Source organism: Python bivittatus, unplaced genomic scaffold (genome assembly GCF_059951505.1).
Source record: "Python bivittatus isolate LINGU-HERP-01145 unplaced genomic scaffold, Pbiv_v1 ctg000210_np1212, whole genome shotgun sequence".
Taxonomy (NCBI): Eukaryota; Metazoa; Chordata; class Lepidosauria; order Squamata; family Pythonidae; genus Python; species Python bivittatus.
Genome location: NW_028277053.1, coordinates 8,309,188 through 8,428,361, shown reverse-complemented (window position 1 = coordinate 8,428,361; position 119,174 = coordinate 8,309,188). Strand labels below are relative to the sequence as shown.

At 40.8% G+C, this 119,174-nt stretch overlaps 2 protein-coding genes and 1 long non-coding RNA gene across 6 annotated transcripts; 1 reads left to right on the top strand and 2 right to left on the bottom strand.

The window, feature by feature from the left end:
- Nucleotides 1–2,022: 2,022 nt before the first annotated feature.
- On the bottom strand, nucleotides 2,023–9,187 carry LOC148216160 (uncharacterized). Its single transcript, XR_015795906.1, has 2 exons — nucleotides 7,830–9,187; nucleotides 2,023–6,366 (listed from the first exon to the last, which is right to left on the bottom strand). It is a non-coding gene; the product is annotated as an uncharacterized LOC148216160 (long non-coding RNA).
- Nucleotides 9,188–11,119: 1,932 nt separating this feature from the next.
- On the top strand, nucleotides 11,120–67,798 carry ASPNAT (aspartate N-acetyltransferase). Of its 4 annotated transcripts, XM_088139424.1 has the most exons (4): nucleotides 11,120–11,221; nucleotides 11,388–11,610; nucleotides 24,023–24,187; nucleotides 56,814–67,795. In XM_088139424.1, exons 2-4 carry the CDS (start codon nucleotides 11,388–11,390, stop codon nucleotides 57,179–57,181), a joined length of 756 nt encoding a protein of 251 aa, XP_087995550.1. In that variant the 5' UTR covers nucleotides 11,120–11,221; the 3' UTR covers nucleotides 57,182–67,795. The 4 variants fall into 4 exon arrangements, 3 of the variants coding, with proteins under 3 accessions (XP_087995550.1, XP_087995551.1, XP_007428377.2); XM_007428315.4 differs by having other exon boundaries at nucleotides 11,133–11,610; nucleotides 56,814–67,792; XR_015795903.1 differs by lacking the exons at nucleotides 11,120–11,221; nucleotides 11,388–11,610; nucleotides 24,023–24,187 and adding exons at nucleotides 36,602–45,709; nucleotides 46,464–46,647 and having other exon boundaries at nucleotides 56,814–56,950.
- Nucleotides 67,799–89,760: 21,962 nt separating this feature from the next.
- MXD4 (MAX dimerization protein 4) lies at nucleotides 89,761–108,736 on the bottom strand. Its single transcript, XM_088139423.1, has 6 exons — nucleotides 108,577–108,736; nucleotides 108,382–108,469; nucleotides 105,910–105,939; nucleotides 100,447–100,561; nucleotides 96,299–96,458; nucleotides 89,761–93,072 (listed from the first exon to the last, which is right to left on the bottom strand). The coding sequence occupies exons 1-6, from the start codon at nucleotides 108,638–108,640 to the stop codon at nucleotides 92,930–92,932; spliced, it is 600 nt and encodes a 199-aa protein (XP_087995549.1). The 5' UTR covers nucleotides 108,641–108,736; the 3' UTR covers nucleotides 89,761–92,929.
- Nucleotides 108,737–119,174: the final 10,438 nt, after the last annotated feature.

Here is a 119,174-nt window from a genome sequence, read left to right as displayed (position 1 = left end):
ATTAATCTACTTTTTTATTGAGCAGTGTCAGTGATAGGTTGAGCATCACAGAGAAACTAGTTGCCAACTATTACGTACCTCTATCTCCCTGAATCCACAAACACAGGGCCTGGATACTTGAGGGACTGCCTCTCTCTCATAGTTATCTGCCCAGCCGATTTGATTTGGCAGGGTTGGTGTGCTGCAGGTTCCTTCGATTAAACAATGTCATCTGTCTGGACCCAGCAGCACACCTTCTCTGTAGCAGTGTGCCTGCACTTTGGAACCAAGTTCCCCCAAGATCTGAACGGCCCTCAATCTGCTGGTGTTTCAAAGGGCCTTGAAGACCTGGCTCTTTGCCCAGGCCTTTGGTGAGGGTGATTGAAGCTCCCTTGTGGGTTGCGTGGATCCATTTGTTTGTTCCTGTTCAGTTTTTGTCATCTTTGCCATCCTTCATTCTTGTTCATGTATGTATTATTATTTTATTGTTTTTAATATTTTTTATTTGTGAACTGCCCAGAGTCATTGGGAGTCAGGTGGTGAAAAAGAAGAAAAAGAAGAGGAAGAGGAAGGGGAGGAGGAGGGGGACGGGAATTTAGTATTGTGTGAAAACTTAACTGGCTTGCTTATGGTTCAATGTGTCATACAATTCCAGAAAACTGAGTTAATTCCATAAACCGTAACGATGAGTAAGCGTGTGGTGCAATTACAGTTGTTGAATACTGCATGATAGACATTCAGCTTTCCATATCAGGCCACAGACTGATCACATCAAGTGACCGGTCCCATTGTTAAGGAAGGTGAGCAGTGCCTACTTGTCCGTTTACTCCTGCCTAAAGGAGGCAGTTGTAAGACCTCTATTGAAGAAATCCTTTCTTAATTCAGAAGATCTGTGTAACTGCAAGCTACTCCCCAACATTCCATTTCTGATTAAGGTGACTGAGAAAATGTTGCTCTCACAATTCCAGGTATCTCTGGATAACTGATTAGTTGGATCCATTTCAATCAGGCTTTCAACCACGGCACAGAGATGGAGCAAGCTTTGCTTGACTTGGCATATGGCAAGAATAGCAAGGGCCTACTCTTTTTCTTTTACCTCTCCACAGCAACCAATACCATTGATAATGGTATCCATTCTGGGTGGCTGATGGAACTGGCACTTGGGGGCGGAGTTTAGTAGCCATTCTAATCCTCCTGTGGTACTCTCCGGAATGAAGTGATGACATCTGGTCTGATAATCGTTGGTATCCCAAAGAGATCCACTGGTCCCCTATGCTGTTTGTCAACTACAGTATGTGAAACTGATGGGGAAGAAAAATTAGGGCTCTGGAACTTAATGCCATTAGTTGGCTAATTAAAACCCAGTTAGATTGCTCTTTACCCTCCAACACAAAGAAACAGACATATACTTGAATATTGCTTAAGTCTGAAAAAAGGCTGGATGAAGAGGGACAAGATGAAATTAAATCTAGACAAAATAGAAGAGCTACTTACTATCCATCAAATTTATTTATCTGGTAGATCTGCTGGGTTTGGGTCAGAAATTGGCATAACTGCTGGCTAATGTGTTGATTTTTTTTTATTGGTTTTAATGTGTTGTGAACCACCCAGAGTCGCATCTGCAAGATGGGCAGCCATATTATATAAACAAACAAACAAACACATTTGCATTCAAATGACACGCCTGTGGGAAGCAGGAGTAGATGCAATGGGCACAGCAATGGATTTTTCTCTGTACTGAAGTTATTTTAATCCTAGTTTAATTAAAACCCAGTAACAAAATTAAAAGTGCAGACAGTGCAAAGTCCCCAATACTGTCATTGCTTAACAGGAAACAGATTGTATTTTAAAAACTCACCCAAGCTCTTCCTTCCAGTTTACCTCAAATGTAGTATTTTGTTTGCTAATTTCTATGACTTACAAAGCAACCACAGTTGTCTCATTTGAAGCATAGCTGGCTCCTCTTCTTTTACACAGAATGGCATAAAAATGCCCCAAACCCTTTTGGAGCTGAGAGGCATTGCTCTGACTCATCACCCTGTCTTGAAACGACTGGAGGAGCTCAAGAAAGTCAGGGTGGATGTTGAGATGTGATTTATAACACACTAAGAGTGCTGCTAAAAGATCTTAACTGAATAAATTTCAACATTCTTTTCATGATTCTGAATGTTGGAACACCCAATTGAATCCATGTCTCCATACACAGCCATCACTGACTGGTCGCTGATGTGGTCAGGGCAGGATCTGCCCAACTCCTAGGTGGCCCTTTAGGCTGCTGTGAGAATGTCCTTGCACCTCTGAACACTGGAATTGCCCTCCATGGCTGGTTTGACTTGCACTGCAGAAGGCCAGATACTTAGGTGGCGCAGAGGGATCTGCTCACCTAATGTCACATAAAGCAGCACTAGGCCTCTTTTGAAAGAGTGTTGGACCCGTTTCTTAAATTGCCAGTCTTGTCCTAGTTCTGTGCTGCACAGGAGGGTTCTGCAAGCTGCTAGTTCTGTCACCACTGGACGCACGACAGGTTTTCTGTTGCCTTTGCCAACAAGGGCTTTTCCATGGCCATGGGTTACTGTTCCTTATTCATTTCTACAATTCCTGAGGATTCCCATAGGAGCACTAGAACCATCACCGTCCCAAGCCAATGTCCCAGGACCAGCATCATGCAGCTGCAGCCCCTGTGGACGTTTGTGCAACACACCATGGTTGCTTACATCATCGCTGGTGGTGGGAGTATCATGCTGCCTATTGCAATCCGCTCCTGGGCCACTCACCGCCAGCACTGTCATTTCCGTACACTAGTCAAGGTTGGGACTATTTCATTCTTGATTGTTCCCTCCCTGTCCACCCCCGTGCTTCCCTCTGCATCTTTTTCCTGTCAGACGGGCTATTTCGGAACACGGGTTTAGCACCTTCCTAGTTGAGAAATAGCCCAACCGACAGCTACATAAGAGATTGTGCCGAGTGAGAGCATCGGGAGAGACAGCTGCCACCCCCCATGCTCCTCACCATCCTGCCTTCATGCTGGCTACCGGTCAGACGGGCTATTTCGGAACACGGGTTTAGCTGTCTTCTAGAACAACACAAGACTTGTTTCCAGAAATAGCCTCACGGAGGAGGGGTTCTGAGAAACCTTAGAGGGTTTTCCTCTCATTTCACCCAGCCCTCCCTGTCACCACCTGATTTGGGCAACTTGATAAGTGAATAAATCTACCATACGCCTGCTCTCCGCCAATCCTATCCCACTCGCCATTAAGGAGAGCGATTGGTAGTTGTTTTTCCAACCAGCAGGTGATACCTGGTGAGCAAAAAATGAAGCCAGGGAACTCTGCCAGTCCTTAACTTGCTGTGCAAGAAACAAGTAAGGCAGCACCGTTCCCAGCCTTGAGATTGTGACAGGGACTGGCAGCACAATTCATGCTGATATATTTTCCACCAGCTCAAGGGCTGGTTGGACAGCGCTTTAACTCAGGCATCTGGAAGAGCCCCACGTTCATTATCCTTCCTCCCTCCAATGCACGTCTCCTGACTTTCTGTGGAGTGCTGATGCCTGTCCCCCCAAATCAACCACAAAATGAGAAGCACCTCTCTTGCCATATTCTTAGTTCTAGCCTTTATGATTTCTCCATCCTTATGCCAGCTGAAGAAACCCCAGCCTTTCCCATTCTAGCCTCTCTTAACTGGTCCAAGCATGAAAAATGCCATTTCTGTGTGTCTTCTTTGTGGTCATGGAGGGACCAAGTATGAAATACACTAATGATGCAACTGTTCACAAGCCTATAATAAACCAGAGGCAGTATGCAAGGTGTCTGTTTCAGTTACTCGTTTTATGTATAATCATGGAAGGATGGCAGGAGTTATTCCTGGCTTGCAATCAGGATTTTAAAGCCTGTTTCTGGGGGAAAGGACAGTGAACCATTTGGTGCCAGAATTAAGCTAATGTAAAAGTTAATACTGCGCCTGCTATGGCAGGAGGGCGTTATATCTGTCCTGAGAGTGGAACGTGCATTGTGGCGGTGGGTAAGAACATATTTTGCCAGATAACCCCTGACATCAGAGGAGTCAACCTCTTCTGGCAAGCTAATTTGAAAAAACAACGCTGGGCAACTTCAGGAGCTAATCATAATATATGGCAAGATTCCACTTTATCTTCTGCCTTTTTAATCTGTAGTTCTAGAGACTTTTGCTACTTGTTGTGACATTCTATATCAATGCGCCAAGATACCCAGCTTGCAATTTTTGTAGTTACATTTAATATAGGAACACAGGTGAAATCTTTGAAACTTTGCAACACTGTTATAGACTGGGTTTGCACACTGCATCAAACTATGATTTGTTTAACTGTGATTTGCTTAAATCTTAATTGGCTTATGATAAACAATAAACAATGGTTTGCAAATTACAGTGGCCAGGTTCATACATCATGCGAATCCCAAACTACACAAACCATATGATGAGGCATCAATCCTATCAGAGATCAAATAAAGGGAAACTGAAATTTAATCCAAACAAAAGAAGCAATCGTGAAGGTGATTCAGTTAGTTTATGACAGCCTCTTTTGGATGGCACTGATTCCCTGAGGAAGACAATGCAGTTTGGGTGTGCTCTTAGATGTTATCTGAAAGCTGAAATTGCAAATCAAAATGCCATTTACCAAGCATGACTGAGGACTGGCTATTAATTCTCTTTGATATCAACACTGCCAATGCATCTTCCTCCTGCTTAGAATAACTTGGGACGGAGCTCAACTTAATGTAAATTAAACAGCATAGGCGTCTGGAGGCAAGGAACAAATTATCAAAAGGGTGTCGTGACATCATGAGCACATGATACATCCTTACATCATTGTCTCCAATGAAAAACTGGAGTCTGCATCACTTCATTGTCATATGGATTTGATGCCTATGCAGTCTAAACTCACCCCAGTTTAGAAGCATCTTCTGCAGTGCAGCACCCTGTAAACTGTGAGATCTGTCGTTGTGTTAACACGTGATTGCTTAACTATGTTTCACCGAATTAGACACAACTGGCTAGGTTTACATGAGAAACCCAAACCATCACATACCTTTATTGCAATTTAGGAACACACTTCAGCCCTGCTCAAGGGCACGTTTGGCACACCTGCCTGCAGGAAGAGAGCGATGTTGGCAGGGGAAAGGCTTGACCAGAGTGCTCACTGTGAGCCGTGCGCCGGGTCTGCACACCAAGGTGACGTCAAGTACAGGGCAGGGGTTTCTTCACAGTGTCCCGGTGTGGATTCCAGCCCTCACTATACTGCTTATCTAAAAAAAGGGGGAGCCTGACCAAAATCTGCAAGACACTGCATCTCAGGCTGTGTTTTTGCAGGACTCAGCCTTATCCAGGAATTACCTGGAACTTATCTCAGATAGGGATTGTGCGGTTTGAATTTTCCTCTGATCCAACCCCCCTCGGATACTCCATTCTGTAAAAGCCTATTTTATCTTCAGGGTCTTGAAGAAGGAAAGCCCCACCACTTGGTGAACTCTGCAAGGTTCAAGTGCCTAATAAGTTTTGCTTGGCAGTTTATGTTCTACATAGCAACTACGTCTCACTCTGAGGTGATGAATGCATCACCTTGGCCATATGTCCCATGCGGCACAGTCTGAATAATTATTTTATTTTTCTTCAGAGATTATTTCTCCTTTTTCCTTTCAATCTGTTTCATGCTGTGGTTTTTACACTGCAGACCTGAGAACAAGGCCTTTAATCTTTGTAAGACACTTTGGAAGCTTTTTCAACTGAATTACAGGATAAATGCTTCTGAAATAAACAAACAAAATGGTATTTTTCTTAAGCCAAAAAAAAACACAATTAAGGGTATGATCTGGATCTCTTGGGGCAAGTAACTTGAGACTCCAGATTAATTACAGCACAAATCCCATCCCATCCATGATTCAGTTGCTGATGGAAACTGCTGTGTAACTGGAACATGTACAATATACTAAAGTCTCCAGACAATGGAGCAACAGCCATTTATCCTGGAAGAACTATGACAATCACAGAGATATGAAAGATGAGCCTAGCATCCATTCTGAATTGCCTACACCCTGTTTCTGCTTTTGGTACCTATATCTTATTTTGTGCCTCCAGTGAGTCTTGACCCCTGGCAACTGCTTGGACAAATCCCTGCAGTTTTCTTGCCAGCCAACCTTTTTCTAAAGTGGTTTGCCCTGGCCGCCTCCTTCCTAAGGCTGAGAGAGAGTGACTGGCCCAAGGTCACCCAGCTGGCTTTGTGCCTAAGGCAAAACTAGTCTCCCGGTTTCCAGCCTGGTGCCTTTTAACTTGTTGCACCAAACCAGGACTATGGTTATGGATCTGGGCTAGGTTTTAGAGATTTACTTCTAAGATGGAAATAGTCATTTTCATCTGCAGAAAAAAAAAACAAGGCAAACAGTTTAGAAACATAGGAAACTGCCTCCTCTAAAGGCAGATCTCTGTCCCATCTAACTCAGTATTGCCAAGAACTCTCCAGAATTTCAGATTGACTCTTTTTCAGCCCTTACACAGTAGTTCTAAGGAATAAAATGCAGTTTTGTGCATATGAAACACATACTCTGCTAAGGAAATAAAATACCGTGGAACTCTTAAAAAGTGCTTTCTGTCTCAAGAGAGTTTGGATGGACACTGTGAAATTAGGAAGCTGTGGCAATGGGTTCTTTTTTAAAAAAAAACTATTACATTTCAACAGAAAATAAAATATTAGATACTTAAGAAGAAAGAAGGGAATAGAAAAAGAGAAAAGATCAGAAAAGAAATACAAGGAGAAAAAAAGTAGGAAAAGAAAGATGCGGCAACGGATTTTTGTCTCTCTGTTATGCCATACATTCTATTATGCTCCGTATCTATCACCTAATCCTGTTCTTTTTGATGACTGTGGTGCCAACTGAGAAGAGAGTTGAAACAGCCTTAAAACATGCCCATTCATCACAACAACTTAGTCTGTGTGTCACTTTTTCTGAAATTTTGCAGGTTAAACCTTTTGAAGGGGGTCACTCCACCTCCCCGGATCTGAAGACTCCCCTTCCTCAACAGTCTTAGCTGTTTAACCAAGTCCACCTCTATGCGCTATGCCACTTCCAAAATTAAAGAAAGCTGCTGGATCTGTCACGGGCAAATCAAGCTGTGCCACATCATGGCCTATGTGGACCACTATGTAACTGTCACTGAAATCATCACTTCTGAGGGCCACCATATCATCCAGGCCACATGCCACATGGGATCCCCAGAAGTTGTTTGCACCACTCCCTAAGTTTAGGGGAAAAAATATTTTAAACTTGGAAATATCTGAAATTCTCTGAGATTCCAAATCTTGTGTTTGTGTCTTTTGCTTGAAATCTCATGAGACTTCAGATGAGAGCACAAAGATCTCCTGAAATTTCTGATTTTTTAAAATTATTATTTTGGCACCAACCCTATGGATCACCTGCTGTACCTTACTGACCAAAAGCTGGGAACGAAAAGGTCTAGGCTTGTCCACGCTATTGATTCTATGCTTCTTTGTTACTCCTGTACTAAAGTTACTCCTGTACTAAGGACCTACAACTGTATTTTATGTCCTATCTGCTCTACGTAAAAGCCCAATGTAATACGGCTTTTATTACATATGTTACGTATGTTTGACACTACAAAAAGAGAACAGTGAATCTAGCATAAAACGCACAATCCGAACTAACTCACATACTCTGTTCTGCTGTTGATAATCATGGGGAAAAAAACTAAAAGGATTTATGCAGGGCTATCGATCCCTCAATAATTCTGCCTCCTGATGGCTGAGTCTTCTAGAGTGGATGGCCCTCTCAAATTGAAAAAAAAAAAAATGAGGAGTTTACCTCTTTACTTTCTGGCTTCTTAGCCTTGCTCATATGCTTTCAAATCTGGTAGGTCAATCGATCTACACCCTCTTCATTCTGGCCTTACTGGATCTTCAAATGGTTTTCTGAAAGAAAATAACTCATCTGGAATCCTCCCATTTTTACCCGAGTGGAGTTCTGAGCAGCTGGCTGAGTGCCAAGCATCTTCTTCTCAGTCCCCATCAGCCACATCCTGACATTAGAACCTTTTGCAGATAGGTCTGTCTGCCTCCAACTCTTGTGGATATCTGATTTTGTCTTCGGGGACCAAAAAAAAAAAACCGTTCTGAAAACGTTCAGTTCCTTACACGGGAGAAATTCAGTGGGCTGCACAGATGGGCAAAGGCGCTCTGCATCGCAATTCGAGAGGACCCCACCAATTGAGGAACCCGGCAAATCCAACAAGGCAAGTTCCTTGTAGCAGTTTAGATGGTTTCCATCAAAAGAATAACTATCCATTAGCAGCCTGTAAGATCTAGATGGAAGGGTTTAGGGTTAGGCCTGGTACCGACTTAGCAAGCCGAATATTTTGGAAGGCGAAGAATCCAGATGTAGGCGAAATGATGCTGCTGCCTTCCAAGCCTTCGTGTCCGGACTTCCCGCGCGCCTCGGCCCCGAGGAGGCTGCGCAGCGCCCGCACCCCTCCGCTAGGACTGCCCGCTGCTCGCTCCTGCTCTCTCCAAGAGCTCTTCCGCTCGCGCCGCTGGCCTGCAGCGGCCGGCCTCGCCCGGCTACCAGCACTGCGCCGCAGCCCGTCCGTCCACGAAGGCTTGACGCGGCGGCCACCACGCGGGGACGCCGCGCGCCTCTCCAGCCAGCCAGCCAGCCTGCCTGCCAGCCAGCCTCTTCCGCCTCCCCCTTGGCGGATCTTCGGCCGTGCCGCCGACGCTCTTCGCAGCGCCACCTGCACCGAGCAGCCAAGGCGCATGTTCTCGCCGGGGAGGGGGAGGAAGGGCGCGGTAGCCCCTGCGGGTGGAGTTCGCGTGCCGTCAGGCAGCGCCTCTGGCCAGACGCCGGGCCGGCCTTTCTCGCGGGGGAGGAGAGGGTCCTTAGCCGCCAGGGGCGACCTCCGTCTCCCCTGCGTCCTCGGGGCCCCGCAACCTGCTTTGCGCCCCACCTCGCTCTCTCAGGTGCCGGCACGGGGGGCGCAGCCCAAGGTCTCCCGGAGCCCGCGTAAGGCTTTCCCGGGCGGGCGCCTTCGCCAGGCCGTCGGCTCTGCCCCCCGATCCTTCCCGAGGGGCGCCTCGCTCGGCCCCCGTCTCTTCCTCACGGGCTGGGGGCCAATAGTTCCGGCCCGTGATTGGTCAGCATCCGCCCAATGGCGGAGCCGCTCTAGCCCACCGGCCAGGAAAGAGGGCAGGGCCACACTTCCTATCCTAAGGCGCCCCTTTGGTCCCACCCGCCCCAGGTCACCTGACCTACCCTGCGGAGGGGCCGGCGGCCTTTTCCCGCTTCGGAGCTGTGGCTCAAGCCGGGAAAGGGGAGGCGGGCTGCTTGGAGGTGACTTGCGGAGAAGTCCAACGTCTGCGCTGCGGGGAGGGGAGGGGAGGGGAGGGGGGAACCTGAAGGTTGCCCCAGCGGTCCGTCCCTGCTCCGATGGAAGCTGAAAATGAGGCCCCCGTGTCGGGTTCTGCCCCGCTTTCCGCCTGCCCAGGACTCGGGAAGAAAGAGGCTCCGTTTCATTCCTCTCCTGCTCTGCCCCAGAGAACCCTTCTTTTTCTCGGGAACCGGGGACGGGAGCTACACGAGGGCGGGGAGGGTGAAATTAGGACACGTTTGCCGCCGGGGGGCCGCTCTGTGGCCCTTCCTCACGGGGGAAAGAGTTTTGACGGGGAGAAACGAGACGGCGGCTCGCTTGCCTGCCGGGATCAACTTTTTCTCGCCCCCCCTCCCGGGTTCCCGACTGCAGTAGATAGCAAGAGTTGGCCACCGGCTGCGGCCACGGCGAAGCGGCGCCCTTTCTCCCTTCGTCAGACTGCTGGAAACTTCGGTCTTACTTCGATTCTGATACCCCAGTCCCGAAGCTCCGATTTTCTAAATCTAAACGCGCACGTCGGGCTTGGATAAAAGCTGGCGCGAGCTTGCGGAGATTCCGCTAGATCTCTGCTAAAGAAGTTGCGCAGGGGGGGAGAGCGCGCGGTGGTTATGCAATGCTGCGAACTGCGGAGACGGAGGCCCTTCGGTGCTTTTCGCCCTGCCCTGCCCTGCCCTGCCCTGCCCTGCCCCTTCCCGGAGGTTGCTGGTGCGGACGCGCTCCGCTCCGCGGTTTGGGCGAGCAGAGGAGCGGTTGGCGGGGATCCTGCGGACAAGGGACGCGTTAGTCGCGCCTTCGGAACTACCGCAGTGGGGAATGACTCATCCAATCCCGCGGAGGGAGAGAGTCGCTGGAGATGGGCCGGGGGGACGAGTGTCACTTTCCCGGGTGGGAGGGCCGTGAGCCGGAGCCAGTCGCGGGGGCAGTCAACGCCGCCGCGGAGTCCCAGGCGCCTGGTTTCCAAGGAAGCCTGCGTGGGATTGCGGCATTAAGGGAGGAAAAGTAAAGTTTCTGTCGTGTCATCCTAAGGCTGTAAACACTTCCGGCCTCTGATCTTATTCTCGCTCCTCTCAGAAAAACCCGCTTCGAATCAGTGCCGTTGACTGCCCAGGAGACGTAGCTGGGTTGGGGTCGCAAATACGCCGGGAGGGGAAATTTTACATCCGGACGCGAATTTTACATCCGCAAAATTACATCCGTTTTGCAAAGGGAGATTGGAGAAGCTCCTTAAATTACGGGAAGGCCACGGTCTCCGAGCCACGTCGGTCCCGTCGAACGTCCGGGAGGCCCCCGCGGTCTGCCCAAAGGGAAACCGGCCCACGTGCACCGCGGGGCGCACCGCCGCGAGTCTCTGGCGTTCCTCCTCCGACGTTCGAGCTTTTGCTGCCCCGAAACGCCGCACCAGCCTGGACTGGCAGCCCGCCGGGTCCCTCCCTCTCTCCCCCCGCCCCGTCCCCGCAACGGCGTCAGGCCCGTTTGCGCCACCTGGAGCATCCATCCCGATCACGGCGCCGGGCGCTGAAAGGTGACCGAAAGGCGGAAAGAAACATTGTAGTAATTTGCTCGCAAGCCCCGCGAGGGGGCGTTCCTTCGGCCCACCGTGAGACCGCCCCCGGCGAGCCGGCGAACCAGCGAGCGCGCGGGGGCCCGGGCAGCCAATGAACGGGACGCTAGGACCCTGGGGGACCCCGTTCCAAACTGCAGCGCCGCGGCCGCCTTATAAATTCTCCAAAAATGCGGCGGAGCTCTTTTCTCCCGCTGCCTCCGCCGGTCTCTCCCGCCACCCGCCCGCCCGCTCGCCGCACGACCCCTCCAAGCGCAGCCGCTGCCGGGCAAGGTGCAGCTCCCCCGCCCCGGTAGATTTCGAGCTCCCCTTCTCCCCTTGGCCCGTTTGCATGAATTGTTCGTCTCCCAAAATGGTTTGCGAGACCAAGATAGTGGCGGAGGATCACGACTCGCTCTCAGCCGCCAAGAAGGAGACCATCATTGTTTCCTCCGCGCAGATGTGGCCTCCTGTCGCGGGCTCACCACCCGCTTCGCCCAGCGCGCCGCCGGCGGGCGAAGGGGAGAAGACGGCGGGCGTCTCCATCCGGGAGTTCCACCCTTCGGAAGAAGAGGCGGCGCGGCGCATTTTCTACGAGGGCATCCTGGAGAGGATCCCCAACACGGCCTTCCGCGGGTTGAAAGACCAGCCCTTGACGCAGCTGCTTTACGGGGCAATGGCGGGTAAGTGGGGCCGCGCTTTGCGCTGGGGGCGGGGGGCCGGACCCCCTCCTCCTGCCGGCCTGGGGTCGGGGAAGGGCGTGGGGAACGTCGCTCGCCGGCCCGGGGAGATGCGGCGGCCTTGCGCCTCTAGTGCGCTCGCTGCTGGCTCCCGCCGTCCCTTCGGGGTAGCGCGAAGTCAAGCGGCGGCCGGCTCGCCCTGGCGAGGCCCTCGGGGCAAGCGGCGGCAGGCAGACGGCGAGCTGCTGGGCGGCGCCGGAGTCCGCCGGCGGCCGTCTCCGCCTCGCAACCATCTCTTCTCAGCGGCGGCGGTCGCCCCGAGGCCGCCCAGCGCCCGGCCCGACTTTCCCCGCTAGGCGCTTCGGCGTCTCTCCGTTGGGCGAGCGCCGCTTAAGGCGGCGCGGGGGTCTTCCGCAGCGACGCCGGGGAAGCCCAGCCCGAATGCGCATTTCTTGGAAGCGCTCTGCCGGGATGCCGGTAGCGTGGAGCGTCCCGTGCGCCGTGCGCTCGGTGGCCCTGCGAAGGCTGCGCGGAAGGAAAGCCGTTCGCATCGCCGCAGTCGCGGGAGCGCAGAGCCGCTTCGGAGGGTCGGGCTCGCCTGGGAAAGCGGCTGGAAGGCGGGGCCGGTCGGCGGGTCTGGCTGGCGGCACGTGCTGGCCGAGGCCACCGCAGCTGCGCCGACTGGGCGGACGGCGTGCCGCGGGGAGTCCGCCTCTGCGCCTTGTCCGGCAGGCTGAGTTTAGCGGCGTGTGAGTCGGCTCAGCGCAGCGTGTCGAGTGCGGGCCGAGCCTGTAGGAAAGGAAGGCACTCCGGGTTAGCAAGTGGCCTCCGGGGTGGCTGCTAGAGACGCTTGTCCTCGGACGGAACGATTTGGGCCTAGGCCCGCCTCCTCTGATGCCGCATATATGGAAGGTGCATCATCCGAAGGAACTTTCTTTTTCCTCCCCCCCCCCATCATCTGGGTAGCCAATAAAGAACATTTTCCTATCGGAACGCTGGAGAGTAGCTGTTCTGTGCAGGACCCTGGACAGCCTCAGAGTGGTGATGCCGGATGGTCCTCTCGAGCTGTAGACTAAACGAGGCTGTTTCACGGAGGCAGAACCTCTTAGATGCTCCAGAGCAGCATTTCTCACCCTCCCCAACTTTAAGAGGGGTGGACTTCAACTCCCAGAATTCCCACATTCTGGGGTTGGGAAACGCTGCTCTAGAGCAGAGTGGAGCTTACAGAAGAACTGACTTTCTGCAGGAGAGTGTTGAAGGCGTGTTGCCAATCATAAATGCTTGGACCAGTGTCTGTATAGCAGTACTTAATGGGCAGGGGAGAATTGCCAGCAATTACCAGTTAAAGGATCATATGTGGATGACATGCTTGGTTGATTGAACGCATGACTTGTGTACTACTTCAGTGTCACATGGAAATTTCTTTAAAGTATTTGAACTTCAGAAAGCCCAAGATTTTATTTTGTTTTGTTTTATTTTATTACTTTACTATTCAGGACAGGTTCCAGTGTGTTCTGCTAACAGGTAGCAAATAAACTATTATGGATCTGCACTAAAGTTTTGGCACAGGTCTTACATTTCAAGAAAAGGAAAAGAAATTAGAAGTGGGCCTAATTTTTTTTTCTAAAGTTTTCTTAAGCAACAAAGCTTGCAGCCAGCAAGGGATGGAGCTTCCCTATTCCAGGAGCTTTTTTGGAAAGAAATGACATTTCAAGGAGATAGCCAGAAGTCTCAAATATTGTTTTAAACTCAACTTTAACACAGATGACTGAACTGTGTTTCTTTAAGTGATGTAATTTATTAAATATGGGAGAGGGTTATGAAGCTTGTGCAGATTGTTTGACATGGGTTCCTCAAGATCCACAATGAAGCAAGGAAGTAACCACAGCTGTATGGAGCCTTTATGCAGCTGCTTTGAGGTCCTCCTGAAGTCTTCTGGGCAAGTCACTTCCACTGCACTAACCATAGAAAGGATCTGGGCATGGACACACCTACCCGGAAGATGTTTGGGTTGGCCATCAAAGTAGCCATGCTGAGCCTTCGCACTTTTGATTAGCATATCTATATGGATGCTTCGCTTGTGGCCCAAGTACCTCATCAGCTGACCTGCACTGTCCAAATCTGCTTTGGGTGGCAGTCGTGGAAAGCTAACATTGCAGTCAATCAGAACTGTGTAGTGATTTGTGGGGTAAGTAGAGGAATGAGCCTAGACTGCAGACACACAGCAAGGCATCCACGACAGATCACAGTGACATCAAAATGACATGCAGAATGAAATCATCACACAAACGCTTCCATTATGTATTTCCATCGGAACATCTGACACAAATAGGTAAGTTATGTGTGATGGTATCAATCATGCATGTACTGTCATTTTGCCTCCTTTCCACCCCTGCAGATGACCATGTTGGTAGGATAATTATCTTAGGCCTTTTGGCCGCATTAACATATTGTTAGCGTAGAAATGGGCTTCCAGAAACAGGGTACTCTGCACAACTTCTTTTTGCCAGGATGGGAAGGAACTAATAAATACATGACAGGAATGTGCCAATTCTGAAAAATCCCCTTTTCTACTGCTTTGACAGAGCAGTTTTCCAAACTTGAACATCTAAAGGAGTAGGTGCTGAATCAAAAGAGATTGGAGTTAGTTTTTATGTATGTATGTATGTATGTATGTATGTATGTATGTATAAAGAATCAGAGATATTATTTTCCCAGGAAATTTCAGAAACACCAGGATCTTTGCAGAGATACAGTTCTTTTTTCAGTAGTTCTAGTTCTACACTCTGGAATGGCCGTATATCCACACAGTAGACTGTTGCCTGAATATTGTGTAATATACAACTGAGTATATATTGGGGCCAGCTTAGAATGATGAAATCACTAAGCAGAAGATCTACTTATCAGCCAGAATCCAAGATTTGTTTTTCTACGACAATGCAGATATCATAGTTGTGATAGCCACTAAGTTAGATGGTTTTAAAGGGTCTTGGACAAATCCAAAAAGGATTTATCAAAGGCAGAATTCATGGAGGAGCAGGATAAAGAAGAGGATGCTCTTTATTTCAAACAGATATTTTAGAGTTCAGCAGTACGTTACATTGCTCATGTAGCAAACACCTGGATATTGTTTGGGGAAGTTTTTGTTACAGAAGGGATAGGCTTTCTAGCCCATTTCATATCTGTGTCCTTGAGAAGACGGCTGTTGGAGTCTCCCTTGGCAGAGTCTCTGTTTTGAGGATTGGTTGTGCTTTTCTTCCTCCTGTTCAAATGAATTGACAAGCCAAGCGATTGCAGTTCACCCCAAAGGCTGCTTTGCTAAGAATGTCTAATTACAGTTTCAGCAACACTTGCTGCGTGAATGCTCTAATTTGGAGCTAGGCCTTCACTAATAATTTTGCAAGAAAAGCATTTCATTAGAAGCTTTCACCTCCTTCCTTTCTCAACATTTCTAAATGTTGCATTTGGAACTTTGGGTGGGTTGGGGAACATTTCTTGTTTTTGATTTTAATCTTGTTGATGGTTCTTGATTTTTGTGGTTTTACTTTTGCCGTTTGAACTATTGCAAACCTGAGTATATGGAAGCAGGTGGTAAACAAGCCCCTTGTAATAAATGAATCTATAAATAATTTCCCTCTGAATTAGTTCACCTCCCTTCATTCCTTACAAGTAATCTCCCACAAAGCCTCTGCTTGACACTGCCATGCCAAGTTTTTCTTTACAAACTTGACCTGATCAAGATAGATAGAACAGGTTGTATAGCCACTAAGAGACAGAAATTAATCAGTGGTTAATTTTACAGAATAAAGTTAAGGAGTTGAATGAATAAAACTTTGGAAATTCTCACAGTTTTTGTCACGGCAAAAGGAGCAAGATTTATAATGAATCTGTCCAAATGTGGTCTGCATTTAACATTTAACAACCTACTCTGTAACAGTGATGCAGCAGAATGATCTCCCCACATTGTGTCTGTCTGGGCTAGGTTGTTAAAAAGAATGTTTGCATATATATACCAGTAGTTTTGCAGAGTGTTTTGTGAGGGAAATAATTAGAATGGAAATAAATAACCCATTCTGATGCTTGTTAGAGATGGGCTCTATGGCAGACATTTTCAGAATTTTATTTTGACCAGTTGATCTGGACAAGTCTTATTTCCTAATACCGAATACGGCTAGTGCCAACCTTCCAACTGTTTGCCTACATGTGCCTACTTTGATGGAGCTCAAGTAACTATCCAGGCTTATTAGAAAATGAGCTCAAAACAAGCATTGACATTTTTGAAAGGGCGTGTGTTTATTGTATAGACATATGCAGAAGCAATGAAAAGTGCTGACAAGCATTATGCAATGAAAAAAAAAATAGCTGAAGAATAGAGTAAAGCACTGCAGAAAAAAATGAGAGTTATCTGCGTGATTGGGAAAAATGTGAGTTCTGAGTAAAATGGAGGACAGTGGGACTGATGGCGTTAAGATAGGGAACTTTTAGTTTTGGTAGTGTTAAGAAAGTGGTGATGTACCAGTTTCAAATATTTTAATGCAGTGTTTCTCCACCTCAGCTTTAAGCTGTGTGGACTTCAACTACCCAAACCTGCTACAATAGAAGTGATAGAGAGGTGACCCTTCTCCTCAAGACTCATATCTAGGAGAACTACTGAAAAAGATATTTGTTTGAGGTTCTCTTTCAATAGTCATCCTTCCTGTCCTTTTTGTAAAGAAGCAAGCAGGACAGTTTGTAATGATTTCTCAGCCATAAATAAAATTAGGAATTTCTGGGAAAAAGTATCCTCATCCCCTCATTTCAAATTTGCTTGAAGAGCAAAGTGTTTTTGTAATAATGTCTGTAATAAAGTCGTCTTATTACAATATATATCCAGAGAGGGACAAGTGGAATCTTTCATTTCAAACCAACCATGAGCATTATGAATATAGTCAAATTCATTTGGCTGTGTGATGTTTCTGCACACTTGAAATACTTGATGACTGACATATTCTTGGACCTACTGAACTAATTTTTCATAATTTATTTTGATAATATATTAATGTAATTGGCAGACAATAAAGTTGAAAACATGTCAAAAAGTCTCACGGTTGCTGCAAGACCATCATCTATGTAATATTGGAGATGTGTGCTCTTCATTTTTCCATTGGAAATCTTCTGTTTCCCAAGATTACCTTGGGTGCTATATTTTGACAGATAGAGGCCCATTCAGTCCAAGCTATCATATCCAGCCCTAGGAACTACCCAAGAATATAAAAGAAATATGACAATTTTTAGGACATGCTTATTATTGTTTCTTTGTTCCAATCTTTCACTACATAGTTCATCAAACCTCTTTGATTCAACGCCCCATTTCATTGAGTGAAATAGTCCAACAAACCTTTCAGCATCTAAAACAGTTACTTTCCACAATGCTGTTCTATTCTACAGTATTCTGACTCTTCTCATAGTAGAAACAGATCCTTGCAAAATAATAATGTATGCAGTGTTCTTGATTCACACAATATTAATTTTACTGAACAACCTAGAACTTAGGACAAGGAATTAACTGGTGATAAAATATGTCTTTGAGACATGCAGGTTCTTGCTGAAAGGGTCAGTTCATCTAGTCATGGTGCACACCAACCACTGTAACCTTTGAATACTTCTACATGGCCTGTAAACTTAACCAATGGCAGGTTTGCTGGTCCTTTGTTTCTCTTTCAGTTTTGTCATTGCTGATATAATATTGGTAGAAATCATAAGAAACCATGACTGGACCCAAGAAAAACACTGTATTATATCTGGAAAACTCTTGAAACATACCTTGTGGGCCTACACAGTCCTGGTTGAACAACAGATGGATGCCTTTACTCTGGAGAAGATTAAAAACTTCCTGAACCATCCTTTGTATAGGGCTTAACACCTTACTCATACCAGAACGGACTGTTGATTCATAGCAGTTGGATACACTTGACTGCAGGGTTCATTAGAAATGAAGTACCAGCTCTGTGTCATGACAACTCAGCTATGGATTCTTCAGACTCTTTAAAACCCTTTGTTTCTCTCCTTGGCAGTGTTGGTAGACTTCCCTCAGTGAAGATATGTGACACTTCATAGGGGTTTGCCCACTACACTGGTGTGCCAATGATTTGCCTGGTAAATTTGCTTCATGTCTTTGGTTCTCAGTACTAATACATGCTGGACCCTGGAAAGCCATTGTAATAGCTTTCATTTCTGACTTATCTGTTCTGCCAAGGACAACACACCAACTTTTTAATGGTGAATTTGTTTTCTAAAATCTCCCACTTTTGTTCCTTGGCCAGTGCTACCAGTTTTCAGCTGTTCCTCAAACATCTGTTTCAGTTACATGGATTTTCCAAATACATAATGTTTGGTTGATGCTCTTGATTTATGGCCTGATTCTGGCAAAACAATTTGAAGTTTCTAGCAGCATATATCTCCTTTTATCTATAATTTATTCACTTCAATTTGATGGACTACGGAATGCAGAAATGCTACACAGTGTAATTATTATGGTTGTTTTTGGGTTTTTTTTACAATAACTCCTTGCATACATCAGTTCAACAAATCTTCTTGTATATCAGCTATATGCTTGGTCTTTCTCTTCAGTAACAATAGAGTTGAAGGAAATACAAAAAGTTATTTTGAGAATAACCGGAGTAGGGCATGTGAAATAAACTGCAAATTATAAAATACATCTGGGGTATAGATTCCAAAGCTGGGAATGGTTATCTATTAAAAAGTTCAGTCTCCTTCAAACTGAGTTCACCACCTGACAACTTCGGTACAGAAGTAGTTTGCTGTTGCCTTTTCCAGGAGATGTAGTTATAGATATGTATTTACTTCCCATTATGATTTTCTGGTGGACCTCCTCCCCAGTGGATGCTGCTGAGTGTGCAAAATGTTTCATGAGTGAACTGGACTCTGCAAGGAGTAACTGGTTTCAACAAGTCAGTGCCCCAAAGATGCACGTTTCAAGGGGTTTGATTCATGCACAGAATGAGACAGGTCTAATTTCTTCTGGGCAAGTGAGTGGGGGAAAACCCAAGGACATTGGTGGCCAAGGGGATGTGGAAGGAGGGTCCAGAAAGATCAGGGTGGGTAGTCCAATAGGATATGCTATTTGGGGACATTGGTGGCCAAAAGGAGGAAAAAAGAAGGAAAGATGCTTGGAAGATGGACCAGGTGGGCTGATAACATGTTGGGAGATAAGCAAGAGCTGAGGGGAGGGAGGGAAAGTGATGGAAAACTTGAGGAGGTGGAATATGATGCTCTGGAAAGTGGGTGAGGGGAAAGGGCTGGAAAGATGGGGTGCTGGTGGGCCAGTGGGATATGCCGTGCTGGGACTGGCAGAGAACAGGGTAGAGAGGGTCAGTATGCACCAACCTTGCACTGCTGATCCAATCCAGAGTTTAACCTGAAACTGGGAACAATAAGAGGGCTCCTGATTTCAATCGTATCCAATGTGGTTGCTTAAAACAGTTTGGCGGAACCTCTGGAACACAGTGATTTTATTCCAGGCTTGAAATTAAACATTCTTTTTTGTTCTATACAGGTACCTATTATAATTATATGGGATATGATATTGCATAACCATAATGCATCAAAAAGCATAATAAGGTTTAGATGGTTGGGTTTAAATGCCACTTCTAGTCAAGGACTTTTATTTTCCAGAACAATAGTTTACTATCAGATTTGATTCAGAACTGAAATTAAGCTCTTTTCTTTTTATTTAGAACAGTATTTATTTTCAGAAACTGCTTAAGTGTTCCATTCAAGAGTATTTCCCATCCCAAGCAGTATGCTATTTTTCAAATTCTCATTGTTCTACTACGTCAAAGTAGAAATCCAAACAAAGTATCAAAAAACTATAGTTCCTCACATTCTGTGGTAGGTTTAGAAAGCCACATGGAAAAGGTAACAGTGATGCCTTGTGAAAACACGTCCCTGTCACTTCTCAATGTCCTGTGATAGAATTCATGATATAAAAGGGGTACATAGGTACCATCAAACAAAGGTGGAAAGTTATAGGGAATTAAATTCCTGCTAAATGCTGATAAGTTCTTGCTCTAATCCACACAACCCAGTAAGATGTTATGTGGAATTATTTCATCAGGGTTGCTTTTCGTTTTACATCCAGCACTATTTCCCATTTCCTTTGAATAACAGTTTCTGTTAAATGGTAGGCAGACGATTTCCAGACAGTGAAATGGCTAAGAAATATTCTTTGGATGCCCAAAATTCAATCACTTTATTTTTTGCATTATAAGAGAAAAGCATGCAATAATTTGAAAAGCAATTGTTACAAAGTTCTGGAGAGCAAAACACATACAGTTTTCATTGAGTACCAATGGAAGTTTTGACAAGTACTTGCCACTTTGAAGATTTTCAAGGTTCAATTCAGGTTGGCTGGATATGCTTACATTAAAGCATGCAAATGTTTGAATGTTGAAAAGTTTTTTCTCCGCCTAGAGTAGCTGGTGAGCTCTCACACATTATTTAGATCTATTTCTTGGTTTGATATTCAAGAAAAATGTTCCCATAGTGTCAATCTCTGCTTCAGCCTCAGACACCAATGCCTTGTTTAGATCTATCCCTTTCAGGGCTTAAGAGACAGAATGCATGGTGTGGTGGTAGAGAAGTGAAATTAAATAGTTGCAGGTTGGGGGGGGTGTTAAATTTCTGATGCTGGTATATTGGCAGGAGAAGGAAGCAAAGCTATTAGAAGAATGTTGGGAATGACAGTCGTGGAAAGATGGAGGTGACCCACAGAAGAGCTGAGGTGACTCAGCAAGGGCGGGGGAGGAGGAAGAACTGGGGCATGGAAAAATAATAGAGGAGCAGGAGAAAGAGAGTGGACCAAGGATGTAGGGATGCTGTAGAGAGCAGTAAGTGGGGATAATGAGTTTATAAGGCAATCTATATAGAGGAGAAAAAAATAAAACAGGATTGTGTGTGTATATTTATTTATTTTATTTATATTTCAAATTTAAATACCACCCATCTCACAAGGAAGTGTGAGACATGTGTTGAGTTTGGTATGTGAGTGGGAACATTAGTTTGGAAGGAAATTATTCCAGGAGAGAAATAAAGTTGTAAGTTCGGAGAAAGAGAGGGCACTATGGGTTCATAGTCAGCCAGCTATAAGGTCATAGCTTGGTCTGAGTGAAGTTAATTTGTCTTGGAAATAGTACATTTAATTTTCTGTATCTGTCTTTTTATTAGATTCTTGAGTAACAACTATGATCAAGGGAACTTCTAAATTAATTTTGCTGGTAGTAGTTTTGTGACTGTTTCTTGATAGGATCAAATGTATCATAGGGTTAATCTACCATATTTACGTTAAGGTTTAGCTACTGTAATACACCTCATGTAGAAAGATGGGAAATTCTGTGAAATGGGATACTGATGGCACAATCACAAACAGTCCCTGCAAGAAGGAAAAAAATGGAAGAAATCAAAAGAAGCCAGTGTGAATCCATGCCAAGCTCACTAAAATGCAGAAGAGGAAAAAGGATATGTAAAGGAAATAGAAGGAAAGTAGCAAAACCAAATAAATAATTCAAGGTAGACTCCAGAAGCTGTAGGTACTCTGTCAGAAAAGCTAAAGCTCAGAATGAGCTGAGATTTGCCAGAGATGCAAAAATAACAAAAATATGTCCTTTGGGTATGTTGGAAATAAAAGGAAAGCCAAAGAGAGAATAGCGAAGTGGTCATGGGTGATGGTGAGAAATTCTGATTTTCTCTCAGAAGGAAAATGAAACTGTAGCTGATCATGGTAATGCCACTGGGGGAAGGAGGGTACTACAGCTTAGGACAGACAAGAAGAAGGCAAGAAGAATTTAGCTAATTTAAATTAATTCAAGTCTCCAGACCCAGATGGATGATATCCCAGGGCACTGAAGAAACAGAGATGATCACAGAATACTTTCAGCAATCTTTGAATACTTCTGGAGAACTGGTGAGGTCCTGGAAGAATGGCAGAGAGCGAATGTCATCCCCATCTTCAAAAAGGGAAATCAGGGGGAGACTGGCAACTACTTGGTATTGATCCTGGGCAAGTTCTTTGAACAGATTATCAAGCAGCAGATTTGTGAGTGCTTGGATAAGTATGCTAGAATTAACAGGAGCCAGCATGGATTTGTTGCCAACAAATTGTTGGAGGAAAATATTAAGTAGAGTGCCACAGGATTCTGTCCTTGGCCTCATTTCAACATTTTTATTAATGACTTGGATAAGGAAGTTGAGGGTACACTTAAAAAAGTTTGCAGATATCACAAAGTTGGAAGAGGTGGCTAATACTTTAGATGAAAGGAAGATTATTAAAAAAGGTCTGGATAGGATTGTACAGTAGGCTGAAGTAAATAGGATCAAATTTAACAGGAAGAAATGTGCAGTTCTGCCTCTGGGTAGAAAAAATGTAATACCCAAGTATAGGATGTGGGAGACCTGGCTTGGCAGCAATACATGTGAAAGAGATCTGGACAGCCTTGTTGACCATGCTAAATAAACATAAAAGGTTGAATGTTCTCTTGGGTATATCAACAGGAGCATAAGAGTCTAGATCACAGAAAGTAATTATTCCACTCTGCTCTGGTCAGACTTCATGTGGAGTCCATTCAAAAAGGATAGTGACAAGCTGGAGGAAGTTAGAGGAAGGCTACTGGGATGGTGCAGAGTCTGGAAACTAAGCCGTTTGAGGAACGATTAAAGGATCTGATATATCTAGCCTACAGACTGAGAGAGATAGAATAACCATCTTGAAATATCTGAAGGGGTGTCACACAGAAGAGGGAGGACATTTCTTCTCTATTATCCCAGTGGGCAGGAAAAGAATGTATGGATTAAACTATAACCAAGGAGGTTCAGCCTAGAGATCAGGAGGAACTTCCTGACTGTATGAACTGAATATGAATCAGTTGAGCAATATGACGTGGTTGTGAAAAAATGTAATTTTTAAGCTGCATTTATGAAGCAATTTCTTAGTTACAAGAAGTAGGAGTTGTATGTCAGTCAAGCATCTTCTGGCATACCAATCACAAATCTTGAAGTATAACATGGAAAATTATACTTTCAAGTTCAAAAAAAGGCATTAACCCATGGAAAACACAGTCTTTAAGCATAAAAGTTGAAAGAACTAACTCTCTGCTTCATCTGTAAAAGAAAAGAATGAGATGAGACAGGATAGCATTCTGGAGGACTGCTATAGAGGACAAAAACTTAGAATCATAGTGTTGAAAGAAATCTCAGAGGTTATTTTGTCCTACTTGGGTGGGTGGGCAATCTGTGTTGCCCCAAAGGGCAGGAATAGATCTGATAGGTTCAAGTTACATTCTGAGAAACTTCTTAATCGTAATAGCTAAGGTTGAAACCAATTAACTTGGGTAATGATGAGATTATTTATTATCTGGACTCTACATCATAGAAGCTAATCTGTAACAAGTGATTTGTAAATCTTATGACACAAAATCCCAGAGAATTACTCAATTTGATATGCATACTTTAATGACTGAATACCTAGAAGACCTACTTTTCAGCATTGAAAAGATAAATACATGGCCCAGCTACTGAAAAATAGAAGAAAATACTATGTTGGATGTACTCCCAGCTATAGTATATCATTAAAAAGTAAAGATGGATACATATCCTCTGCTTTATAGATAAATGAGGCAGGCTTGTCTATTAAAAATATGGGACACCCCCTAATACTTTGTTTGGCATGAAGGGGCAGAAGCAAGAAGGAAGAGGGAAGTGCTCTTGCTCCAGATCTGGTGAGATTTTAGAAATAGTCCACTATCTTGATGTCTGACAGTCCTAAGAAAGTAATGCAGACCAGTACAGTGTAAGATAACAAGAAACAGGATTAAATGTTGCACATTAATTTGAATTTTGTCATGGTTCTATTTTGGATGAATGTTCCAAATGCTGATAAACTCCACTTTATAACATACATACTTTTCCTGAGTGCATTTGAGTGCTTTATTTCAGAAAATAGCTATTTCCTCAATCTCCTTTATGGCACATCACCATCAATACCAAGATATTTCAGTAGTTGAACATGCAGAAATCTTAATACGCTTTAATAAGTAATAGCTGGCCTTTAACAGTGATGAAGGGCATGTAGGTGGAGTACAGACCAGATTAAGAATAGTAATTTTTCATTGCTTGCTGTAGACATTGAAACAATTGTGTTTTTTTTTTTAAGTCAAATCTTAATATAGCAGCACATATTTATTACAGAAAATCCTTTTATTAGCCAAAGAAAGATAGAAATGAATATAGAAATGTATTGTGTAAACAACCTTCGTGTGTAGAAATTGTATAATGTATGTGACTTATGGGTTTGTGTTCCAAAATCAACACTGCATTCTCTTTTCTGACAGGTATCGTTTATTTCTCTTCCTTATCTCCATAGTAATATGCTTTGTTGTGACCAAGTCCTTGCTGATGACCTGCTGTTTGCCCATCTTTCTAATGGGCATGAGGTACTACTTCAGTAGAAAAGTTATCCTCAGCTATCTTGAATGCGCCCTGAATACGGACATGTCTGATATTGAGCAATATTACATGAAATCCCCAGGTGAGTAATAAATCCATGAAGGAACTGAGCAACAACCCCTGCTTGTGAAATAGAATAATTTAATATCTGCCCTTGCATCCTAACAGATGAGGAATCTATACATTGTTTAGAATATAGCTCTTATTGGCTGCCTAAGGGGGCCTTTGTCTTTAAATGAAAACGCGAAACAGTGGAAAAATATTCTGCCATTTTTTAATGTTGCTACTTGGGTTTGCATGGAAGCATTGAAAGCTGAATCTCAGCAAATTCTTTGGGTTGCATTTTCGTTGTATTAAGCAGCTAATGCTACAGGCAATCCAGTTGATAGAACTTTACTTGGTTTTTCTGTTCAAACATCTTGTATGTCTTAATGTATGGTAGCATCAAAAAAAAAAAAAAGGAAGCAGCTCTGGGGAAAGATTTGAAGACTATTATTTGAGATATTTGGTACCTATACAAAAAATGAACAAACCAATTTCTACACAAAAAATATATGAATCCCGGATATGTGGAATATATATCTGGATAGCTAAAAGGGAAAGACTCTTTCCAGTTGAGTTCAATTCCTGGTGACTACGTGGGCACTATGTAGTTTTCTTGGCAAGAAGTGGTCCGTTATTGCCTTCTTTTGAGATCTTTAATCCAACTTCTAGATGCACCTAGAACTCTGAGGTTTGGGTCAGTTGCTAGTTGACTCCCACCTCAAGTACCAACCTTGTCTGGTCTGTCTTAGCATTTTCAAGACCAGCCAGATTGGAAACTGCAAAAATTCCTCTATTATAACGTGGATAAATTTGTACAACAGATATGCTACTCTGATTTATTGAGAGGGCTGTGTGTGTGTGTGTGTGTGTTTTCTTTTAAAAACCTTGCCAAAATAGAAAGCTTGGTACTTTAATACTGTCTTTTGTATTTGTTGTATTCTGCCTCAGAGTAAGAAATACTGTAAAAATTTTCTATGCAACCTGTGTGCGTATATGTATTAACAATTGCCCTTGTACTACATTTGTTAAGTGTTTTGTGTATCCCCAAAGTGTTCTACGAAGCACTTCTTTGTCTATATAGGGTTTCTCTTCTTTGAAAATGGTATAATGACCTTCAGTTTGAAATCTAGGAATATTGTTCAAGTGATTTATGAACCAAGATGTAAGATAACCACATTTTTATCTATTTAAGTAGAGATTAGCCAACAAAGTGTGTCTTTTAGTCTGACAGAAACCTACCCCAGCTTATGACATATGAGTTTATCATAACCATTTGAGGGGGGGCTTGTTTGAAGGAAGTATTGGAGGGGAGGAAAGCCACATTCCCAAGACTGGCACTGATTTGCTGACTGTATTTATCAGTGTCCAGTGAGGGAAGGGATTGCCTTACAAAGCAATTCCCTGCCCACAGGATGTCTTGAGATTTCCTCATCTGAAGATACAGAAAGAGGTTCTCCCGTGGTGGGGATGCCAAACCTCTGTTGTCCCTCCCAGCTTTCAAGAAACTTCTGTATCTCTTCAGATCAAGCGTTGGTTTAAAAAAAAAAAAAGGGTGTTGCATATTTGCAGAATCTACAACCCCCCTCTACTAGTGAGATGCCCCCAGAAGAGGAAGAAAATTATGCCACTCTCAAGCATCTTTTCCCTTCCCCCCATGAGCTTGGGGAAGAGGAAAGAATAAACTTTCTGCCATTTGGGTGGCTCTGACATCAGAGGAGCTTATCCCATTGGATAGGATTTCACAGCTTCCCTTTAAAGATTTCAGAGTGTGGATTTGCATTGATTTAGACAAATTGCAAGTCAAAGGGAGTTCCTTGCAGCAGTTCCTTGAAGTAGGACAAAATGAGGTGGATTCACTTTGGAGTGGCTGTTGCCTTAATGGGGATTATAATGAGACTTTTTGGAATACTGTAAAAGGGTTTCATTTAAAAGAAATGTTTACAAGATTCCTCATATCGTTTAAGTCATTTTTGCTTAATATGGTGAGTGGTGGTGGTAATAACTTTAAATAAGCATACAAAGCAATTTAAAAAAATAAATTATGTTCATTGCTATCTAGGAAAGAAATCATATCAAAATGGAATTCAAGCTTTCACTGCCAATGTAGTCAGTTTCTCCAGAAAATACTTCTTTTTTTTCATAATTCCGTAATGCCTTTACACAAATAAAAACATTGCTTTTCTAAAAAGCACAATTTATAGATCTACGGGTTGGAAATTTCATATTTAAAATTGGTTTACACACTTTTCAGATCAAGCCAATGGTTTGGATCACAAAAGGGGAGACAATATATTAGGAATCAGTAGAATGCACACTGTTTTTACACAGTCCAGATCTTTTATGCCAGTTACTGAATGTTTCATACTTGTTGTTTAATTGATCAGGTGTTCTGAGGCTAAGATTTTAGGATCCTCCTCTGTTCTCTCTATTACTATGCTTGTATTATTTGTTTTACTGATTCAGATAAATATTTCTACATTCCAGCTATTGGAAAGCTATTGATTGATACATACAAGAGATATATTTGAATGTGGGAGATCTCTGTTCAGTTTATGAAGGTTTACAAAGATAAAGATTGGTTTGCATGTGTAATTTCAAATTCTTGTACTAGCTAGCAAAATCAATCAAGTCAAGTTAGAAGTAGCTATTTACTCACTACTAGCTTGGCTCTGAGAAGTAGTCAGTGCTTTGAGAGGGTGTTCACATCTCCTCTAAAAGAAGCAATGGTATGTCCCCTGCTCAAGAAGCCTTCACTCAATCTGATTATTTTGGATAACTTTAGATTAGTTTCTAAACTCCCTTTTTGGGGGAAAGTGGTACAGAAAGTAGTGGAATGCAACTCTCAGAGAAGCAGATTATCAGGACCCATGGCAGCTGGTTTCAGGCTGAAGTTCAGCATGGAAACTGTTTGGTCACACTTGTAGAAGCCCTTTGGAGAGACTGGGACCAGAACATAACAACCCCTCTGGTCCTCCTTGACCTCTCAGTGGCTTTCAGTGCCATTAACCATGGTATTCTTCTGGACCAGTTCAGCAGGAGTGGAGTGGGGAGCACTGTTCTTTGACACTTTTCCTTTTTCTAAGGGGTCAGTTCCAGTCAGTGGTGGTTGGGAACAAGAGATCTGCCCAGAGACCTCGACTTGGTGCTGCTGTACTTTCCCAACTTCTTTTTAACATCTGCAGGAAACTAGTGGGGAAGACATCCATTGGCATGGGATCCAGTGGGATCCATATGCTGGTGGTAGCTAGCTATAATCTCAGCACCAGGCCAAACAGATGGTAAAGTAAAAGTGCTGATCCAGTGTCTGGGGGCTGTCAGGGTCTGGGTGAGGAGGAACAGATTCAGAGTGAATTCCTCCAAGATGGAGTGGCTTTGGTCTGTAGACCAAATGATTCCAGGGAAATGCCACCTTTGATTCTGAAAGGGGTTTTACTACTCCTGCTCCAAAATGGAACACAGTTTGGGATCCTCCTGGAAGACAGCTGCTAATTAATCAGCAGGTGACAGCTGTGTCTGGAGGGCTTTTGCACAATTACATCTTATGCTCCAACTGCTGCCATTCCTGGATCAGAAGGTCCTACTCAGTCACTCATTCCTTACTCACCCTCCACTTGGATTAACTGTTAATGTACTGTACATGGAGCTGCGCTTGGAAAGCATTTAGCAGCTTCATCTGGTACAAAATGTGGCAGCCTGGGCAGTAATGGGTGTATCCTGACATACTCAGGTGACCCCAGTGCTTCAGGAGCTGCGTTGGTTGCCACAGCTTCTGGGTACTATTTAAGGTGGTGGTTGTCACTTTTAAGATTCTGGACTTGGTTATCTGTGGTACTGCTTCTCCTATATTCATTCACCCATCCAATCAGATTGAACAGGATCAATTCCCCCCAGGACCTATCTATCGAAGAATGCCATCTGACAGGACATTAGGAAATGGGCATTTTTTGTCATTGCCCCTATGCTTTGCAACTCCCTCCCTGCAGAGGTTCAGTCCACTCTTTACCTTCAGAGTTTCAGGAGAGCAGTTAAGACATAGCCCAGGATGAAGGCATGCTGTGAATGTCGGGATGTGCTAGTTACACATGACTTGGTATATTTGTCCCTTAAGATCATGTTGGGATTTTTTATTATTCCTTTGGGATGGGTTTATTTATTTATTGGAGAAGTTCTTTTTATGATATTTTTGAGGGTTGGCTGTACACAGCCTTCATACAAATTCAGTAAATAAATAATAACAATACTACTGTTACTGTCCTTTATGGGTCTGGCCTAATTGGTAAAATAACTAATGCTAATTTTTGGTTTTGAGCTTATTCTGTTTTTAAGAAGTTAAACTGAGTTAATGGTCACGATCAAGTAAAAGGAGGACCAAGTTCTGTCAAATGACCAAGCCCACCCTCCTCCTTTACAAGTCTGCCTAACCTACTTTTTGGAAGTGTTTTGTAAACTAGTTGGGATGCAAAACCAGGATAATCCTGAGAAAGCTGGGATGAATGGTAAGCCTGTGTTTGTAGAATAAGGAATTCATTTCTGCTTGGGAAGAGTCCTGCTACAGCCAGTACCCTTCGGGTAGGAGGAGATATTTTGAAGATCAAGTGCAGATAGAAAGAAAGCTGCTTTAAAGAACAACTTATTTAAATTATTTTGGAAATGAGGACAACTGAGTACTGAGTATTGAAAGTTTTTAGTTTAGTTTCATTAGAGAGGTTGTGTTTTTAATTGCAAATAATACATTTATTGGGGCATGATGGGAGAGAGGAAACCTTACTTATTTGAAAGACTTGCTTTTCATACTTGGTTGTGTGTGTGTGGGGGGTAGAGATAAGACTCAAGACTCACCAAATGTATTTACAAGAAAAGTCAGTTGGGAACCTACAAAACAATACCTGAGAGCATTCTAGCAAGAAAATAAAAGCAGGTTTTCAGCAAAAAAACAAAAAACAAAACTTGTTTCTGAGTCCTTGTGAATCTTGAAGAGGGTTGGTCTTAATAGTAGAACGCTGCCTGTTAAATAGGTTCTAATACTGCTTCTCTTTGACTACAAAAAATTATGTATGTATAAGGCAATATTTTTTTATTTTATTATGTTAAAGAAAACATATAAATAAGCAAGCAAAAAGATAAATCAATAAAATGCAAATGAATAAACAAGGGATTTACTAATATAATTGAGATTATAGTTTTCCAGTATATCTCTAGTTAATTGTGAAAAATATTCTGTTATAAGATCTAGAGAGTGCTTTGGGTGAATCACTGTAAGTACAGCACCATCTGCATATAATTTTAATCGGAGCCCTTGATTTGATAGTTCGATTCCTGAAATTCTGCTATCTTGTATCTTTTTTGCTAGTGGTTGTAATACCAGTAGACATAAAGGAGAGAGGTGACAATCTTGTCTTGTTCCCTTCATTATGCTGCATTTTTGTGATAATTTATATAATCTGAAAAGAAACCAGATGCTTCCTCTGCGTCTAAGACAATAATGTTTGCATTCAAAATGTTGTTCAGGCTGTTCAGGGTGTATCAATTCAGTTTGGAGGCCAATTAGCCTTTTAGTATTAGTATTGCAGTAAAGAGTTTATTTTCCACATTAAATAACAAGGTCTGCATTTCTCCAGATGAATCAGGTCATTTCTCTCTTTATAAGTCAAATCAAAACTTCCTTCCATGGGTAGGTAGAAGTGCTTGGCATTGCTGAATCCTATTTATTACTGTGTTAATAGTTCGATCAGAATTCCCTGAAAAATCTTACAATACATTGCATATATTCTGATCCTGTTTATTCACTTTCCATTTTTTATCTCTTCTTTTGTTTCCTCTTCAGCAATTGATTTATTGAGAGTTTCCTTCTGTTGTTCCGTGATTTTTTTAAAGATGGATTATATCTAGTTATTCTTTAATCTATTCTAAAATAAGTATCTTTTTATTGATCTGGGACAATGATTTGATTTGAATATCTTTTTACTATATAATCTGGAATAATATTGATTCATTACCTCCTCCATTGTTTCAACATATCTGTTGCCATCCCAAATGAAAGTAATAATTCTTTTCCCTTGTTTCTTTCATAGTTGATAAAGCTATCAGTTTATGCCATTTATTGCCTTTCTCAAAATATTTTTGTTTAATAAAGTATTTTTGTTCATCTGCTTATAGGTGTCATTTATTTCCATCATCATCATCATCATCATCATTTATTGGATTTCTCTCCCACCCATCTCCCCTACACTAACCCCAGTTCTTTACAAATAACTTTTATCTTTTCTTCTAAATCCAAAAGTGGATTCTGCTTTGAAGCAACTCTAGTTGCTTCAATCCGTTCATCAGTATGTTTTAATATCACTTTCATTTTATTTGATGCTAAAGAAGTAAGTAGTCCTCTCATAAACACTGTTTCAATCTGAAGATTCCTCTGTGTTGTTGTTATTAGGTTGTGATCTACATCAGTGAAAAGTGCAACTGATGTAGCACACAACCTAATAATAATTAACAACGAACTGGAAATCCAACATTTCAATCCATGAATAAGCCTTATGAACAGAATAATAATAAGTATGTTCCTTTTCTGAAGGGTAGTTATGTCTCTATGTGTCAGAGAGAATAATGACATGTAATCTGAAACATTTTTTGGGAATTTTATTAAAAGTCCTTATCAATAATCAAGAATTTGTAATTATACGGGTATCATTGTATTGAAATAACATAATGTATCAAGATTTATAGTAACACAATAAAAAGGGAAAAAACTGTAAAAATAATCCAGATTTGTCTATATTTAAGAAAAAAAGCCCATTTATATCTCTGAGAATTAGAACATTTCCGTCTGCAATTTCAAGAAGTGATTAGGACAAAATAGAGTTTTTTTTTTCATTTAGAGCATCGTTTTCCCTTGTTCAGTCTGAAGTTGCATAATATCTTGACATTGTTTTTCCAAAGTCCAAGATAACTTTCTGGCCTATATGGCTATTCCATTCTTCTTCAAGGCTATGTATTTTATATTCTAGAAGATAGACATTGTCTTTTTTAATGTGAATCTCTTGAAGACATGATATATGCATTTTCCTTTTTTAATTTCAAGAAACTATTTTTTCTTTTTGGATGACCATTAAGTCTTAATATTGGTTGAAAATATTTTATATGATCTGTGATTCCTGTTTTTAGATTAATTTATGAAGAAAGAGCAGCTCTCAATTCAGTTTTTGATCTTCTGTATGGTTTGAGAATTTTTTAACCTGTTCTGTGACTTTTAATGAGTCAGGCGTTTCATGAGAGTCCCCTGGCAGATGTAAGAATGCTTTGCTGCCATTCAGGAAGACCTCTGGATGAAGTGGAATAGCCCACCTGTACCTGATCATCTTTTCTTTGAGAACAGATATCAGAAATATCAGATCTCTTTCCAAGCATGTCTGAGGAGACATCTGGAAAAATCTCAATTTATCTCCAAGTTTTAAGAGATTAGCACTGTTCTTCTATTCCAATAAATCTGTAATTTCTTTCTCATGATGTTCTGTTTTACTTGTCAATTCATCATATTCATCATTATTTATCATTGCTGTCAATTTTAAAAGAATCAAATTGTTTTTCTAGATCTTAGAAAACAACTTTTCATTGTTCCTTACATTAGCATTAATCCAGGTTATGATGTTGGCAAATTACATATTTCCAGGTCTTATGAAAATGATACCCAGTACAGAGGTGGCTTTAGTTAAGAAATCTGAATAAATTCAGAATAATAGATTCACTGTTTTCAATAATAAATTGATTCTTCAAATTTCAAAAGATGTTTTGGTTCCACTTCCTTGCAGTATTATTTTTTTGACATTTTGCTCATACCTTCTCCAAGTAACAGGAAACATAAAGAATTTGTAGCATTGCTGTTTTATTAAATATTTGTAAATGTTCCTGCAGATAAATGCATATCTTACCTTAAATTTAGACAAGTATTTAAAATAGTAATAACTATCTGTCAAAGGAGCTGGTTGAAGAAATATATTTTATATATTAAAAACTCTGGAAAATATCTTACTTTTTTGATCCAGAATTGCAGTAATTCCCCACTGCCCTACAATTATAGTCCATCACATAATCACAATTTGGACTGTGTGATTTGTTGAGGCTGAAATCATCTACCAGATTTAGAAACTTCAGGCAAAAATTAAGTCAAATCAGCTTTTTCTTTATTAAAAGGCAGTTGCTTGAGCTCATCACTAACATGCACATATGAACATATGTACATATCAACTTCTAAAGCTAAGCTGGCCAAGCAAAATATAGGATGCTGGGAAGATCTGAGGCATTTGTTGACAAAGGTATATTTTCCAAATCCTTTTTGTTCCACCCTTCTTATACAGTAAAAGCTCTTCTTTCCCCTCCAAAAGAAGGAAGAATTGCTTTCATTTTCCACATGTCCAGAAGAGGGAAGCTATTTGGCTCCTTCTTACTCTCAGGTGTTAGGATGGAGGTGATAGGACCTCTACTGGTTGGAATCTTGTCCAAATGAAAAATGGCTTGCTAATTTTCACATACCCATATCTACTTGCTAGCTGAAATTTAGCTTGTTTGGCTATCTAACTATTATGTCAGTCACACCATGAGCCATTATTTCTGGAAAATTTGGGTGCATGAATCTTGGGGCTTATTCACACTGCCTGGTGCTCTTCTAAAATGTGGACTTGGGAAAGATGCTGTAGAAGATCTGGTTATTGGCAGAACAATTGGACCTCCTAAAAGTTGCACCAGTTCATATTTACATTAGGACACTTCAACTCTGAAACAAACTTCAGATGTTTCTTGAGGGACAGACTATTTCGTGTCCAGAAATCCACAGACAGTTGTATTTTCAGGCCTGCGTACAGGATCTCGGCCTGAAGTTAAATGCAAAAGTATGTGATACTCTGTGTGTTAGATATGTAAAGGAGAAGGCGGGTGAGACACCAGTGAGGGAAACGGTGGTATTTGGACAACTGCTTGCAGAAGACAGAACTCCAACAGATATGCTTAGGTGGTAGTGAGATTTGTTTGAGGGGGCATTTGGCTGTTTTAAACCTTTCTTATATCCATGTTTGCAAGTGCTTTATTTGCTGGAGGGCAGGTAGAAATATAAAGGCTTGGAGCTTCAGGAGGAGCTTGGCAAGGTGGCGGATGCAGTGTTGTGATGCAAGTCTGCCCTTTCTATCCATGCATGCATTCAAAAGGGACAGGACTTGCACCACTGCGGTGCATCACCCATCTTGCCTTTTTCAATCCCTTCCCTGTGGTCCCCACTAAAAGGGACTCTTTCCTCCAAAGCAGGAGAGGAGGGCTGACAGTGGAATGCTGTGGAGGTTGCTCTGGGATGATGGGAGGTTTAATCCCAAAAATCTAGAGGGCATTGGCTGAGACAAGGTTTGGCTAGAGTGGTGTTTCTCAACCTTGGGAAGTTGAAGTCCACATATCTTAAACTCCCCAAGGTTGAGAAATACTGGGCTAGAGTGTTAAATTAAAACCAGGGACCCTGGATTCAGATGGCAGAGTTAACCTGCTTCAAAAGCCAAGTTTGCAGAGTTTACCCATTGGGTTTTGTTCAATAAATCTGAATTTCTGAGTTAGCATACTAAACTTCATAAACTAATTTCACAGGCTACTTTCATACACCAATTGTAATTCACTATATTTCAAGAAAACAGCCTTTCTTTCTCCCATCTCATCTATCTTTGTGGATGGTTATATAACTGCTTTTGGAAGACAGAATAGTTGGGAGTGGAGAAAAAGAAACCCTTATGCCTTACTTTTATTGGGAAGAATATCAAATATCTTCAAAAGTAAAATACTATAATGGGGGGGGGGCTGCTTTGGAACAACAAAAGTACAGTCATGGAGAACTCATTTTGATTCAAAAAGGCTATGCGGATAAAGCCTCTAGAGCTGCATAAACCCAAATCTGAAAATAAAATTCCATGATGCTACATGTGCAGAGACACAAAGCACAGGGTCAGAGAGCTCACAGGCTTTGCCATCTTATTATGATTTGTTTGAATGTCCTGTGAAAATTCCCACTGTGACTTTGAAATGCACACAAATGCTTTGTAAAATCAGTTGCAAGAAGATCTGGGGACGGAACAAACCTTTGTAAGCAGAGGGCTTTTTGTTTTTGTGTTTCTTACTTCCTTGGAAAATAGATTGAATGGCCTGAGAGCAAACTCTGTTTGCAGAACATGGAGAAGGTGGTTTCGTTTTTGTTTTTTAAGCTGCAAACTTGGAACTCTTTAAAAAGTTAATTTCTAGTCCACTGAGGTCCCTTGTTCTTTCACAGTGCTGTAATTAAAAAAGTAGCAGCCGTAGAAGAGAAGGAACAAGTACTCATTCATAACACAATGCTTCACACACGCTGAGTTGCTCCATAGCTCTGGCCATCTTCCACAGGGAGGAAGCGGGGAGGAGAAAAGAGAAAAAAGTATGAAAAGAAACGTTGGAGTGAAGGCTGCGGTGATGGACAGAGCCAAAATCTGCAAGATGGTGGGTGCAGCCTCATGATGGAAGCTCCACACCTTTTGTACGTGTGTGTGGAGTGCAAAAGGGCTGGGGCTTATTGTGATGCAGTGCCCGCCATCTTGTAGATTTTGACATACCACCACCAGATACCTCTGTAGCAGACAGACTACAGAGGTAGGAAGGAAAAAAATACAGAATACACTGCCATAAGAAGACAGAGCAGTGGGATGTTGCACTGAGTGTGTGTGTGTGTGTGTGTGTGTTTCCACCTTCATTTTCCTCCATTCTTTGGGGTTCCTCCAACAGCCATCAGAATGGAAGGATGGTGGAAGCAGAACATTTGCACCAAAAATTCTGAGGCCAGAAGGGACTTTTCTTCTAAATGTTCTTCCAAGATTGCTTGCTTTCCCTCCCCAATCTAGCACCCTCAAGCAAATAGTGCTTTCCCAAAGTTTTTGGGAAGGGCTACAAATGTGAATTTGCCCTCAAAACCAAAAGCATTTGGCATCATTCTAGTGCTCAGCCAACATTGTGTGTGTGTTCCAAGTTTTATGAAGCTGAGATTTTAGTAGCCCTAGAATATTGAGCAAAATAATGATACCTCTCAATATTTTGTAGTTAGTCATTCCTGAAATAGGACCAACCTAAAGCCACATATTTCAGTGAGGGGATGGGTGGGAAAAAAATCTAAGGTGTGAAGTTTTAATTATGAAACTACTTATGATAATACAGTGAGATCTCTTACATGGGCATGTATTGAAATGAATGTATGTGTACACTTGAGTAATGTTTGGGCAAGATGAACCCTAATCTTGCAACTTTCTGGGACACTGATGATACTCGGCTCTGTTTCTTTCCATCAATTGTGTGAAGCAAAGGAAGTGCTAAATCATTTATTTGGTTCATTAAATTGATTTAGTGAACAGCAACAAAGTGATGCTAAACCCTGGTGAGTCTGAAGTGGAGCTTGTTGGTTGGTGGACTAAGGGGAAGAAGTTTGCCTTTTCCCCAAAACAGGGCTGGGGAACCTGCGCCCCAGATGTTGCTAAGCTGCAAGGCTGTGGAGAGTTTGCAAAGTGCAGAGGGCTGCCCATGCCCCGGAGAAGCAGGTCTTTAAATGGATAGACCTTCCATTGTCATTCAAGGCCCAGTTTACTTACAAAGCAATACAGACATAGTGGAGGCTGGAGAAATGTCGTAGCCATCTCACAGTCCATTTGCACACAGGCCCACAACCTCACCCCCCTCTCAGTGCTGAGGATTATGCTATGTGCTGCTCTCCTGAGCATCTGAACTCGTCTGCTCTGGACTTGACTGTCACAATGGGTACATGTAGGCTGTTTTCAACAAATTAACAGGCATTTCAATTACTATTTTAAAAATGCAACTTAGACAACTCAGTCTTAACATACATTTTTGTACTCAACCGGAGTTACAAAGCATCAAGAAGTTGATAACTATCTTCAAGTGAATCCAGAGACTTTGCAAAAGGAGGGAAAAGAAAGAAACGGGGAGGGGGGGGGATGAGTTAAAAATGGAAAGTGACATGGTCTGGAAGGTTCTCTCCCAAATCTTGAGAACGAGGCAGGATATCTGCACAACAAAAGCCTCTTCTGGGAGTGTCTGGAGTCTCATGGTGCCACTTAACACAATGCAAACACAGAGAAGTGGGAGTGATGACAGAAAATGAGATATGGGAGTGGGTGAGAGTGGGAGCAGAGGCAGCGAGGGGAGGTTGACAGTGAAAAGAGGAATGAGAAATTAATGCCCAGTAAATGAACAGAAACAGAAATGAGAGAGCATAAATAGGGTGTGACAAGTGGAACAGGAAGCAGAGAAGAGGAAAGCAAAAGTGGAAGAGCAAAGCAGAAAAGAGGAAGGGTGGAGGAAAGCAGGAAGAGGGAGACGTGAAGCAGCAGGAAAGGAAGAAATGAGGCCTGGAATAGAGTGGCAGATAGAGGTGAAAGAGAAATAAGTAAGGGTGGGCTCCGAATTCTATCATTCATCTTAAATCCTGAATGGTCTTGGAGAGTTCTTGTGTTAATTCTGTTTCTGCTGGTGATTCATCACCTGTGTATAAGCTCTACGTGGCTTAGGGACCGGCTAACTCAAAGCCACCTTCTACCTCGCAATTTTAATCAGAAGGTTGGTTCTGAGTCCCACAGCACCCTTGAAGTGGTCCTTGGTTATGGCACCTTGCACATGGAAAGGCAGGTACTCTTGACCAGGACTCAAGTGTAAATCTCCAGCCCCTTAAGTTGGCTGCTATGCTTGAACCTGGCAGAAACCTGTCAGATGCTCAGCACTGCATGGCTAGACAAGAATTGTTATAAACTGGGCTGAATCCACATTAAATAGCTGACTGTCCTCTGTCAGAATGAGGGTACGGTTTCCTCTTATCCCCACAATGGTTTAAACCTACTACTCCTTTCTGTCTTTTCTGCATTTCAGAGGATCTTTTGCCCTTTGAAGCCAAGCAGTTGTTGGTTGGTGATATAACTGACATCTCAGCCTGAGAAGATCTGGTTCTCTTACACCATCCCTTCTCCATTCTGTACCTTCTCTCCTTCTGTGTACATCAGAAACCACCCCTTTCCTCCTCTTCCTCCTCATAGTAGAAAGAGAGGGGTGGGTTTCTCCCTCTAGCTTCATTTCTATGGAGATTGGACTCTCTTCTGACACCCTACCCGCTCCCTCCTTTTCTGCTTCTTCTGTTGGATATGACAGGGCTCCCACCATTTCAGAACTTTCTCTTTCAGATAACGCAGTCACTTCTAGTCTGTGTGTGGGGAGACAACAGAGAAGTTAGTTTCTGCACCTCTTTCTTAGGTGATGCAATCCTTTCTCTCTCTCTACTTTCAAGTCCCGCTCTTCCTTACAGGCAGAATCACAGGCAGTCGCAGAAATATTTGTGTATGACATGGATTCATAGGGTAGCACATAAAATGGTGAAGGAGGGGTGTGCGCGCGCATAATCTGTTGCCTCCTAGAAATGTTAAATGCATTGGTGTCCCCTGGTATATGGTATCAAATGCTCATGTCTGCCTCTTCTGTTTCAAGAGACCAGAATGTGCTCTAATTTGAGTCCTTCCCTGAGACGGAAGGTTGTGTTGGAGATGCTGTGCAGAAGGGGCAGGAAGATTGCTCTCAAGGCAAGTGGAGATGGTGGAAAACCAGGTGTATCTTTAATCTGGCTGGGAGCTGTACTTGAAGTCATAAGACTGATCTGTGCCATCCAGTAAACTTATTTTCCAGATGCATAGGTAGTTGCATAGAGGGGAGAAACTTGGTAGAAATCCACATGCAATCTCCAACCATGATAGAGGGGACGGCTTCCTGACAATTATGGTCAATAAATTGCTTGCAGGAGGACTTGGCACATTTGATCTATAAGGAGTTGCCTGAAGTTCCTGTAAGAAGTTATCTGGGATAGGTGAGATCTTGGCAGGAGGCAAGGCTGGTAGCTGTAGATGGCTAAAAAGGCAATGACTTAGTGGAAACATAAACTAAGTTATTATAATCAAATTCTGTCATGGTTAAAAAAAAATTTGGCCGGTATCTTACTGGTTAGTTAGTTAGCATGGCAATTAGAGTATTATTCTAAAGTGACAGTTGTCTTAAGTTTCTGCATCCAATGGCTAAGGATGGGGAACTTCACATCCAATAGTTGAAATAGGACTATCTGAAAACATGCTATGAATTGGGGGGCCTTGTCAGAAATTGGATGATTGGACAAACCATACGTTTCAGAAAGCTTATTAAACGAACAGCAAGCTGTCTTGGGTGATGGAAAGGCCTTATGAGGGAATAAATTGGCCATTTTAGAGAAAAGATCAAATATCACAAAACTCTTGATGCACGATAGGTTCATTGTAAAATCCAAGATCCTTGAAACACCGTAGGTCAGTTACAAAGTCTAGTCCCAAGGTGAGATGGGGAGTGGGTTGCAGTAGACTTGCTGGTCTGAGTCTTAACACAGGGGCAGGTGGGGCATAAGGAAATGTAATTCTCAAGGTATGCTCCGATGCAAGGCCACCAAAAGTCAGAAAGGTAGGCTGGCCAAGCTAAAGTGTCCAGGTAGCCTGCTGTGACAGTTGCAACGGAAGGAAGGAAGGAAGGAAGGAAGGAAGGAAGGAAGGAAGGAAGGAAGGAAGGAAGGAAGGAAGGAAGGAAGGAAGGAAGGAAGGAAGGACATGGAGCTGGCTGTTGTGGTGTAAATCTCTCTGCTTCTAGGAAAGGGGAGGAAGGAGGCAAAAGGATCCCATAGAGAACTTCTATCCAGCTGCATTTTCTTTAATGTCCAAAGACTGAGGGTACTATGATGGGAAATATAGCAAAAGGTGGGATATAAAGAAACTAAAAGAGATCTCTAAATCAACTATTTTGGAGCCCAAAAGGCTATGCTGCTTAGTTAGCTGAGTTTTTTGTAGGACAAATAAAAAGCAGGGGCTTTGTTCTTAGTAAAATAATGAATGAAATGGAGAAGCTTATAACAAATTTCATAGCTAGAAGGCTATTCCATGAGTTGGACATCCTGATGCAAAGGCCCTTTTGTGACTATTTGCTGAACTCTTGAGAACAATGGGAGACAGAAAGTAGCCATCCTTAGTAGAATAGTATTCAGAGGAACGTTCACGGGGGAGAAATGATTCCAAAAGTTAATTGAATAATTTTCTCAGCCTTGTGCCTGTCTCAGATTCAGAAAAGGTTCAAACTGAACTTTTAAATAAGTAACATATGCCAAAATAGATCACAAAGGGGTCGCTGTGTTGATCCAAACTTTAAATTTAAAAATTATATCTTTGCTAAGACTGCATTGTGAACATTGGCTATTTCAAATGAGAAGTTGCTTTTTTCTAGTGAACTTTATATATACTATGGTTACTTCAGTAAATAATTCAGCTAATCATTGCCAGGAATTTCCCCCAGACCATGATTGCAATTTGCAATGCAAAACCAAATGAAATGCTTCTGAGGTTTGGTAAAAAAACAAAAAACACAACAACACAATAACAATTTAAAAAATATGCTCACTATTAGATAACTACTTTCTGATGCTGACAAAAGAATGGATGTAGTTGTCAGTTCTATTCTAAGAGAAACAGACTTGATTGGCAAAAACAGTTTCTCCTCCTTGAGAGGCTGAAAAAATGGACCAAACTCACAGTCTGAGATTACGTAGAATTTAATATGGACTTGCATATAGGTTTTAAGAAAGCAAGGGTACGAATATAGCTTCACATGGGGAAAAAATCTAACCTCAATCTAAAGCTAAATATAAACCAATAGTGTGATGCAACTAATTAAAAAAATCCTCATGCGATCTTAGGCTGCATTAAGTGAAGCCCAGTGTTCAAACCATGTGAAGTAATAGTTTCAGTTTAATTCACTCTACTCAGGCCATATTTGGAATAATGTGTCCAATTCTGGGTGCCACAGTTTGACAAGGACAGTGATACCTTGGAACACATCCACAGAAAAGCCACAAGGATGGTGAATTGGTTGGAAGCAAGTCTTGTGATGCAAGTTTGAAAGAGTTGGGTATATTTAGCTTGGAGAAGAGAAAAATTAAGGGGGAGACAGAAAAGTGAGCTTCGTATCTTTGAAAGGTGGAAGATAGAGCAGAATCTGTTGCAGAATTGCTCTCAGTTATTGTAGGCAGCAGGAGTAAAACCAATGAATAGAAATGGCAAGGCAGAATATTTTGATTGAACATTAGGAGAAAAGTCATACACTGAACCCTTTTTAGAGGTGGAACATACTTTACAAGATGGTGGACCATTCTTAATTTTATGTATTTTAGAAAATAGACAACTAAGGCCTCATAACACTTTATAATCAGTCTTCTCCACAAAAAAGTACATGTCCCACCAGGAAATACTGAAGAGCAGATGAAGTGGCAGGACTGAAGCTAGAGATTAATAGAAACATGGTGGGAAAACAAATTTACTTTGAGCTTAAATCTCCAGAACCAAATGCATTACAGCTTAGTGTTTTGAGGGAACTATATGATTATCTGTCCAGATCTTTATATTATCTTCGAAAAATTCTGGAGAACTGCTAATGGAGTTAACTGGATAACTGGAAGAGAGACAAAAAGGGGGAAAAAGAGGATCCAGCAAAGTATAGCTTAACTTTACTTTATATTGGACAGTTTAATTAACAATTTGTGAGAATGTTGTTGACATGTATGGTGTGCATTTGTGAATCTAAGAGAAAGAAGAAGACTATATCTGAATGAAAATGGCCTGACCTTGTGGAGCGGAGCTGATGAATAGATGTATGGAAGTGAAGGTGTTGGTTTAGTTATGAGTGAAAGGGCTTAAATGTATGTCTCAAAGTTTGAATTGGTGTCACCTAGATTGCTCTGGGTGTATATCCAGTGAATGGTGATAATGGAGGAGCCAGAGATGACTCTAGGGAAAAAATGTAACATTCTAAATGAATGTGATCTGCGGAAAAGTCATTTTGTTGGGCAATTGAATGAATGGGAACAAGATACTAGAGCAGTGTTTCTCAACCTTGGCCACTTGAGGACCTGTGGACTTCAGCTTTTAGAATTCCCCGGCCAGCCATGCTGGCCGGGGAATTCTGGGAGCTGAAGTCCACAGGTCTTCAAGTGGCCAGGGTTGAGAAACACTGTACTAGAGTAGAACAGTGATTGTGACATTCAGAGACCCAAGAATGACTGAGAATGATGATTTTTTCAGTAAGTTTACTGAAATATGCACTTTAAAATATGGTCCCCTCAAATTTGTGGTTTAAGCATGTCTGTTATGTGTACAGAGGGTAAAGGAATGAATCCAGAAACTTTGATTTGATTGTTTACAATAAAAGCAAAGAATGAGTAAAAGATTTGAGAATGATAAAAGTTTTATTTCAAATGTGGGACAGAATTTTTTTGATAATTCTAAGAGTGAATAGTTTAATATGTGCATGAAGACTGTACCTGTGCCTGGCAATTAGAAAAATACTGTTACTGTGCACTTACACAAAATAAACAATAATGAGGATTGCAAAAACGATATAGGAAATTAGTTTGTTTAGCTTGCCCGAAAGATGTTTGGCAGAATTTATTTATTTAAATGATTTGTATGGCTGCCCAACTCACAAAATGAATTTTGATTGAACAGGCACAAAAGGTGACATTTTGGAAATATATTGTGGCTTTATGCTGGGCAGTGGGTGTGCCAGCCACATTTTGTTTTTCAGTAGGTTGCTGAAAAATGAATGAAGACAAGCAATCAACTTTATTGTACATTTGTTGATTTAGAGAAAACATATGACCCAGTGAATAAGCTTGAATTGTGGAATGTTTTGCACACATGGAATGGAAGGTTAGTTACTGACCTTCATGCTTCTTGATTGGCTCAGCACTGAGCAGGCAGTAAAGCAAGGTTTTGTGATATCTCTTGGGTTTATAGGTAAACATATAATGAAAGCTTGTGGTAATGTTAGAGGTTTGTTGGTTGGGGACATGAAAGAGTCTGTATTTTTATGCAAATGATGTGTTGTTGGCTGACAGTTCAGATATTAGTTCAATATCTAATATTGCAGCAAATATTAGATAGATTGTATGATACAACAAGGAGTATGGCTCTCTGAGAACTAATATGTTGAGACTAAGATAGCTGTATCTGACAAGGAGAACGGTTATAGGACTGCAAGTACAGTCATGTGAAAAAGTAAGTACACCCCATGTAATGTATTTTCTTTCTTAACGTATGTCATATCAATATTTTAACTTAATTCAAACAGTATGTAAAGATAAAGATAAGGTAATTGAACCAAAAAACTATGAAAAATTGGCTTTGCAATCTTTTATCCAACAAAAAATTAACAGATGTGCCATTTCCTTCAGTGGAAAAAAGAAGGACACCCCTGGCTCGAATACCTAGTATTGCCCCTTTGGCAGAAGCAACCTCAAGGAGGCTGCCCAGGCCCTGATGCAGCAAAACAGCCCCGAATTGTACCATTTCCACCACCATGCTCTACCGTTGGTATCAAGTTATTCTGGTGTTTGGCTTTCACCAAACGGGTCTTCTGCTGCTGTGGTCCCAGAACTCTATCTTTGCCTGGTTTGTCCAGAGCGCATTGCTCCAGAAGTCCTGGCCTTTGCTTAGGTGTTCATGAGCAAACTTTACTCACCCTGATGTTCTTTCTGGACAGCAAAGTTTTCCTCTCAGCACACTTCCTACAGAGATCTAATTTGTGCAGCTTCTTTTTAATGATAGGTTCAGGCACTTTTGCAGCAGTAGTGGTGAGAGCTACCTGTAGGTCATGTGATGAAATTCTGGAGTTCTTGGGGACTTATTTGGGCATCTTGTGTTCTGGTCTCAGGCTGAACTTCTGGGATGGCCTGGCCTGGGCAAGCTGGCAGTTGTTTGAAATCTTCTCCACTTGTAGATGACCTTTTGGACAGTGGAATGATTGATGCCCAATTGTTTGGAGATCTTTTTAAGTCCCTTCCTAGACTCATAGACATGTATAACCTTCTTTCTGAAGGCCTCAGAGAGCTCTTTCAATCTAGGTATGGTGATAGCACACACTTCAACAACAAAGAGTAAATCAAACTAAATATCTGAGGTTTCAATTAGACAGGTTCCTCCCAGATCCCCTCTAATGATGTTCTGATCATTTGCATCTGATCTTCTGCACCTGATTCTAATTTTAGGTCTTTGAGGTTGTGAGGAGTGTGCTTACTTTCTCCACATGTGAAATTTGCATTTGTGTTTATTTAAGTTACACAGTGGACTACAACATATAAATAGTGCATGATGTTTGTTGTATCTCCTTTATCTATCAATATTGTTGAAATGAAGATTAAATATGTGTGTGATGAAATAGGTTGAGAGAGTCAAAAATTTCAATGGGGTCCACTTTTTCACATGACTTTATGTATTCATTTATACTTTAATCTTGGCATAAAGAAAAAAGTTGATTATATCTTTATCTCAAAGCAGATCATATCAATATACCAACAAAAAAAAATCTCCCAGACAAATGTTTTTGAAGTAGGTAGCCCTTTATTTAACTACATCTAAAACCATTCAAGATTTATAAGGATGCACAGTACATTCCTATACATGTCTACTTACATACCTACTTACTTAAGTTGTAAACCTCCATTGGATTTCAACTTTAGATAATTTGTTTTCTTATTTATGTACTGTGTTAGAGTTCTAGGTGATTTAGAACAAATAATAATATGTTTAAAAGGTTTTACAGGATATGTTTCAGAAAGGCAGATTCCAGCTAAATTTGGGGGCAGGGAAGTGGGAAGAGTGGAATCCTTACTAATCATGAGAGCATTTCAGCAATGGAACCCATGACCTAGAGAATGTTCTGGTGGAGGCCAGATGATTGAGACCTTCCAGATCTACAGTTCATACTGTTTAGATTTATAAGAATGTAATTGTCTTATCTTACTACATACCAGTCAGTCTTCATTCTTAATAAGAGGAACGAAAGCCTTGTTTTCCAGAAGCTGCCTTCAAAAAATTGATCAGATGAAATTGGTCAGTTTCTAAAGCTTCACAAAGATTGGAATCCACCATTCAGCAATAGAGTGAAATATCTTCCCAATAACAAAGTTTTCTCCAGGAGTTTGCTAGAAGGGAAGATGTTAAATCAAGGCTATATATGATCAGAGACCAAGGATCTGTGATTTTAAGATCTGCATCGGGCTAAATTGAACTCTGGCTTGGATAAGTTATGTGAAATTAATGCATAAAGTATTGTTCTTAATCAGATTTGGATATCTTGGGATATGAGACAAAGTTATCTCTATAAAGCTGCTTATTAAAGTGCCCATATCTCAGATGTTTATAGTTTTCTCCAAACTCTTCCAAGCGCACTTTTGAAATAATTTCTTCTTTATCTTAATGCTGTATATTCCTGTATCATTTTTATAAATGCATTTATCATCCCAGAGGAAATTTCACTTTGGATTTCCTGGCATGCCTTTTTAAGATAAACAGGCATTTTACAATATAAATCAAACCAGGAAACTTGATGTTGCAGAGAGAATAAATGATATTAATTGTTGACTGAGCATGGTTTGAGTTGCTCCTTAAATTGGTAAGCACTCAGAATATTAAGTATGTGGTTTTCTGCTTGCAGCAGGTTATCCTATAATCATGTTGATCCAAAAAAGGAATTTAATCAATGTTTGCTGCTGCAGTACCGCCCAGTTTGATATTCTTTTGTGGCCCGTTAACTCAATTGACCATCAATTTTAACCTTTCACTGTTTGCAAGCAAAGCATGGGTTGATTTGGGATGTGGACACATTACTTTAATGGATGTAATATACGTACATTTTGATCACTTTTAGACTGTGTCAAGAGCCAGTATTGAGTTTTAAGGCATGCAAGAAACTGTTTACTTTCACTATTTATGGATAAATAAGTTTTAGTCCCTGAGTGTCCTCCCACATTTTAGAATCCAAATCATTCCATTGTAGGGCACAAATGGTGTTTTGTATATAATGTGTCTCAATTATGTACATATTGTTTCCTGGACATTGTACATTAATTGCATCAGATTGGTTGCGTAGAGAGGCTTTCTTTATTTGCAGAAGTCATTAGCACTGATGGAAGAGAAAATAACCGCAGCAGCTCTGGTAGTGGCTCCCCCCATACATACGCCATTGACCTTTCTCTAGCTATGACATAAGAGTCTCCGGTCTCATGGATTATCCAGGATAACGGGCAAGTATGAAGCATTCTGCTGCATACTACAGGCATCCACCAACTCTCCTTTGGTAAGTACATTGGTTATTGTGCAGCAGGCATGTTAATGGGGTGATAGTGGGAGACTTGAAAGTCAGGAACGGTGAAGGAAGATTCTGTGGAGGATGAATTTGAAGATGAAAGGGCAGCTGTAAGTGAATGTGGGTGTAAGATTAGAGATGGGTCTGGAAGGAGGAGGAGAGATACCATCTATGGAACAGAAACATGGTAATGGGGTAGGGGATATTGAGATTTGGTGTATGCTTTTTTGAATTGGTACAGATTAATATTTTCTTGCTTTATCAGGTTCAGAAAAAAGTAATAACAAGCCCTTCAGGTGCTGGAGATCCGACCAAGGTAGGTATATGTAAATGAATGTTGTTGTGTTGGTGGGAGGAATCTTACGTCGTGTGCTGTAGGGTGGTATTTCTTGGAATTCTGTCTAGTGTCCCTTTTGGTTGGAAGAAGGTACAGCCAGAGCAGCAGAAGGTCCTTGTTCTGCTTTCTCTCTTCCTTCCTTTCTTCATGATAACCCTCCTTTGTTTAGATTTAGGCATGATCCAGATGCCCATCTTCTTATGGATCACCTTCCCCATAGCCTAGGCAGGATCCAGCAAGTATTTTCAGTGTACCATCCTGGAGCTAGTGTTTTCTGATGGCAGGGTTACATGAAGACTGAGCATTTTTGGCAAAGAAGCTTGGCTTCCAGTCATCTTGCCTGTTACAACAGTAGACCTAAACACTTCTCCAGGATCACAGAAACACTATGAAAAAAGCTTTATGGAGAGATAATACCCTTCCCTTCTCCTTTTGTAAGTGCAATCAGATTGTCAGTCTGCAAAAATGTGAGTGTCAGATACAACCCTTAAAGAATAACGTGTAGCAAAACTTTGGTTGAGTAAGTTATTCAATCAATTCAGTACAAATTGGACTAAAAACAGTATAGTGCAGCTTTTGTATGATAGCTAGAAGGGCTTTATAAAGTGTTTTCTACAACACGAGCCTAGTGGTTGGAATAAGAAGCAAAAATGTGAAAGAAATGCTCAGAAGAATGCATTTTGATATGGCAGCAACAACAGTATTGTGGGTTTTTCCTTCTTAATTTCCACAGAAGCAGCAGTCTCAAGAAGTGATGTGACAGTCTTCGTACAGATGGTGGGCCAGGAATACCTGCAAATGTTTCATTGCTTACAGGAAATATCCAGAACATTTCTCAGAAGATGGGACTTGTTCCCCTCAGAGAATAATCTTTGACAGTCAAAAGGCAATGCACATGTGTACAATATACATCTCAGGTCTTTTTCAAATTGCTTTCATTTCAGTATTTTTGAAGTTCTTCTAATTGGCTTCCCTTTTGTATGAAAAAAATAAATGAAGTTTGTGTTTTTTTTCCAATGTTCCAGGTGATGTGTGTATTTTTTCCCACACCAAGTTTATTGTCCCAAGTCCCTAGCAGTAGTGTAGTTAGCCTTTTCCAACTATGGTGAGTTCCATCCCTTTCTGTGTGACAACCCCAATAGATGGGTTGTCAGCAGGACCTGTAGCAAAAGCCTTAATCTTCCCCCCTCCCCTTACTTACAATCCTAAGTAGGATCAAGAACACTTAGTTCCAAATCACTGTTGGGGTATAATGAATCTGCCCTGTTGATGTGTCCAGGTGAGACCAGGGTATCCTAAGACCTTTCTTCTCTAACATGAAGCTACTGTCATCTAATATAAAGCCTGCCATCAAAATCAGATAGTTGTGAACAAAGATGCCCCCAGTTTGGGAAGGGTATCTGGAAGTTAGGAATCTGCCCTTTTCTTTGAGGGAAAATGTGGTATTAGGCTGTCATCTTTGCAAAGAGTATCCAGTTGCATGTGGTGTTTCAGCAGGCCCCTCATAATAATTTGCTAGAAAAATGAAGGGCACCTCTTTGAGGCTGGGGCCGCACTCTCTTAAAATCACATTTTGGGCCTCTGAGAGCTGCAGGTGGTGTGTCCAGTGATGATGGCATCAATGTTCACCTTTGGCAGGGAAAAGTTTGCCTTTAGCCTTGCTAAAAAGAAAATCCTTCCCCAAAACAGGGGAGATTGACTCACTTGTTGGGTTTAGTGGTGTTCTTAGGGGATGAACACCACTTAAGGTAGTCATTTCCTCCCTTAATTTCTCCAGCCAAAATTTTTGCTCCCATCCTCAGAAAGTGATCTGGGTGGCAAAGCAGGTGTACTCACCTCTGCAGGAAAGTGAACGTGCTAAGTTGGAACCTGTCTATTAATCTTTTTTTTTAACATTATTTTTCCTCGTGTGATTACAACCGATACTATGTAAAAGGGTTAGACAGTGGGAATGATCATTGTTTACATTTCTTCAGCTAAAATAGCCCCCACTGGTAATTGGTTGAAAAATTATTCATTATTTGAGAAGCATGATCTTGGAAAAACAGAATTAAAAGAAGGAATATCCTGTATATAAAACCATTTGGAAATTAAAATTAAACCTTACAACACTGACATACTTAAAACAGTAGGAAAGAGAAAAATAGGATATGTAGTTAAATTAAGCAACCAGACAAACTTCAATCCACAATGATCTCTTGAATATATTTGACCTCCTCAATCAAAAGGAAATAGTACATATTCAGACTTGGATAAGCTGAAAAGTTGTGATTGGAAGAGAGTTTAAATACCGTATACGTGACAGAGCTGTATTAAAATAAAACTATTTATCACATGACAGGGAATAAATCTGCCAGGAAAGCTGGAAGCTATAATATAATATAATATAATATAATATAATATAATATAATATAATATAATATAATATAATTAATATATAATTATAATATAATATATAATTATAATATAAGGGTGGTGTATGTGAGATAAAATGAAAATAGTTAACTTCTTTCATTTTTTTAACAGTAGGAGCAAGGATAGGTATGCTGGAACCAGGGTATAAAGCTCCTAAATTAAGAGAAACAATATTAAGAACTGTTTTAAAGTAAATGCTACTGAATGCCAGGTTTGTCTGTACTGTAATAAACAACATTCTCATCCACAATTTAATTGTAGATTAGAGGGCAGAGTTGACTTGCGTTACTGAAACTGGGGAGGGGAGGAGGAGGATGAAGAGGGGGGAATTCCTCTCTTGGGAATCTGCCCACCCAGATTTCAGCTTTGACACCAGTCCCAATCCCAGGAGTAGGGAGGAAGCTATTGTCATCCATGAGACTGCTGGCATCAAGATATGCTACACCACAGATAACGATGTGAGACCTTGTTTGTGTAGTTAGTGAGTCCAAAGGGGCAGTTGTGAATGCTGCTGGTGGATTGCTCCCCCTGCTCACAAGGCGACACTCCTGCCAGGGCTGCTCAACCTAATTAATGGGGTGGTGGTACAGGTCCCCTAACTGGTGATGTTGGGGGAATTCAACCTGCCTTTCCTGGGTGAGAGATCTGGAGTGGCCCAAGAGTTCATGGCAGCCATGGCAACCATGGCACACGAGAGGTCACATGCTAGATCTGGTTTTTGTCCCAGGGCAGGTGCGACATGATCTGAAAGTGGGGAGCTTTGAGTATTGGCCCTTGTGGACAGATAACTGTTACGGAGTTTTGTGGTGCAACTGTTCTCTGCAGTGGGGAAGGACCTATCAGATTGATCTGCCCAGGCACCTATTAGGTCCAGTGGGTTTTCAAAGGGTGCAGTTCAGTCCAGACCCTGGTCCCAATGCAATAAGTGGACAACTAAGGTGCTTGATTAGACTGCACTGGAGCGGCCTCTCCCCTCTTGCAGATCTACTGAAGCTCCTTGCTTTACTGAGAAGCTCAAGGAGATGAAGCAGTAGAAGAGATGCCAAGAGCATTGCTGTGGAGGAAGATCCATTTCAGGTCTGACCAGACGCTGGTAGGAGCTCGTGTTTGAGCCTACACAGTGGGAGTACAAGTGGAAAAATGGAAATACTTTGTTTTTATGGCATTTGCTGAATACCACCCAATGGTCCTTTTTGAGGTGACCTAAAAGGGAATGATGATTGTCAAAAACACTTGAAAAGAATTCTGTGAAGAATTCTCACAGCATTTGGCTCAGATTCAAATGGAGTTGGATTCTAACTGGACACGGCCAATAGAGATTATTGGGACTTCATCCCAATCTGGGATCAATTTGAATCTGAGTCCTGAGGAGGTGGATAGAGGGTATCAACACCACCACCTCTTAGTTGTATCCCTGCCCCTCATGATTGTTTAAAGTGTCATGAGATGGCAAAAAATTGGATTCAACCAGTAATCAATACTTCTGTGAGTCAGGGGGTGTTCCCTTTACCTCTGAAAGAGGCTCTGGTGTGTCCCTTCTCAAGAAGTCTTCACTCAACCTATCTTGGATAATTTTAGACCTTTTTAGGGAAAGTTGGGGAGGAAGTGGTGGCCTTGCAACTCCAGAAGACTCTAGATAAAATGGATTATTTGGAAGCTTGGAAGTTGGGTTTTGGGCTAGAGTACTGTACACCATAGACACTCCATTGGTTGTGCTTGTGGATGACCTTTGGAGAGACCAGGATCGAGTAGTTAAACCCTCCTGATCCTCCTCGATCTCTCAGCAGCTTTTTATACCATTGAGCATAGTATCCTTCTCATAGAATCCATATACCACTGAGCATACTTTCCCATAGTATCCATTGTATATGGGATTGGAGTGGGGGGATACTCTCATCTACATGAAACTACTGGGCAAGATCATCCATTGTCGTGGGGTCTAGTATCTTCAATATGTTGATGATAGCCAGCTATCCATCTTGACAACTGACCAAAGAGTTGGTAGAAGTGTGGACCCAGTGCCTGGAGGCAATCAGGATCTGGGTGGAGAGGAACAGACTCAGACTGAATTCCTCCATGTCAGAGCACTTTTGGGTTTGTGGGCCAAACAATTCCAGGGAAATATCCTTGACTCTGAAATGCTCCCCTGTTCAGATGTAGTTTGCTATTTGGGTGTCCTCTTGGACTCACAGCTCGTGCCTGATCAACAGATAGAAATTATGTTCAGGGGGGCTTTTGTACAATTACTTCTTATGTGACAATGCAGCCACTCCTGGATCAGGAGGCCCTGCTCATAGTCACTCATACCCTAGTCACCCCTCACTTGGATCAGGGTTAATGCACTGTACTCAGAACTGCCCCTGGGAAGCATTTGGTGCAAAATGTAGCAGCCCAGGCAGTGATGGATGTCTTTTGATATACATGTAGTCCTCAGTGACTGCCTCATTTAGTGACTGTTCACAGTTACAACAGTGACGAAAAAGTAACTTTATGACCAATCCTTACATTTATGACTGTAGGTCTGTAAAGCAAAGGAAAGCTGAAGTAAGATCATAAGCACAGTTTCACTTAGTGATCGCTTTGCTTAACAAGATTTGCCAGTCCCAATTGTGGTTGCTAAACGAGGACTACCTGTACTCAGGTGACTCCACTATTGTCAGCTGGCTTCCAAGTGCTATTCAAGGTGCTAATTTTCACCTTAAAGGCTATATATGGCTCTGGACCTCGTTATCTGTTTGACCTCCTTCTCTCATATAAATCTGCCTGCCTGATCAGATTGAACATAATCAAGTCCCTCCAGGCCCCATCTATCCAAGAATGCTATCTGATGGGCCTTGGAAGTCGGCATTTTTGATCACCACTCCACACCCTCAAATTCCCTCTCCATTGAAATCTGGTCGTCTCCTGGGCTTCAGGAGAGCATTCAAGATTTGGTTGTTCCATCAAGCGCAGAAGGATGGCATGCTGTGATTGAAGATTTTAATTTTCGTATGTTTTCTTTTTTGTTTTTGTATAATTTTGATACTGTATTTGGTTTATTTTATGGGTGGCTTTATTTATTGTTATTTTTGAAGTGTTTATGTTTTTGCTTGGTGATGTTTGACTTTGGTCAGATTTCTCTTTGTAAACTAGTACATTACTCTGATGTCATCCCTGCTTCATCCCCATTCAGTCTAAAACTATTACAGGGGAGGCAAGAAGAACCTTTCCAGGCAATGTGGCCTGGTTGTTGTAAACTCTTCCCTGCCAACAGCTATGCGTGCAGATGATAATACCTCACATTGATTATGCGCCATCAAGTTGGAATCAACTCTTAACAACCACATAGATAGAACTTCTCCAGGATCTATTTCCAAACCTGGCCCCTCAGATCTTCCAATGGTGCACCCATCGCTGCTGTAATCAAATCCATGCATATCTTGCAGCGATTCGTCCTCTTCCTCTCTTTCCTTTCACTTTTCCCAGCATTATGCCCTTGCGGGAATATGCCTCACTATGCTGAACCAAATCATGGATCCCTAGCAACCTAAAGCAGCCTTGTTTTGGGGGATGAAATGCAATACAGTACCAGACGCATATGATTCTGCAAGGGTAAGTTCCCCTTAATGACCACACATTCTATTTAAATTGGATCTTAACAAGAGCAGAGTAGCCTGTTGCCTCAGCTCCACAATTATTTGACATCTCCATCAAAGACCCTTCAGTTCTTACTGCACTTTGGAGAAGGACCATCAAACGTGGCCCTTTACTGTCCATTTTTGGCAGGTCTTGGTGTTGGTTGGACTTTTTGTCAAGTTATCTTTTTCTTGCTTGACTGACAAGAGATGGAAAACCATATTCCAAATTCCTGTGGAACATTCTGTGATTTTGCTGTTTGCCAGAATCTGTAAGCTAGCTGATTTGTTGCCCTCCTTCTCAAACTGAAAGCAGATTTCCTATTTTAATTTTTTTAATATATTGATACATTGTACACTGAATACATTGAATCATCAAATGCACAACACGAAAGGTTTTCAAAATGTCAAAATATCCACACGACATTTTGATTGAACCATCTGTCTAAACAGTCGATATATAGTTACAGGCCAGCATCTAGCTGGCCTTGATTATCTTGAATAGTGAAGCAGGACCTGGTTAATATTTGGATACCAGACCAGGGGTGTAAGCTAGACTGGAAATTTGAAAAAAACATCCCAAAGGAAAACAGTACCAAGAAAGCTCTATGGACATGTCCATGAAATCAACAACTTTATCTTGTGCAAAAATTAAATTCCCACCTCCTCCTAATCTTAGCAAATGAATCTGGAGATACCTTCTATTCTTTTTTTGGAAGTACCTTCTAATGAGTTCTGTTTGCAGTCTCTTTGATTTTAAATTGAAATTACTATTAAAAATCTTTTTTTTTTTTTTTTTGCAAAAAGCGCCTGAACCCGCTTCTTAACTTTCTGTAGAGAATTGTTGTTCAGGAGGGCAGCAGTCCTGATCATCCATACCTACACTTAGTTTACTCCCTTTCTGTGTGTTGGGTGTGACATTTCAACCTTGCAACCAATCCCCCACCCCCCAAAACTTTTTCTCAAAAGAAATTGAAAATATATAGTAGCAGTACTACTTTTGTTCCAATCCAGCTGTAAGTCTGAGTGTATTTATTTGTATCCCACTGTGTCTTGGGATGCAAATAAGGTTTTAGCTAGCTGAATTAAGTCCTTTTGTATTATGTGATGTCTTGTTGGATAGTAGAGGTTTATGGAACAGCTTATGCAAATTAAAGAATTGGATTTGATGGGGCAAAAATAAAAATCAGTTTTTCACAAATGACAGAACCTTTTCATAAAAGCTGCAAATTGTAAGTTGGTTAGGACTTGAAATTAACTCTCTCTGCTCCCAGACTTAGATAATATTCTCAGCACAATATTCCTAGCAGATAAGATAGAAGATGCCTTACTTTTATTTTAATTGTTGATCCTCACAGTCACCACTACCACTGTTTATGTATGGACATCCATTACCATTCAAATTTGCTACTCAAAAAGGCTCCTGTGACAGCTTTCTAAATCCCCATTTGCACTGGACTCCTGACATAAACAGAAGTTTACATTTTGAACTACATGAGGAGAGGGAGAAATGGACCCTTCCCATTATGCTGACTGAAATAGCAAGCAGTGATGCATACATGCAAAGAGATTCGCTTGGCAGGAGATGCCACGGTAACCGAAAATGTTTGGGCAGCTCTGCTTTCTGTATCCAGTACTTTTGCTTCCTCATGAGGAATGATCCCAGACTCCTATAAGGAAGATCTAACTGGACTGGATCTATTGGGGAGAATCATGGATATCCCCACATGTACTTTAAGAGTCCCACGCCACACCTTAGAGCATTCCTGAAGGAATTCCTCCTAAGAAGAACTTTAGCTGAGTACTTGTACACAGGAGAAGTCCTGTTTCATAGATGTACTTGCCACCGCTACCATTGAACCCTTAATCACTTATGCTCCTTGAGTCTTGGTGAACCCTTGGCCTCTCTTCCTAATTCAAACTATGATCACTTGGCATCAAAGCAGTCTAAATCTGCTCTAAAAGGGTCCAGTTGTAGTTCCAGAGAGTCTAAAGCTCTTGGACTCTGGTTCAAAATCTCACAAAGCCAACTCCTTCTGGGAAGTCAGGCTCATCATCTGGTGAGGATTCTCCAGTGATGCATAGCATCATCTCCCTCTAGAGGATCCCCCTTCAACTAATTAAGCCAAACTAGTTTATTGGGGTCAAAGGCTGACGCACAGATAACATCAACATTTTTCCAGGAGTCAGTCTCCACACCAACCCTTCCATTCAACTGAATGAGCTACTGACCATTTTTGATGGAGTTAGAAGGCAAGACTGCTACTTTTCCCCTGCTCTCTGGCAAAGATGGGTGGGGGGCAGTGCAAGATTTTGGATGGCAAATTAGGAACAAAGAGAGAACAATAAAATGCAAGGTGTATTTACAGAATCAGAGCAAAGGTGAGAGCAGTATGTTATTAACCCAGACAGAAATGGGGAGAGACCAGTATAGCAGAGATTCGTTTTACAAGTATCTCTAAGGATGGGAATAACAAGTTGATTTCTAACTGTGATCTGTTGTCTGTGGAAGACCAGGCTGATTATGTCAGTTCATGAAATACAAGTCTATTTGTTTCACCTGCCACATAAACTCTGTAATTATCCATAATACCTGGAATTCTTAGAGGACTGGCCTGCCAATGAACTAGAGAAGGAGTTACAACAGCTGGAAAGCCTATTGTGAAATGGGACTGTTTATATCCCTAGTTAGAGAAGAATGTGAGCTAGCTGGGGAGAAATGCTGGGATGGTGTGCAAACTCTGTAAAAGGTAGTTAATCTGGCCAACCTGCTGAATGTTTATAGAGCTGTGGAAACAGTATTTGAGTGGACTGAGATGTTCTAAGATGGGAACAGGGTCTTCCAAAAGCATACAATGAATTTGGTAGCCTATATTGATACTGTCTGTGTTCACATGACAGGTAAAAATCTTAGTTGAAAGCATATGGTGCTATTTCCCTTCCCATTACAAAGTATTCTTTAACCAAATGTTTTATGTCTGTGTGTGAGTGTGCGTTTTGCTGAAATTAAAATGGGAGAAGAGCAATAACTAGCCAATCTGACTCTGGTTTAATTTCTAGACAATTTGAAGGTATTACAAATTGCATTGGTCACTTCAGAAAATATCACCGAATCTCAAATCTAACTTTAATTGCTAGAAGTTCCTTATCCTTCACAACGCCATTCCATTCAGCACTATTACGGTTTATGAGTCATAAGCACAGGGACACTCTGCCATCCCTAGAAGCTGTACTGGAACCACCAAATTGCTGTACTGAATTTCTTTGTTCATCACAAAGACATTAATAAAGTACAAAGACTGAACTATGAAGAAAATATTTCACTAAATCACTAAAAAGCTTGCTGAACCATGTACTTCTTCTGAATGGTACCCTTGATCAAAGTTGATTTGAGATTGGAGGTGCCAGTTCTGCTGGGTTTGGGATAAAATGCTGAGGAAACCAATCAGATGTAGTTCTTTCACTCCACATTCTTCCTACCAGGATAGAAAATCTTCTCTTTGGCTCATCTTGCTAGATTACTGGAGGAGAGGTTTGGTGTCCCAGGAAAAGTCAAGAGAAATAAGGTCTAACAGATTTGCCAGATGGTGGTAGTAAATCAGAATGTAATCCAAGTAAATAACCATTTTACCTAAATGCTATTGTAAAATATGAAATATATAAATATATATATGCATGTGTGTGTATATATGTAGGTTTGTATGTACATGGAATACACTTATTGTATGCATCAGTCAGTCTTCTATTCTACATCACTCCAGGATCACACCACCAAAATTCAATAGCAAGCTGCCCATTTTCATAACTACATTTTTGTGGTTTTTAAAATTGGGGCTAAAGTATGCATGCTTAACCTATGCGAGGCAACACACTTATTTTGCATTTAAAATCTGATCCTAGACTTGGCAAAATGTAAGAAAGGATGATAAAATATCTTTGATCTTCCAGTGACATTGCCTTATGACAAATGTTCCTTCTGATCCTCGCAGGCCAAAAGATGCTAAGGATTTCCTGTCTTTTTTCTCAAGCTCTGGAAGTATCTGTTTGGCACTGTTAGGAGTAGTGCATAATACATATCCATTATCCAAATTATGAAATATTTCTTTGTTTGCTTTGTCTTCTCATCTATGTCTATTTTTGAATATGGCCCTTGGCATGCCACAAAAAAGGAATATGGCCACAAACCCCCAAAAGGGTAGTGCTCCTATTACATAACCCTCTAAATTGTCAAAGACCCAGTCTTTGTCGCCAAAATGGGACCAGCCACCCATGTGTAGACACGGTCTACAGAAAGTTGCAGTTGTTTAAAAGTCTTCAGAAAAAAAAGGACAGAAAAATGTCTCCAACAAACTCCATGAAGACTGAACCTGCACATAATTATGAAACACTGAGGTCAGGTTGGGAAGAGATGGAGAACTGAGGGGAGAACTAAAGGACTGGAATGGCTAGAGCAGAGGTTGAAGCTCTCAGCTGTAAACCACCCTATTGCATAGCAACTGATCTCTGGATGAAGTGAAGGCATTCATGTGCTGCTTCATGCAGACTTCATTGAGCAGATGGCCGTTATGGTCCTTTGGCCTGATCCAGCAAGGCTCTTTTTAACTGTAGGTCAGAAATAATGGAGAACCAACCCGTCTCCACTGGACAAGCTTCCACACTGCTTTGCAGGAGGAAAAGCTTCATGAGAGAAAAAAAAAATGCAGCAGACATAATAGCGGGCAAATTAAGAAAGACATTCATAAACTGCTCTTTCACAGATGGCAAGGCTCACAAAACATAATTCATTTTCATTAGTCAATGGTTCCAATATTTAGACAATATGTAATGAAACAAAATTATGTTTTGGGTGTAACACAAGAAAAGTTATAGGAATGCATTGGACAGAATAATTTTGAATTAATTATGGTCTCTAATGGTGCTTGTTTGCTTCCTCCCTCTGTGTTTATGATGTTAAACCAGCACTTTAAAATGATAAGACATTAAATTACCTTCAAGATGTATCTTTGGAGAAGGACTTCTTCTCTTCCAATTCATCCTGTGCTTTGTACCGACAGGTTCCTGTTTCTGGGTGGCAGTGTTAAACGGCAACGTGGTGGGCATCGTAGCAGCCAGAGGCAACGAGGAAGACAACACGGTGGAGCTGCGTCGCATGTCTGTGGACTCTAAATACCGTGGTAAAGGGATCGCTAAGGCTCTGGGCCGCAAGGTGCTGGAGTTTGCCATGGTCAATAACTATTCCTCTGTTGTGCTGGGAACCACCGCGGTGAAAGTGGCAGCCCACAAGTTGTATGAGTCGTTAGGATTCAAGCATGTTGGGGTGGTTGAACACTATTCTCTGCCTGGAATGACACATTCTATTCTAGAGCAAATATTTTTCCAGCTTCGCTACCACCGCTACTGCCTGCAGCTGCGGGAAGAATGAGAAAGCGTCACCTTCATTGTGTTCCTCCCCAGAACCTTCCTTGCCAATGTTTTGTGGGGGTTTATGTCATGGTTGATTTGCCATTTCTTCATTTCATTTTCTTCATTGGCTTTGTACAATTCCTTGTACAAGCAAAGGGCCCTTCTTTTCTGAAATGCTTGTAGGGTGATGGCGCTAACGCTGGAGGTACAGTGGACTGCCCTTGGCCTTGCGTGGATCAAGGTCGGGATGGACACTATCGCTCTCCCAGTCTTACCCAGGTTGCCTACATAAGCACAGAAATATTAATGCATAACAACGCTGCTTGTCTGATGTGTGTTTAATAATAATAATAATAATAATAATATCCTCCCCCCTCAAGTATTAAAAAAGCGATACTTCATGATACAGCTAAGTGCAAACATTTTATGTGAATGCATTTCTCAGTATTTTATGAAGTAGTATGCATTCATGTTTTCATGATATAATAACGGTTAATAATGCTGAAAGAAAATGTGAAAAACCTGCTTGCTATAATGCATGAAGAGGAAGTATTTGCATGCATTCAAACACACTACCAAGTAGGCTCTAATAATGCACTTTTGGATGTACCTCCTTGTGCCCAAATTCTCAAGAATATTGGAGCATCTCACACCTAGGACTCGTTCCTTTATCCTCATTTTCTTCTTAAGCCAGCAAATATGAACCCTGAGCCCAATGTAACATATGTAAATTACTGAAATATCAAATATGCGAATGTAGATAGACTTTGAGGTCCTCTGCCAGATATCTCCATACACAGTGTAATTTTTCCTTTATTGAGTAGTTTTGCTTTAGTTTTATTTTTGCTTTCATGATTCTAACTCTCGCTTTTGTGGACCGGTTTCACAGAGGCAAAATGGAGACTTCTGTTTCTATGGCAACACACCTGTACGCTAATATGTGCACCAAATCTAAACGCTTCAGAAAAGCAATATGCAAAAGACAGATAACTGGAGTTGCCAGTTCGGCTGAAGGTGGCTAGAAAAGCAAAGATACTATTTTAATCAGTTGCTACTTGCTAGTGGGATAAATATAGAAGAGCTGCCATGCGAAGTCACTGCTGCTTTAACAATGTCACATTTGTGAATTGTACAGCTCCGTGCAAAAAGCAATGCAATGCAACAGAGATATGGCATGTTGTCTGGAATCCAGCACTAAAACACCTAAGGTTGCAGCTTCTTCTGCCTTGAAAATACCAATGTTCTCATTTATTTCAAGAAAGCAACTTTGCATTCATGATATCTGAATAGAAATCAGGCAGCCTTTTGTTTTCAAATGCAATATGTCAGAAATGCTCAGAACATTTCTGGTTGCACTTAGTTGAGGGGGGAGCTGAAGGATTTGGCTTTTTAAAAAACGCTCTCATTTAACATTTCCTCATGTTGAAAACGTTACGATAGAAATTAGGCAACCCGTTGGGAGGGCTAAGGTTTCAGAGATGAAGAAAGCTGGGGAAGAACGAGAGCAGAAACACCGCCATCGAGCCAATCCTTTTGTATGGCACCTGGGTGGTCATAACTTTTGACGCTGGAGGACAAAAGCTGCATTTCTATTCAGTGATATGGAGACCCTCTGTACTTTGCTTCGGTATCAAAATGGGGAATGGGTGGAAAAATGGCAAAGGCCACACTGAGGACACAAAGGCTGCCCGGGACTGTCCTCATCTCAGGCCCGTGTGAGGAGTTCCCCATTGGTGTGCTTCCTGAGGACCAGCGGTTTCTTCATCCTCATCCAGGGAGAGCACTGATAAAGGGAGTGGGATTTCCAAGATGCTCCAGTTCCAAGCACAGAGCAACTTGGACCATGACGACTTTCAGGCTAATAATAAGGTTATGACCAAATAAAGTGAGAAGAATGGGTCACAAGAGTAAAACATGGTTTTCTGCTTCAACAGTGAATGCCTTCCTGCCTCAGACAGTGCCATGATCTAAAAATGGCAAGATCAAACTGTGCCCCAGCAATAAAACACTGGATCAGTACTATAGACTGATTTGATTAACAGAATGTACTTATTGGAACTGAGTGTGTGTCGATGTAGAATGTATTTTTTTTAAAGAGAAATTCTATGCTGTACATTTCTCTTGAAGCTCAAATGTGTACTGTGGGAAAAATGTAGGATAGAGGTGTAAAGTGTACAGAAATTGGTACAATATTTTATAGCTGTTTTTGGTGATTACATTAAACTGCGTAGCCCAGACGAATATTATAAAGTGTTAGGAAAAAAGGGAAAGGAAAGAACTGCTTGTGCCTTTTAATTTTTCCTTTGTGTTCTTGTGTTATCCTTGCACTAAATGATTTCTGGAGAATTAATAGTACTATATAGCCTAATTAATTGGAGATGAAAGGATAAGAATGGTACATGACCTCTGTGGAATATGATTAATTTTTATTGAGGCACTTTAAGAATGTGGCTGGTTTGATGCTTGTACCTTTGTAGATTTCCTATTCCTATGAATAGCTGCGTGACAAAACACCAGATATGGAAGTTCTCCTATAGAAGACCTTGACTGAATTGTCACTGTATGATAACGTTTTTAAGACTGCATATGGGAGCAAGCTTTTGAAAATACACGGGTTTCGAAGTGTTGCTTATCCTGCTTCTGCTGAATTCATTCATACAATTAGTTCCATGCCAAAGGAGGCAAGTTGGCATCTCTCTCTTGCCCATCTGGTTGTATCCTCCTTCCACCTTCTTTAAGCTGTAATAGCAAAGGGGCTGGCAGAAACATCCTTCATCTCTCTTTCTGGGCTTCTCCTGTAAGGTCTGAAACTCAACTTGCTTTTGGACGTATTATATACCCACCAGGGAAGAAGCATAAATTCTGCAATGAAGAAGTTATGGGAGAAGGAGCTCTGATTAGTGTATGTTAAAGACAAGAGGAGATTTTGAAAGCAGGAAGGGAGACAGCATGTAGTGTTTCTACACGAATGGTAATAGCCTGAAAGTAGAGGTTGGTGAATGGGATTGCCTAACATTCAAAGAGTGGCCATACTCTTAATCTAGGAATAACGGGAAACACATCTTTCAGCATAAATCTAGAAGGAACGATATCCTATAAGGTGGTTTTACTTTGGATGTGAAAGAAGATATAGGATGCAGGAAGCTAGGTTTTTCATCAAATCATTATCAACAGAAGGAGCAGGCCCCAAACTGTGATGCGGGTGGGGGTGGGGGGAGGCTCTGTAGCATTTTGCATTTTAGAGCAATTGAGGGAATATGCTAAGTGCAACCAATTGGAATTCTCCAGTGAATTACCCAGCGTGATCTGCTTTCATCTTCAGCCTGATAAAGAACATGTAGTTATATATGGTTTCGAAAATGATGTAGCAGTTATCCCTGTACAGATCTATACTGACCCACCAAAACCTTTTCCCATTTCCCAAGGAGAGATAGCACAACCAATAGCAGCTTAATTCTAGACTTGTGGTGTGACTATATGCATCCTACCTCACAAACAAATCAATCACGCTATGTTCATGGACCTATTCCCAACTCACTGCGCATTGATTTACGACCTTTATAGAGTTTCTGGCATAAGAAATGCCACATCTTCAAGTGGCGATATTTTTCATGTATTATAGATGTACATACCATTCATATGACTGACTTTATAACAGGCACATTTCTCCCGCAAAGGCTGCATATATTCTTTGGGACAGTGTTTCTTAAACTTGGCAACTTTAAGATGGGTGGACTTCAACTCCCAGAATTCTGCAGCCAGCATGCTGGCTGTGGAATTCTGGGAGTTGAAGTCCACACATCTTAAAGTTGCCAAGGTTGAGAAACACTGCTTTGGGGTATAGACTGCTGATGCTGTATGACCTGGGCTTGTCTTTCAGAAGGAGTTTTATGAGTCCTCCTTGGAATAAATTCCTAGGCTGATGGGAAAGCAGATGCAGAACTCTCCATGTGATCCTGTGCCTGACCGAATAGGACTGAGTCTGAGTGTTCTCTTGGAACCAAATATCTGGCGCTTTCCCCACATTTCTGCATTACAAGCTTTTGTGGCATCATTTTTCCAGCTACTACTTGGAAATACACCCCCCCCCCCCCCCCGTCAATGAGATGTACCTATTACAACATGACAGAGCAATGTTGCTATTTATGCTGATGATTTTAATGTGGCCGGTGCATGACCACCAGTTTTGATAGGCTGTAAAACCAAAACAAAATTGTCTGTCTTAAATTTGGTATCCTTTTATGAGTAAGGAAGATTTAAAAAAAACATTTTATGACTTTGGGCAACTAGGCAAGGAGTTCTGGCAATAGAGCCTGTATCACAGGGGTGGCTGTGAGGTGGGCGGGGGAGTGTCAACCAAGTCAAGATGGTGACCACAATCATGCAACCAAAGCCCCACTACATGTGTCACAACAAATGTGGAGAAGGGGCTGGGCGTTGATCTCATGGTTGAGGCCACCCATCTTGACTTACTTGACCCCATTCTTGTGGACACCCCTACCTTATGATGTCTACAAATACTATTTAAGTAATTATTCTCTTAACTGACTTCTTCCTGGAATTTACTGCATGACAAGAATTTAACTTACAGAGCCAAGGCTAATATGCAACCTCCATTGAGTTTCTATATCAGCTGCATAATTCCAAAAGCATCCTTCTGGTCGATACATTTTGTTCACCTTGTATTCAGGTAAATAAGACTGAGCCCTTGTATTCTTAGGGCATTTTGTGTGTATCTTCTTTATGGCCTTCATAAGATGCACTAACTTACCAGGACTGCAAATACTTTGAAAAAAGGTACTTCATAATATGTGAGGGTCCCTATGAAGCACCTTTCTTCAAATCAGCCACATCTTTTTCAAGGCTTGCACAACAGCTTTGGATGCTGTTCCCAGCTGTCTCCACACATGTGTGCATTTGAACCTGCTTTGTTTCACTTCTGAAGTTGCTGCATAAGTCTGGAAATGTGCTTGCATGTTGCAAAGCACCTCTTTTGAAGCATTGGCACTGACAGTTGGCTTATACAGAGCGGTCACTGAAGTCCAAAGACTAACACTGTGGACTGCTTTCATCTACAGAAATGACTGCTAACCTTTCTTCTGAAAAGGTGCTGTGAAAATGGACTAACAATTCATGGTAGGTGGACAGTTCAGGAGCTCTTGAATACTTCTGTCCATTGTAAGCAGCTATTGTTTTTGTTTAAATGAGTGGATTACTTGCTCTCAGGAGGGAAAATGGGGCACTTCACTTGAATCTGAGTTAGTGAAAAGACTTTAATAAAAGTCTTTCATCTCCTTCTTATCTGCTGCCATGGGCAATTAAAATGTTTTCCAAATACTTTAGACAGCTTTTCAGAATGTATTTAGCTTGATGTATTTTGCCCTCTTCAGTTTCTAAATCTAGAACTAGCAGTAGTCTTCTCCTATGATCATTAGACAAACACTAACATTTCTACCCTTCAAATCCAAGAACCTTTGCTGTTACAGTATATGACATATCTGAGCTTCTTCCAAATTTGATCTCTCAGGCTTTTGCTAAAACTGTCATCAAAGTTTAACTTTGCTTCCTTGGTATAAGACTTCACTGATCTTTCCTGAGGGCAGATAACTTGTGTTTCTTTCAAGCTGATGGCTTAGCTGAAATTCAGCACCTTTCACTAAACAATGCTGTTGCAGTTGCCTAATTTACCACATGACGTTCTTCTACAGCTAAGTTGCTTGTATATTTAATTTCTTATCAGCCCAGCTTAAAAAAATGTACATTAGATTAAAGTCATCTGAGCATCTTTAGAATAAATTGAGCATTGGAATTTGAATTCCAAAAAATTATTGTAAATTCAAGCATACTCCGCATCTTAATAGACACCAATATAAGCAAATGTTCATTAGTGAACCCTTCTAATGACTGAACTGGGGTCTTCACTCTGCTTTTACAATGCCAGTTATCATTGGACGACATACTAATCTCTAGCTATGGAAAGATTATCATATATATGTGTATGTATGTGTGTGCACATACATGATAATCCTACATAATCATATATGTAATAATCTCTATATCTCTAAGATGTTATATATAGAAAATATATTTGTATGTTGTTTGTATATGTCCAAAAACCATAAGGTTGTCTGGGCATAGATTATTTCACTGCTTTATAGTAACATCTCATGTGTTGTGCATCAACCCTTGTTGCTATTTCTTTCATCAAAGCACTTTATTTATAAGGTTAGTACATTTCATAAGAAACTTTCTGTCACCCCACAGCTGCTTCTCACTGAGGCTTAATGATAAATACATCAGATCTCTAAACTGAGTTTCCTTCTGCCTTAGATAAGGAGTTTCACTGATTAAAGTTTTTCCTTCAAAAACCTCCTATCAGTCCACTGCTTTAATTCCAACAGAGGCAGAAAGGGTCGCACCCCCATAAAGGACGTTCTAGAGCAGTGTTTCTTAGATACTTACTTACTTTTCACTAACTTTTCACTTTTAAGCTGCCTGGATTTCAACTCCCAGAATTCCCCAGCCAGCCATGCAAATCTAAGCACTAGAACAGTGTTTCTCAAACTTGGCAACTTTAAGATGTGTGGACTTCAACTCAGTGCTGGCTGTGGAATTCTGGGAGTTGAAGTCCACACATCTTAAAGTTGCCAAGTTTGAGAAACACTGTTCTAGTGCTTAAATTTTAGAAGAGCTCTGCCTCTTCCTCACATGCACACCCTTCTGGACGCAGTTCTCCTTTTCCTTCTGGTCCACCATGGTAGTAGCACACTTAGAATCTCAGTATATTTCATCTGTATGATCTAACCCAATTGTGTTAATTTTGTTTTCCTTTTCAGTTTTGGTCTTTATTTTTTGGTTGTCACCTTTTGGCTATTCTCTACCTTCAGGAACAGAGACATAACATTACTTTAAAGGCCCTTTTCTTGAAAATATTGGTAGTCTGGAAGCCACCTTCCACTTTCTGATGAACACTCATTCTGTCTAATCTGTTTAGATGACAGACATGTAGACATTTGCTCATACTGCCAGACCTTTACTGAATCATCCTCTGTGCAACTCTTTAAGAATCACCCCATTAATGTGATTCTACAGCTTGAGGACTGAGCGACTGTTATCTAAGGATGCTCAGCTACACTCAAGCAATCGAGAAAAGCGAGACAAGGCAGATGGATGGCTGCTTCCAAACACCACCTGGATCAGTCAGGCAATCCTGGTAACAAGGTTCTGGATCCAAAAGGATGCCTTCGACCTGCCTGAATGCAACTTAATGCCCCCAGTCTGACTTGATAAATGTTCACATCCTGGCAACACTGAAGATCAAAAACACAGTCAAGGACAACAGAACCCTATTTCTCATATTCTCCTATTTATGGAGCCAACTCCTCCAGAGCTTGACCTTCTATTAACTCTGCTACTATTCCTTCACATCCAAAGACTCTCAGACAGTCGAGACCCATTGCAACTGGGCAAGATCAAGGAAACAAGAACTTCACAGATTTCAGCAAGGTAGTCTGGGGTAAATGCAGTATCTTGAAAACTGTAATAGGAATTTCCCAGCCTCAGTTATACTGAGTTAATTAAGGCGGAGTCTCTTCGAAACACTTCTTCCCAGAGTTCTCTTCACTGGGCTAAGTAGCCGTTTTTGAGATAAGCTGTCAACTGACTCACTATCTTGTGATTGTTTAGGTCTATGATCTTTTCCATTCCTTTCCCAGCCTCCCCCCAGTCACTCAGAGACTAGCCAATGTAGGGAATTTATATCAAGGCTTGAAATTTGAGATGTTTTGACCCACATTCCAGCAGTTTTCTGTGTTGAGGTGCATCTCCTTTACTCAAGAGGCTGTCCGTGGTCATTTTCCTCTGCCAGGTCCTTCCCAAGGTCAACACACACAGAATCCTTGCAACTGATTCCACCATTTCTCTTTTCATAATTCTGCTGGTTATGCAGTCTCCAGTACTTTTCTCTCAAGCCTTACAGATCTTCCTCTTCGAATTATCTGGCCTATCACCTGTTCTCATCAAAATATTGCTATGACATATTTCAACAGGATAGGTTATTGTACACAGGCCATGGAAACCTGATACATGTTCCTCATGAATCTTCAGCTGTTGACATTCTCATTGCCCACCCTTGCCTTTGGTGGTTGTGATATTCTGCAGAAGCCTAGACAGTTTCTGATTTGATAAGGCTATCCTTAACTTTACAATGACCATGTCTTCCCTGCTGCAAAGTCCACCTGCCTTGGTTTACTTACAATTCTTACCCATAGTGATTTTTAATATAGCACTTCCTTGCTGCACAGTTTCCATGGTATTCCCATTGAATTCACCCATGCCTTCTGAAAGGATTTCAGACTAATCTGAAGGATGAGCAGGACCAGGCTAGTGTGCTTTGGCTCCAATCTCCTTTCTTCCCCTCCCTGAGCAACTCCCCGCTCAGCATATCCCATTAGCCCATCTGCCCCCAAACCTCCCAGTCCTTTCCCTCCCTTCTGTATCTTCTCAGTTGCCATCTCAGTCAGTGTCCTTGGCTTTTCCCACTGTTATTGCCTCCCCTCTAGAAATGTTTGTCCCCAGAATACCTACATTTCAGTTTGAACCCAAAACAGAACAGCTCTATTTCATTTTGTATCTAGACCAAGCATGTATGTTTCTTTTTGGAAATGACCAAACCAAAGCTAACTGTTCATGCACAAAATGTTTTGCACGTCTATACTGATGATATATTAATTGTACCATGAATGTTACAGGAACTTGGTCTCCAAGAAAAAGTTGACCTTGACACTTTTGCCATTCAGAATTCTAGAGGAGCTTTTCTATTTCTTGAATCATAAGGATGTTCCTTCTCATTTTTAGCATCAAACTGGTATCCCGTTTGCTTTTTCTCAACTTTTTGTTAAATGCATTGTGAAAGGTTTCCTTAATCTGTGCCTACCACATCAACTCTGATACTGTTGTCATCCCTTATTTTGACAATGTGTGTACAAAAGTTTTCATCCTAAGACTACTACTTCACTCCAGTGGGTCAAGTGGAAGACTCTTCCTTGCTGCAATTATTTTGTTATTCAGGGGAAATGAATGTTGTGTTTGACAGCATGCTCACTTCCATAACAATAACTTAGTATTTGACCTTATGTCTTGTTTCTTCCAAAGAATGCCTCTACACTTTTTTTCTAGGGTCTGCCAACTCCACTAGAGATATTGCTTTATGGTCTTGATGTAGGTAGTAGCGTCTTTTTTTCCAAAAGCTGACCCTTTTTTGAGAATGATCAACAAATGCTTTGGTGCTACAGGTTCCAAGGAAGAGATATCAAGTCTCCTCTCAAGATTTGTCAAAATAAAAATGTTGATAAAAGAGACATTCTACCAGTGGCATTCTTTTGTGGTCAATAATGTTATTACATCCTACAATCAGGTCACTATATTCCCCATTCATCAGAAACTCTGGGCTTAATCTTCAATCAACTCAGGATGCTTTCTTTAGAAGTGCTTTCACAACTCATATGATGCACCATCAGGTTCAAAGACCACAGTGAAAAATAATTGATTATATACCTGAAACTGGTTCCTCAAGTGATTATCTGTAAATTCACATAAACTTTTCCCCCTCCATGCTTCCAGAGCCTCACTGACCTATCAGTGTTAGTTAAATCAGAGGAAAGACTGATGCGAGCGCTGGCTGCCATGTAGAAAAGTCCTGCTCTTGCAAAACTCTCAGCCCTGAAACTTTCTGAATGGGATTCTTCAGAGGGGCAGAACCCTGACAGTGCAGGATCTGATGCTCTGCAAATTTCAACCCATACTGTTAAAGAGTATCTGTGTGTGTGTGTGTGTGTGTGTGTGTGTGTGTTTACAGGACATGCATGCACACTCATTTGTGGTTTTCCCAGGTTAATCTATGGGAAGCCTGTTTTTTTTCTCTGAACTCTGGCTACAAGTTTAATCAGACAGCCATAATTCAGACTAGAAACCTATCTCAGTCTCCATCTTTGCACATCGATCCAGCACAATCTCTTTTGCTGTTCTTCTAAACCTCCAACATATTTTCTTTACTGAAGCTCAGTTTGCCATCCTCAGCCTCCATGGTTTTATGTTAAGACAGGGATTACTTTATATTTACGAGTACAGTGGGTGCACTGGCAAGATTTGTGGCATCAATTTTGCTTTTGCAAAGGTCCACCAACCTGAGTATATCTATATTGTGTCTTTGTTCACATGACTATTAAATCACAGTTGAACCATCCCATTTTAGCCTTGTTTGTTGTGTGAACCCAGCCCATTTAGTTAGCTGATGGTTCAGGGTGTTCCTGTGAATCCAGAAAACTGGGTTGAGTTAACCATGGGTAAGCGTGTTAAGGAAACACAGCGTATGTCTTTGGATTATTATGATGGAAATGAAATGCGGGTATCAAATTTTATAAGTAAATAAAATAAACCAAGAATGCTGAATCCTTGCATTTGTTTTGAATGCCAAAAATGGAAAGATGCTCACAGTCTTCCATGCAAACTTCCCTCTTCATTCTGCAAACCTCCTTCATTAGAGCAGAATAATATAAGGTAGCTAAGAATTTGTTGCTATTGTTAAGACATTTGAGAGTTAGAAATCTGTAGCATTCTACTGCAAATCACCAAGAGATCTACAGGTGTGGTCAGAGCTATCCTCTCTCCACCCTAAACTTTACACAAAGGCTTTATACAAATTAACTTGTCCAACTAATTTAATTGTAAACAAACTACTGTCAGAAGAAACCTTGAGCAGATGTCCAGAGTCTCTGAGCCTCTGGAGGGTAGGTGAAGGAACTGGGAGTTGAAGTTGCAGTTTTGCTGATCCTTCTAGTTGAGGGTCACATTGCAAGAAAAGAGAACAGAATGCTGGAAATGAGCAACTGGCTATATGGAAGGTGCACCTGAGAAGGCTTTGGGTTCCTTAACCATGGGTTGTGTTATCTTCATGAAGGACATCTGGCAAGGGACAGGCTACATCTCATGAAGAGTGGATAGGACATTTTTGGCAAGCATCTTGCCAATTTTGTCAGAAAGATGATAAACTGGGGGGAGGTAGCAAAAGACCAGAACAGAACAGAACATACCACCATGTTGGACTGGAACCAACAATGCAGGAAAGAAATGAAGAAGCACAAGAACAGGGAGAGAGAAGAGTTGTAGCTTAAAGTTTAGCAAAAAACTAAAACAATAAAGCTGGTTGGGGCACCACTCACAGCCTCAGGTGTCCATACATCAATGCATAAAGTATGGGAAACAGGAAATCCCAACACTTGAGGACAAATATGACATCATAGGCATTACTAAAACTTGATGGAATGACACAAAAGTTTGGAGCATAGCTTTGGAAGACTACCGTGTATTCAAAAGGAACAGACTCAACAGAAGACGAAGGAATATAGCATTGCACATTAAGAAAACTTGTCTGCACAGAAATTCATGAATCAGAGCATGGAAATCCTGTTGAAGTGTTTGATTAATGTTAGCCCTTTGTGGTAGTCCAAACAAGAAGCACAACTATGAGTACTAACTCTATCTTTATTGTAAGGTTACATTAACAGAATCTGGCAAGAGTGAAAGTATTTTTCCCCTCTTTTCCTTTTACTCTCTAGAAAACTAGGGAGGGTCCCTTCTGAAATGCTTCCCATACCCCTTTTCCTTCTGCAGGCTGAGATATGGCTAGTCTACAGCTCTTCCTCCTGTCTCCCAAGGTCATTTCCACATACCATTATAGTTAAGAATGAAAGGAGAGAGAAACTAATGTGATATCACTATGAGAGTTTATTATATACCCTCTGCACAGGCAGAAGATAGGAATGAGGCTTTTAATATAAAATGATCAAACTTTGAAAAAGTCAGGTGATAGTGTCCATGAGATTTCTATTACCAGGCTTGAGTCCCTGAAGAAGAAAAATGTTTGGGAAGGTAAACCCTGTGAACCAAGAGACCAAAGACATAATCACAAATAGTTCCTGCTAGAAGGAAAAATAGGAGACATCTAAAGAGATCAGTGTGGATACACAGAGAGATTTCTAAAGTACTGAAATAGAAGAGAAGACAGTCACCAGAAACTCTAGGGATCACGTCAGAAAGGTTAAAGCATAGAATGAGCTTAGACATCTGCGATGTGCCCCAAACAAGAGCAACAACAAAAAAGTATTTTTCAGTAAGATCAGAAACAAAAGGAAGGGCAGAGAGGCTATAGGTCAGTTGTAAGGAAGAAGAGGACCATTGGGTTGAAACTACAGAGAAGTAAATTCAGGTCAGAAATTAGGAGCATTTTCCTAATGGTAAGAGTGGTCAACCAGTGGAATAGGCTGCCTCAGGAAGTGATAATGAAGGTCTTCTGACAGCAGCTGAATAGCCATTTGTCCAAAATCTTTAGCAGATTCTGCATCAAGCAGAGGTTGGATTAAATGATTCCATTAGTTCTTACAGGGACTACTAAGAGCGTATTGTATCCTTTTTCACTTTATCAAATTTTTTGTTGATAAATTGAGATAATGGTGTTAACTATTTGAGTTCTCCCAGTGAGGGTGAAACTACACATTACCCATGAGATCCATGATTAGGTCTGCTGACATTTCTTAGAAAACTTTATTTGAACGGTGGCTGGTGATAAGGAAAAAAAGTGTCAATTTCTTGCTGCTCGCATACAAATGAATAGCTTTAATTAATAAAATTATTTAACATATGAACTGCCAGCCCTTTAATTGTGTGCATTTAATACGAATTGGCCACTGCTGGACTGTAGTATTCATCAAAGTATTTAAAAAGCAAAGTGCCACATCTGTTGGTTGGCTTTGTTCATGTGTGGTGGCCTAGAGAACAGTTTTTTAAATTTATTTTTTGTTGCTTTTAAAATAATAACAGAAAAAGAAAAAAAGGAACAAAACACAAAGATAATCATGATGGAAATACATACATAGTCAAAAAAAACAACAACCACATAGCATGTGCTTTAAAAAAAGTGAAAGAAAAAAAGCAACAGAAAAAAGAAAAAAAAAAAGTATAATATATTATAACAGTAAACAGTTTCAATTCTTATATATACTTATCTAATGCAAATGTTGTGGAAGTATAAATATATTTATTTCTAATACACTTACATAACTATCATGCTTTTTTTTTTTAATCTACCGTACTTTGTATAAGTGAGTCCCATATTTCATTGTATTTGTCCATACACAGTCTACGTCTATAGGCAATCTGCTTGTAAGTAGCAAGTGAAATCAGGTCTTCAATCCACTGAATGAAGGGGGCCGTGCATTTATCTTTCCAATGCTGCAATATCGGTCTTTTGGCCATAGTAAGGGCACCGAGAATCCATTTACACTGTCCAGTTGTCAAGTTCCATGTACTAAGTATGTAATTCAAGAGAATATTATCCGCTGAAAAATTTAGCTTTTGTTGCACAGTCACATTTATATAGTCCATTACTTTCTCCCAAAACCTAGTAAGTATAGGACATTGTAAAAACATATGTTTTAAAGAAGCATTATCCTTATTACATCTCCAACAAAATGCTGCCTTAGACAGTTTCTATACAAACGTAATGGAGTCCAATAAATTCTAAATAATGTTCTTTGTTGTATAAGTCGTAGTTTAAGGTCCACTGACACTCTTGCCTAGAGAACAGTTTAATTTCTTCCATGTTATTGAAAGAAACTGTCTGTTGGGCTTTGGGACTAACAGCACTTACGTGAAAGACTCAAAAGAAAGCAGATAGCATTCACTGGAATAAAAATAAATGGGATTGGAAATAGCAAAGGGCAAGAGAAAAACATGCATTTATATTATAAAAATGTGGTAGTTTGATTTAAAAAATAAGACTCAATGTATCTGTACCCATATGATTTTATGCAGGGGATTAAGAAAGGGAGGGGGGCTTTGTTAAGGCAGTTGTGGCTGTCATTTTTAGTTTTGTTGAACCTCCCCTTCCACTCTGTGGATGACCCTGATTTTTTGAGATACTGTGAGAATATCTGTGGAGCTTTCCACTAAGCAAGGCCCAGACCCACAAGGGATCTTCAAAAATAAACACTATAATTTTGGTTATTCCTCTTCAGTGCTTTTTGCACCCTAAAACTAACCTGCCCAGAGTGGGTGGGTGGAACACAACAAATGCTTATCTTCTATGTGCGTATTTGCATAGACTTTTAGCCTACCTTCTGTTAGTTGAAGAGGAGTTGAACGAACATTAATGGGGTTGAAGGAATTGGCTAAATTTAGCCTGGAGTGAAGAAGTAAAAAGCAAAGAGAAAAATAAAGTTCTTCCCCAGGAGAAGACAAAGATTCAATGACAGACTAGCTACAGGAGATTCAATGTGGCTGAATGCAAAGCAGAATTTCCTAACAGTAAGAACATTTCAGCAGGGGAAATGAATCCAAAATGGATGCCTGTCCAGCGTCAGAGAATATCCAGGGCTGCTGGGCAAAGTGACTTGGCAGGGATTGAAATGGCAACACGCTCAACCAGAATTTGGGGTTTTACTTGACAGCCATAGTCTTCTCCTGCCCCAGCTCAGATTAGAAAAACAAACTTTTAAACAGTTGCCATTACATCTTATTAAGATTTAAAATAAAGTTTTGAAGCAGTTTATCTTTTGAAGTAATTTCGTTTTGCAGTAGTTTACTTTCCATGAAATAGTCCCTGTCAGATTTTTAAATTAATATGCGCATCAGCTAATATTAGGCTTCCCAAAGTAAAATCCCCAGGGAAATAAAGCCAACATCTCCAGAAGCAATGGCTTATCCATCACCTCTGTAGGATGGGCCCCTGCTTTCTTGCAGTCCCGGTGATGAAGGTTGTTGTGGCGCTGAAATGGAGAGGTCCCTCTCAGTGGAGGAAAAGAGGGGGTGGGCAAATGCTCGGGGTGAGGAAAAGCAAAGGAGGCGGCAGTGGGTGAGGAAGAACAGAGGGTGAGGGAGTCCGCAGGACATGGTCAAAAAGTATGGAAGGCAGCGACTCCCATAAAAAACCCACACAGCTTTGATTGCACCACCAGAGCTGCTCCCTTGACTTTTTCAACCAAGAGCAGGTAATACAGGCTTCGGGGGGTGAGCAAGAGGAATGCAGTGGATTGGGCTCCTAGCCTTGGGGCCTCTGCATGTGAGGATCTTTCAGAAGGGTGAACAAAACAGGGGAGATGGGTCTTGCTGTGACAGGGGTGTGAGAAGGGCGGGCAGAACGCAGGCCATAAGCAAAGCCTCTTGATCTCCTGGATTTCAAGGCAGGAGGGGAGGCAGATCTCAAGACAAAGAGCCATTTTCCCTGGCTGGCTTCTTGTTGGCGCTCTTGCAAGACCTTGGGCCACATCAGTTCTTCAATAATGGGCATGATGAGCTCAGGGCCCATGTGCATTGCTGTTGGTGCTCCTCCACATCCTTGGGCCAACAGAAAACTATACCAGCATCACGTTCACGGTCAGGATTGCCAGGCCCGTCTGCTTCTGCTGTGGCTTGCATGGTGTATATCAAGGAAAGCGATTGGTGCATTCCTCAGGATGTCTTTTCTTCCTTCCAAACTTCTCCCAACCAGTGGAAAAACATCCAAAAATTACCACTCTGTTCGGCGGGTGGGCTGGTTGCTCTTAATTTATTTTTATACCTTTATCTGGGGGATGCATTGATTTCAGTGACTAAGTAAATTGTACTGAGAGGACTCTGGAAAAAAATCCAGGCAAATCTAGAAGGGTTTGCCCCTGCAGTCCTGGGCATGCACATTCTTTCCAAATCTGGCCCATTGGTAAGCATGTCCAAAACTGCTCCAGGGAGTGTGGAGTTTTGCTAAACCAAGAGAGCATCAGGCGGGTGAATAGGAGGTCTGCAACTCTTTCACAGTTCCGCTGGTAGTATGGGCTCAGAACAAGCCTCTCCCCATGTGTGTTGATGGTGGTGATGATTCCTTGTCATTTCCGTGAGATGAGCAGCTATATAAATAAATTAAATAAAACCATGAAGGTGAGTGTGCAACACTGTGTTCCTTCTCTTAATTTATGAGCCTCTAGCGAACACACGCAAGGGAAACTGACTGAGGGCAATGCAGGCACTCCCTTCCTTCCTTATGAAACAGTGAGACAATAGCTACTTCTAGACCACACTTACAATTAATGTTTTCTCTTAATCTTAAATTTTTGTTTCAGTTGTTAAACTTAGTGTTCATAGAGTTCAATACTGCATTATAACATAAAGCATGTTACACTTCTATGGCTGGATTTTGTTATATCGTGTTTCAAGCTGGTCACTGACCGAATCTATCTATCTCTATCTACCTACCTACCTACCTACCTACCTACCTACCTACCTACCTACCTATTTCTATCTCTATCATCTCTATCTCTATCTCTATCTCACTATCTCTCTCATCTCTCTCATCTCTCTCTGTATCATCATCATCATCTATCTATCCATCCATCCATCACCTATTATCTATCTATCCATCCATTTCTTATATCTTTCTATCATCTATCTATGACCTGCTGTCTACTAAAAAATCTATCTGTCATCTAATCTACAGCATATCTACCTCTCTATTTCTATCTCTATCTTGCTATCTATCTTCTATCTTCCATCCATCCATCCATCCATCCATCCATCCATCCATCCATCCATTATCTGTCTATCTCTCTCACTGTCTCTCTATCTCTATCTCTCTATCAGCCAGCCAGCCAGCCAGCCAGCCAGCCAGCCAGCCAGCCAGCCAGCCAGCCAGCCAGCCAGCCATGTCTTATCTATCTATCCATACATTATCTAACCTACCCACCCACCGACCTACCTACCTGTGAGCCTGCACCTGAGCTGAGCCCCAACCCTGAGGTTTTACATGCTGATTTTGCATCCCAAAACAGAGATGCTGCCTTTGCCCTCCCCACCCCCACTGGCTCCAGTTTGCTCTTGATGCTTCCTTATCTGCACAGATAGGGGTCGGGGGGGGGGGAACATTCTAAATCAAAAATATTTTCACTGGAAATTTTTACTCCTTTTCTCTTCCTTCTCTAGCCGGATCTTTGTAAGTCGGAGCAAAGCAGAACTTTAGACACCATGAAGTGTCCAGGGTGATATGGGCCAGACAAGGGGATGCTGGGGCCCGTGCAACATTTCAGGCGGGAGACTATCTAAAACTGCACCGGATTTAATCCTCTCAGCTCCAAAGGCACCAAGGCTTTCCTTCTCAGCTTCACTTCTCTGACTCCAACCATACTTAACACCTGCTCTCCCCAAACCCATCTGAACTTGGGACCCTGCTCTTACTAAAAAAGTGGTCAACCCCCCTCCCACCTTCTTCTATGCCAGACAGCTCCTTTGATTCTCAGCAAGGCAAGCCCTGGAGCGCAGCAGGCTTGCTAAGGGCAGACTTGGAAAGGGGACTGACCTGCTGCTCTTGAGAGGGTGCACAAAAAGGGGGGGGGATGAGGTTGCCTAGACTTTGGGGGGGAACAACCTGCATCTGCCAGAAGTGTCTAATAGGCACTGGGCCAACTCTCCCTGTAGATCACTGGACTGCAACACAGACAAAGTGTGCAGGGCTGTCCATAGTGTTTGGTCAAAAAAGTCAAGATGACAGCCAAGATAGTGTGATTGAAGCTCCACCTGTTTTTATGCACAACACACATCAATAAATAAAATTTGATATCATTGCTTCAGTTACACCCTTGCTTCTGCCATCTTAACTTTGCAGACACCCCGGCACACACTTAATGAAATTTGTTCAAGGGGACCAACTCCGCACATGTACAGAGAACCAACTGGAAAAAAACTTGTCTGCTTTGCACTCTTCCCTGATCTATTGTATGCACAGACCCACACATACACACACAAGGGCAGAGGAAATGCAATGTTAGAATGTGGAAAATGATGCTCTTTGGGACACCCACCCATCTCCAGGTCAATGTGCTGTTGGATCTAGGCAGCAGAGCAAATGATAGATACCCTCTGGTGGTTCCAGAGAAAGAGGGGGAGATGAAAGGAAGTCTGAATAGAATCATAGAATCATAGAATCATGGGGTTGGAAGGGACCTTGGAGGTCTTCTAGTTCAACCCCCTGGCCAAGCAGGACTCCTTATACCATCTCAGACAAACGGTTGTCCAGTCTTTTCTTGAAAACCTCCAGTGATGGACCACCCACAACTCTGGGAGGCAAGTTGTTCCACTGCTTAATAGTTCTCACTGCCAGGAAATTCCTCCTTATTTCCAGGTTGCATCTCCCTCTGATGAGCTTCCATCCATTGCTTCTGGTCCTGTCCTCAGGCGCTATGAAGAATAAATTGATGCCCTCTTCCCTATGGCAGCCCTTCAAGGATTGGAAGACTGCAATCATGTCTCCCCTCAGCCTTCTCTTCGTTAAGCTAAACATACCTAGTTCCTTTAGCCGTTCTTCATAGGATTTAGCCTCCAGACCCTTTATCATCTTCATTGCTCTTCTCTGTACTCTTTCTAGGGCCTCAGCATCTTTTTTGTATTGTGGATAATTCCTGCAGTCATTGAATAAAAGCTGATATTGTAACATGGTACACAGATGTGGAAAATGTGCGTGAAGGAGGTAGGCTATTTGTCTTCCTGGGTTCATACAGTTATGCTTCATTTCTCACATACAGCAATTCAGTTGTGGAAAAAGCATCTCCTTGTTAATTACTTGGGTTGAAGTGGCATGCGATGAACTGGTGGAAGCCCGTGTTCTCTTACTGCTCCTTATGGGAGAGAAAAATAAATAAATCACATGCTGGAGATTATAAATACTTATGAAACATCCTGCAGAGTTGTTGCTTAGCAATTCAGCAAGGCATCAGAGCAAAGCAATAAGGAACTGCGTCTTGACTTTCAACATACTAGAGTGTTTTTCAAGGGTAATGAAAGACCCGCACTTTGTGCTCCTTGTTAAAATCGATATACGGAATTCGGTTTAGCTTACTGGCTGGCATGGGGTGCTTTTAGGGTAGTAGGAAGACAGGAGTGCTTCATTGGATATGGAGTGGGCACAAGCATTTCACTGAAATGGGCAGAGGACCTCAGCTGACCAGGCAGCTGCACTTTTCAGGTAAAAATGCCAGCTAGGAAAGGATCTGAGAAACAATGTGGGATGAACCAGAGCCCACAGAAACCAGGCAAATATTCACATCATGGTCAATGGCAGGAAAAAAATAAAAACACAACCGCAGTATAGAGGCCTGTGGGCCAGAGAGCATTAGAGCTAAACTCTGCCAGGATCACAAACCTTTCAGAGCAGATGTGAAGAATCTATGGTCCTCCTGATGATGCTGAAACACCATTCTTCACATTCTCACCAGCCTGGCCAAAGGTGAATTCAACAACTGTATCAATTCACCCATCCTGAAGTTTCATTCATGTTTTTTCAGGAATTGTTTTGATCTTATACCTTTCAGTATATTTTTAAACAAGACTCAGATGAAGAAAGAGTTTGGACCTACATAGCATTCATACTTGATCACATGGAATAATTCTGGTCAATCCTCCCATTCCACTAATATAGAGCCAGTTCATAAGTAGACAATTGCTTTACACAATTGTAAATCTAGGTTGACACTGTCTTTCCGTTGTAATTGAGAAATATTTTTGCTACATTCTGTGTTCAGTAAGTCCATAGTTCTTTATATATGATAATTCCAAATTTTTGTATATAATTCAACACTATATTCACATTTTAATATGATATTATTCTTCCCAAAACCATATTAACAATCCTATGGATATTAAACCAAAATAGGATGATGGTGGAGGAAGCCTGTATCGTTTGTATAAAGGTCCTCTCAATCATTTTATACTCTCAGCACAATGAAATTGACAGCCAACTTGTTTTAAATCTTCTCTGAGGTGTTCAGGAAACAAGCCAAAAATATTTTGTTGAAATAACCACATCTTCACATCAAAAGAAGCATACTTGATATTATTTTAAGATCCTCAAATGCCGATTCATTAATAAGAGGTATTCCAACTCTTTATTCCAAAGTTCTTACAAATATCCACCTTAATACATGGTCCTTAATTATACAAAAATACTGTAGATTTGGAGTAATCAAACATATTTAATACTGATAGTAAATTGAGAGTTTTAGATGCTGCCAATGTGTCTGGACCAAATTGTTAAACCAAGAGATATTTAAATTGCCATTCCAGTTTTAAACAATTCAAATTCCTGTTGCAATAACTCAAAATGTTTTGAAAACTTGATTGACAATAAACTGATCCAAAATACTAATATCCCTAATAATCCACAAATTCCAAAAGAAAGGTTTATCTGTGATTAACCTAGAATCTCTTGGTCATATGATTAACGGTCAGAATTATGCTTCTGTTCTGAAATCTTCCAGAAATATTTTGCATTCATATAAATGCTAAAAATATATATGCAGTACTCTTATAACTGAAAGGCCCTGAAGTTGACCAGAAATGTCCAAACAGTACTTTGTGAAACCAATCCTGAAGATAAAGGGAGAGCTACCATGTTACTCTGTTTCCCAACCAGAAAGCCAGACCAGTCCAACATGTTACCATTGCTGATGAATTCTAGGAGCTGATGACAGGTCAAGGAGACTCAACAGAGTTTGACTGCTCCTGAGTTTTTTCCTATTAGAGTGAATTAAATGGATCCAGATCATATATGTCAGATAAAACACTGGGACATAGATTCATGGTCTTAGCACATTGACCCAAAAGAAATACCAGTGCATGCTAGATGAGATGGTCTTGCGTGTCCAATGAGGATTTTTTTTGTTTTTGTTTTGTTTTTTTGGCAAGAGGTCATATAACTTCCTCCAGGCATGCAAGATTTCTCTGTCTCTCTCAATGAAGCATTTATAACTATGATTTAACCAGTCATTTAGCTTGATGTACAAGATAAGCAACAATGAAGTTACAGGTGACTGGGTGATTTTTTCTAAACAATTTGCCCATGATTCTAAAGCCACAACAACTGAACCTGTTCCATAAAACTTAATGTCTCTAAAATTATATTAATGATGTTATCTAGGTTATAGCAAATATGAGACATTTTACTTGAAATGCCTAGTCAACATATCTTAGGTCACTGAGGAATTCAACCATTTCTTCCCAGCAGGGCTTTGAACTAATTCAATATGTCAACGTCCAACACTCTTAGTATTTTTTAGCAGAAAGTTAGAAGTTTAAAATGGAGAGTTGGGAATTCAACCCCCTCAACCTCTGCTAGGAGTCTCCAGAAGTGATACAAATAAATACATGGGGAATAGTTGTTTCAAGAAAATATAGCATATGCCATCTTTAAATGGCTGACCAACAAAGTACCATGAGATGTTTTGCAGACATCTGAGTCTCTATAATGCATGACTGAGAAACTGTTAGCTGTCCAGTGATCAAGATTTTATTTCCAGTTGTGAACCACTGTAGCTCAAGAGTTTTAGGATTATACTGTCAGTACTGCCAATATCCTCTCAAGGTTTTTTCTCAGCTCTTTATTCAGATCGTTTGTTGACAGAAACCTCCATTTGAAAGAGCTAAAGAAAGACAATAGCAGAGAATGTAGTTTAGGATGCTTATACTATATCAGCAAAGAATGACAAAGAATGTATCTGGAAAGAGGTAAGCATGCTATATGTCGTCCCAATTAACATTTCTAAAAACAGTTACAAAAAACAGAGAAAAGTCTGTTATTCCACAGGGATTCTTTGTTCTTTCATGTTTCTTTGCAATCTGTGTTGTTGTTATCATCATCATCACAATATTGTAAGAACAAAGACAAGAAATAAGGTTTCTGGGACAAAATATTATAACCCTAAGGCAAATACCAAATTCTATGGTTTGTAGTTAATAGCATGCAAGATGTGAGTATTTTTGCTCATATCCCCTGACTGATGGGATATATCCAAGCTCAAATTCATATTTGGACTCAGCTCCCTTGCAAAGTCCATAATATTGGGGAATGTACGTGGAAAGAGAAGGACGACCAGCAACAAAGTGGACGGACTCAATTACAGTGGCAATGAGTGCACTGTTGGAAGAACTGAAGGACCAGGCTGGGGACAGATCCTCCTGGAGAAGGTCTATCTATATGATTACTAAGAGTTGACATCCATTTGATGGCACATAATCAATCAATAATTTTAATACCATTTGTCTATTTTTTTTTATATGCACCCTCACTCCCCATCCTCCTTGTCCTCCTCAGTGTGCATTAGATATGGAGGTTATTCCACTTACCTAGCTTACATGATATTAAATTAGATACTGTAGTTCCTTTATAATCCACCTTTCTTTATGTTCCACCTTGTTTATATTCCACCTTCTTCTGTCACAGAGCTCATTAGAAACTGAGGTCCTTTTGTACAATAACATCCATCATAAGGATAGATAGACATTATCTGGAACATCATGAGTATTTGCACAGCATCACAATGTCTTAACATCTCCATGTTAGACTTAGAACACTTTATCAGCCTGAGATATACTGACATATATGTATTATTTGGACTCATGAAGAAGAGGCCCGTGCTCAATCAGGATTTCATAATTATCTCACTCCATCTTTCACCACTCACTTTCTTGGCACTACTTTGAAAATACATGGTAATTGTAACAAAAAGGCTGTTTATATGCTTCCAACATCCACTCATTGTTTATAGCCAAGCCACAACTACATTTGTTCAGGCCCAGGCCACCAGGAGACATCAAAATCAGACATCTTTAAAACAACAATATTCTCCAGGAAAATTAAACTATGATTCAACAAGGACCATGTTGGTTCCTTGGACTAATTGACAAAACAGCCTTGAAAAGAGCACTGTTTATAATCACCTACAGATCCCAACTATTCCCATGCATAACCAGTGACCTATTAGCCTAATGACATTGCCTTTTATAGCAGATAGTGAAGTCAGCCAACCTAAGAGTTACAAACCAACACCAGCAACCAACCACTATATCCCACTTACTGGGGGATAGAGAGCAGAACTAGGGTGGCAAACCTAGAGGCCAATTCTGCCCCTCTATCTAGTGACTATGCTATTAAAAGACCTAGTTATATATCTCACGCCACTGAAGAAGCATACACTTGTTCATGCTTCCATATGGTACATGACTGTCAACAATGCTAAATGCTTTAATTGGAAAAACTGGTCATGTCTAGTCAAAAAGAGCATACTTGTGACATCAGAACAGGCCCAAAAAATGTTCCTCAAAGAATATTTAGTTCTGACAACAACATCACTCATCTCAATGGGGCCATCCTTGAGAAAAGGAATTCACCCAAAGGAAATCCACATGAGGAAGACAATCAGCTTGAAAGGGAAGAATAAAGAAAAAAAAACAGACAAAAAACCTTGTTATTGCCCAGCTTCCCTATCTTGTTAATCTATGGTAGCCTACCACCCTTGAAACCAATCCTGCACCTCCCCCACCAATAAACTGAGCATGTGACATATGTGTGTTTGTGTGTGTGTAGTATATGTATGTATGTATCATATCATATATGTATGTATGTATGCTATACACACATGGACCTGCCATAAAGATGGGATCCTGACCAAACAAATAAATGACATAGGCCTATCCAAAAAAAAAAAAAAAGTTTAAAATTCAGCAGGGAAGCAGCCTCCCCCCTCAAATATTTAGGTTAAACTTTTCTGCAGCATAGTTTGCAACCATTTGCACTTCCTCCCATTCACTAATTTTCGGCTGCAATTTTAGTCTTCTCAACTGACCTTAGGTGTTATCCACACTTCTCTGAATCCCAGATAATGTATTCAGGGAAATAAATACAATACAAAGACCAATTTCACAAATAACTATTTCATTGTGAAGCACTGGGCTGGAATTCATGAAAACGTCACTATTTTAGAATAAACAGAGAGCACGTTTCTTATCACGCTATATGTGTTAACCACAATGCAAGAATATCTGAGTCACACTCAATTGCTGTCTCTCACCTTTCCCTCCACTAAGGTTTCCTTGCCCCGCTCAGAAAGTGCTATTCCTGCTCAGGACAAGCTGTGTTCTGAAGAGTGCAGAAAAAGGTAAGACTTAGTGAGCCAAAGAAATGAAAGGAGAAAAGAGGGAAACTTATACCACTTCCGTCACTGCGCCTGTCCATCTCTTTCTAGCCTTGCAAACCATCTGTGTTTCCACCGTGTCCATGCACTGTCTCACATGCTTACTTTTGTCCCATAAACTTCTCATCTCTCTCTTTCTGAGGATCTCAACTCCATCCAACCACAACTTTCACAGTCTTCTCCTTCTCAGCTCACTCGCTCTTTCTTCTTACCTTTTTTTTGCAATTTGATTCTTCTTCATTCTCTCCAGATGACCAGATCACCTCATGAACTTCTTTCATTTTGGTCTCTCACTCTTGTACTTTCCGCAGATCCATTCGGCATCTCTTCTTTCCAGAGCCATCCCTTCTTGTTCTTCCACACAGACTTCTTAAGTACTCCATTTCCATTGCATCCAACTTAGTTTTATATTTCTCCTGACATACCCAACTCTCACTTCCATGTAATAAGTGAGCCAAAGCACAGCCACTTTTTAAAACTAACCTTCATTCCTTGCAACAGATCACGTACCACTCACTACTTTTCATTTATACACCTTAAAATTTCTCAATCCATTTTCTCATCTGCAATAAACTTTTTACCAGTTCACCCACTCTCCTTAATTTTTCACCATTTATGTTTAACATATTCATTCCCTTTTCAGAGTCATGCACTACATTGGTCAAAACATTAATTTTCACAAGCATACATACTGCTGCATCATAAAATCTAACATTTGCTGAAAATCATTTGGGTTGTCAACTAAGAACCACAGCACTGTCTGCACAGAGCAGTGCACACACATTGATGTCTTCACCAACTTAGCTTTGGCATCAGTGCAAGCATTTCTTACACATTTATCCATTAAACAACTAAGGGAAATGACACATTCTTTTTCTGCTCCTTGCTCAGTGTTGGAACTATTTCCTAGGCGTTCCATTTAATCCCATGCATGCTTTCCTTCCATCATATAGCACTCAACACATTCAGCAACCAGATTCAATTCCATATTTGTGTAAAACATTCCATAATTCAGTCTTAAACACCTATGCTTTCTCTAAATCACTGTTTCTCAATCTTGGCAACTTTAAGATGTGTGGACTTCAACCTTGGCAACTCAAGATGTGGCAAAGCTGGCTCGGGAATTCTGGGAGTCAAAATCCACACATCTTAAAGTTGCCAAGGTTGAGAAACACTGCTCTAAATCAACATACAATACACTGTTATTGTCTTATGACTTGCTGAAGAGCAAAAATCTGGTCTGCCCATGCCCTGCCTGGCATTAAGCTGAGCAACGTTTCCAAAATTTTGCTCATGGTCACCTCTTGTACCCCTTCAGTTAGACCTCCCAGGCACACTTAACAAACCAGTTCCCTGTAGGTTTTGCATTCCCTCTTGCTACCTTGTCTAGAAGAACAACAGTCTGCTATCTGTCATGTGAACTCCAAGACAGGGTTGCTGTTTTTCTTTGGTAGAGCAGTGACCTTTCTGACAGACATAAACAAGGAGGGCAGTAAAAGGAGGGACTCGGGAAGAGAGCTTTGGAGAAGAAGGATGGTGAATCAAAATGAATTCAAGGAATGTTGGTTGTTGTTGATGTTGTTTTGTCCTTTATTTAATTAAACAGAACAGAAAAAAAGAAGAAATATATAAGGGCATCTCTTGCATGTACATTTGTATATAGTTTTTCACAAGTTCCAATAAAAGATGGCCATATTTTGTTACAGTCATCCATACACAATCTACATCCACATAAGGTGCAACTAACATCAGGTCTTCAGTCCACTGAGTAATTGATGCCATAAATGTATCTTTCTAATGTTGAAGGGCAAGTTTGTTAGTGATAAAAAGGGGAAGAACCTGGAGCAAGATGTTTGAAATGACATTGAGCAGAGTCTGGAGAAAAGCACCAAAGAAGGAAGTTTGTCAGACCAAGAAGCACAGACCATAAGAAATAGTAGAACTTTATTGATATAGGCTACAACAGAATCTTGAAAGCCTGACAGTCTTTCTCCTTCCCAAATTCATGTATGCATTCATCACTTCAGTTTTATCCTAAATAATGTCATCATTTTTAATTCCATTCATTCTGCTAAAGACTCCTTGCTTAGTCTTTTACACCCATTCCCAAAGCAATTATTTCCATCAAAACCACTCTGCGTTTTTTCACTTCCATGGGAGTAATGGCGGATTGAGGACAGCTCCGTTTTCACTAAGCCAACAACCAGGGCAGCTCAGAAGAGCTGGCGAAAGGTCTGGCTCTTCAGAACCATCAAAAGAGATGACTGGATCACCCACAAGTGCTCCTTACTGAAGCTCCCTGTGAAGAGATTGCATTTTAAAGGTCTCCAGCAGGCGGAGCACTCTGGGAGTCACGGAAAACATCGAGCCCAGGCTGCAGCTCAGAGCCTTCAAAAGGACACTAGATTTGCTTTTACTTCCTCTTTTAATGACCATTGAAAATTACTTATTATCGATTTACTTGGACAGCAAAACCTCCTGAAAGGCAAGTGGCTGAGAATTTCCTTCTGTCCTGGAAGAAAGAAGATTTAAGTAAGTTTAAAGATTAAAAAGAAAAACCTTAACTTTTGAAAACAGAGAAAGGGAGTTAAGAACGCTGACTGGGGACAATTAAGGGGCCAGATGGATTTGAAAGAATAAGGTTTTTGGGTTTTTTTATGGTCTGTTTTGAATTTCATAAAAATACAGCAAATGATTTTGGACTTGTGAGAAAACCTATTGTGGGAAAGTTTTGGCTCCAAAAATAAACAAAAGAAGATTGGGCTTTGAAAGTTAACTAGAGGGAACCAGAGACCCATTAAAGGAAAAGATACATCCTAACATAATGGAGGAACCCTGTCTTACTATAGAAGAATTTAAATCTGGGAACAATGTGTTCAGGACTTATTTTTAACATTGGATCTAACAGAGGTTACAGAAGAATAGATTCTACTGGATAAAAGAGAAGCTGAGGATGATTTGAATAAGGAGTTTAAAGTGGACTTTAAAGAAATGCTAGATTACAAAAGAGATATGGAAAAAGATGTTGTGGATCTGAAAATGGACTTAAAGATGTTTGATTACAAGAGAGACATGGAGAAAAAAGTTGTAATGGATATACAAACTTTGCTGGCTGATGTTTTAATGATTAAAGGGGATATCCAGATTGCAAATCAGAAGAGTGAGTTGGAGTGTTATTTTATTTTGGATCCACAGAAGGGAAGTGTTAAATCTCTGAAGTCGCTTCTGAAAACAAACAGGGAGAAAACGATAAGAAATCACTATGTGGGACTTTATTTGAAGAAGCAACTGAAGATCAAACCTCTTAAAAAGAAGAAAAAGATATTCAAAGTGGAATTATTTGACCAGGGTTAAATTGTATAAATTTTGATTTTGGGTTATTATTGGAATTTCTTTTCTGACCAGAACTGCAAGATGATGTAAAGATTTTTTTGTATAGGGATTAATCTTTTATTTCCTATTTGTTAGAGAAAATTAGGGGTTAGTATGTAAAAGGGATCTATTGGATCTAGTTTAAAATATATATATGTTACTATTCTTGATATTCTTTATGCTTATGGGGATAATTTTTTTATGTTTTACTTATTAGAGAACGTTATAAGTCAAAATGTAAAATAGATTTAGTTGTTTAAGCTTAAAACTTATGGATTATTATTACTGGTACGCTTAATGCTTTTGCCATGTAAGACTGATCAATGAACATTTTTTAATAATTTGGTTATTGTTTAGTGATGAGAAATGGGAAGAAGAGTTTCTTTTTCTGTAATATCAGAGAAGGAGTTAAGTTACTGTAAATGCTTATACTTGTCTGTAGGGAGGGGAGAGTAACTTTTTATATGTCTTTATCCTTTCCCTTTTTCCCTTTCTTGTTCTCTTTTTTCTTCTTTTTTTGTTTGCATATCTTTTCTAATGATGTATTAGCTTTTATTTGTGTAAAACTCTAATAAAAATATGAAAAAAAAGCTCTGCATTTCCTCTGCCTCTTTTAATTTTAAGCATTTCTTGCACTGACAACATTCTTTGCATTCTTTTTCTATACACGATAGGATATATTTCTTGTCCTTATATTTTACAGAAATAAATTTCTTGTATGGCATTTATATCTACAGCCTCTTTCATGTTATTCATTTTATTATTCCACCAAGCATCTTTTTCTTCTTTCCTACTAATGGAACCCTGCGACATAATTCTTTTTTGCACTGTTTCAAGACATCCTCTTTGTCCGTATCTGCTTTCCACTCATTCTGTTTGGAGATTAATATAACTTCTAATACTTTTCCATATAGGATTTCTACATGCTCTTCCCACAATCATTTCATTTTTACTCTTCTTTTCTTTCTTCTATGTTATTTTTTTTCAAGATCTACTGTTGACAGTATCCAAAAGTGTCCTATATTCAAACCATAACTCCTACCAATTCTCTCAGTCTTTCAGCATGAACAATCAAATCAGTGCTTTTAGATTCAGATTCTTTCTTTTGCCATATACTCACTTAAACCATGAATTTTAGATAAGACTTTTTTAAAAGCAGACACTCACCAATCACTAGTCTCATTCATTCTCGGGTCTCTAAGGGGCCCAATCATGTTTCCTGTACTCACTTGACTTACTCCTATTCGTCCATGACTTTTTTTGCCCTGGATCTCATTAATTCATATGTTGTACATTTCCCCCCCAAACTGTCTTCATTATCACTTTGGAATGGAACATACAACCATCACCAATCTAAGAATTCCTATTTTAATACATATGCACAATGACCTAAATGACACCAGTTCACACTTCCTAATGTACCTTTCAGCCTTTCAATTACATCAACTGCAGTCCTCAAGATCAGATCACCTCCACTGAGAACTATTACATCCTTCCTCTTTCTCTTTAGCTTCACAAACATTTTTCTGCTCCATCCATTCAATAATTCAGTTCTTTACCATTCGTCCTCCTCCATTCCAAATTACAATGTTCCATATGCCATGGTTCTCAACGGAGGGGCCCATAAATAGAGTTCTATCACACAAGGTTTTGGTCAGTTGGAGCTTTCATAGACAGTATTTTTCCATCAGATTACACGAGTTCACCAGCATGGCATACCCATGCCACAAGGTAGCATTTCCCTAATGGTAAGGCTGTTGGCACAGTCAAAACCTGGTTTTACGGCAAGTATGCTCAGGCAATTCTAGGCAAGCTAGCATCTCTGCTCTAGAGACTAGTAGTCTCTAGCATTAGCATTACAAGATTAAATAGCATTAGGAGATGCATGCCATGTACCAAGACTCAGCATATAACTTTATAATTTATCTTTAATCTTAAATATACTTTATTTGCTTTTGAAATTTTGATTCCCTGTATTCATTTCCTATTATTTACAACTATTTCAACTTTATTTAAGGAACTGTTACACAAGGTATTACTTTAACAAGTCTAGTTGTGAAGAAATGTTTTATTCCCACCTCGCAATGTTAATTTGTGAGAAAATGCTATTCTAGGCATCGAGGATCAAATTATTCTCAAAAAGCATTTAGTGTGCTATGAATTTACGCAGTGTTTTATATTTTTGTGATTTTAAATATTACATGCATCTTTAAAATATTTATCTTTACTTTCTTAAATATTTACAATTGTCTTCAGAACAAACTGAAAATGTTTTACATTATACAGTTTATTAACACATTTATTTATTATTACATTTGTACACCGCTCAACTCCCAACAACTCTGGGCAGTTCGCAACAATCAAAATGAAGAATTAAAAGGAAAAAAAAACCAATTACAGGTGGTATTTGTTTTGCAACCACAATTGGTACCGGTGACTTAGTTAAGTGAAGCGGTTGCTAAATGAAAGTCATGTGACCAGGATTGTGCTTACGATTTTACTTCAGCTTTCCTTTGCTTTACAGTGTCAGTAGTGTATGATCACAGTTGGGTGAGCCCAAAAGACAGGGAAGGTTTCTGGGACTCAACTCATGAGGAAGCTGGGTAAAAGGGCGGATCTTATGGCCCTTTCTCCCCACTTTCCCAGCCTTTGGAATGCTCACCCTGGCGCTGGGATAATTAGCAAGAAGAGAATTAATGTTTGCATTTACATTCATTGGAGAGGAAGGGATTTCAAGAGAGTAAGCAGGCACATGGCGGAGAATACACATCCAAAGGAATGCACTGGCGCCAGCTGTTTGCCTAGTGCACTTGGGGCTGCAAGCCACAGCAGTTTAGGAGGCAAACAAAAGCTTTTAGTGTGAAACTGATTAGGGTCTTGTCAGTGTCAGGCAGCAGCTCCAGCCAGAGGGTTCTAATCAATTAATTAAGGTCAGAGAGTTGAACTTGTTAACTTACAGTTAACACTTTTTTGAGATGCTCTGTGCCGTGGAGAAAAGCAGCTCAGGAAGAGATGACTTGTTTAGGCAATCTCTCTGCTCTGTGAGGGGGGGGGGGAAAGAAAAAATCAGTCAGGCACAGGACAACGTGTACTAATTGGCTGTAGTGGCGAACACATGACTGAGACAGAGATGCTGCAAAGGTCATAAGTGTGGGCATTGGTCAAAAAGTTACTTTTTCATCACCATTGTAACTGCAAACAGTTGCTGTCCAAGTCACTAAATGAGGAGTACCTGTAAAAGGAAGAAAAAACGGTTAAAAGATAAAAGAAGCCAGCAAAGCAGGTGGCTCCATTCTTCCTCACCACAGGCCTGGGTGAAGAACCAGGTCTTCATGGCCATTCCAAAGAACAGGAGAGGGGGGGGCATCCAGATCTTGGGGGCCACCTTATTCCAGAGGGCAGGTGCTATTACAGAGAAGGCACACTTCTGGGTTCCTGATAAATGACGTTGTTTAATTGAAGTAGCCCAGAGTGTGCCAGTCCTGCAACATTGAATCCTGAGGCATGACCATTACTGCTTGTGCTGCTGTTCTGGACCAGTTGGAGCTTCTGGGTAGCCTATATGGGGCAGCCCCATGTACATCATGTTGCAATAGTCAAACCCCAAGGTGACCAGGGCATGAGGGACAGCCTGAAGGGCCCCTGATGTAGGAAAAGGTATAACTGTAGCACTAGATGAAGTTGTATAAAAGCCTTCCTGGCCACTCTTGCCATCTGCTCTTTGAGCTGGAGCTGTGAGTCCAGGAAGGCCTCCCAGATTGTGTACCACTTTGAAAGGGGAAGTGCTACCCCATCCAAGGTCAAAGATGAATATTCCCAGATCTGGGTGGCCCAAACACCCACTGCCACTTGGTCTTGGTAAGACTGAGTTGGAGGTGGTTCTTCCCATCGAAACCCACACAGCCTCCAAGCACTGGGACAGAACCTTGGTAGCCTCACTTGGCCAGCCCAGGGTTGAAATATATAGTTGGGCATCATCAGTGTACTGATGATAGCAGATCACTTCATCTTGTAGTTTCATGTAGATGTTGAAAAGGGAGAGAGAATAGAACGCTGCAGCACCCCACAAAGGAGGGACCTAGGGAACAATCTCTCCCACTCACAACCAACACCAACTGGAACTGGAGCTGGAGAAAGGAAGAGAACCACCATGGAATGGTGCCAATTCCCAACCCATGGAGCTGACTCAGGTTAATGTGGCTGATGGTATGGAAAGCTGCTGAGAGATCAAGGAGCACATAGATGTATTACCTCCATCCTAGCACCACAGCTCATTAATGAGTGTGGCCAAGGCTGTCTCAGTACCAAATCTCTGAAATGGGTCTAGGGATTAGAAAGGAAAAATTGGAGACTGGTAGGGAGTTTTCAAAAACTATTGGTTCCAAGGATGACCTCTTGAGGGGAGGGTGCACCACCACCACTTTCAAGGCAGGAGGTACCACCTCCTTGGTTCAGAGAGGCTGACACCACAGCTTGGACCCAATTGTGGATCACCTTCCTGGCTTTAACCACCCAGGAGGGGCCTGGACCCAGTAAACAGGTGGCTGAGCTGACAACAAAGAACCCTGTTCATTTCCTTGGGAGTCAATGGCTAAAGCTCATCCCGGATCACACCCTTCAGCCTGTGCCCCAGGTACCTCAGCCTGTCTTGCCCAGTCAGAATCCTGGCATGGTGCAGGAGCAGAGGGGTTGGGGGAGGGTGCACGGGTGGGGGAGACTTACCTCAATGACTTGCAATCTTCCCTGCCACCTTCCCCTTTCTGCAGGTTGCAAATGGCAATCATATGATTGCGGGGCGCTTGGCAATCAGTTGCAAATGTGAACGGGCTGCCAAGCACCCAGATCGCGATCATGTGACTGTGGGGGTGCTGAGACGGCTGCAACTTCGAAGAGTCACTGAACGAATGGTCATAAGTCGAGAACTACCTGTAGTTGTTTTGTTGATGCACTGGTATCAAATCTCTTTTGTATTTTTTAAAGTAACATTGATTTAATCTGTTCCTTATTTAATTGATCCAGCTCACAATTCTTAATCCATACAACTAGTTCTAACTTAAGCTGTTCCCTTTAGCAATTCTCCTTGCATGTAGAATTTGAAACAACATCTACTCTGTGTTGGAATACATTAAAACAGCTTCCCATGTGATATCCTTGCAGCAATGACTAAGTGAAAACAAGAAACTACTTTTCAGCTCAGAATATTGAATAATCTTTATTGAAAATATAAAAGATCTACAAAGCCACTGATACCCAGCATGGAAGAGTTCATTAAACTGTACACACGTGTTTTTAAAAACATCAGAATGGCAGAAAGTCAATGATACTTTTCATGAAGTCTCTTTTCCATTCTCCCAGTTTTTTCTGTAGGAAAGTTCTGTGCAAGAATTGCTTTTCATGAAACAAACATTCTAAAAGCCATGAGTAAATTCATTATATTGTAATAGGAAATTAACATTACTAGCAATTTTTCCCATTAATAGTTATTAAAGCTTCTAGAAGAAAAACCATGATTTGGAAACTGAACAAAAATAATCAAAAGGAATTAGTAATTAATGCTGCTTTATCAGCCACACACAATGTTTATATTGCTGTATACCTTTCCCAATGGGGATTTTAGAAATATACAATGTGTTTAGCATACTAAAATAGTGTAACAGATGTTTATTAATCTTAAATTCAGCTGCCAGAAATAACCTTACAGCTCTCCCCATGGATAAAGGAGGGATAGCTACAAAAGTAATTTAATCCATGATATCCTTGATGACAAATCCGAGGCTACTCAGAAGCAAACCAAGAGTTATAAGCTGCCAGAATTGAATTCCTAATTTTCTGTATTGTAGCACCAAAGGGAAAACAAGTATAACTGAACATAAAGAAACCAACAAAATGTTAATTTCATCCATCCTAGCAGGTAGCAATTTTTTTTTAAGATTAAAAATGTTCAATGCTAAAAGCACGTAATTGTAGTTTTGGATTTTACTAGCCGAAGGCACTGATTTGATCCTGCATCTGCACCGATTACAATAGGCCCTACATCCAAGTAAAGTTCCTCAGCCTGCAGCAGCCCACTCCACCTTTTGAGTGGAAAGCCCCATTTCTATACATCATCTTGGTGCACATGAATTTGATCCATCCATTTAAATCACTATGATTGACTGAACTCTTGTGTTGAAGGATACCAATTTCTGGAGCAGAGCTTATTTTGTTTCTTGCAGCGCACTTCTCATAGAGGCACAAATATTACATATTTCACTAAGGAAGGGAGGGGGGAATCATGGGAATGATTTCTTTTCCCATCCATAGAAAGGTAAAATAAAACTCAGCATTTCATCTGAGGCAAAATGACACAGTCAAGAATTGTGACTGAGGCTTCTGAAAGAGCTTTATTTAGAGAAAGAAAGAAAGAAAGAAAGAAAGAAAGAAAGAAAGAAAGAAAGAAAGAAAGAAAGAAAGAAAGAAAGAAAGAAAGAAAGAAAGAAAGAAAGAAAGAAAGAAAGAAAGAAAGAAAGAAAGGAAGGAGGGAGGGAGGGAGGGAGGGAGGGAGATAAAATAGTTACCAAGGCACAATATGATAAACATGAAGAGTCCCTGAGACTCTGGTTGGGTTCGGTATCTCCTTTCTCTAGTTAAGTAGTTCAGAAGAATTAGGAAAATACAATACAGACTATTTTATAGGAAATATACCTATATACCAGTTGGCTAGAGAGTATATAGCTTTTTATCACTTTTTTTTAAAAAAAGACCTTTTTCAATGCAAAGATTGGTCCATTTTTAATTATCAGCAAGCCAAACTAATTACTTCACTAAGCTTAAACTGTTTTCAATTACACCTTTGCAATATTGCTACAACTGGAGTAACTACATTCTAAAAAGCTTGAACACTAAATGAATGATGCAATCTTAGAGCGTTTTGTTATTTTGAAAACTGCAAGTACAGCATTTAAATCACAGTATCAATACTGAAATTTAAAGCTAAACTTTCCTTTAAGTTTATTGGCAACTCCACATAGAAAAACAACACAAAATTGAGTAAACAATTCTGTTTTAATTATCCTACCCAGGGTCATATGATTCAGAATCCTCCATTAAAAATACTGAAATGTTTAATGTATTATCCAGTCCAAGAAACCAAGAGTTTTAACTGACCCTTTCTTGATACAGAAGCTTTCTGGTTTATTTAATAGTTCCTGCTTGCAAGTGGAGACGAGCTGGAACCACAGGGGTGTGTCCACCCACACGCTTGCTCAAATGCGACAAGTGGCTGTCACATCTGAGCCGCCAAACATATACACCTATGTTGCACACCTGGCACCTTTCCTGAACTGCAGTTTCTTAGGATTTCCCTGGTTTCCTGAAGTACGTGAATGCCGATTCATGAACTGTTCTAAGAAAGTGGAGATTGTACCTAAAAATATAGAGAAGTAGGATGGACAGCTGGTGCTAGAACATATGCTGGAGACTAAAAACTTTTCATGTGCAGCAATTGCTAAAAACCTCAAATGGGAGACAGCAGTCTCTGTGTATAAAAAGTCCATGCTGCAGAAAATTGGATTCTGCCCAGCCTTTTTGCATATTCAAGCCACTGTGAGTACGCTGCTGGAATTAGCTGGAATTAGCTGCTACAAAACAGAGAAAGCTGGTGTCATTGCACATAACCTGATTAACAGAACCAGCTTTCCCTCTTCTTTTGGAGAACAATACACTTTTTAGTTATCAGCATCATATACTTTCTATGTCTCAAAATGACCAAAAGAGCCTACTGTAGCAGTCTTTGCAAACTATTTTTAAAAACGATAATCTACTTTAAAAGCTTCATCTTTTCCTTTCCAAAGAATCCAAAGAAGCTGCAAGTGATACAAAGCAAACCCCACAAAACAGGAATTTTTGCAGTTTTGGTTATATCAGCTGATCTCTGGAGGGGTACAGTTAGGTACCCAGTAATTTGCCAAACCATTTTTAAGCAGTAAAAGCCGAATTTTATATGTCTTTTTTAGTTCCCTGCTATGTCCATATTTTAACATCTAGAACAATTTGTCAAAATGGGTCCAAGTAATTTATTCAAAAGCTGAACTTCTACACTTCTGGGAGAGATTAACAAAACCCCTCTCAACAATTAACTGCTTGTATAAAGGGGACATGAAGGAACTTTAACCTAAAATTGTATCTAATCTCAACCTGCAGTAAAAAAAACAAAAAACAAAAACCCATGATTTCTACTTTAATATATTAATAGCCTAGGGAACCCTGGACAGAGGCCTCTTTCAAGGGGCGCTTTCCGAAGAGTGGCAGTCGACACCTCTGGGCTTTTTAAGGGAAGGGTTTCCACCCGGATATCCTGGCAGTCCAGTCCAAGGCTAGAGAAGCCTGGCGTTCCGTCTGTGGGGCCGGGTGTAGCCGCTGTCGCTCGAGCTGCCTTGCAAACTGTCTTCTGCGTCACTAACACTTCCACTGCTGTCCATTTCAGCGGGGGTGAATTCAATACCTTCAATGTCGACCTCTACATTGAAACAGAAGCAAGAGAAGTTTTAGAGCAGCCAGGAAGACCATCTATCCCTAAACAGTTCACTATTTATACAGTAAATAAAGTATTTAAAGCATGTCACACGTATCATCTCACAGCTGAAACTCATCATTATCCAACGCCACCCCCATTCCTGGGTAACGTTTCACTAACCGATGCAAAACTTCAAATCATATTTATATTTATTTGGCTATGAGAAATAATTATATTGTGGAAACTTACAGAAGGACAAAGTTCAGTAGATACCACACCAACAATTCTATCAATACTTCCTGACAGAAACTTATACAAGGAAGTACAACTAGTGTGCAAGCTTGAAAAACTTCCAAAATGATCAAAACAGCCTGTTCCAATCTCTCTCTCTCTCTCTCTGTATCTGACAGTTGCATGCAACCTCCTAAACTTACTATACCAAGTTCAGAGTTACTAAATGAAATAAATGAAATAAATGAATTAAGAAACGTAACATGATCATTCACCATTAGCTATATGTTGTTTAAAAACATTTTAGTTCTGACACTCACAAGTTTTATTTATTTGAATTTTGATTAATTGCCTTTATAAGCCTATTAATACACAGCGTCCATAAACTAAAATAAAGGATCTCAAAATTATTTATCAAGATTACTATTTATTTCTGATTTCTTTCTACATTTTGATTCTATGTTGCTGGCATTAGCGCATTCCATTACTTCTGGAGAAAAAAGACATTGCAAATAAGAAACAAAGCTTCTGTATCTACTAATTTAATCTTGATTTTTGGTGTCCCTCCCCACAAAACATCCAGATGAAATGTACTCTTATAAATGACTTGTACTTGATAGTGCCTATGACGTCATTGTAAGGAACATCATAGAACTTCTCGGTCAGCCTGCAAGTAACATCTTTGTGACAAGACATTAAAAATCTGCAACCAGTGGGGAGTTATAGTTAAAAGCCCAAAATAATGAGTTTGGGGGGCTACCATGCACTAACATATTTACAAGATCTGTCATACTAGGAGTATGCTATATTTTGAAACTGCATTGTAACAGCATTCTAAGAAAATGCCCAAAGTTGATTGGGCTAGTCCACAGAGTGGAAAATGAAGCCCTGGAGGAGAAGAGTTTCCCCTCCCCTGGTTTGTGAGTGTCCCCTTTTTGAGTAAGGGGACTGAAAACTTGGTATTTCTAGTTTATTTTCATTTTTTCCTATATTTTGGATTTTTTAAAAGTTGTATTACTCACTTTGAATGTTCAAATTAATGCAAAGGGAGAATGGGATGGGATTTAGGTCATAAAAATGGGCAGGGAAGAGGTTCTGCCATTTCAGTTGTTCTAAGCCATTATCATTCCTAGTCTGAAAAATCTGGAGGGATTTTATTTAATGACCATGTATATGCACCTTGCAATCAATCCGCTGTGTAGTTTGCAATAGCGCGGGGATTTTTTGGGTAGCGGTAGAATCTGTATATTCCATCAGTAAATACAGATTAGGATAAATGTTTGTAGAAAAAGGTTGCTGCTTGCAATTAATTAACTTAAAAGGTAACTCCAAGTTGTCAAACTAACTGTTACTTTTAGTAATAAAGAACAAAGTCCAGAAAAATCTACTTCAGTATTTATTATGTGGCAATAATAGTAACAATGCAACCATCACCTACTGGGATATTGTCCAGCATTAACATTCTAATTGTTGCAGGGTTTATTTCAATTTGGCCTGGAACAAGAGGTTTTTTACAGCCTGAGCTGTAATTTTTTTCTTTGAACAAACGATTTCCTTCTAGGAAAGTATTTCTTATGAATACCTCAAGCCACTGCAACTCACTAAAAATCAGAAGCTGTTTAAGTCACTGTTTCTGTCTCTTTATAGCACAAGATCTGTCTATAAAACTACTATAATGTCTGCAGAATCACAGAAAGGATGAACTGGGAACTAGGGATCAGAACTACAAACAGTGCTGCTACAGCTCCTACAGCAAGAAAAAAGAAAATAACTGGACATTTGCAAAATGGAGACATGTTTGGGAGAACCGTATTTTGAAAGCTCTTTCTTTACTGGAAACGGTACTATGACAGCTGGCGGTGGATTTTCAGCAACAACACTGAGGCCAACAAAGAGCCTCACATGATCAAACAGGGGTACTTCAGACCCTATTAATTAAAGAAATTGCACTGGAATATAGCATTGCAGCAAGCAATGGAGAACTTGGTTTTTCTCCTACAGAGGAAAAGTGGCCAGAGTTGTATGACTGACAGGATCCCAGGGATGCTGTGAAAAGAAGGTGGCCTTTTTCAAGCTGCTCTGGGAGCATGAAAGGCAGGAATGGGAGCAGGGAGGTAAATGGTTATCCTAATTCCAGTCTTAAAATCAAGGATGCCCTCTCTGGCTGGATGAAAGCACTCTCTCAGAATTCAGTCATTTTGTGTCACGTCAACAGCACAATCTGCTGAAAATGCAGATACCTCAAGACATATTTAAAATAAAGAAAAAACAAGGTTTTTGTATATGGACAGAAATAAACTTCTCTACTATCTTGCAGGTTTCCTTTTTTCTTTTAGTGTATATTTACAAACTTAAGTTAGATTATTTTTCTTCTGAAGTATATGGATCTGAAGCAAGCAAAAACATTTGAGACTTATAACTGTATATAGGAATTGTAATTGTGCAGGTTTTGGAATACATTTTGATAGAGTTAAGGCATTTGATATCATGAAGTATCATCAATCACTCTAAATATGGAACTGTAGGAAATATTATTTCTCAGTTAGAAAAGGTTAGGAAAGGGGATAGTTGAAAATTATCTCTATTTTATAGATGAAGCCTATCACCTGAAAATGCACAGGAAACTATTTAAATCCTAGACAACATTCTAGCTTCTACATTCTGCACCATGAGACCTCCAAACAATTTTAAAAAGGCAAGCTCACATTAAAAACGTTGCTTTTATATCCTGGATTTTGATATTTTGTATCTCTGATGTTAATGCCTCATTTCTCTCTGTAGCAACCAGTTTTCCCTTCTTATTAACTTATTAACTTCTTATTAATTTTTTTCCCAGCCCATCATAAATTGTTATTGAAATTGTGTTTTTTTAAAAAGAAGTTGGATAGCTTTGAATTGCCTTAAATTTTGTTGCTGGACGTTTGGATCTCTGTATCTCTTTGTGGATTTCAAGCATGCCTACTTCTAGGTGAGAGATGGCAGAATTCAAACTGCCTACCTTGCTCAGAATCTGTCGATATCGTTGATCCAAGGCTATCTGTGCGAACTCGTTCCAGGCCCTGCATGGACAGCTGTTCCAATCTACGTTTGAGGTACCGATGTTCTCGCTGTAATTGTTCTTTAATATTTAGAGCTTTCCGGTCCTGTTCTTCCAATTTCTATGGAGTTAAATTAATGAAACCCATCTGCTTAACAAAGAAAATAATCTGCTTGCATTTGATTAGCCTCATATTTCAGTATCTGGATTGCAGAGAAGAGATCCCAAGGAAGATTGCAGCGTCTGTACTATTACTGTCCGCGCATTAATGATGTAACAGCTGCAATCTTACCTGTATGAGTAGCAAAGGGTGGTAGACAAGGAAGTTGAAGACTTTTCCCAGCAGTCCTGATCAGGATAGTTGGGGGAGAAGGAGAAGGCTCCAAGTATTCCCTCCCCCAGCTATTTCTACATAAATTGACCCGATTCCCTGCTGCTACTAACAATGGGAAAAATAAACCTGATAAACCTTGTTCTCCCAAAGAGTCTCTTTCCTCAACAACTATCTTTGGTTGGGCTCATGCACACATAAAGCTGTAGTTTAACATGATTTGTTGACTAAGCCACAGGATCAACCATCAGAAGTAAAGGAACAAGCAATCAACAAATATGCTGCAGACCAGCCCTTGGTAGAGTGGCCATGAAGGCTTTGGAAAAGATATCCAAATTCTGTGAAATACCTACAAAGATCAGAATAGTGCAAGCAAAGGTATTCTTTGTGACAAAGCAAAAGTGGAACTTTGAAGAAGCAGGATAAAAAGAACACTGATGCTTTTGAGAGTTGGTACTGGAGAAAACTCCAGAGAATACCATGGCAGCCAAGAAAATAAAGAAATAGATTATCAAGCAAATCAACCCAGAGTTCTCACTCAAGGCACAAATGACCAGGCTGAAATTATCATACTTCAGACACATAAGGTGAAAACCTAGCTCTCTGAAGATGGCTCTGATATTGGGAAAGGTGGAAGGAAAAAGAAGAGGAAGGTCAGCAGCAAGGTGGATGGACTCAGTTACAGTGGTGATGGGTACCCTGTTGGAAGTCTTGAAAGACCAGATCAGGGACAGATCATCACGGAGAAAATCTATCTATATGGTCGCTAAGAGTCAACCCGACTTGATGACACATAACAAATCAATGGCTTGATTCACATTCAGTGGACAAAGGCAAAACCATCCTATGGATGTAAATGGAGTGCAGGAATGTCTTGAGCCCTCTTAGTACATTCCATGCATTTCTGCAGCTCTTCTAGAGTTCTTGGTGGACTAAAAGATTGCTCACTTCAGTTCTAGATGCTTCAAAACTTTCTTTTTTTAAAATTCTACTTTCTATAACTTATTAACTACTTCTTTAAGAATAGAGAATATTTGATCAAATAGTTATCTATTGAAATACTGGAAGAACAGGAAATGTGAATCTAAAATTATATTGTATAATTACAATATATATTCATTTTCTCCCATAAAATAATAGCTTCAATACTGTTGAAGACATGATTTATAAATGTCTGTATTGAGAATTACATAACAAACCTAAACAAGTTATATACTTTTCTAATAATATAATATAATATAATATAATATAATATAATATAATATAATATAATATAATATAATATAATAGAAAGGTATTAAAATAATATATACTTCAAAATATCAATGATTTCATGATGATTAGATGATTATACAAATGGCATGGGATAATTTTCAATGGAAGTTTCCAAAACAGTAAAATCCACTGCAGTTATTTCAGAAAGTTTCTTTCAATGATTGAGACAAGTAAGACATTTTCACACACATAGAAGTGTGTTGTATATTAAATGATCTATATAAAGATTCCAATATTTTGCTACTTCAGTATAAAGAGGAATACAGAACCATTGGTGGGAAATTAATTTGCGGGTTCCTAGACCTGAAAATGTAATGTTATAAATAACAGGTAAGTTAAACTTTCAGACAGAATCTGGTAGCACTTTTTAAGACAACTGAATTTTACTATAAGATACAAGCCTTTGTGAATTGCATCTCATGAAAAATTATACCTTATAATAAAAAAAAGACTTAATAATAAAAGGTGCCACCAGACTTCTGAATTTTGGTTACCATTGACTAACACTACCATCCTCCTACAAGATAAATCCTACCTACCTCTATAAAATTGCTTTCTATTCCTACTACATTCCTACAAGATGAGAAGACATCACTGATAAAATGAGAGTATTAGTCCTAGTTGCATAAGAGAATTTATTTAATTTAATCAGAAGAGCAAACTAAATCAGAACTAGAGTGCCTGTCTTAAATGTCAAATTTAAGGAAGATAATCACACAAAAAAAATATGCAGAAAAGGAATGACTTTGAGGATTATCAGCATAATAAGGAAGATGTAATTTTATGGGAAGACTCTTGGTCTGTTTCAAAATAGTTTCAAGTGAGGAGTAATAAATAAAAAGATTTTTCAAACTAGGAAAAGGAGGTTTCCAACTCCAACTTTCAAACTGGAAAGACTGCAGAATGGAAAATAGAAAGAAATCAGGTTTTACTAAATTACAATTCATAAAATCATACATCTTGAATGGTGTAGAAGGCATAGCTAAACATTGCCCCAAGAAAAGGAAGGAGCCACATTTGGAATGCTGTCTCCTACCTTGGTTCTTGAGGAATGAATCAAAATGGGCAAAATTGGCAGAAAAGAGTAACTATGTCTACAACACTGAGGGTCTTTTTAGACGAACAAAGATTTTAAAAAATTTGGTCTGTTTAATTAAGAAAAGGAAGTACAACAAGAGATATTATAATCATCTGTAAAACAGATGATTAAAGGAATATGGAACAAAGCAAAAAAGATAACAGCTGAAAAAACAATTTACTTCATAGTTATCCGTGAAGGAATCACACAGAAAACAAAAGGAAAAGTATTTAGTTGATTACAAAGCGGGTGTTACAAACCACTTGTTATGGGTAAGCTGAGACTGTAAACTAAAAACATTTTTTTATTAGTTAAAATGGACGTTTCATAGCAGCAAAGTGTATCAGAAGCCTCAACAGCCTCTGTTACAAAGTACATGTGATATAAATCATTTGCACTGGAGAAGAACCAGGTGAAAAATAAGCACTTAATCTCTTTCTCTTTCAGCACCTTTGGCCTCATCTCCATTCCTACCAATGTAAACATGACTTTGGACTGCAGGGAGTCTTAAACTCTTTCTGCCAATTCTTCTCTATGGGAATATTATGCCCTCCTGTAGATGTTCTGCATTGAAGGTCTTGTTACATGTGGCATGTAATTCAAACAAGGTCAAGTAATTACAAGTTGAGTCCACGTGTAGCTGTAAATCAAGGGCTTTTAAAACCATTGTAAGAATGCCACAATTCCTGGCTCACAGAGTTAACCAAAAAAAAATAAAAAATGCTTTTGTCTCATACATATCAAAGCCATTATCTAGAAGTCTCTGTTTTTAAAAGTTAATTTGTGGCTATGGAAAGCAAATATATATATATATATATTAAAACGTGAATTCTTCTCTTTTTAAATATCCCAAGTTGTGGGCGCACACTGCATCGATAGCCATACATGGTAAACCACAAGATGCTCCAGAAAGCCTGTTTTTGTGAGATGTATTTGGTCTGTTTAGGGCTCAACGTGATAACATGACTTTTTGTGGTTGTACTTTGCTTGTTTCTTAAAGTAGTGTACAGCTGTAGTATAAAGTCCCCAGAGAATTTTTGGGAATTGAGAAGTTCAATAACTTCAGAATATATTTATAAATGAGATCATGTGATTTCTGAGTTATTTCAACAATGTTTTTTGAGAAAAATATAATTGAGCCAAAGTCTAAAATGATCAGAAGAAATGAAGGAGACCAATAATCAAAGTTGGAGTTTACCTTTTTAATACTAATGTAACCGAAGGCCATCTTCGGTGTTTATTCTGAACACAAAAAGGATGTGTAAAGCAAATAAGTTAAATCATATCATATCATGATTTTAGATGCCCTGAGTAATAAAATATTAAGCTGACTGGTTCCCTATCAAAGGCCACAAAGCAGAATATTCCACAAAGCAAAATGATTTAGGTTAGGGCTAAAACAAAATAAATGTCTTTCTGATTTACCTTAATATGCATCTTGGCTCTTTTCAGCAGGCTGAGCGTGGTGTGTCTAGTACTCTCAGCTCCCAAAGGGACAAGCTGTTTTAACTCTTCTAAATATAGTCGTAGCTTAGCCCGCCTGAAATCATCAAAAATTAGAATTTTGCTTTAGTGTCATTAGCATTCAAAATCTGTCCTACTTTCTACACAATATTAATTGCAAACAAATAAAACATAATTTACTGTAATGTGATTCTTAGTAAGATAACATTATTCCTGAGGAATAAAACAGAGATACCATAGCAAGCTGGCAATTTTCTTTTAAATTTATTAATAACCATAGGGCACTGCTTACTTTGATGTATTTATATCCTGCCTCAACCATTCCAGGGAAGTATAGGGCCACTCAATAAGGACTGCTGATGGTGTGGGAAAAGCTGGAGTACTGAACACCAACCCTCCACATGGCAGCTGTTTGCAGAGGTAGTTGTGACTGCCACATGCACTTTTTTTCACACCTCCCCTCCCCTCCCCCCATGGATACTCCCTCCATTTGCATAATAAGTAGGGAGCAGTCTAATCTCCTAATAACAAATGCTCTGGATATGAGGATTCAAAACACAAACACCAAAAGCAGCTTCAGTGCATAATTAGGAACACTTAATTCCCAAACATATTTCAAAACAATTATAAACATTGTCACCAAACATCTGACCCTGGCATCAAGCTGGGAGGCAACTAAAAGACCCACAGATGGCCCATGTAATCATGTAAGCGTTTAGAAAAAGAAATGGTCCCTGCACTATGGTTTCAAAATTTTTGAAAGGGTTAAAATATTGGGTGGGGGTGGAAAAGAAAAAAGATAAACAGGATTTTAATTGGTAGTTTTGGTACAGAATTGGTAGAAAAAATGGCAAGTCAAGGAGGACTGAAAACTTCTTTTGTGAAAATAAATGTCAGTATCCACACCCAGGAGCAAAAGATAAGATTATCTTTACGCGTAAGAGTTACGTTATATAGCTTGTCACTATACAGTACCTGCATCCAATTCTGTAATAGTTTTCCATAAGTAAAGGTTTTGCTATTACATTTTAGAAGCCATTAGGAAGAGTCAACATTGAATAGCAATAAATGCTTGCCTTAACCACTTTATGTCTTCATAGGAAATATTTCATCGTCTGTTTTTTTTTATTTTTCAGGAAAAAAGCAAAAAAGAATAGTTCATTTCCCCCTAATTCTTCTCTCCTTCCTTCCCCACCATTCCTTCATCACTTTTTCAGAATCCTAATCTTGCAAAGAGAACATCTGACGGGGACTTAAAGATAGATGTGCTTAATGCCACAGATCAGAAAAATTGCAGTGGTCTTCAACAAAAGACCCATTTTGTTCAGCCTCCTGTTCCTAAAGTGGCACCCAACACAGAACGTCTTCAGGACCCCACTTGTGCCTCCCAGCTATTATACCCGAGAGGCCACCTTCTCTGATATTTGAGGTAACCTATCGCTATCCTGTCTATTAGTCACTGACACCAAGGCCGGTTCTTGCAATAAATGAACCCTAAACAAACCCTAACTGGTTGGTTCACCAAACATGTTAAAACCATAACCACAGTATAATGGCTAAATCCATACAACACAGTGTATCAATCCAAACAAAGTTCATTACTACGCAGTGTGATATGCGAATCTGATTTGTCAGCACTGAAGACAAAGTCAACGACCAAGACGCCCTGGGCCAAGCTTGATTCCTGGTGATTGAATTCCTGCAGTTTTCTTGGCAGTGTGATGGAAGTGATCTGCTATTTCCTTCTTCCAATATGTTCTTAAAGCCATCTAAATTAGTGCCCTAGCAGTAGCAAATAACTAATTCCATAGTTTAACTATGGGTGCACAAAGTCCTTCTTTTCCTTTGTCCTGAATCTTTTAGCAATACTCTCTTGGGCCAGAGAAAATAAAAAACATTATCTCCAACCTCTCCTCCAAACCATGCATGATTTCATACTCTTCTATTACTATTCACCTCTATTGGTCTTCTGTTGTATCTCTTACTTTCTTCCCTCCATCTCCAGTTACAATCTGCCCATGCAAAACTTTCCTGGAGGAACTGCTGTGGCCTTTTGATCATTTTGGCTATGCTGCTCCACAGCTTTCCCAGATCTACAAAGGACAGCTGAGGTGTGCTACAGTGAAATGAAATGTACACAACATTCTATGTGTAGTTATATCATAAATTTTATATTAATTTGTTTACTATTCACTAAGGCCCAATCAAAGAGTTCCACTTGGAGGGAGGGGAAGAATTTCTCATTTAGATCAACACAAATAATGTAAGAATCCATCAGGACTCCCCCCCCCTTACTATTTATTTTCACATTGAAGGTTTGTGTTTATTCCACTGAACACATGACTCCTTTTTCCTGAAACGTTCAACTTCATTTATAAGAAAAGATGGAACATAAAAACAAAGAGTTATTGGTAAAGAACTGGGAAAGAAAAAATGTGTATTCGTTGGATGCAGAAAAGCTGAGACAATAGTGCTTCTCTTTCTTCCCAGCAGACTCCAAAAAAATCCCACAAGGGGTAGAGTATTACTTGGGGTCCCTCAAATCTTCAGCTGGCTCTGCTTGGGAATAGCAATACCTTCGTGGGCACTATCGAAATACGTCCAAGTGTGCTGATTAGAGCTTCTGGAAGCTTGAGACCAAGTTGTTGGAAAAACCAGAAGAACCATTTCCTTCCATGTAAATCCGCCTGTCCTTTAAACTCAGCTAATGTTAAAGTGAAATGAAGCATGTAACTACAGTATAGTGTATGTTTTGCTCCAGTACAAGTATTTGTGTGATTTAAAAGCAATCAGTCATGAGATTCTGAAAATTGTTAATATCAGTTTGCAGTTGTCTTTTAGTTTCACCAGTATGTGCTGGAGGCCTGAGGTGAATTGATATAAAAATTCTCATGTGATAAACTCCTTACCCAATCATACTGCCAAAAGGTACAAGGCCGGCCACCAGTCTAATTAGCTTCCAATAATGCAGGAAACGCCATCAGCATATTTATGTTCAATGGCCATTAAGAAACAGCCTGTCCCTGTGTCCATTGTATATGAAACAAGGGTGGAGCCCAATTATTTGGATAACCAGAAGGATGTATGCGGAAGAGAAGCACACCCTTGCCCCTTTTATCTTCCTTCTGGTATTTCTTCCCAGGCCACCTCCCTTTCAAATTCAAGACTGAGCCAACCAATAAGAAGCAGTGCAGTGCTGGGCTTCAGATGCGATTCCAAAAGGGGTGTTCCTGTCTGAAGACTCCTTAAAGCAGCTATATATTTTCCCAGGATTTAGTGGCTGTCCTCTGCAGCTACCAAATAACCCTGGAAAAAGATGCAGCCGCACTGAAAGTTGCAAGCAAATATTACATTCATGCCTCACATGCTCCAAAGCACCATTCTGGAATGTAATTCAAAGTGCTGCACAGCCCTAACTTGAAGAACTGGGGTTAGCTAGATGGACAGGGAACAAGGCCTTCTCTTCCATTACCAGCATTTCTTTTTAAGATTTATAACATGGAGTTTTAAACTGAGTTTTAAACATACTGTGATTTGTGCCACCACATGATTCCCAAAGACCAATTTTAAATGTGGGGCATGAAAAGAAATTAGAATAGTGCTTCCAATCTGTAATATACATATTTCTCAATAGCTTCATTAGCTAATTATGTCTTCTAATTAGAGTAAATTATGAAATGTGTGAATGCTGATCTGTCTAAAGAAAAGGATAAAGGATTACTTCATCCTTTTCCTTTGAGCTTCTTCCTAGAAGAAGAGGCCTTTAAAATTTCTCATTCTGTAGACAAAAAGCAGTAAATACTGGAAAACAGACACAGGCAACTGGTGCGTTGGAAATATATTTTAATCCACGTTCTCAGCCTGTGAAAACAGAAATTCTGCAATATCTTATTTAGTTATTTTATTTAATAAATTTATATGGCTATCCACTCACCAAATGACTCTGGGCACCTAACAAGGGCTAAAAATGTCCCAAACAAGGATAAGGATAAAATAATAAAACATAAAGAAAAATAAACTTCTATTCATCTTAATATAGTTTAACAGATATTCACTGTTAAAACAAAAGCCTTTTTGTTGCATGGCCTGAAAGCTGAACCTACAGCATCTTATTTATCTTATCATTTTTGCCAAACTGACAGCTTCCCTTTTTAAATAAATCCTCTAATTCTTTAGCAGCAGCTAGCTAAAGTTCCAGCTTTTTATTGATTTTTTATCCACGTGAGAACTATATTTATATGATGGGAGCAACAAAAGATAGTAACTAACATATGAATAAGAAACATAAAAAGACACTCATGTGGAGAACCCTTTTTCAAAATAGTAATTCAGCTTTACCAAATTCCAGATAAATTATCTGCCATCTAGATATATGCTAGAAATGTGGGAAAATTATTTTATCAATATTAGACCTGTCATATCGAAGCCTAGATATTTTGGGACTTTAAACCCTTCAGTAATATTCTTGCAGAAATGGTAGCAATGGCTGCTTCTTTAAGTATATGGAAAGTATTATTTCATATGACTGGGGCAACCATGAGATACGCTAACTCCTGGAAGCTTTCCAAACTTTGGAAACTGATGTAAGATAATTAAATCATGAATTTAGGATTATTGGTGGCAGCAATCATTCCTAATACTAACTGTTTCCAAAAGCAAATAGAAGAATTGTAACTACTATAGAATATTACACAAAACTTGAAATTTGGCCTCCCATTTTCACTTTAGTGAATTAGGGCGTGCAGGTTCAAGGGAGGTATTTTGCACAGAAGGCACATCTTCCAGGCTTACATGACTACGCTGTAAAGCTGTTCTTAGTGGTCTCTACATGTGTCTGCATTCCAATCTTTCAAGGGTTGTATCTCTACTGTTAAACTCAGTAGAACAATATGTATTTTCATCTCTTTCCATCAAACCCTTTGTTAACTTTCTGGGGAAGGGAAGTTGTTTTCATTTTCTTTTCTACTAGCTTAATTGTGTGCTTAATTCTTTTCAAATTACTTAAATTCATTTAAAATTCTTTCAAGAAGAGTCTTGTGACCATAAGCAGTTAACAATTCCTTAAAATAAAATGTTTAATAAATTCTGATTTCATTTTGAACTGAAATATAAATGACTCAGAGTTCTAATATAACTATTTTAAAGCAATTTTCTGAAAGCTAGTGTTCCAAATTTGCTGCAAACTCCTGATGAAACAAGAATATATAAATTACCTACATAAAAACGATACTTATAAATATACAAATGAGTAAAACTTGAGCAAATTTAACCCACTGATTTCCAACAAGATAATTAAAAAAGCTTCATTTTGTTTGTTGCTTATTGCATCAATATGTAAATGAGTAACTGTCAATCAAGCAAATACATCAGAATTGTTATTTGTGTATATTAATATCTATATCAATTCTGTTAATTATTACTTACCTATGTTTTTCTAATTCATTATGTGAGGACCTATTAAAAACAGAAAATATGATACTTTAGAATATTATGTATCAAATGCAAATGGAAAAATTCATTTTAAAAGTTCGTAATAGGAACTTTTAAAAAAATAATTTAAGCACTTATCTCAGTATACCAAGTACCACCATTTGTATGTTTTCCTCAGGTTTAACACAATCTTAAAATCAACCCTGAATGAGATTAAAGCTCCCCAAACTGAAGAAATTAGATAGATGAAACATAATGGAAAACTCAGTCATAGGACTAACTGAAGGCTAAGCGAGCTTGCACCACGACAGAAAACTATTGCACTGGTTTCTTTTTTTGCCTCCTGACTAAAGAACTTAAGCTAAATGAAGAAGTAAATTCAACAAACACCAAACCTTATAGGATACTATCATCATATCGTGAGGAAGGAAGCCCTCTCACGGACCCTTTAGAATAAGCTGACATTATCTCATCCTTACATTCTGGGAATCTGCATGGGAAAAATACTCCCGTGAATAAAAGTATAATTGCTGTTGTGCCAACAGTGTCACAGCATATGCACTGCAAAAATACCACGTAAGTTCAACACTGATGCAATGGAGAGTCTGCACTGATGTACCACTAGGCTGGGAATACCCATCATTTCATGGGCTAGGACTAATTAAAAGATTGAGTTGAAGGCAAACATGTCACTGTACATTAAAGATTGGTAGCTTAATCAGATGACCAGAAAGAAAAAATGCTTACCTTGTATTTGGCAACCACCACTTATGATGTGATTGTACCTGATACGCAATGCTAATGGTGGACTCAACTTAATATGCACAGGGGAGTTGCCATAGCTATGCATTTTGACATACTCTGCTAGCTATGCAATTCACTGGGAGTGAACTGCAACTATTCTCCACACAACTTGCATACCAGTTGTAGCTAAAAAGTCTGGTTTCACACACTGTACTAAATCTGGTTTTAACATGCCATGTTTTATTCAACATAGTTAAGCAACCTATCACTATTTCCAGAAAAGAGACATGAAAAAGACAGAGAACTGAGTCAGTGATTAGTATGTCATCATCTTCTTAGATGTTATGCCCAAGATCTACTTTAGGGCATAACTAGAGTCTGTCAATTGATTGCAGTCCACAAGGAACACAGATGAGACTGGATTTGGCCACAATTCTATACCAATGGGGTCCCAATAGCATAAACAGGGAGCCTGTCTGAAGTTCCCAATGTGCTGCCTTGTCCTGATCTGGTCCCGCACTGCCTGCCTGCTACAACAGATGCATCAGCTTTTTCAAATCAGTCTTGAAAGTAATTTCCTCTGGTCACTGGTGGCTAGGCCTTCCTGCCTCCTTACCAGTTGGAGTCCAGGCCTTATCAGGTCCCATCTGTGAATGGGAAACTAGAATTTCATCTGGTGTGTTCTTCTTTTGGCATCAGTGTTGCCACTACAGCAGAAGCTACGCTTTGCAAGATTTCCCCTTTATTATTTTCTGCAAGGCAACCGCTTGGATCCTGGAATCCTCCACTGGCTCTGGGGTTCACAGATGTGCCCTCCCTTCCCCATAGATTCCCCACCTTTTCTTTGGGCTGTATTTCAAATTTTAACAGCCTCCTGTCACAAAAATCAACAAAGGGAAGTTTTCTTCCTTTCTTTCCCTACCAGGAAAAGCACGACTGTGCTTCAGGACCAAATTCACTCCCTGAGCAGTGAGATAAGTGGATCCTGCTACCGTAGCTGGCACATCACGGCTTACAGCTTTGGGGAAATGGGAGGCCACAAGAAAATCCTGCCTTTGTGAAATAAACTCGCATTTCACTTGGATTTCTGGCTAGGCCTTTGGAAGAGCTCGTTTGCAGGAACAAAGCAAAGGCAAACGACAAGATGAGGAAGGGCTGGGCGGTGTGATTGGAACAGTCAAGCGTTAACCCAGGAGCAGCATCCACTAATGGGACGGATATCCACTGTCCATCCCATTAATTTGACACCCACGTGCCCCTAACCCAGTGTCAGTCCACCCCTCTTAAAGGTTGCTGGCTGGGGAATTCTGGGAGTTGGAGTTCGCCCCTCTTAAAGTCGCCGAGGTCGGGAAAGGCTGCCCTCGCCGCAACAGAAACACCTCTCCTTTTCCGGCCGGGTCCCACAACCTGCCTTCAGCTCGCCCACAGCCCGGGACTTTCGTGCCAACCTCCCAAGCCAGCCTGGACGGGGTCCCCGTCCTCGGCCGGTCGCCCAGGGGGCCGCGCGGCGTCAGGCCGGGCGAGGCCTACCACGGCAGCCGAGCCTCCGCGGGAAGCCCCTGAACTCGGGCGACGGCGCCCAGAGGAAGGCGGCCGGGCTGCCCGGGCGACTCGGCGGCGCCACTTGTACGCGTGGCGGCGGCGCTTGGAGGAGAGCCCCGCGGAGGGAAGATGGCGGCCGCCCGGCCTCGGCGGCGTCCGGAGGGCAGGACCCCCACTCACCGGCTGCTCGGGGCCTTCCTGGCGGCGGTCCTCCTCCGGGCACAGGCCCGCTCGAAGGGCAGCGCGGAGGCGTAGCCGTGCTCGGCCTCTGCGGGAAGAAAGCGCGGCGTCAGAGAAGGCGCGGGCGGCCCTCGCCCGCGAGCCCCGCGGCCCTCGCCCGCCCCCGCCGCCCCCGCCGGAGCCCCGGCCGCGCACCCCGCTCCCGCCGCTCCAGGTACTCGGCGGCTTCCAGGAGCATCAGCAGCGAGTTCCACTCCATCGCCCGCCGCGGCTCTCCTCTCCTCGGCAGCGGAGGGCTCGGGCTACGGGCGCGCCGCCTCCCGCCCCCTCGCCTCCCGGCCCCGGTTGGCAGGTCCCTCGCTCAACAGGCAGCCGCGCCAGCCAGTCGCTGAAGGCGGAGCCGCGCCGCCGCCAATCGGGCCCGAGACGAGACGCTCGGCCCGCCCTCGGACGCGGACAGCGTGGACGGCACGGCGATCCTGGTCGCTCATAGGCCAGCCGCTATAGCAACAATTTAGAAGCCGAAGCTTAGCAACAGCACGTGGTGGCCCGGCCCCGCGCTCGCTGAGTGGCCGGGCGTCCGCATGCAAAGCAGGACGCGGCGCGGGATTGGGCGCCAGGAGCCTATGCAAATGAGGCCGGGGAGAGGGGCGGATCGCTGACGTCAGGAAGTGGGGAAGGGATTGCCCAGCTGCCAGGGGCGGTGTCGGGCGTCGTCAGAACGCGCGTCGGGGTGAGGGGGCCGCTCTCCTCCGGGGAAACGAGTCTCCCGGAGCTTAAAGCCCATTCCACCCTGGCTGATGTTTGCTGCCGCGGTTCCCCGCAGCTGCATCTCCAAAAAGCGAGATGGACACCCTGAACCTTGACTCGGGTGCTCTCTGTGTCCAGGAATTCCGCCTTTATTCAAACATCTGCAACCCGCCCCCCCCCCAGCCATTATCACGAACTGCTTTCTGGAAAGGAAACCTAATTATTATTTATGATGGTTTGGTGTCCTGAAAAGGCAGGATGGTAGTAATGGTAATTAATTGAATGAATATATGAAATAAACCCAAGCTTTCATTGTGCAATCGTCCTGCTTTACTAGCAAAACTTCATAGAAGAATCATGGCACCGTCACTGCTTGTAACTGTCATTTAAATTGAATTAATAAGTAAATAAGCTGCCATGGGTTTTTGCCAGTATTTCCACTTTTTTGCTACAAAAAGTGATTACAATGGTGCTAGGAGCCACGGTCTGGACTACCCTTAAAACTGCCTTGAAAATTAAGGGAGGCGTCTCTGTGCAGGCTAAAATGCTTCTTGCCTATATAAAACTTCTTACAACTGGTCCTGATGAATTTAAACCTACACCTTGCCCCTCAAGTGCATTATCAGGGCATGCTAAAATACAGTAATTAAAGTACTTTAACGAATTCATAAATGAAAACTAAAAACTAAATAATACTTAAGTATTTTGAATAAAGCACAAGAATATGGAAGTACCACATTCTGTTCTGTGCACTTGTAGTGTGGTATCAAAACTCTTTTAATCAGGAGCTAAGTCATCCTGGATGATGTACTAGATTTTAAAGATATACTAGATTTTTATTTTTTTTATTTTTTTAAGGGTCATACATTTTAAACCTCATACTGGATTTTAAAGATAAAGACTTATTTTTCTTCAAGCCTTTCTACATCATGTTCATCTGACATCAGTGGGACTTAGGTACTTAAAATCTGGGCATTTAATAGAAAGTCACCATGTTTTGTGAGCCATCTGCAGTGGTGTTCCATGATTTCAGTCCTTTTTTACTCTCCTTTGAAACCTCCTAGTTGGCATGATACAGAAATGCTGTTCAAAAAGATTAGATTGGATTTACATTGTTCCTTTGCTGAAGCATACTGTAGAGCAGAACATCTCCCCTGTGGTAATTAACTAAGGCTGTGCAAAGTTTTGAAGGCTCTGACAAAGGTTTGAACCTGCCCTTGAACCTGCTTTGGAAAGCAACACGGTCCCCTTGCTTCCTTGTTTCATAATGCTCTGCTTTGGAGCCTCTCTCAGCTTTCTCCTGTGGAGGTCAAGCAAGAACAGAAGACCCTAAGGAGACTTCTTTAGCAAGCAAAAAAGGCTGAGAAGAATCTTCCCCTGCAACACCAAAAGATCTTCCAGACCTGGTGGCTTTGGCAAATGTAGCGTGTGCTGCAGGCAGCCAGCCTAGAACGTCCTCCAGACCTCTTACCAAAAGCTTTGGGGCACTACTCACCTCTTCTTTTAAGATACACTCTGGAGAAGGTGCTACTCATGGTCTGGAAGTCAGCAGGCCAGAGGAGACAAGAGATATATCTTTTTCCAAAACCTTCACACAGGAAAGTCTTTCAGGCTGAGTGGCTTGAATGCACATTTCAGGCTGCCTCAAAGTGGTCCAGCTTGGAAGTTCTTCAGATAGTGCTTGCAGAAGAAGAATGAAAGGGGTCTTCTTCTACACTATTGGCCTGAAGCAGTTCAAGTAATCCCCATTTGTTTTGTTGTGCTGATGATGTTGCTAGTCAGTCAATTTCCATTCATGTGTGTCAAACCTGGTGGGGTTGGCAAACTCAGGAAACCAGAACCACCTGGATTTCTGGAAAAGTCTTGATAGCTAAGAGGGTGATGTAATTAAGGTGAACTTATTCTGAGTCTCTTTCTCATGCTTCCTGGACTCCAGCATCCCTTCCAAAAATGGTCCTGTTTCCTCCCTCAACTTGCTGTCTCCTTCAATGACCCAAGATTGATCCTTGTGGCACTGGAGGCCTACCTTTTTTGATCAGAAACATTGATGAGCACTCCTGGAGGATGATTTTAAAGCCAGCACTGCATCTGCTAGATTGTCATGCCATCCAGCAGCCCACCCTTCAATCAGCATGTCTCAGGGTTTTTTAAAATCCTTTGCTGAAATTAAGACATGTCAATAGCATTTCCACAGTCTAATAAGGAAATTACTCCAAATGATGTAAGATTCACGTAGCAAGATTTGTTCTTGACAAATCCATGCTAACAGGTGACAGTTACTGTATTGTTACAGATCAGCCTCTTCGTGATCTGCTCTAGAATCTTCCTGGGTATAGATGTTAGACTGATTTGTATGTAGTTTCAGGGATCTTCCTTTTTCTATTTTTACAAAGACAGATTTTCTCTCTTCTGTCATCTGGCACTTGCTGATTTTGCAGGATTCTCAGTGACTAAGCATCAGGCTGGCCAAAACCTTAGCAGCTGCCTTCGGTACCCTAGGATGCAATTCATTTAATCCTGAGATTAAACCATTCAAAGAGATTTCCCAAACATGTTTCTGTCAGCCTCAGTCTTCATTCTGGCTCTTTCGTCAGCAGCAGGAGGAAGAAGACGGTGAAGGTCAGCTGGGGGTGGCAGGGCTGGCGGAGGTGGCAGAGTGCAACGTGGCCAGAAGGGCAGAGATGGGGGAGGGATAGGCATTGGGGGGAGTTGAAGAGGAGGCAGTCCCTTAACTTACTGAGGCTCGGGGCTGGGAGGGACCAAGCTGGGAATGGCTTCGATCGCGGTGGGTCCTTACCTAATGACCAGAGAAATTTGCTTAACAATGGCAACGGGGAGTGCCGGGACTGCCATCGCTGAGCAATGCAGTCACGTGATGTTGTGCTTTACGACCACATCGCTTAGCGATGGAAATTCTGGTCCCAATTACCTTCATAACCTGAGGACTACCTATATTAACATTTATCATACTAGTTCTAGCACAAGTATTAGTATTAATTCTATTATTAGTCTCCAAGTACCCTTCCTATCTCTTGTTCTAATTCAGGTCTTAGATTTAGCTCTTATTAATAGTATGAGTTCTAGTATTTGTACTAGCAATAGTTCTACACCTGGAACAAGTTCTAGTTCCATTGTTAATCGTTCTAATCCTGAAAACAGCTTTACAAGTACTAGCACTAGAACTCATTCTGTTTTCTGTGCTGTCACAAGAGGCCAAGCTGGATGCCTGCCAGGGTCCAGTGATATTCACGTTCAGGCAGAAAAGAGTTATTTTTACCAATATCTCAAGACAGCAACTGGAAATGCAGTCAGAGGCTTGGCACAGGTCGAGACCAGGAATCCAATCAACAAGCATCAGATCCAAGGGGAAAAGACAAGAGACACAGTGAGGTAGAATCTGAGTCCTACGCATGGCACAGGAAACACAAAGGAGCTGAGGCTCGAAACGTCGTTCTCAGCATCTGCTCCCAGTAACTGAGGCCAATAAATCAGCCTCCACCCAATATCCAGCTGTGGCGTTTCTTCCTCAGCCTTGGCTCTTCTGCAGCTTGTTTCTTGGCAGGTCATTCAGATCTATGAAGTTCTGCTCTCTGTTGATGAATCTTTACCACACGCCTCTGCTGAGGGCTGGGTGGCTGGACTTCAGAGTCCGAGAGGCTGTTGGTGGGTGCAGGCAAGGGGTCCTGGGGGCTTGCTGGATCTGCCTCAACCACAGTGGAGTCATGGGCTCTATCGTTACTGGAATTGCTTGTGCCAAGACTCTAGATGTCCCTGACTCTGCTTCCTCCCCATCCTTCTTATCAGAGGACATCTCCAGCGGGGCCCTGACATTCCAGCAGCAGAACTAGTTCTGTTTAAAGTATCATTCTAATATTACTTCTAACAATTTTTACTACTTACTGATACTATTGGTAATTCTTGCTTTAATGTTCTGTTGTTAGGTCTGGTATACGTAGTGTTATGATATTAGTGTTAGTTCTAGTTCTACTAGTACTAGTTTTACTGTTTTACTGCGAAATAATTCATAGTTTAGAAGTAAGAGTTTTAACACTACCCTAGTTTTTATGCAAATATTCTTCCAATTCTCCTATTAGTTCTAGTACCTATTCCAGCAATATTACTACTTCTAATACTAGTTGTAGTAGTTCAACCAGTCAACTTCCACTAACAGTAATAATTCCATTAGTACATGTTCTAGTTTTTACACAGTTTCTAGTACTAGCAATAACAGTGCTAGTTCTCCTATTACTGATTTTAGTTTGAACACTAGTTCTACGTTTTGTACAATTACCTGCACTGGCTTTCATTTTATTAGTTCTATTGCTATATATCAGCTGATGCTGTACTGCAGAGAGTGACAAGATGGACTGTAAGATACCTTTTTATTTCTGCTGGATTTTAGGAAATTTAGGTATTTCTTCAATCTTCCTGTTGGGTCAACTGTCTATTATAATACATAATTACAGTACATTCTATTTGGCATTTTAGTATTTTATTGTCATGTTTTTTTAATGGAGATACTAGAGCTAAAGTGCCGAGGGCCTGTTAGATCAGATTAGCAAAAATTCAGATGGGGAACAAACAAAAGAGTAAGTGAAGGTTGATGACTTTGGGTCTGGAAAGGGAACTGTAAGTGGAACAAAATCAGCGTTGTAAGTTACTGTAAAGGGTTTTGTGCTGTTTGGTCTGTTTCTTTGGACCAAGGAAAGTCCCTGACTTTATCCAGGAAGCATTCAGACGCTATCATCTGGCCCCATGAACTCAAGCATCCCTTAAGCACTAATTCTACAATTGAAATATACAAAATAATTGCAAACGAGGGTCAGGAGACATAACTAAAAACCCCTTGGTCTACAGAAATTGCGGAACAGTGCTTCTTGACAGCAATAACAGTGGCTGCTACTTTTGAACCTAGTAAACTGTAAGCAAAACAAAAACAAAAACTGTATATATCTGCTTAAATAATCTGTTATGATTATGCTACATGTTTTTGTTAAATCATCCCATCTGGAAGGATGTAAATTCTCTTTAAAGAGGAAGGGGAAGAAATCTGAAAAACTTGCAGAACCGATGGGCTCTCTAGTGACAACATAAACGTTGCTCATGAAAGAGAAAGCATTGAGGATTGTTAAATTGGCCTTAATAGAGATTATTAGATATCTTACATGATGCTTATAAATATGCTAAACCAGATCAGCAAGTGGATCTGATTGAGTTAAAGTGGCTAATAGTATAGGTTGGGAAACAGTTTTACCATTAAAAAAAATAATGCCTGTTCTGAATATGAGGAACATCCTACCTGCCAGGGTTTTGGGTGAACTACCAGTTTGTCCCTTTCTTAATTTGCTAGATGGCAACTGTAATCAATGGAAACCAGTAGTTGCTGATATGTTTCCATATTCTGGGATATCCTTCCCACAACTCTCAAGGCCAGGAAAAGATAAAGCAGATTCCCAGAAAATAAGAACATGGGATACCTGGCAAAGCACTTGGAGCATCTTAGAAGACCAGGCCTGGTGGCAGATTTCTCAGTTCTGGCCTTAGCTCTCTGGGTCCCCCAAGGTGAAATTGGATCTTTCCCCACTGGGTTTCAGGAAGTTGGCGAAACCATTTTATTCTGCTGGGTATTTGAGAATTAAGGAAGTCTGGTCAGCCTGATTGTTTCTGTTTCAGTTTCTGTGTATATTTATTTGTAGGTGGGTTTTATTAGAACAGTGGTTTTTACTGAATGTGTTTTTATTGTTTGGCCATATGTTGTAACCCTGGGGATAGGGAAAGTATAGAAAAGTAATAAATAGATAGTAATGCCACTAAACCATTGCAGAAGCCATTCCAAATGGGCATAATCTCTGAGGGAGGAATTACAGCAAACTATTTCAAATTCTCATGTTTCAGCTGAGTTACTAAAGTACACTTCCCTCAGTGTGAACTGCATAACATGAATTTTAGTAGTCCAGGGATACTGTCACCAGCTCTCAAGAATGCAAGCAAGAAGATACAACCCTGGAGCCAGCTTTTACTTGTCTTCCGAGAAGCTACATACACTCAGTGCAGAAGAAAATGATATGAAGGAAGATACCAAAGGAAAAGGCAAACCATAGGAAACAATAACAAAATCAACACTGTCCGAAACCTCTCTTGATGGCTGGCTCTAAGGCGACATGTTTTTTTAGGGTTCCCATGGGAAGGGAAGTGTTTTTATGGCTGTTAAGGCTGTTGCTGTTCACAAGACTGTACAGCTGCAGTCTCAGCAATCAATGAATGATTTTGTTGCAAATAAAATACAGAGAAATTAGTATTTTAATCTTAGCTCCTTATTATCAATTTCCACATCAAGCTACATCCACTATAATTTACAATCTCTAATGAAGAATTATGGAATAAGTCTGATGTGGCTTCTGTTTTGTTACCCAACTGACAGTTCAACAAAATGTTACCTTAGAACATAATGAGGTGGAGACTACAGTTTCTGAATTCTATCTCTAAATTTGATATTGTGTTATCAAACCTGAGTATCAAGCAATATGGAACTTAATGGCTGTACTTCCTATTGCTTAATGTCACTGAGTCAAAAGTACCTTGGACACTTGCATTTTTGTTCACTTATCAGGATGAGAAGGAGCTGATGAATCTTGGAGATCCTTTCTGTGATCTTTGACCAACTTTGGAGGACGGGGGGTTATGGCAGGGACTCAGAGAAGGGCAAATAGTGTTTCTGTCTCAAAAAGGGGGAAACAGAGAACCCAGCTAACTGGAGACCATTAGCTTGATGTTGATAACAGGCAAATCTGTGGACAAGTTTAAGTGTTCAGTTTATGAGCCAACCTGGTTTTATCAAGGCCAAACCAAATCAGCCCAAACCGGTCTTGTCTCTCTCTCTCTCTCTTTTTTGACAGAGTGGTTAGTTTAGTTGCATTTGGCAATGAGGTGGAAAGAATGAACCTTGACTTCAGCAGAGCATTTGACTTCAGGGTCCTCAAGAGTGGGGGAATGAATATTGATCTGAAAACCACTGTCCCAGAATCTTACTGGGCCTCCAGGATGAGGCCAGTGGGATCTCTGCCTCTGGTCAGCTGTTGCTGCAGTTGCGGGAGCAAGAAGAAAGGATGCTTCTCCTGGGCTGCCTGCTACTCCATCACCATCACCATCACCCTCAGCCAAATGCAGATCCTTCTCAACCAAGGATGGATCATCCACCAGCTTGTTACAGTATTAGTTTGAGGTTTTAAAATTGCTGTGTCAGCCAGCTTTCATAAGTCAACACTTTAGCAAAAATACTGTAGTCTGTATTAGTTAAAAGGGCTCTAGTTTTATCGGGAAAAGCTGGGCAGTAAAAATATTCTGATACATTTAAACACTTTGGTCAAGAGAGAGAGAATTTCTTAATTGCTGGGAACTTTTCCCCCAGATGAAGGTCTTAACTGGGCAAAAAGTCTGCTAGAAAGGAATCAGTTGAAGTTGTCTCCTTGGATCTTTCTCCCTATATATTTTTGCATCTCTTAGATGGAGCATCTCTAAGGATCTCTTAGATGGAGGGAAGCAGGATTTTTTTCTGTTCTATCTCAGTCTATTTTATAGACATTGTGGGGACTTTTGCTTCAACCCATTGATTTACCTCTGCAGGAGTTCCTTTAACACTAAACGTTAACCATACATTTCATGCATTGGTCATGGGTGGACTTGAGAACTTTGGATCTTAAAAATTGTTCTTGTTCAGCTCTGCATCAGTCTCCGTCTGGCTTCCTTGTGCTTTCGCAATGTCACATTTCTTTCTTGCTGTGGCAAGTCAAATTTTGCAGCTCTAAGTTGCTGTTAGGTTGTACATCCAGGTCAGTAACAAGATACAGGTAGTCCTCACTTAGTGACTACCTCATACAGTGACCATTCACAGTAACGATGGTGATGAAAAATAACTTTACGACCAATCTTCGCATTTATGACCTTCGCAGGTCTGTAAAGCAAAGGAAAGCTGAAGTCAGATCAAAAGCAGAGTCGCAATTTCACTTAGAAAACACTTGGTTTACGACTGAGTTGCCAGTCCCAATTGCGGTTGCTGAACAAGGACTCTGCGTATCTCACATTTGGGAGTTGCTGCAGCTTCTGGAACCTTCGCATGTACAATTACTTTCCAAGTTCCTACGTCAGTTTTAGGAGATGCCGTTTGGGTTTGTGTTAAAACATTTCTGCAGCTCTAGATTGCTTTCGCAGAGACAGGTCAGTTTGGAGGGTTTTTTAATTGGTTGCCTTTGCAGAGTCAGGTGAGTTTCCGCAGCTCTATATTTTTTCTTTTTCTTTTTTGCCTTTTTTTAGGTTGAGTCCTGCAGCTTTTATTTGCTTTTCTCCTTGCACATCCAGGTCAATTTCAGGAGCTGTTGTGAGGTTTCCATAGCAATCCAGAGCCTTAATACTAAGTAAATTGGTTGCCATGGCAGGGCTTGAGCTTCGAAGCAGGCACATTCTGCTCTCTTGCCAGTTGTTCAGAGGCTGGGGTGGAGTGGCTTGATCCTTTCTTCCTCCCAGATTGACCCTTGCCAACCCCTTTCTGGTGACTTACAAACTGTGCTCCATTCCCAGCCATTCCAGGTGGTGCCCCAAAATTGTTTGCAAACTTCTTTTAGGGCATTTTTCCCCGTTGTAAAAATCTTTTTTCATCCCTCTTGGCGTTCCAAGAAGATTCAAGGATGCAGACAGGCTGCTTCATTCATTGCTTACAAGAGTTCTCACTACCAAAAGCATTCTCAAGACTTGGGGAAAACATTCTTGCCTGCTCTTTTTGCTTTTGCCTTTATTTTGGTTAGGGAGGATTGTAGACTTTATTAAAAAAAAGCAAACAGCCTCCTATTAGATCAGTGTTTTTCAACACTGGCAACTTTAAGGGGAATTCTGGGAGTTGAAGTCCACACACCTTAAAGTTGACAAGTTTGAAAAGCACTGTATTAGACCCTTCATTTCTGTCTTCAAGGGGAGCTAGATTTGAACTAACTTGCAGTGTTAGTTTACGTCAAGGATTGATTCTAATAGCAACACTTTTTTCTAGTAATTTTCTAGGACTCCAGTTCTGGTACCAATACTGGTAGTAATTGTATTAGGTCTATTTCTATTTTTAGTATTAAGTTCTAGTTCTATGATTTAGTGTTAAGTTCTAGTTCCATCATTACATTTAGTCCTAATGCTTTTTGTAACTGTACTACCAATGCTGGTTCTAATAAATTCTTGACAACAGAAATTAAAAGAAATTTTAAGACATGAAAAAGTTAAATTGTACCTAACCTCAGATCAGTATGGTTGTGGTACCCTACTTAAAAATGTCTTATCAAGCAGCACAAATATTTCATGTGAATATTTCATATTTTTTAATATATATTGAAGGTGGCCTCTTGTTCCTTCATTTTGTCTTAAAAGGGACATATGTAGTCTTTTCCCTCTAATACTGTAAATTGGAGGGACCTCAAACTACAAACCTTGGTGAAGTTTTAACCAAGACATCCTGGATATAGGATGTTGGTGTTTGGAAGTTGTTGACTGCAGCTGCAGCTGAGTGCCCAATGCAAATAAAATGGTGGAATTGCGAGGCTGGATCTGAACTAAATAAAGAGGAACAAGGGTTCCCTTTCCCTATTAGATCACCTTGTTCTCCTGCTCTTTTCCAGATGGTTGGCTGGGGTGTACATCTTCTGAAGATGGATAAAATAATTTATTGCCAATTTAATTAGGGGAGATGGCACTATCAGGGTGGTTGTCAATTGAAAAAGAGATTACATTTGGTAGCAGTGTTGAGGATACTAGAAAGTAACCTGTAACCTGTTGTGCTCACTCCCATTCTCTTCAACAGGCAAACTCTTGGTGGTGGTCTCCCTCTCTGGAGCAATTCAGGATCAGGAGATCAAATTTATTTGCTTTTGGAACAATTGCTAGCCTCTTAATTTATTCCAGTCTTTGGAACAGTGAGGTGAAGGTTGGTGGATTGATTCAGGGATGAGTTCAGGCAATTGCACATACATGCATGCATGCATGCATGCATGCATACATACATACATACATAA

Excerpts from the sequence above, each read along its gene's own strand:
- ASPNAT (XM_007428315.4), top strand. The coding sequence starts at position 11,280 with ATGAATTGTTCGTCTCCCAAAATGGTTTGCGAGACCAAGATAGTGGCG. Across the intron at positions 11,611-24,022 it reads GCTTTACGGGGCAATGGCGG|TAATATGCTTTGTTGTGACC; the intron begins GTAAGTGGGGCC and ends TTATCTCCATAG. Across the intron at positions 24,188-56,813 it reads ATATTACATGAAATCCCCAG|GTTCCTGTTTCTGGGTGGCA; the intron begins GTGAGTAATAAA and ends TTGTACCGACAG.
- MXD4 (XM_088139423.1), bottom strand. The coding sequence starts at position 108,640 with ATGGAGTGGAACTCGCTGCTGATGCTCCTGGAAGCCGCCGAGTACCTG. Across the intron at positions 100,562-105,909 it reads AATGAATTAGAAAAACATAG|GCGGGCTAAGCTACGACTAT; the intron begins GTAAGTAATAAT and ends TGATGATTTCAG. Across the intron at positions 93,073-96,298 it reads ATCGACAGATTCTGAGCAAG|AGGTCGACATTGAAGGTATT; the intron begins GTAGGCAGTTTG and ends GTTTCAATGTAG.